The following is a 117,893-nucleotide window of genomic DNA, read 5'->3' on the forward strand; positions in this document are numbered from 1 at the left end:
CATCACAACAATGAAACGTAAACAAACAATGCTAAAATGTGGTATAAGCCCATTTTTTTTACATACATAGGAGACATATAAGTAAGTTATCATTAAAATTCATCCAAATCTATCTAAATAAGTTTTGTGAATAGTTTGAGCATGTCACTTATTCTGTTTGCTCCGTTCTTTTACGTCAATCTAAAAGTGCGTTAATTTATGGGAACGGCAAATAATGGCCTCCACCTAGAGCGCTTCTATCCAAAAAAATTGCCTTATTTGTCCTATTAGAATGGAAATAATTCATGGGGGCTTGAATATATCTAGATTTTACCACGGGTTGTCCCTTTATGCCGATATTTTACCCCTCGCTATCGCTCAGGGTAAAATATTTGTCATAAAGGGCCAACCCGTGGTAAAATCACGATATATTCAAGCCCCCATGAATTATTTCTTAAATAGATAGTTTCTTTGTATGTTTGCATTTGCTTTTGTTTGCACTTAAGGTGACTGAGGCGTCTTAATTAAAACTGACAGATTTTTTTGATAATTGGTCAAAATGAAGCTTTCATCATGCTTTTTTCAAAACTGTGTTAAAAAGTATGGGTCACCGGACTTTCTTTCACGCTACAGGTTGCGCAAAATTGTCAAATTTTGTATAGATTATTCATGGAAAATAAAATTGTGTGTGATAAAACAAAAATGTACTATAAATACTTTAAGAATAAAATGTGAAAATATTGCTCTTATAACATGCTTTCAGAAAATCAAAGGAAAAAATGGGTTCACCGAACTTGTTTTCTTGCTACATATCGAAATAGGTAAATCCGTAACACTTTCTATTGTTAAAATGACTTTATCGAAGTTATCTCCCCTTTTTTGGCAAAGTTTGAAAAAATATAATCAAACACAAACAAGATGTTTTTGCAAAATTACGACTGCAGCTATGTTAAATTACACAATTTTCTATATTCATTTCTAAAGCCTTTTACATCATTTACATACAACTCTCAAAATTTGCACATTTCACCAAATATATGGACCAAAGATATCTGCTTATTCAAAATCCAAGATGTAGGAAGAAACCCGAGCTACCTTAAGGAAGTTCACTGCTCAGTTTCAAAATAAATAGCTTTCCATATCACTAGAATATATTGGGATTAATTGAGGAATCAAAAAAGCAAAAAAAAAATAGGGGTCAATGTGCTTGTTTTTGAGATATTAACCATCAGAATTTTGGCGGGAAAATGTTCCCTCTTATTTTTCGTAGCTTTATCATTGACCAGTTAAAATTCTCAAAAACTATTAAAAAATGAATAAGATTTTGTACGACTTTTACAAATGGCTTATAATTATACATGTAAAAGATTTATAAAAAGAAAATTGGGGGTCCATGCGCAAATTTTTTAAGGTATTCAAATGGATAAAACCAGAGGATTTCAAAAATCTAACAAAAATTCCAAATCATGACAAGCAAACATTCTTAAGTGATTCTGTCGTTCCGTTTTTTCCTCGTTTAGTTGATGTGTTTTCTTTGGTTTTCGTTTGTAGCCTGGATTCGTTCTTATCTCATTCGATTTATTGCGTTTGAACGGCGGTTTTTGATGCGTTTTGTTTTTTGATTTTGTCATGTGATTATGGACTTTCCAAATTGATTTTCCTCTGAGTTCAGTATTTTGTGATTTTACTTTATACTACTGTTGTCTTTATTTGAGCATACGCGTTATATCTATGGTTATTGGTTAAAGATCAATATTTTGTAAAAAAAAATCCATTAACGATACCAGGTTAATGATGTTTTATATCTTTGATATTTTGTTTTCGCAAGACGCATTTTTACAAAAGGCTCATCAAAGATGCTCGTAGTTCTGAGGTTTATTGAGGATAAAAAAATGTCAATCATATGTAATACCTTCATCCTTCCAAGTGCTCCAGGAAACCTCTTTCTAAATTATTAACATCTATTTTATCTGCAATCAAAGACGGGCTTTAAAGTTATTGTGAAACTGCCTATTCTAGAGGTGGCGCGAATCACATATGGATACTTCAGAATTCCAAAGATCTAGTTAGATTGACAACATATTTGTTACGTTCATAGGACATGTTTTTCATCAGATCATCAGACTATCGGCATTCCAATAGTAACGAATTGTGCCCTCTTTTTGTCGACTTGTATCTTTATTATTATGAGGCTGACTTCATACAGGAGCTTCTTAGGAAGAAAGATAAGAAGTTAGCAGTATCCTTTAACTCTACTTTTCGCTATATAGATAATGTTCTTTCACTAAATAATTCAAAATTTGGTGACTATGTCGAACGCATCTATCACATTGAACTAGAGATAAAGGATACAACAGATACAGTGAAGTCGGCCTCATATCTTGACTTCCATCTAGAAATAAACAATGAGGGTAGGTTCTAAACATAACTTTACGACAAAAGAGATGATTTCAGCTTTCCAATTGTGAAATTTTCATTTCTAAGAAGCAACATTCCAGCAGCACATACATACGTTGTATATATCTCCCAATTGATACGATATTCCGGTGCTTGCATTTCCTACTATGATTTCTTGATATAGGGTTGTTGCTCACAAAGAAGCTATTAAATCAAGAGTTCCAAATGGTGAAGTTGAAATCATCTCTTCGTAATTTTACGGACGCCATCACGAGTTGGTTGACCGTTATTGAATAACCGTTTCAGAAATGATATCAGATAGGTTCCTTACGTCGTAACTACAATCATTTTTCTTTCATAAATGTGACCTACCGAATTAGACCTTTTACCGGATTTGCAACACGACGGGTGACACATGTCGAGCATGATCTGCTTACCAATCCGGAGCACCTGAGATCACCCCTAGTTTTTGGTGGGGTTCATGTTGTTTATCTTTAGTTTTCTATGTTGTGACATGTGTGCAATTGTTTGTCTGTTTGTCCTTTTCAATTTTAGCCATGTCGTTGTCATTTTATTTTCGATTTATGAGTTTGACTGTCCCTCTGGTATCTTCGACCCTCTTTCATGACCTATATGTTGCTGTCAGATAAGCAAAATTGCAAAAACTAAACTTGGTATGTTTGCCAATAAGACAACCCATTCACCAGAATGACGACCATAGCAACTGTTGAAAGAATGCATAGATGATGCAAATTCACTTGGAATCCCACTAAATTTTGTGTAAATACTTTCAAATGAAGAAAATCTTCACTGTAATAGATCGACTTTATGTTCCATTTGAATTTCAACCAAAGATGACGAAACGGTCTTTCGTAACAAAAATTCTGATCAAATGGCAAAATCAAAAGCTCAAACACATTAAACGAACGGATAACAACTGTCATATTATATTCTTTACTTGTAATTGTGAAACAACATCCTATAATAAGGGGAGAATAAGCTGTAGATACTAGTGGAGATTTATTTCCCCGAGGGTATCACAAGCCCAGTAGTCAGCACTTTTTGTGCTGACATGAATTATCATTGATATGGTTATATTTGTAAATTAACTATTTATTTTTTTAAATACTAAGGATTTTCTTCCTCAGGCATGGATTACCTTAGCTGTATTTGGCAAAACTTTTAGGAATTTTGATTTTCAATGCTCTTCAACTTCGTACTGTATTTGGCCATTTTAACTTGGATTCGAGCGTCCCTGATGAGTCTTTTTTAGACGAGACGCGCGTCTGGCGTATTTACAAAATTTAGTCCTTGTATCTATGATGAGTTTATTAAATGTTCAAATGATCAGTAAGAGTGTTCTCTCCAACAGTATCAAACATTTCACTTTTCTGTTCCTTACAATAGTATTCTGCATTTTACCATAAAAGACTGCTATATAATTGATGCTATTTCAATCAATAATCCAAAATGTTCACAGTTATCAAAGGTACCAGGATCATAACCACTCGGACTTGAAAGTAGAGGTACTGCAGATTCACATTAGTCTTCTTCATATTTTTATTGAAATTAAGAATAACATAGGGGTTAGAAATAAAATTTTCGACAAAAGAAGATAATTCAACTTTCCCATTGTGAAATATCCTTTTCTATTTCTGAGCAGAAATCTTCTAAAGCAGTGCCTGTATTTTGATGAAATATCTCTCGTATACAATATTGAAGAGCTTTCGTTTACTATCATGATTTAGTTGATCGGGGGTTATATCTTACAAGGAGGCTTTTGCTTCAAGCCTTCCGAGTGGTAGAGTTGAAATCAGTCCTTCAAAAATTGAACGTACGCTGTCATAATTGGGTTTACCGTTATGGAATATCTCTGAGGGGATGAAGACTTGAAGTAGCTCCTTCCAATGTTAAACGTACGCTGTCATGATTGGATTAGCCGTTATAGAATATGTGTGTCAGAATGTAAAGTTGAAGTCATTTCTTTGAAAGTTGAAAGTACGTTGTCATGATTGGGTTTACCGTTACGAAATATCTGTGTCCGAATATGTTGTAACCACTACGTGTCGTCGATTGTAACATTACCAAATTTAACTTAATACCAGATTGTAATTGAATCAGCAACATTTGGTTTTAAAAAAGGACGTGTTGTTTCTGCTTTTGTTATCAGTGTTGTATTTCGTTCTATTTTAACTTCATATGTATTTGTAGTCTTCCTTTTTTTTTAATCTTGTGTATCTTTTGTCCCTGAAAATCTTAAATTTTCATTTGAAACCTTAACATTTAGTCATGTTTTAGAGTTAGATATTTCACATTTTCATTTAAACGAATTCCATTTATGAAGAGAAATATAGTTAATTAAAAGTTTAAATTTAATTCATAAAGTAATGAATTGGAATAATTGAATAAGCTGTACGCACTGGTACAATGAACAATTTATTGATAGAAAAGGTAAATCAACATAAAGAAAAGGGTGACCGTAGCAATGGTTTAATACCAGTTCAACTTTGTATTTTCCTGCATGAATTGCTTTCTATTAATGTGTTAACTAGGTTTTGCTACTATTTCTAATTTAACTCCTGGTCAAACTTATATTCGAAAATTTTATGATGTTTTTTTGATTTGTAGAAAACAAGTATGTTTTTTTTTCATTACTTTATTAATTTTTTTTTAATCATTCATAGTTTTTTGGCCACTTTTTTTTCAAAATTACCCTTGTTCACATCTATATACTCCTTATAATCACAAACTCGTTAACAATCTATCGGTACCATATTAAATTGTTTATTACTTTTTTGTTAATCATTCATCTCCGTGTTTGTAATTGCTTAGCGCTTTCTATGCTAATAATTTTTCGTTATCCTTTCTCTATCTCCTGAAATCACTCACAGATTTTAGTCATGCCGTGCTGCTCAGTCAGTCGGTTTACTATGTTTGTGTTTTATGTTGAGTCGATTGCCTTTTGTCGTCTTCCGTTTTGTCACGGGTTGTCATTGTCGTTTGTGATTTTATTTTTTGCTGTTCGGTGTGAGCAAAGGCTCCGCATTGAAGACCGTACATTGACCTGTAATGGTTTACTTTTATAAATTGTGACTTGGTTGGAAAGTTGTCTCATTGGCACTCATACCACATCTTCCTATATCTATGTATACGAATTAGTGTCGTGAAGGTCAATAGATCAATTCCGATGCATTTATTAAGATTTTGAAAACATAAAGGATTTTTTCTTGAAAAAAGAACTTACATTCACTTTTTTAATATTAAAACTTAGCCATTCAAGTATTTTTAAAAAAACATGTCTTTGTTTTACATTTGAAGTTTCAAATGAATAAAATCATTCTTCTTAACCTTTGTAAATTGTATATTACTGATTTGATATTCATTTGTCTTACCTGTGTAATTGTTAAAAAATCGTCTACTCTTGTAGGTAATTAATCGTAGACTCTGTAATTTTTTTTATTACTATTGTTGTTAACTGTTTATTGTTACCTTTGTAAGCTGTTTATTACAACAATTGAAGGTCATTTATTGTAATCTTTGTAAGTTGTTTATAACTTCCATTATCGGTCACTTATCGTTACCTTTGTAAGTTGTTTATTACTACAATTGAAGGTCTTTAAGTCATCACCCTTGTAAGTTGTTAACAACTACTATTGAAGGTCATTTATCGTAAGTTGTTTATAACTACCCTTGAAGGTCATTTATCGTTACCTTTGTAAGTTGTTTAAAACTACCTTTGTAGGTCATTTATCTTTACCTTTGTAAGTTGTTTATAACTATCATTGAAGGCCATTTATCGTTACCTTTGTAAGTTTTTTTTTAATTCTTGTTTATCATTTAACGTAAGATGTGTAAGTTGTAAATACTATCCGTTTGAATCATTTATGGTTATATTCTAATATTTGATATTTGTTTACACATAAGATATGCTGGTTTGTAAAACATTCTCGTTAGCTTAAACAATATAAGTCCATTCATAAACAGACATGGTGTTTAATCAAAAATTTGTCATACGGAGTAAGATCGGGTAATCATTGCTAGCTATGCATCTTCTTGACCATCATATAATCATAATCATAATCATAATTTATCCTTAAATGAATTTCAAAAGCCATTGACGTAACAGAATGGCAAATAAACATTTTGAGTAAGTAAGTTGTTATAACCTTTTAGTTATAAAATTTACCGTTGAAAGTTCTTTATAAGTTCTTAATCAGTAAGTTTTCTTGGTATACAGAAAACAATATTTGCTATTTCATGCTATCTTTCTTTTACTTTAATGTCAGCGTGTACAGAGTGAAAAACTTAATGTATTTCAATATTAGACCGTTGGTTTTCCCGTTTGAATGGTTTTACACTAGTAATTTTGGGGCCCTTTATAGCTTGTTGTTCGGTGTGAGCCAAGGCTCCGTGTTGAAGGCCGTACTTTAACCTATAATGGTTTAATTTTTTAATTGTTATTTGGATGGAGAGTTGTCTCATTGGCACTCACACCACATCTTCCTATATCTATATAATGAATGAATGAAAATTTAAAAATAAAAGATAACACAAATGTTTGGGTTGACATGAACGAATCATAATAATGAGACATCAAAGTAAAACGTTACAAAACAAAAAACATCCACAGTTTAAGAAACTCTTTTAAACTAGTCGAAGCTGAACCTAGCGATAAAATAATTATGAAAGGTACCAGGATTCTAATTTAGTACGCCAGACGCGCGTTTTTTCTACATAAGACTGATCAATGACGCTCATATCAAAATATGTATAAAGCCAAACAATTACAAAGTTGAAGAGCATTGAGGATTCATAATTCCAAAACGTTGTGCCAAATACGGCTATGGTCATCTATGCCTGGGATAAGAAGGTTTTAGTTTTTTGAAATATTAAAAGTTTTGTAAAAATGAAATTTATAAAAATGACCACATTATTGATATTCATGTCAACACCGAAGTGATGACTACTGGGCTGGTGATACCCTCGGGGACGAAACGTCCACCAGCAGTGGCATCGACCCAGTGGTGTAAATAGTTATCAAAGGTACAAGCTATAAAACAGGTTGAATCCACCATTTTCTACATAAGAAAACTGCCTATATCAAGTCAAGGAATATGAATATTGTTTTGCATTCGTTTAATGTGATTGAGCTTTTGTTTTAGCCATTTGATTTGGGATTTTCTGTTTTAAATTTTCCTCGGAGTTGTGTATTTTTGTGATTTTAACTTTAACGTCATTAACCTTGAAGAGGACCTATCCTTTCAGATTAGAATAAGAAATAGGTGTGTAAAAAATACAATTTGTTTATCAATATTGAATAATAAAATAGACATTAATTGCATTTGCTTAATCCAATCTATTTTAACTAGATCATTGTGATTATCGCTGAAGCAACATTTTGGTTTACTTTTACAAATTGCGATTGGTTAAAGAATTGTCTCATTGGAACTCATACTACATCTTCTTATATCTATATATTCTGAAGAACATTTTGATTGTGGAGACATCACTATTAGATATAAGGATATAGGAAAGAGACTGCGTACAAATAGTTAATTAACCAATATACTGGTGTTCAGATATAACCTCTTATAACGTTAGTAGTTGAAGATCTAATTCGTCTTTTCTTGTTGGAGTAACAATGAAATACACAATAGATTTATCAAAAAGTGTATGGTAACAGTGGGATTTTCATTGAACTGGTAATACCTTATTTCTTTACCAAATACAGGCATTGTTTGCTAAGACAACAGCGTATCTGTTTCTTATTCTTCCCCTTGCCACCATCAAGAGTTCGATTGTTACAGTTCGATTAATTAATGCATTTAAAAGGAATCTATATTTACCTTCAACGAAAGCGACATTTTCCATTTGGAATTATTTTCACGCTTATAGTTTGCAGTTTTTCTTTAAACAAAAGTATATAATATATATTTCATTTCATCAATAAAATAGACCATAAACGAACATACAAGTGTCTTGTAAAAACACTTTGTGTGAAATTATACTTGGAGTTGATTGATAACAATTGGACAGTAGTATAATATTTGTATCAACACTCGAAAAAATAATTAATCAAGTAATAAAATATCTAGCTGTCATACAATTCTTGATCGTGTTTTATTGAACATTTTAGCCCTCCGGCTTCGTCTTAGTGCTTAACGTCCATAGAACATGATCGAGTATTATCTAACCTATACAGGAAATATTGTATTCAGATTGTTTAACAATATGTCATACAGCTAAAGAGGCATTAGCTTTACGAGATACCGGTATAATAAAACCTAAAATTATATTTGTTTTTGTTTAGTTACCAATGAAACAATGAAAAGTTACAAATTCGACCTCATTGCATCTGTATGCATGTGACCTTCAATTTAGTCGAGATTGGTTACGCATGTGCTGAGCTATTAAATGGAAAAAGAATGTCAACGTTGAAGGTGAAAGCATGGTGAATGATTTTGGTAACTTTTTCAAACCACAAAACAATCATTGTTATACAGGTAGTAAAGATGAAGACCGTACTTATGAGCCTCAAATATGAAATAAAACAAAACTAGAAAGTCAATTGCACGTGGTCGCTATCTGAGTATATCTATGTTCCTATCAGGTTATTTGACCGTCGACGGCTTTAAAGGTCAAATCGATGATTAATTAGATGACATCTTGACAAACATTCAAACGAAATGTTGATATATATCATCGAGTCCATGCATTATAAATTATTTATTTGAACTTTTTGCAATTTGAATATACGTTGTAGTATGTGATAAATCAATTATGAGAATTTGAGTCAAATCGGTGTACATTATTTTGACAGCTAATACAAAGTTTCATACTATTAAACAATTAATGAATCTTTGTTCTGCATTTTTACATTACGTAATCAAAAAATTGGCAAGCAAAAATAATTTTGAAGGGAACTACTCAAACATATAATCTTTACTAGAAAATGTTTCGTTTATAGTTCAAATACGGAACGTCTTAGTTTTTCACCTTTCTTTCGTAATGTTAAATGCACTAACCATTATATTTAAAATACACAGGTCATATCAAAGGTATAACTACAAAATTTTAAAGGTAAAAAAATAGTATAAAAAAACCATAACAAAACTAAATGCTCGAGGACAGAAGATGGCGGACCATTGTTTGGACGTATACGGTCAATGTCGTTAAATGTTGAATATATAATTACAAGTAAAAATCTAACTCTTTTTCTGATGCTCATGAATGGAAATCTACTGAAATTACATTTTTGGATTCATTCCAAGAGTTTAAATACTAGAAAACTTTCGAATACTAGTAGGCTCGGAGGGGGTATAGATGCTAATTTTCTCTACGAAATTGTTACAATTCAAAATGAGATATTCGTTGTTTAATCCAAAACAGCAAGGAAATATTTCACAGACGTAATTAAAAAAAAAGATATCAAGAAACGAAAACTGTCTACTAATCTTAAAATAAAAACTATTGGGGCATTTTACCAGGGGATCCCTGGCCTACACACAAGGTCTAGAAGCACACTCAAAACAAAAATGTATTCCATAAAGAAAAACAAAACAGACATATTCAAGAGATGTTCAGTAAAAATGAACTTTGACGTATGGACTCCAAAATCTCTAGACTTCTCCTTTCCTTTATCTTTAATATGTATAAGTTTCAGTCCATTCAAGCAAATGATACTCGAGTTATTATCCGTAAAATAATCTGTCAGAGACACACAGACAGACGGATGGAAGGGTTGAACAAGCAATAAGAAGATCTTCAAACGGTCGTGATTGGTACTATATGGTTCTTCCGTTTTCAGTTTGCAACTGGCATATGATAACAAATTTTTGTTAAATAATTTGTTTAATCTATTCATATTCTTTTTTTTAAACATGAGCCTATCTTAAGATTGACATATTGTTTAAACACTTATAAATTGTCGAAAATCGTATGCTGAACTCCCGGGGCCTTATGTTTCCTTGTGAGGTCTGTGTTATTATATCATTCACCTTTACCCAACATCTCCCATATTCATAATGTTATACCAAAAACTAGTGGTTAAATTATAATAAAATTATGAATTGCCAACGAATAGAATGATAATATCCTCTATGAAGTGTTCTCGTTCTTTCTAATATGCTTTGTTTCATTTGAAGAGGTAATCAGTATGCAGACCATCGGTTAAACAATGGGATATAAATGCACGATATCAAATAGACACACTTTACAGAGAACACAATAGCCTTGGCCCAAAGTCATCTTTCAATTGTTTTCAAAATAACTTTAAGGCATTTAAAATTAAAGTAATCGTTGTGAATAATAAAAAAACCAAAAAAAACCATGCAGTTGCAAAATTATTGAAGTCAATTAAACTTGTATATATCTATACACCACAGATTCCATTAAAGCACTTGACAAGAGAACGCGAAGGCACCACATGAACTATGACAGTTACATTAAACAGAAACCGTTCTTATAAATTTCAACTAGGTTATTGTTGTTTTAAGTCATATTCACTTGTTTCAAAGAAAAACACGCAACTTGAAAGATAAATCGTTGAAATTAAATCATGGCAGCCAGATTACGCAATATACATAAAAAATAACGAAATGATGTTGTAACAATGATTTGTAAATAATTTATCATACTGTACAAATTTGACCATGTTCTGATACTCATATATATATATGTACAAGTGACTCGTATATGCTTTCGCAGAATTTATATTACGATACGGGTCTGCGCGTACTGTTGTTGAAGAAAAAAAGCATGAAAACGTAAAGGTCATTTTTAGGGAATGTCAGCTAACACCACTTACTTCCGAAATGTAGACTTCTGGACTAAGAATGCGTTAAAACATAACATGTATACATTTACCTTGAATTTATAGTGACTAAGATGGATTGGCCTTAATATAGGTTATAAACAATTCGATACACGAATTAGGTTTGCACTTGTTATATTCAAATGATGTGTTAGAAAATGCATCTGTGTAAAGTTTTATAGTAAAATCATGAACTCGTATGCATCATTCTCCTTAAATATTTCTCTCTATATAATATACTTGTATATAGAACAGTTGAATGTTCCCCATATTTCGCTAAACAAGTACCATGAACCCTAACTTTAAATTTAATATTTAATAAGATTATTTCTAATTTTCTTCTTACTCAAAAAACAAAAATAAAACTATTTCTATTTTATCGGTCAAACATAAAACACTTGAAGGAAAATACATTTACAATAGTATGATCCGTTTAGGAGTATAATCAAAATATAATTAAAAAAAACATGTCGTCTGAACGCTTGCATATTTACGAAGCCTAGGATCTTCTCGATTTATCCATATAATTAATTTGCCTAATTGTTTTTTTAAGCGTTTATCTATGCTGCATACAAAATTTTCCAGATCGTTTTGGCATATGCATATAATATACTAGTATACGAGATATTTAAATGTTCTTTGAAGATGATAGTACGCCTATGGTTTCTACAATTAAAACATAAATAACTTATTTTACATAAACCCATATAACCTACTGTTTTCTTCGTTAGTTATGTTTACTGGAACCTATTTCGATATAACGATATAAGTATATCGAGATAGCGATATAGATATATTGAGATAACGATTAAATTTTTTGGAGGTCCCCTATGAGCTTCCATAGATTTAAATATTGCGTTTTACAAGAAGAATTTTTATGTACTTCTCATCTATTTTGTCCTTGCAAAAATGTGTCAAACAGCATAATTTGTGTTTGCAGAGAAGAGATTATGTCTGTTGTTTTCAAAATAACTGTTAAATTGTTCGCGTTTACGCATCATTGGGCCTAGCGTTATAATTTAAACATGTAAACGTATACGCAATGACTTTTTAACATAATAAACAATCTCGTTGTTTGTTAAATTTAAACTCCAATTGCAAGCGTCAGTAAGATAGCAGTAAACCGCGGGACATCAGCATAAACCAGACGAGTTAATCAAAGTTTGAATGATCAATAATGCGCATGTTTTCCTTAGTTACACGAGTCAATAAAAAAAATATTTGAGCAGTTACCTTAAAGCTTGAAGAACAATGGGAAAGGTCAAAATAATGCCAGATTTATTTACAACATGAAAATTAGAAGGAAAAAAAACCCGTATTAAAACAATGCATGCTGAGAAGATATTTTTTTCGGAAAAAACAAAACCATTTTCTAACTTTTAGTACTGTACATAATAAAATTTGCTGAAACCTCCATGGTTTTATAATATATTAAATTCAGTCATTTCGAAGTTTTCCTGTTTCTCGAAAGGAACGTGTCAATCGTTACATTCATTGGCACTTAATAAAATTGAGAATGGAAATGGGGAATGTGTCAAAGAGACAACAACCCGACCAAAATAAAAAAACAACAGCAGAAGGTCACCAACAGGTCTTCAATGTAGCGAGAAAGTCTTCAAATTACTGAAAGCAACTCATCAATTTAAAAAATAATGGAAATAAGTAATTGATTTGCTTCCCCAACAGTAGAAGAAAAGTTTGTTGAATTATTTGTTTCATGCTTGTTTTAGATTCTCCAGTATAGAATGCCTTTCCGAACGGAAAGCTTACCCGACAGACTACGCTATGGTAACATACAACATTGAGTAGGCAGTGGTGGCATTTCAACATTACCAATTTTCGATGATCAACTATTTGACGTCAGTATTCACGAATACTAGGAGTTGCCTAGTTGAATACAACAAGTATGCCTATAGTTGAATACAACAAATATGCCTAGTTGAATACAACAAGTGTGCCTAGTTGAATACAACAAGTATGCTCAGTTGAATACAACTCAGTGTGTTCAAGTGTATACTCGACATGTTAGTTTTATTATCAACACGCTTGGCATGAACTCAAATAATCACGTGACAGGAAAGCACACTGACAGATAATTGGCATTCCGAAAACGAGAAGAACATATCACTAGCAGTAACACTTTAAAGATAACAGATAGAGGTAAATATTTGTTTTGTAACATTTATATCAATTGAACTAATTTCTCTTTTTTAGTTAATATTTAACAAGATATTTAAACAACTTTTTTCTAAGAGCTGAATTCACCACGCTTCAATAATATCCACACATTAAATTTATAACATAGTGGTTAATGTATAATGTAAATAGGTGGGCTTGGCAGGTGTAATAAAACCTCGTGTAAACGTTAAGAAAAATCTTGGCCGTCCGCCAATTTTATATGTGAACTTTAGTCGTCTGCTATTTTCACTTGGGCGGTAATTATCTCGGGACGTTTATGTTTCTATTGACGACCTTTGTTGATTAAAGATAGCGGTATGGTATTGAAATGCCACAGTAAATATTGTTACCATGGCTACGTTATCCGGTAATTGTGATTGAAGAATGATATTGATTATTTGTCTCGTGGGAAATGAAGAGATAAAAAGTGGCGTGTTGAGAGGCGCTTGATATTAGATTGGGTAATATTAGATAACAGCGTACATAGATGTTTTTTTGATATTCGGCGTTAGATGATCTTGAATTGTATGCTCAATAAATAACTGTGACGTCACAATATTTGTTTAACTCACAGAGTGACGTGAAAAATGCGTAATTAACAACGGATCAAGTAGTCGATATCTGAAGATGGGCTACAATGGTGTGTAATTTGAACAAAAAATAATTTGCTGTTGCATGCGTTCTTTAATAACGTTATCTGGTTAAGCCGAGACATTTCCTCGAGTTGAAAAAAAACCAACAATAGATAATCCTTTAATCTCGACTTTCCTAGGATTATGACGTCAATGTGGTCTCTACTCGATTGTAAAAAAATCGTCAAGTAGGCCTAGCTGGATATTCAATAAGATTCCCCCAAAAAATAAAGCGAAATATAAGAAAAATATCTAGATACTGAGGAAACTCATAAACATCGATTTGTATGCCCCCGCCTCATTCAAATGGTATGAAACTTTTACACAATGCTTTTTGGTGGCGTCACTTTAACCGCTTTAGAGTTATGCCCCTTTACAATTGGACAAATTGATATGTTGTTTTCGTTTCCGTTCCCTTACATATGAAACTTATGCACATTGGTTTGTACCACACAATACAGATCACGTTTGAATCGTGGGGTGTCACTTTTATTGTTCCAGAGTTTTGTTCCTTTTAATACAAACGAAAAAACATGCCAAATATTTTGTTTCCATTCTCTAACTTCCTTTTACCTCAACTTAATGCTATAAAAACTAATATAAAATGCTGATTACAACAAAATACAGATTGATAATGAGGTTTGGTGGTGTTGCTTTAACCGTTCTAGATTTGAGCCTCTTTCATTGTCTTTATAAATGGTAGAATTGCTGAATACTAGTAATTAGTTTACGTTCTCTTACTGAAGTTACCCCTACCAAATGTTATGCATTATTATAGACAATTGTTATTACCACAAAACTCAGATAATTTAAAAAATTGGATAGCTTCACTTTTACCGTTTTCAGTTAATCGGAACCATCATCTGTGTCCCATGGACATATTCCCAATTTATTGCAATTGTTTAATATCATATATTTTTAGTTTTCGGTAGTATTCCAGGGTTTCGATTGCATATTATACGGTCTGCACGAACTAATTTTGCCCGAAGAGAAAAATAAAAAAAAAAACATTGTCTGAAGTTTCATGAAATTTGTGCAATAAACTGTAATAATTTTTTATGACTGTTTGTCCCCTGCGCAATGCGTTGCAGGGGTATAGAAACACCGGGTATCCGTCCAGTCTTTTTGGCGCTCTCGCCTGTTCAATTCTTGCCATATTATTATAAAAATTTCATCATAAATTAAAATCAGCAATATCTTGGACAAGTTCGAAAGTCAGTGCCGATCAATTGATTTAAAAAAAAATCCCCCTAGAAACATTAAATAAATATATGAAAAATAGCAACCGTTATGTGTTCAATTATTGTCCGAATTTTATGAAACTTTTATAAGCAATGTTTTGACGAGTTCGAATATCAATTATTTTCAAAAGAGTTATGGCCATTGGAATATTAATCACATGGGAAAAATGCCAAGTATGAGCATTTTAATGTGTACAATTCTTGCTTGACTTTTATGAAATTTATATTATATATAGGTTTATATCATCAATGTCTTTGGTGAGTTCAAAAATCAGTGCTGATAAAATATTCTTAAAGTTTAATGCCCTATGGAAATATTGATTTATATGATAAAGAAAATTGCTTTTTAAATGCTCTAATGTGGACATTTTTTGTCGGATTTTTATGAAACCGTAAGTTGAAGTTGAAGTTATATCATCGGCAAAAGACACTTTCGAAAATTAGTGCTGATATAGTGTTTAAGTTATGGAAATTTTATTTTAAAAAGATCATATTGCATTTGCTCTGAAGCCTTCCTTTCTCTAAGATATTAATAATGGAAAAGAATGTTATGCCCCCGCCGTAGTGGAGAGGGCATGAAGTTTTACCCTTGTCTGTCCGTCTGTCCGTCAGCACGTATGTTTGTCACAAAGTTGGTTTCCATTTTCTAACTCCAAATATTAACTTTAATATGCACAATTTCCCCGATAATACAAATTTAATAACAGAATTTATTGTAAACACCCTAATCGAAACATTTTGTGACTGATTGTAGAGATAATACTAGATTGTGTATGTGTATGTTTTATGTATCAAATCAGATTCTTTGGTTAAATCACAGAAAATTATTTATTATCAGTTTAAATCATCACATTTGAATCTTGCTTTGATAAATAATCCTATACACGAAATTTTAACTGAGACGAAGGATTATAGGTCCCCTACTCTTAAAAGAGTTTTTTTTTAATTAATGAAAAAAATGATATTTGAATTATAAATCTTCAAAATATCGATTACAGTAAAATAACGACACATTGAAGCCTCGGTCACACCTTACCAGATAGCTCGAACGGACGCCTAACGGATAACTTTTTTTTAATCCGTTCATGTCCGTTAGACGTCCGTTCTTATCCGTTAGTCGTCCGTCCATATCCGTTGAGCGTCCGTTAAGCGTCCGTTTTATCCGTTGACGTCCGTTTTGTCCGGTGGAAAATTTTGAACATGTTCAAAACTTTGAACGGACGTCTAACGGATAAAATGTCCGTTGAACGTCCGTTAGGCGTCCGTTTTGTACGTTACTCGTCCGTTTTGTATCCGTTACGTGTCCGTTATGCATCCGTTGGAGATCCGGTAGACTATTTCACCAACGGACGTCTACCGGACGCCTAACGGACACCTAACGGATAGAACGGATGTGAAACGGACATAAACGGAAGGATAACGGATAAAACGGATGCCTACCGGATGTAAAACGGATTAATGCCTATTAAAATTTCGCGTCAGAAATGCCAATAATTGGTATGTCAGATTTTCTTGAGTGTCATGAATATTTATTATTCGTGATGGATCTTGGAGTAAGAGCACGTCATCGCTACCAAGCAGCTCTTATTCAGGCCAGACTCAACTTAAATGTAGCAAATATAAACCTTATCTACCTCATGGTGGCATTTTGAAGAACAAACTAAAATCAGTCACACGGAAACTTTTTAATCATTTTAAGGTCATGTGTATGTGGTTTATTGCCTTTTATTTTCAGATAATTTATTGCCTTTAATTTTCAGATAGTTTATTGCTTTTAATTTTCAGATGGTGTATATTGCCTTTAATTTTTAGATGGTTTATTGCCTTTAATTTTCAGATTATTTTGTTCATCCGTTTTATCCGGCGTTACGCTTCCGTTAGGTGTCCGTTTTATCCGGTACTCGTCCGTTGGATGTACGTTCGACGTCCGTTTTGTCCGGTACGTATCCGTTTCACGTTCGTCCAGTGTCCGTTGTGTGTTCGTTAGGCATTCGTTACATGTCCGTTAGTACACCAACGGACTCCCAACGGATACAAATTTTGTCAACGGATAACTTTTTTTTTCATCCGTTAGGCGTCCGTTCGAGCTATCCGGTAAGGTGTGACCGAGGCTTGAAACATGCATATGACTGTCTTTTCTGTCTGTCTTTTTTTTTTAATTAATAGTATTAATGACAAACACCCAAAAATTGTTTCCTCGGACGTTCATGTCATCGAAAGTTGAACTTAGAGCTGAAGTATATGCCGTCGCCTAGTATGAGCTCAATTATTATCTATGGACAACCGAGATGATTCAATTACGTTACTTCAGTATCAAGTGTCGTATACAGAACCGGTTTTTATTCACACGGAGCGTTCAATTAGTTTTAACATTCCTAACATTTGTACAAGATTATTTAGTAAAAAGCAAATATTACAATTTGTACTTTTATCTAAATAATATCGTTTAAATTTTAATCGAACTTCGAATTTATAAGAGTTAATATGGTTTCAATAACTTAAAGTATCGATTACTCTGTACTATCATATAGTTTAATGGATAACACGTCGTCCAATCTCTTCTTTATAACACTTTATTAAACAGACTCAAACTGATTACATTCCGTCTTTTTGTACGAAATTTGTACCATTTATTCAAAATCATCTTTGTATACATATCCAATGTGACGAAAAAAATGATTAAAATGTGACAGACACGTCCGACAGTCCGTCAGTCAACTTTGGTATCCGATTACTTCGACCAGATTGTTATTTTAAACATAAAATATCCAGAGCCCCTGTGCAGCTCGGTGAGATGACCTTAGTCGCTACTAAAATTTTAAACGTGTATAAAAAGAAAGATCAAATCTGTTAACTAATTGATTGCCATCAGTTTGTTAAAGATTTAGTCGAGACAATATTTAAAGTTTTCGTTGATCATTCAATCATTTCATACCTGACTATGCGGTATGGGTTTTGCTCATTGCTGAAGATCCTTTGGTGAACAATAGCTATTTATTTCTGTGTAATTTGGTCTCTTGTGGAGATTTCTCTCATTGGCAATCATACCACATGCATCTTCTTTTTATATTTTCATTTGTCTTTTATATTCTTCTATATGCTTTTCGCTGTCCTATCATGATATGGTTTTGTCATTGTGGTCTTCGTCAGACTGTCTGTAGACTTTATTTTACAATGCAGTTGATATAGATTATATTTTGATTTTAACTTGATTATATTTGATATATGAGTATAAAGTTGGGATAGCATAACCAGTGCCGCGATTGTAGCTTAACACTTCAAATTATCAGTCCAAAACTGACCAAACTGACTTTAAAGTTTTTCTTTTTCTTTTTTCTATTTCTTTTTCTTTTTCTTTTTCAAAATAGAAACGGCTTTCAAATAAATGCTCAAATTTTATATAGTAGTATATAACATCCAGTTTTCTGCATTTTTGCTCTCCCGTCTCCAAAATCCAATTGTTATCAGGCCATTTTAGTTTTTATCCTTTAGATATTAAAATGTTTGGCTTGTTATGCAAATAGTGAGATAGCGTTTCGTGATTATTTACAAGGAATAACTGCCCTTGAACTTATCTAAAATATTTTATGGCTTATTGTTTTATGTCTTTGTCGTGGCGGAGGGGTATTAAGTTTAGCCCTTGTCCTTTTCTGTCCGTCTATCCGTCCGTTCGTCTGTATGTCCAAAACTTGGTTTTCGTTTTCTAACTTTCATGACTTTAGTTTGCCTCAAGCAACTGTTATGAAAATCATACTAGAACAAACCCGCGAAATCGCGGGCATATACAGCTTGTGAACTGTTGTAGGATGATTTTTTGTAAAAGATATATTATGTACCGAGAATTACATAAAAGCTATCTCCCTTTTTCCAAAGTCCGATATATTTCCTTTCTGTTAAATTCAATTATATTCGTGTTTCTGGTCTACGACCACAATCTTCTCCTTTGCAAAAATGCTTCTTTTGGTAAAAGTCAAATCAAATTAAAAATTTACACCGTTTCAAACATGAATTAAATGTAACTTTTTATATATATACCCTTATTAGTCTAGAAAATGCTTCTATGACAATCCATCAGTACTTTTTTTTTGAGAGCCTTATTAACATGGCAATGGTAGGATTTGAATCATGTATAAATGACTAATACCGACTAAGGCTAATTTGAGGGGTTGTCGATCGGAGGGGTCCTGATCCCGAAATCCCACGAAATCCCGAGATTCAGAATTTAAAGAAATTAATATCCCGAAATCAAAAAATATATTCCCGGATCTCGTAAGGATCAATCCCCAAATCCCGAGCTTAAAAACACCCGATCCCGACGCCTCGAAAAAGGTCATGCCACCCTCTAATCTCTACCTTACTTTCATTTTTGCCAAATCACTATTTTCTCTTTTAACAATATTTTTTTATGCCCCAATTATGGGCATTATGTTTTCTAGTTTGTGCATCCGTGCGTTCGTTTTCGTTTGTTTGGTCGTCCGTCCGTCCGTCTCTCCCACTTCAGGTAAAAGTTCTTGGTCGAGGTAGGTTTAGATGAAGTTGAGCATGTTTTATTTATTTTAATATATATGCAAGTGGTATGACCCCTTAAATAGTAAACATTTCAAAGAAAACATTAAACAGAATCAGGGACTTTCTATACTAACATAGAAATTCCCTGACAGAATACAGAGAGTCTCTATATATTAAAGTAGTATAATCGTAGTTTACATGTAGATAAACGCGAAAAATATTTGTCCTCTCTAAGGAAGTATAAGAGTTGTGATTTTGCGATCTAAACACCATGATATGGAGAACGCTAACACAGTTAGAACGCTCTACGATTCGTTGCACTTGTGTCACATGTTTTACTTTTTTTTAAATATAAATGCAACTGGTATGACCCCTTAAATAGAGAACATTTAAAAAAAACAGTAGAAAGAATACAGAGAGTCTCTATATATTAAAGTAGTATAATCGTAGTTTACATGTAGGTAAACGCGAAAAATAATTGTCCTCTCTAAAGAGGTATAATATATAGTTGTGGTTCTATATTCCCGGATCCCGTAAGGATCAATCCCCGAATCCCGAGCTTAAAAACACCCGATCCCGACGCCCCGAAAAAGGTCCTGCCACCCTCTAATCTCTACCTTACTTTCATTTTTGCCAAATCACTATTTTCCCTTTTAACAATAAATGTGTATGCCCCAATTATGGGCAATCTGAATAATCATATAAAGAATAGATGACAAATGCGACTATGCATGTTACCTATAGGACACAGAGGCGATTTATTGTGGAAGGAAGAGAAGCGACACACAAAATGAGGTCTTCTCGTTTAATTAATAGTATAGATACTTCTGGAAAAATAAACGGAAGAGGAAATTGTCTATGAATAAAAGCCGGGGTGATGACGGACACATATCCGGACTTCTTTTTTTCCGTTTTTTTCCCAAAATAACCGAAACTGAATAATCATAAGAATGGATGACAAATGCGACTATGCATGGTACCTATAGGACATACAGTCACAATGATCAATTTATTGTGGAAGGAGGAGAAGCGACACCAAAAATGAGGTCTTCTCGTTTAATAGTATAGATACCACAATACTTATTTCCACAAAACACATTCAAAATTATACTTCTTATGTGTCTACGTATATTTATTTATCCTTGGGTTTGAGTGTATCTAAATAGATAACTCTGAAAAGCGCGCTGGACGCACGAAATACATAATAAAATTAGATTCATATTATGAGCAGCGGATTCACGGGAATCCTGGATGCCCTGCCCCTACCTTTTTTTCCGGATTGTTACATTGTGATTCTTCAAGTATATATTTATGATTTTGTTCTCTCCCTATAAAAGCAAAACCATTCGACCCCACTCCTACAAATTTAAAAAATGATATGCTGGATCCGGCTCTGCAAGAGAAATTAATACAATTACATTGTTTCGACACCGGTTTCTGTTGAATCAATGATTATGTCGACACCCTTCAGCCGAGATGGAGTTGAATTAATAATTCACTGGCATGTAACCGTTTCGACTATTTAAGTTTAGAAAAAAACGCAGGGATGGATTCAGAATTCCTAAAAACCTTATTTATGTATATATATATCGCCGAGCGGAGCGAGGCTTATAAAAGGTTAGACGATTTTTTGCTAAAACTGGCATAGTTTTCAATCAAAGGGGGCACAACTGAAGCCGATAACTGCTGATCTATTTTATAAATGATAAAGATACTTGATAAAATTTAAAATCCGTTAAAAAATACGGCTAATTGATTTATATGGCAAGCCGTTTTACTATTTATTCTAACTTCAAGATATCTCATATAATATATAAGATATATCATATAATATATAAGATATATCATATAATATATAAGATGTATCATATAATATTATTAATTCGTATATTTTAACAAATTTGATTCGTTTAGGGATAGTCACATGTTAAACTATATTTTCGAAGGTAGAGAGAAAACGGCGGATAGCAAAAAGCATATTGACCTGCAAAAAGCATATCGCACGGTTATTTTTAGAATATCTAAAAACCGATATACTTTGTGACGTCATGTAATGAATTTCAAGATATTGTTTAACGTTTTATAACAGATGATATCTGTCATCGATTATTTGACAAAAAATCTTTAAATACATAAGATGTAAAAAAAAAAAAAAGGAAATGAAATAACAACTAATATGTTGTTACTGTCAAGGAGACAATGTAATATTTATAAAATTCCAATAATCCTAAATGACGATTTTGATACAAATATGGTCGGAAATTAATAATATAACAAATATAGCCTTTGTATGAGGTCAATACAGGATATATCGACCCAAAGAAGTATATCGACCTCGGACTTCGTCCTCAGTCAATATACTTCTTTCAGGTCAATATATCCTTGTATCGACCTTATACAAAGGCTGTAGTTGTATAATATAAAAGATATCTCATATAATATATTAGATATCTTATATAATCCAGTTTTTATAAGATATCTTGTATACTTTATTAGATATCTTATATACTTTATTAGATATCTTATAAACTTTACAAGATATCTTATGAAGTATATAAGATATCTTATAAAGAAAATTATTACATATCTTATAAAGAAAATGATTACATATCTTATAAATTATATAAGATATCTTATAAAGTTTATTTGATATCTTATAAACTTTATTAGATATTTTATAAACTTTATAAGATATCTTATATACTTTACAAGATATTTCATATAATTTTTAAGATATCTCATATAATTTTCTTTATAAGATATCTTATATGTTTTATAAGATATCTTATATAAAAATTATTTATAATATCTCCTAAAGTTCATAAGATATGTTATAAAAACTTATAAAAACTGGATTATATAAGATATCTTATATATTATATGATATATATTATGAATTATATGAGATATCTTATTAACTATATAAGATATCTTATAAACTATATAAGATATCTTATACAGTATATTAAATATGTGTAAAGTTTATAAGATATCTTTATAAGATATCTCATATAATTTACTTTATAAGATATCTTATATACTTTATAAGATATCTTATATACTTTATAAGATATCTTATATACTTTATAAGATATCTTATATACTTTATAAGATATCTTATATACTTTATAAGATATCTTATAAAGAAAATTATATGAGATATCTTATAAACAGTATAAGATATCTTATAAACTTTATAAGATATCTTATAAACTATATGAGATATTTTATTTATTTTTTATTTAAGTTTATTAGATATCTTGAAGCCATAAGAAATAGTAACGGCTTGCCATAGATTTACACTGACAAAGGTTTACGGAATGAATTTTAAAATATTCCGTCTATATAGGTCATCTTAATTAAATTTAAGTTACATTCCATTTGAACTTCAGAGAGTTATTATGATGTTACGAATAACAGGAGTTTCTTTTATTCGCAAACAAATATGGATTTATAGATCTATTAATAATTTCTAAGTGCTGTGTACAAGTAATCATTAACACATCCTGTATAACAATGTCGGATATCCGTTTACTGTTTTTGATATAATTTGGCATTTCCGTTTTAAAGGATATATAAATTTTAGTCATGCATTATATTTATATATCCAGATATATATCAACCTTTTATTTCGTTTTCATTTTGTTTTAACTTGTTTGTTTGTTTTATCCTCGGACTATCCAGGAAATCCTTTATGTATAGATCCGGATTACAAAGGCTTAACATTAATCCGGATAACATGACGCATGTGTCTCCATGGTAATGTCGTTATAGTAATTGACAGTATTGAATAATAGTTTCAGCCTACAGATAAAATGACATGATAACATTATCTGTGAGTGCCTACGGGATCGTTCCTGTGGTAACATGCACAGCTGTTTATAGAAATATCGTCTGCTGCAGCTGTTACTTGTCGTCTGCTATATGTTAAAAATGCTGATGATATAATTGAAATACGATTGTCAGTCTAAGTCTGTTTTTTATGTGTCGTCGTCAAAATATAACATTTCATGAACAAGGTCGCAGGTGTGTCTAGTGATTAATTGTACACATGTACGAATGTTTACCTGTGTTCTATTTAAGTAGATGATATAATCAGTCAATCCAAGTCCCGAGAATTCGCCACAGGTAAACTGGTTGTATATGTTATTGCCTGTGCCTCCAGCTTATATTGATTACACTTTAGAAATACCAATCAATTGTTTAATTTCGTACTTCTTGTTTGAATGAATAGCGTTGTGGGCCTCGTGCCAAATCGTATTATACACAGACTATAATAAACCTTTTGTTTGCAGGAATAAACTAAGCCATGCAGAAAAAGGTGGTATTTAAATATGAATGTCGCTGTTGATAGGGGCTCCTATAATTCATATTCACAATACATTTCCGTCGAACATTCAAATGATTAAATTAATTATTGTTCGATTACACAAAAATACAAATGAGACATAACTCAATTTATCATGAAAACTTGCTAGTAAAATTTGCACACTTTTCGACGAATAAAACTTGTCGAGATAACATTAATTAAGTAGACTTGGCTGTCTGCCAGAAATTGAGATTGTTCAGCTGTCATGATTAGCATGTCAAAGGACAGGATATCAGCCTGAAGCTAAGGTTATTAAATGGTTTCCAATGGCAACTCACGGTGATTGGACATGAGTTATTAATTTCGGCAGTTATTACACTAGTAGCCCGATTTCAGTCTGAAACGGTCATTTTGGTCTGATCACATCTTGATTGACTGGATTTACCGCTAGAGAAATTCGTCACGATATTTAAGTTCGTTAAGTCGCCGTTCAGATCGATAGCCTCATCAGGTAAATCAGTTCGTTCAGGCGTGTCAAGACGGAAAAGACTGAATCGTCTAGCGGGTTGTTTGGACCCGTTAAGACCATGTCAGACCAAAACAGACCATGGATACAAAGTAACGTCAAGATGTTGTCAGACCGTGTCCAGTCGTGTTCAGATTTTAATCATTTGGACACAAAACGAGTGAAACTTTCCCATTGTTTATCAGGGGTTGCTCCCCTTTTAAAAATAAAATAAAAATTAGAAAGAAGACGGTTTATGATAACTGAAAGTCTACCACGTCCCTTTAATCATGTTAATTAAATAAAAAAAAATATTCAATTTGAATTCTTACTTCATCCTATTTAACATGTTTTGTATATTTTAAAAAGTAGCTCAAAGTCATACTGCTGAACAAACCGCCGCGAATTGACTAAAAAAAATTCAACAGATTGCCGAAATAACATTTATTCATTGAATGTAAGCACCTGAACCTTTATATTAAAGGTTAACAAGTGATTACAATACAGATCATTTTACACCCTTATTAAATAATTACGGATGTCGGCCGTGAACACTTGAAAACGCGTAATCTTAATAATTATGTTTAATTAAATTTAAGATGTAACATTTTTTAATATTGTAAATGAATGCATTCTCATTTAACTTTTAATGTTGGCTCTATAAATTGCATTTGAGTAAATTTGAGGCAGGAAAAATATATATATATATATAACTAGAATCTATGTCTTTTCTCGTTTTCCGTTTACTGTCATGCCATTGTCCGTTCATTTTTGCCAGACTCATGCGTTTGACTTTCCATCTTTATTTTTAATTAGTCTATAATTCGAGAGCCTTTTATAAAAAAAAATATTACATAGATCTACTAGAAGACTTCGTTAAAAGATAAAGTTTGAATATTATAGCAGAAAAAGGCCAGTGTACCTGAAGTACATTCAAAGACCAGGTTATATATATTACATAAATACAGCATAGTAAAGCTGGTTTAATTTGAATTACTATATCCGTTAGGGACATTTTCCGTCGATAATTAATCAAATCTGACAAGCTTGATTAAAAACGGAAAATACGCCCGTAAACGATTTAACGTTACTGTACCCAACTTGTCGGATGTCGGCATCTTCAAATGGCAAATTTATTTTACACAAAATCGTTGACATGGTAGATGGACACTACAGCACAATATAAGCTGATCAGCTGGTAATTACAATTGGTGAGTAGATATGAATAATATTTTAAAACATGCCTATCAGACATGAGAATAATCATCGATCCGGCCAAGAGTTTGAAGGAAAAATGTTTACATTTGTTACATTTGTGCATACAGGTATGAATCGACGTTCTAATACACAACATTTTTACACAGTAACTTGTTCAAAGGCAAAGTAAGAATTTGGGCTTGTAAAAAAATTGTTCCTGTGATTGGACCCCCCCCTTTTTTTGGAAGATCAATGCATGATTTGAAAAAGGTACATATAAACTTAGTCCAAATAATTATGACGTCTTGAAAGGCTATTATAATTTTTTTCTTTGACGCCTTACATCGACGTCATAACGCCAAACTCATATATTCAGTTGGACTTTGGGATAGGGAATTTACTGCTTTATAAAAACGTTTAGCTGATTTCTCCTCAAGATGCTTCATTTAAGGTGTATAAAATATATTTTTGAACCAAACTCGGTACATTTTGACCAACCTGAATTTCCGGATAATGTAAAACAATGGTTCCGGAAATTCGGGTTTTACCGAGTTTGGTGTAAAAATTATTTTATAATCTCCTAAAAAGAAATCCGACAAACGTTTTAAAAAATGCAGTCGACATGTTCCCGCCTCGAATGGAATTGTTACTTATATTATTATTTCTGTAGGGATTAATTGGAAATATTTTCGTAAAACAAACACATAAAAGGTAAGAATTTTTATATATGCATTTTGTTTTAGCCTTCTTTGAAAATTTGATGGCTAAATTGGGTATCAAAGTTGAGAGCAAAATATGCTCTCAAAGTCCAACCGAAAATGGCGGCTTCAGCATTATGACGTCGAAGTAAGGCGTCAAAGAAAAAAAATATAATAGCCTTTCAAGACGTCATAATTATTTGGACTAATATAAACTATGGTTTAAATCCCCCCTTTTAAAAAAGCTGGATACACACCTGTTTATTGCCTAAACCATTGTGTGTATTCACAATGGTTTGGTTGTGGTGGGTGGCCTATTACCAGACATAACCCCCTGATGGAGTAACCCTACATATTCATATGTATTGTATGTTTAATAATGTATTGATAACTGTCACGTCCTAAAATTTGCATGAAATATTTGCCACTGGATTTTTTATAACTCATAACCAACCAATCTTCACATGTATGTTACACTGATGATGTACCTATTTATATAGCCACTGATGGGTGATGTACAATAGTTATAATTTATCACATATTTGTTATGAATACCTTCAAGGCTTGGGTTTGCATATGCAATAACCTCAAAATTGCCATGGGCAAAAAAAAGAGTATATTGATATTGTGCCCTGATTCCAAATGATATGACAGCATTGCGTCCTTAACGACAATTTTTTACACTTTTGTGATAAGAAATTTAAGATAATTTTCCAGGCATGTTTCATTAAATTGCAGGCGCGGATCCAGAGGGGAGTTCCAGGGATTGGAACCCCTTTCTCTTTTTGAGGATCAATGCATTTGAATGGGGACATGTAATTGGAACCCCCCTTTGTCCTGGTTTTCAAAATGGCTGGACCCTCCTCTGAATTGTTATCAATGATTTGTTTTGCTCTAAATTTTGTAGAACTTAAATATATGCATATATTATAACATGTTATAATCTATACATACCATTGCTTTGTCATGTGTGTAGTAATATTCTACAAATTCTATTTTGAAATAAAAAAGTATTATTAAAAGAATTTGTTGAATTATTATTACTACAAATATGACAAATCAAATACATGTAGTTACTGTAAATTCAGAAATTATTGCTTGCATTTATTATTGCGAATTTGTCATTTTAGACTTAAATGCGATTTTAATTTTTACGATTTTGTGAAAAATCCTGTTTAATTCATAGAAAATATCACTAAATGCGCGTTTAAAACTCAGTCGCATTTTTCGCAATAATAAAAACCTCACATTAATTTCTGAATTGACAGTAGTATATAAAATAGTATAAATGCTATTGACTTATTTAATTTTATACATGTTATATAATACATCTTATAAATTAATGTATATATTTTTGTAGATAAGATATCACATTGGTTTGAGCATGATTCCCAGCAAGATTATGAAGGGGCATATATATCATATATACATAGGAAATATATAGTGTCACCAAATTACTCTCATACGGTACCTCATTTGTACCTGTAGCTGTAAATTGTGAAACGGTGGATTCATTCATAATTTTGAGTTACTTATTGCAATTGGAAATACCGTTGATAAAGCTAACAGCGTTATGCCATGATGTTGATGGGATGTTCTGATTGGACAAAAAGGAAATTGTGAATTGAACAAAAAGCAAACTTACAATTCATAGGAAAAAAGTAGGAAATTGGAATAATGAAAATTCATAGTTTCAGTGATTACCTTACAATCATCATGATCATTGTCAATACTACAAGTGCATCATCATGATCATATATATCTGAATTCACCTTGGATAATTATTCATTTAAAATAAGAATTTGGATATAATAAGAATTTCTATGCTGGCGTTGCTACTGTTGGCTTCATGTACCACCAGGGAGTGTTAAACCTTTTTGACCTTTCATGAGGGTCTGGCACGGTCTGTCACTATTGGTTAGTGTCATATATGCATGATGATGGAAGTTTCACCAACCTAGACAAGCTTTACAGCCCTGGCACAGTTGTTGGTTGGACCTAAGAGTCAAATGACAGCTTGCTGTATACATTTGTAGTTCAAATACTGTAGTCTACATGTATTTTGACAATCTTCTAAATTACTGTCCATTCTGAAACTGGCATTTTATACTTGTACCTGTAGTAGTCGAACATATTAAACAATACATGTAGTAGTCGAACATATTAAACAATACATGTACTTCAAAGTATCATTTTATTTTGTCTCGCCTTACATGAAAGTCATGAAAGTTGGTTGTATATATGCAAGAAATATGTATTACAGTCTTTGGGTGATGATGTAAGCTATTTTTAATAGAGCTTTACATTTATAAAAGCTAAAAGAGCTGGATGTGTGGTTCAGTGACTGAGTGTAAAATATACTGTTACATTTTATTACATGAAATTGGATACATTTTATTGTAAATGAGTACCTTGCAAGGTCTTCTTGTCTATCAGGTTAGGTTGACCTGACCTTAATTTTATTTCATGGATAATTTAAGTGATTTAGGTTATTTCAGTTTAATACAATGTTAAAATGGTTAGGTTTGTATCTCAGATACTTCGTAATGAAATTAAATACTGGAAATGGGAAATGTGCCAACAAGACAACAACCCGACTAGGAGCAGACAACAGCAGAAGGTCATCAATGTTTGAATTGTTTCTAAGAAGCTGTAAGCTACATTGTACATGTTGGAAACAAACATAATTTTTATTTTTGCCTAAGGAGATATGGTATCAGGGGTGAATCCAGCCATTTAAAAAAGGGGGGTTCCAACTATATGTCCCCATTCCATGATCGTCCAAAAAAAGGGAGATTCCAACCCCTGAACCATCCCCCTGGATCCACCACTGGGTATGAATTTTGATGAGACGACTTTCATATCTTAAACTATAAACCATAAACCATGTAGACCAAGTGATTTTCTTTTCAGTCACTATATCATAAGTCACTGTACACCCTTCAGCAATGACCAAAAACTTAAACTTCATAATAAACACCCTATAAATGGCTTTGCTTGGAAAGAGCTAGGCATCTAACAGAGTTAATGTGCAAAATTCAGACGAGAAACCCAACAGTGATGACAACTTGATTTATACTAGTATACATGAGCTACAAACAAACAAATATTTGATAAACAGCAATCAACAAAAACACTACAGACAAAAAATTAAGGGGAGACTATTTAAATATAAAAAAGAAGATGTGGTATGATTGCCAATGAGACAACTCTCCAAAAAAGACCAAAACGACACAAACATTAACAATTATAGGTCACTGTACAGCTTTCAACAATGAGCAAAGCCCATACCGCCTAGTCAGCTTTAAAAGGCCCCGATAAGACATAGTAAAACGATTCAAACGAGAAAACTGACGGCCTTATTTATGAAAATAAATGAATAAAAACAAATATGTAACACATAAACAAACGACAACCACTGAATAACAGGCTCCTAAATTGGGTTTATTTACTTTAATGTAAAGTTAAAAAAATTAACTAATGTCTTATACAAGTATTACCCCTGACGTTACGTGAAAATTGTTTTCAAAAATCTAATTTGTCCATAATTCTTTTATGTAGTAAACTTATTTAAATAAATTCAGACCTTCCCTTGTCTGATCACCAGCATGGCTAAAGGTATTACTCCCAGGTGTATTGGCAGGTGACACCTCCAGGTATTCAAGCGATTTCCTGTCGGACTTGCAAGTTCGTGCATCATTTCACTTCTGTCAGTGTACACGACCGAAAACTTCAATCTTTCCATTTTAAACACTCAGGTGCATAGGTAATCATTTGATAATATACATCTCTGTCCTGCGTGTCCGATAGTGATACACTAGTCATTACTGTTTATAAATAACATTTCTGGTGTAAAGAATATTATTCATAAAAATTTAAATAATTCCAAAAAAGAGATTTGATAAAATAAAAATTTGCTTACACATTTTTTCCAATGGTAAATTTGGGGAAATGTAACTACTCGTTGTCAAAAGTGTAGCACAGTTTGAAACATACAAGAAAAATTGATTTAACAAAAATATACGCACTTAACGACCATTCTTTTATACGCCTTGATAGAAAGTTACGGAACTAGTTGCAATTTAAAGTTATATACATTTTTACATTGAACATAAGAAAGAATAAAATTGAGAATGGAAATGGGGAATGTATCGAAGAGACATCAACCCGACCATAGAAAAAACAACAGCGGAAGGTCACCAACAGGTCTTCAATGTAACGAGAAATTCCCGCTCCTGGAGGTGTCCTTTAGCTGGCCCCTAAAAAATATATACAAGTTCAGTGATAATGAACACCATACAATTTCCAAATTGCACACAAGAAACTAAAATTTAATAATACAAGACTAACAAAGACCAGAGGCTTCTGACTTGGGACAGGCGCAAAATAATGCGGCGGGGTTAAACATGTTTATGAGATCTCAACCCTCTCCTATACCTCTAGCCAATGTAGAAAAGTAAACGCACAACAATACGTATCTTTAAAATTCAATTCAAGAAAAGTCCGAGTCTGATGTCAAAAGATGTAACCAAAGAAAATAACCAAAATGACAATTATACATAAATAAACATGCATTTTGCCCCCTCCCTTTTTGGGAAAAAAATTGGTTGCTTATATAGGGAATCACTGAACCGTAACTGGAGCGGGCCCCCTCTTAGGTCAGTCAGTGGGCCCCCACTTACGAAAATTCCTGGATCCGCCACTCAGTATGTTATCATGGGATGTCGATGGACTATTGTATACAAAAAGAAGAAGAAGAGAACCAATTTGAATTAAAAACAGGTTGATAATTAACCTGCTCTAGTTCGTCGAAGTAATGGACAAAGTACAATCACAGATTTCTATTTAAATAAAATTGTTCTCGAACAAAGGAAGGAATTCGTCATCACAATTGTTGGGTATAATGTATTATAATGTGAACATCGTTCTGAAGTACTGTATGCCAAATTTTCTGTTCCGACATGCATGTTACCAAGAGTTGTGAATATTTTCTTGGAAAAGTATTCAGTAACAAAGTTTCAAATTAATATCGGGATTTATTGTCTTTCTTGGTATATTCAGTAACAGCAAAAAGAATAACTTGACTGCTTGTCCGCTAAATTGGGGTGTTCTTGCCAGATAAAAGACTTATAGTTTTATAATTCGAAAAACTTCTTAGCTCGAATTAAAGAGTTTATAAACTTTTTCAAATGTTGAATACGCAACCAAATCTCCAAGTATTTATGTTTCTGGTAAAGGCGTTTGATTGGGTATTAGTTTGAGGTAGGCGTGTTTTCGGAAATATTCCTCCAATCAACTGACCTATTTGACATACATGTGTGCGCTGATGCGTGTACACTGGCTATTGTAACGGCACGTGTGACTGTCTCACATCGAAATCTGTCGAGCGTGACTAATGTTAATGGTAGAAATTTTTGTCATGTGGTCAAAAGGCTAAAACTTAAATGTGCATTTTAAAAGATTATTTTCGGAAGTGGTCCCTATATACTATTCTAAAGTGTTAGAGAAAAAAAATATATGGGTGCGATTATTTGAATTACCTGATAAAGGCATCTCGATCACTTTTGACAAAATATAATTGCACGAATTTTTAATCGATCGCTGACCTTTAATTCTAGAAGTGACTTGTGACTGTTATAAACATGCAGAGACAATTCTATGCATTATGGTTTAAGTTTACAATGAACACACTATAGTTATACATTTTCCTTTTTAAATATCAAATATATCAAATATGATCAAATAGACAATCACCTTTCGGACAGACTTGCTTTTTTCTTTCTATTCGTAAAAAATATCATTCGTTCATTTAGAGACATGAATTACAAGTTATATATGTCTCTGGTTTATAATATTTGAACACTTCAAAGATGCTTTAAAATACTATGAGCCTGTATTGGGGTCCCAACCGAGCACAACAAAAAGGGGCGAGTTCCAACTATATGTCCCCATTCAAATGCGTTGATCTTTTTAAAAGTTTATGATTCGACGGTTTCCTCCAACAATATGGTTTGATAAATTTCTTTCGAAATTCATTATACTTTTCACATACTAAAATAAAATGATATTCATCTTCAATTACTTGTTTATCACCGTGACATATTACAAAATCTCGGATATGTCTCAATATTATAAAATCGACAAGTTTCTATATTCAAACAGTGAGCAGATATATAATTCTTCATATATTTAGAAATATAAATATTCCTTTTGGAATAGTTTAAATTTTGATCTTCTCCTTTCCAAATGCTTTTGAAAATTTGTCTTGTTGCCTCGATAGTTCACACTGTTAAATCATACAACTACGATAAATATTGGATTTTCTGTCGTCTTTAACCTTAAATTGCGATTTAAACAAAACAGATGGAATAATTGTGGGTCTTTGTGCTTATTATTATATTCATAAATATTTGAAATATCGTATATAGAATAGTTTAATTTTCTATTATGTCCCTTCCAAATTGATTTGAAAATCTGCTATTATTTTTCAAGATGGCGACAAGATTGACAGCGTGGGGCGACATAGTAAAAATATTATTTGTACGATTTTTACTATGAAAATTAGATAACTGTTGGATGGTCGCGTTTTCATTCATTGTCTTACCTTAAAGCAGCATGTAATCGAAAATTGGTTCCTTTTTATCAAGCTGAAACATGCTGTTGTTATTTTTATAAAATTTTGAAAAATGGCGACAAATAATTTTCAAACGTAGAGGATGTTCGACACTTATTTTGTTAATGCACATAATTCAATTTATTTTCTCTGTGTATATTGCAATTAAATATGACACGTTATTGTAACTATAAGAATAGCCATAGCAAGATTAAGGAGATATTAAGTCATAACATCAACGTGATCAAAGAAAACAAACATGGCACCTAATCACGATGTAAGTTTTGACAATTCTCATGTAGATGAATGTTTTGACAATACCTATGCCGGTTAGTGTTGTCCGATTATCAATGAAATTCTTTGCAATATTATTTTATATTCATAAAAGAAGACATCGAATGGATATAAACCGAGGTGAACTAAATATATTTTTCAATTTTCTTTAAATAATTCATCAGGTAACCAGTATAAAAATCCTGATTGAACCAGTCACATGCAGAGTTATCGAACGTGATTATGACTGTAATAGTTGCATATGACATATTACAAAATCTCGGATATGTCTCAATATTATAAAATCGACAAGTTTCTATATTCAAACAGTGAGCAGATATATGCGGTATCAGAGACATATATACACATGTCTCTGGCGGTATTTACAAATGAATGGTTTTATAAATATAATTTACAGCATGATCTAAATAAAATTGTTGGGGTCAAATACATCTATGCAACATACATTTAGGCGAGTCTTCAAAAAATAGTACATTTCACTATTAAAGCTACCGTTTAATCTATCTTTGAATTCAAATTAAAACAAATTCACATTTTTTACACCCTGATGTAACCGTATTTTTAAAACGTTGTCATCCGTATCAATAAATTGTTTAATAAAATTAATATTTGAAGTGCATGAGTATTATTAACGTCTAGGATAAGTGTGAGATTTCTCTGTTGATGGGAATAAACAAAATTTAGCTGAATTTGTATTATTTAAATTAATGAAAAGGCAAGCTAGTGTGTGTTTGAAATGATATTTTTGAAATGGATTTATAGCATGAAAAATGTGTGTAACCGATTTAACGTTGACTTGGACTGCGAATTTGAAAAAAATATATTTGTGAAATCACATTCTACAAGATGACATATTTTGTAAGTACGTTATACTCTATAACCTTTTATTCTAATTATAGTATCTTTGAAATGCATTTTATAGCTGACTATGCGGTATGGGCTTTGCTCATTGTTGACGGCCGTACGGTGACATATAGTTGTTAATGTCTGTGTAATTTTGGTTTCTTGTGGACAATTGTCTCATTCGCAATCATACCACATCTTCTCTTTTATATTTATATAGCTATTACTTGTAACTGCCATGTGTACATGTTCCAGACTCGTGCCGCTGAAAGAGGTCTCCTTTCAAGTTTGAAAATAGGTGGAGAGGTCGGGAAAACTATCAGAAATATACTAGTATATGATAAGAAAAATCAGTGAAGTTCCCACTACTCTTTTGGTAAATTGTCTTGCTATTCCCGAGTGTGTTTTAATCAAAGAATTTTCTCTCTATTGACACAATGGTATATAAACTCATCATATATTTTCGCGCGGAAGACGTGCGTTTCGTCTAAAAAAAAAAGACTCATTAGTCACGGCGCCCGAATCAAAAATTCAAAGAAGGCCAAATAAAGTACGAAGTTGAAGAGCATTAAGGACCAACATACCTAAAAGTTTCCCAATAGATTAGTTCAGGGAAAGCTTGTTCGCGACCTAGAACTCTGAGTGGGTCAAGCAATAACTAAATACGGTGTAGATATAAGTAATAACACGGGCCATGCTTGTAAGAACTGTACGTGTGATAGTGGTTAGCTCGTATAATAAGTCAACGTTCGGTATAGTCAGGGACAATTTTACACCAGGTACGGTGAAATATAGCTCGTATAATAAGTCAACGTTCGGTATAGTCGGGGACAATTTTACACCAGGTACGGTGAAATCGAAGACATCCAAAACCTCATCTTCGTTAGCTATGGGTCACGATCAACGCCCACTCTCCAGAGTGGATCGTAACATTTGACTAGCGAAGATGCCAAAACCTTTGATTTAAAAAACATGGAACTATTTTGTTGCCAAACAGCCAATTATTGTACAACTAAATAATATTTTTGACTCATTGGCACGCATACCACATATGCAATGCACATCTTCTTATATCTATCTTTACGATTACGTCGCTTTTATATACCATAGTCCATATTTAGCAAACGACAGTGTGAATATATTGTGTATGAGTGACAAATGATTCGATGCCATAATTATCAGCCTTTGGTAGTTGTTAGTGTATAATACAGGCTTTAATCTTTGCTAGTCATGTTTACTGTCGAATAATGATACTATTCTTTCATTTTCACTGTGGAGCGAATCATTAGTATTGTATATGCGGTGCATTTTCACTGTATATTTTTTTTTATCTATTACAGCTAATTTCTTTAAGCATGTAGAGCAAGACTTTAGTTGATTTGCTTGCTTTTTTTAATGGATAATTATTATGATAACACCCAATTTAATTCAAATATTAAAAATACAGGTTGAACTATGCCTATTCATATTGTTTAAAAATGTCAATCTTATTTACAAAGATTGTATTAACAATTTTACAAACAAAGCAAGCAAGCCAACCAAAGTTTTGCTTTACGTGCATTAGGAAATTAGCTGTAAAGCCTTAATTTAGCCGACTTGCTCAAACAATAGATAAAGTAAGAAAAAGATTTGATAATTTTTAACTTACGGAGGAAAGTTTGGTTTTAAAACACTCTAATAAATTAAATAGAAATAACATTTATTTCAAATGTATTCCATTTAGTTTCTTATAAAGCGTATAGGGATCTTTATCCTTATTTTTTTTATCCATTTCCATGACACTTCACCACTAATTACGTACATCTTGATATATATTGCACCTTTGTTTTCCCGTTTAAAAGGTTTTACACTGGAGCCCTTTATAACTTGCTGTTCGGTGTGAGCCAAGACTCCATGTTGAAGACCGTATTTTGACGTATAATGGTCTACTTTTATAAATTGTGACTCGGATGGAGAGTTGTCTTATTGTCACATACGACATCTATATATGGCTCAAAAACGAAACGAGACGGGATAAAAAGGGACTAAAAAATCCACGCTACTTTTTTAATATATTTATAATGGGCTTAATATGAGTCAAAATAGAGTAAAATAGTGGGTCGCATTTGGGTATAAGCGTCACGCCGGATTGCCGATTTTTTGCAAGCGTGACAGGTGAAAGTCAAATGATTGTGTAGTGAAAAAACGGGAAATGAAGTCTAGCGGGACACGGATAATTAAAAAAAATTAGAACTGCATAGTATAAGAGGGATACGGGAATCTGCCAAAACAATAAGCAGAATACGGGAATTTGCCAAAACAGTAAGCGGGATCCGGGATCAGAACCCCCCACTGAGTCTCCAGAATAAGATATTTTTGTATATTCATCCTATTGTTACAATCATGCCTTCAATAACAAATGTATCCGATGCATGCATTTTTTTTTTTATATTTTTGGTCCCTTTTTCAATTTTGTGGGGTCCAAATTTATAGACAATAGTCCTTTAATATAGATATTTGGAATTCGTTGACATTCTGAATCTAACCGTGTATCTAGTTTTATGATTTTTTGCGTAGTTGCTGAAATAGCCCACATAGAGTTCTAAAGTGTCTAAAATCCACAAAAATGAATTGTAGCATGCATTTCGTGTACAATAACCCAAATGTTTATTTGTACTCGTAATAAAAAGGAGAAAAGATTGGGCTGCCTCTCTTCAATTTTGTCCAGTTAAATCAAAGGAGTAGGTCCAGTAAGACCCTTTTTTGGCCCCAAAATATAGCAGTTTTACAAAATTGTTAAAATGTATACTTTTAGTTATTCATTGGATAGTAGAGTGCTTCTGCTACATAATATGGGCTGTTTTTTTGACAATACGATGTACATATATCGGGTACTAGCACCATTAAGTCATGCTAAATTAGTGAAATCTTCAAAATTCTAGCATTTTGGTTAAATTTCACACGGTTTCCGTGTAAAACGAAAGTGGCCGCATTCGTGTTCATCCAAAATATTGAAATGTAAGTTGTATTTCATGATAATACATAACATATATAAAGGTTGAGGATGAACACGGATGCGGCCACTTTCATTTTTGACAAAAACCATATTAAAAGTGATATTTTTCGGCATATTTGGTAGATTTTTCATATTTTAGCTCGAATCGGAGCGTTTTTAATGACTAAATTAATTAAAATCTTCCACATAAATTAATTGAATCAAATGAAATAGACACTTAAGTGTTTAAAAAGTGGTCAACATCCTTCGTCAGATGAACCTTAAATTTGAGGCCAAAATCGGTCCTTACCGGACCTACTCCTTTAACTTCTTCGACAATGCACATTGTGATATATTGTATATGTCATTCCAACACTTACACTTGTTCTTTTATTTGTGTATCTATTTAATTACCATTTTAATTCAAAGCTTAGACTTGCATCCTTCATTCTCTACAAAATTATATAGATAAAGATTGGTTAAAAACTGTAATAAAGCAAAGACTGTTAGACCAGTTTCTTCAGAATTGAAATTCATGAAGTCAAAATTCGCCAAAAGCTATTAACTACAAAACTTGTAAGAAACACTGGGAATTTGAGGAATATTTTTGAACTTTAAAGACGCCGTTGTTCTTTGTCGATTTCGAACGACCAATAACAAATTGCCTATTGAAACAAGAAGATGGCAAAATGTACTGAGAGAAAACCGTGTTTGTCATCTATGTAAAAATTGACAAATTGGTGGCGAATATCAAAGGGCACATATCTATCTTTCGTCTGACAGCACGTATACACCGCAGTTATCGTAAATTATATAAACATATACAAAAAAAAAAAACATTATTTTTTTTAAGACAAAACAGAAAAAAGAACTGATAAGTGCGGGTAATCCATGCGCCTTGCTTCCTTTATGTTTCGATATTTTAGAAATTAATTATTCTTTTATCTATTACAACACGTGAAAAATACACCGGTGAGTTCCATATATGTCTTTAACTTACAGCTGGTCCTGAAAATGCATGAAATATTTGCCACTGGACTTAAAACAACCAACAATCAATCACACTACAACTTATAGTATATATAGTAGTGAAATACAAAATGTATATTATAATGATACAATTAGCAAAATAAATAGAATACAAATACACGCTACTTTATTTAACTGACACAATTTAAAGGAATACTCTCTAAACTATATAAGTAGAGAAGCGTAAAGTTTCTTTTGAATACTTAACAAACGGCTTCCGAACAGTTCAATTTTGCTCAATTCAAAAACTTGAAAACATAAGCATGTACATTAAAAACAAACGACCAGACATCACTAATAAGTGTATACACAAATTCATTATTTCTCTATTAACGTTTAGCCCTACGGCACCATTCTATTAAGAATTATGATGGGAGTAATTGTAATATATAATAGGCATGTACTTTCTTACGTTACGGATCATTGATTTTGTTACCTGTTGATCCGGTTGATTACTAGCACGTGCCATCGAACTCGACCATTTTAACTAAACTGACAGATTTTGTTTGAATTAACGCCATATGTATATATATACTAAGTACAATATACCTATCATATGGATTAGAAAATAAATATTATAAGGATACATCGTTTGAATGAAAATTTCTATACGGTGATACTTTAACACCGTCCCGACAGAGACTGAATGAATGCATTATGATGATCAGGTTTCGGGATCCGAGAAGTCGTTTTTCGAATTTCCGGATGTCGGGAATATTTTTTTCCAACTTAAATAGAGTAAATCGCACTAAAAAAATAAACATGCAAACAAAATGCAACAGCTTCAACGGTTAACTAGGACATATATCAACATAAAACGAATTAAAGCAAATGTCATACATAAAACAAAAATATGCATGTGTTAATTTGCCTCCGCTGCAGTTCTGTGGATCCTTAACTTTTTTAAGGTTACGTTTAGGATTTTCCGTTACTAAACTTCAAATACGAAAAACATTTTCACCGGTGTTCACAACATTTTAAGGTTTATGGCATACATTCTGGTGTGTATACAATTAACATACGTCCTTGCATTTAATTACCAATATATATTTATATAAACTAACATTTATTAAAAAAATAAACAACATATATAGACGAATAATTTATTAGTTCCTCGACAAAACAAGAAAAGAAATAAAGAATCAACAGAAGATTTTTTTTTTTTTTAATTAATCAAAATATACTTCAAACAAATCCTAATATTAAAAAAACATATATACATATTAATCTAAAATGCATTATCGAGTAGAAGGGGCGCAACTCGTGTTATCAAACCGGTATACTGAACGGATCTAAACAGGGTCTGAACCTTTTGAACGTAATTTTGTATACATGGTCTGTTTTGGTCTGACACGGTCTTAACGGGTCTAAACAACCCGCTAGACGATTCAGTCTTTTCCGTCTTGACATGTCTTAACGAACTGATTTAAATGATGAGGCTATCGATCTGAACGGCGACTTAACGAACTTAAATATCGTGACGAATTTCTCTAGCGGTAAATCCAGTCAATCAAGATGTGATCAGACCAAAATGACCGTTTCAGACTCAAATCGGGCTACTAGTGTTAGTCACAATGTGAGATGATTGGGAATGTGTTCACAGGACTCACATGATACGAAAAATGGATCAATACTTGAAATATTTGTACAGTGGGATAAATAGTGTACAACTCGTTAATTTATATACAGAGGTAAATATTCAGGGGAAGTGTAACATGTTTTATTGGTGTTTCTGCGTCGATAAATTTATGACCGGATAATGTAAACAATGGATATTTTTTTATCAACACATGTATGTATGTGTAGATGTATTGCGCATGAACACGTTGAGTATTGATGAACTGATAGGAGATAGTGAAATTACGTCAACTTTATTTTTATTCGACGTCACGTGGATGCACATGAATGGATCGTTCGAGCGTATTATTATAAGCTAAACTGACGCTTTTAGTGTTATAAACAATTGAAGTACGCAATATCTTGATTTTTAAAAAGCAGTTTTTAAAAGGAGATTGAATATGACAGATCAAAATGATTGATACGACGTTACAATTTATTGTGATATCACACCAACATATGACGTCAAATGAGCGACGTCATTTATATGTATGACTAATATCGGACTGGTGAAAATATGAAAGATGTGATGAATTTTTTTTATGCTTAATCTTCATCAGCTATTTTTCTGAATCTTTTATTTGTGCGTTAATACTATCGCAGTATTATGGTATATATAGAGTAGGCCTATTTAGCTTTTTTAATCCAGATTTTATTTATGGCAGAACCGGCTAATGTATTATTGATATTAATTGGACATTTAAGCATTGAGATAAACTCTAACTTTTTATAGATTTATTAAAACTTAACAAGTTCATTGTTTATTTACGTTTATATGCGTTACGATATTTTGTACTATTTTCTTTTTCAGAATTGAAAATGAAGAAACCTCAATGAAAGAAACTTTGACGACTCCTAAAGAATTCACATATTATGTAAGACATTTCTTTTAACATATAGAAATAAGAAGATGTGGTATGATTGCCATTGAAGCAATGCCAACTATCCACCAGAAAACAAATTTACGTACATACTAAAAAGACGTTTGCGTCCTAGACAACCACATCACTCGTAAAAATGAAACCGTTAATATAAAAGATGTTATATAATTTAAGAAACAAGTATAGCGAAATAACTGACAAGTAAAGCAAGTTCACCTGTCTATTATATATTATATAATAATCATATCGCTGCCGGAGGTACAAATGAGTCCACATCGTCTGTACCAGAGGGATAGTCACACGTGTGTCCATATTGCCTGTGACAGAGTGTTTTTTTTTTAATAAAACATTATTTAAATTTTTATTGTATTGTATCGCCTTAAGGACACATGTGTCCAACTTTAAAAATTCATAACTGTATTGTTACATTTTTTTTTATAAATTTCTCCGATGTAACGTCATCCGGGTGTGTGTCATTTATAGAATGACGTCATATTTTGGCATTGTGATGTCACAGACGCCGAGCTATCGTTTTTCCTGGCAAACGAAAGGTAAACCAATCGGTGAAAGGGTACACACTGTTGTACTAAACAATGGACGTCTTGTAATTATTTGTTATATGATGCATTGATTAGGAGAGTTAGACCTCATAAGAATGGATAAATGAATTTGTTTATAATGTATATGTAGATCATGTAGATAACAAACAAACAGGAATTTCAAACATCACAAACAGTACATATATGTTGAACAAACAAATAAATATCTTCAAAACACAACAATACAACACAAAAAAAAAAAAAAAAAAAAAACAAGCCGCAAAAAACAAACAAAATATAAAAAAACATCAAATATATTTTTTGTAGTTAGTGAAGTAAAATAAGACCCATGTAGTCAAATGACCGTAACATTTTATTTACCATGATTCGTATACAATTGTTTTAGTTTTATATTGCATCATTTTCGTTCACACAGCTAATTATCACATAGCTATATAATGTTCAGTAATTGAGATGATGATCTAAAAGGACATATTAGCTATACCTGTTGTCGTTCGTCATAAAATTGAAAACTGGTGTTTACCTGAAATGAATCGGAAAAAAATTACCATCGTCACCTTTCGAAGACCAGCTAGTTTCAAAGTTTTTATCGTTCCCTCTATAAAATTTCGTTTTTGTTAGATAACGTTTTAGTTAGAAAATTTCCTTAAAGAACAAATCTATTTTGTCAGCTAATTAATGTTAATCTATGCTATGAATTTTTATAAGTACGATTGTGGAGGATATATTATCCGTTTTGGGTATTCATGAAATATTCTCCACTGAACGTAATTCAAAGTTGATCTCCATAGTTCTCAGACTAACTGCAAGTTAGGACTTTGATAGTTGAAAGTTATATTGTACAGTTGCCGTATGATTGCTAATGATCTATGATTAGATATCAAAGATACCTGGATTATAATTTAAAACGCCAGACACGCGTTTCGTCTACAAAAGACTCATCAGTGACGCTCATATCAAAAATTAAATAAGCTGTGTATAGTTCAAACTGCACGCTAGGACTTTGATAGTTGAAAGTCATATTGATAAACAGATGCCGTATGTTTGCCTTCCAACAGGAAAAATATCGCTTACCATGCTTTATCTAAGAAAGATTAATATGGCACCACAAGACTAAAGGGGTTGCAAACGACTTATTAATTTTTGTAACTTTTTCAGTTCATTGACACAGACACAAAAGGATATTATTGTTAAAAAGCCTTTTATTAAAAAAGGATTTAAATTTCAAACTTAATGACCTTTTTAGATTATACTTGAAGAAAATTACACTGGTTAATCATTAGCTTAATAGAGAGTTAATCTTTAGACAGTCTCTAGCTGTTATTGGACGATAACATTGGAGTTTGATGAAGTGTGATTTATAAAGATAAGATTATGTACATGATATACCTTCATTTGATTAAGTAAGATAAAATAAAGAGTCCAGATAAGATGCATCTATAGTATCACACAGTACATAACCGATTATTGTACAGTTTACTAAAATACAAATGAAGGTAGTGATCGTCAACCGTGCTCATAAAGATAAACATAATTACACAGTTATTTAACAGTAACCTCTATCTAAGATCATATTTCACGATTGATTGATGTACACACCAAACGATCAATTAAGATTAAAAGACTATTTGTAATTTTGATTTACGGACTTTTTTATAAGCCTTCGGGATAATATATAACAAAAGAAACACGATGTTTATCTTCTGAAAGTTGTAAGGTTATGAAGTTGATTATGATGATTGATTGAAGATGTACGTCCAGTGACAAATACCTCACGAATTTAAGGAAAAGAACACGCCATTGAGAAACACACATGAAACTTGTTATATACTAACATCATACGTTGAGTCCTATTTGTGATTGTTTACAGTAACTGCGAGCACTACTGTGCCTCAGTTAGACTTTTTGATGTGTTCTTGTGTTGTGGTATCTCACTGTCCCAGATTAGGGGAGCCGAATTGAGCGCTCACACACATTCTGCATGTCTTAAATCAGGGGCCTGTTATCTATGTTTTCTCGTTTGAATTGTTTTTTGAATACGCAAGTTGTTGCAATATATGGTCATTGCCTAAAACTTGTCTTCAACTATCCTTTGCACCTGATCAAAATTCCGTTTGACAATTTTAAATTCTACCACAAATCTGTAATCCAAAACTGGAAATACCTGGAATACTGATATACCACTAAGCAATTGGCAGTCGAAATAAAATATTTCAATCCGTTATTGAAGATTTTTTTTATGCGCATTCAATATTCTATTCGAGTCTAAACATTGTAATTGATATTCATTGCCTACGAAGCCTATTCATATCATCAAAGAAACAATATACAAGGATAAAATATTATTCCACTAAAATAACGAGAATCGGCTGAAGAAAAAACATTCCCATGAATCTCTCAGTCTGCATTACGTAATACTGTGGCAAATAACTGAAATCTAAGAATATACAATTACGCCAATCTGCATCATCAACAATATCATTATCATATCTTTATCTGTTTAAAATATTCTGGGACAAATATATTTTTTTCCAATTCTATCATTAAATGATTTATAAATTCGTTATCTTTTTAACCACATTTTGAGACCGGGAAAATCCTATGTTATAGATTTTAGATATAAATACTAGTAGATTTAACGAATAAAAGAGAGGCGATTGATACCTTAGGGATAGTTAAATTCATAAAACGAAAACTAACAAAAGCCAACACAGGAAACTGAAAAGACTTAAGCAACACGAACCCCACCAAAAAGCCGGGGTTCTACAGAAAATGTTATTTGCAATTTGTGTAGAATGCCCCCGCCGCGGAAGGAATTAAGTTTTACCCTTGTCCGTCTGTACAGTCGTATGTACGTCCCAAAGTTGGTTTTCGTTCTCCTTTTTTTAGTTTGCCTCAATCAAATGTTAAACAATGCTTATTACCACATAACACAGATCAATATTTAATTGTGATGGTGTAACTTTAACCGTTCTGTTGAATTTTTCTTTTTCGTTCTGTAACTTAAGTTAGCCTCAACCAAATGTTATGAAACTATAAAAAAAATCTTATTATCACACAATACAGATCTAGTTTGAATTTTAAAGGAGTCAACTTTACTATTCTAGAGTTATGTCTTTTACCAATGTAAAAAAAAAATGCAGAATTTTTCATTTCTGTTTACTTAGTTTGCTCTACCAAATGATATGATACTTATATACATTGTACAATACTTTTTACCACAAACCTCATATCAATTACACATTTGGGTATTTTTTATGATTTTATATGATGTGCAAGCATGATTTATTTATTTATATGAAAAAAGCATACCAGTCGAAATTTCCCTCTTCTGACGTAAAACATTACAGAAACCTTTAATACCAAATAAATTTCATCAATGATCTATATTGGTGACCCCAATTGCCACAAACAAATGGAAGAAAAAGGAAATTGGGAATGTAGCAAACATACAAAGTCGATCTGATGTGTTTGTTGCAACTGACAAATTGCAAACTCGTACAAAAAAATCGTATCTTCAAACATGACTTGTGACCGCTGGCCTATAATGAAAATTAAAAGAAATGAAATTTAAAAGGGGTTGCGCATTCAGTGTAAAATTAACATGCAATAAACTGTTTAATAAAAAAACTAAACGTGCAACGAACGTAAGACTGTATTCAAGCTATTGACCGGTTTTGCACGTAGCACAGTTTTCGTACCGCTTACTATGTAAAAGTAAGATATCTTGACCAAAAAGTATATATTATAAATGGTATAACATTGTTAACATTTAATAAAACGACACAATAAACATAAAAGGTAGATAAAACTCATAACATAACTTGTTTACAGAAATAAGCCTGTACATAAAATTATATTGCTTTCATGTCATATTCTATAATTATATTGCTTTCATGTCATATTCTATAATTATATTTTTATTTCAGTAAAATGACGATGCAGGTCAAGGAAGAAAGAGTTGACACGGAGTATCACAGGAGTGGACAATATGTCGCCGGACTTCAAAATCACCAGTATGCTCAGCCACAACAGCCTGCTGCTCCTCCGATCTTCCCAGCACCGGGTACTTACCCCGTACAAAACACTTCTACTTACGCTGTTCAAAACACTTCAACGTATCCCGTGCAAAACTCTTCCATGTTGATGCCAAATAACGTGCAGACTTCTAAACCAGAAGAAACTGTTTCCGAAAATCAAATCGATTTCTCAAGTGTCAAGGGCATTTTTGGTTGGACATCAATAGATGGTGTCGATGTTCCGTATATATTCCGGAAAGACAAAATGTTTGTTTCAGTACGGATAGTGGAACAAAAACTATTAAATAAATATCCGAACTCGTATCCTGATGATTTAGGGAAACATCAACCTCTGACTAGTTTTTTTATTACCCCACACGAGTGCAAACTACTTAACGAGATCAACCAAGTACACTGTGGTGGAGAGTTCGGCACAAAACTGTTTTCTATCAAAGACCTTATAGTATTATTGTCGGATTTTGTAGAATTTTATAATTTAGTGAAAAAGACATTCCCGGAGAATGGCAAGACAATAGAGGAAGAGGACAATAAAGCGTCAACAGGATCGGAATGTGGATGGCTACAAGTAAACAATACGGTCTCACCTTACGTTAAAAGAAATGCTGATAAATTCGTTCCATTGTCTGTTATGAAGTATGCAGCTGCATTGAATATTCCAGGGAACGGCGTTTTACCGGAAACCGACGAATGTGACTTGCTGAATAAAGCTTGTAAAATAGCTGGATTCAATTTCTCATTTTCTAAGACTACTCGAATTATTTCCTTGTGTGAAATTATGAAAAGTTGTAAAATTAAAATAATGGAGCTTCCGATGGAAAATCCGTTACAACACGCACAATATATAGAGTTGCCTAGCAACAATAACAATGAAACGAATCAGAAACCCATCGAACCAACACCTAAACCAGAACAACAAACCACTTCCAAATCACCAGTTCATGACATGGTTCCAGGTCAGTACCCTCCTAATCAAATGCATCCTGCTTTTATGGACCCTAGAATGATGTTTTCGTACAACAGGCATCCATACAATATGTACGCAATGCACTATGGACCTCCAAATGTGACTGTAAATCCACACCAACAACCGCATCATATGTATCCAGGCATGGGACCACCACCTCCATACGTCAACGGACAGATGCCTAACCAGCCTGTCCACGGAAGCAGAAACCCTACGCCTGAACGTCGAGCAAGTCAATCACCAGTAAGAACACACAGTAATGGTAGCGGCAGGTCTACACCACAACCAAAATCACCTAACAGATTGACATCACCAAATCATTATCAACAAATGAGATCCCAGCTATCACCAGGATCTTATCATGGACCTACTTCACAACCGCAAGGAATACCAATGCCAGCAAACAAACCACCTAATAACAGTATGCCACCAGGCCAAATACCATCGGGCCAAATACCACCAGGTCAAATGCCACCCGGTCACAATATGATGTTTCCAAACCCTATGGCAAATTTCATGCAAAACCGCGGACAGTTTATGGCGCAAAACATGAGACCAAACGTTAGACCTCCAATGCCAAATAGCAATCACATGATGCCGCAACGTCACCCATCATCAAAACCACAAACAAATCCGAATGTGCGTCCACCCAATCAGTCAAACATGAGAGCACCACAATCATCAACAGGTGGTAGACATCATATGCCACCTCCTCCGTCAATGTCAGGACCACACCAAGGACCACACCAAGGACCAATGAACGCTTTACAATCAATGGTCTCTCACCAAAACGGAAACGTTAGACAAGGCGTACCACAACACATATCACAGACAAATCAGAGACACATTCCTAACGGTTTCAATCCAAATGCTATGAACCAGCCTCCTCAAAGGCAAGCTAACTTGAATGACAATCAACAGAATGTTCTAAGACAGCATTTACACAATACAGAACGACCACGAAATGACACGAGTGATTCTGTTGTCAATGGGAATGGTAATACCCCTCGTCATATTACTTCAGGTCCGAACAATCAGGAAAACAAGGGACCAGAGAAAAGTATAAACCAATTACTTGTAGAGAGTATTAAAGGTGTTTGGTTAGGCGGTAAAAGTATCTCGTGTATGCATCTGGACAGTCCAGGGAGATGCGGTAAATTTTGTTTAGTAGAAGCTGTTTGTAAACTGTATTTCAGTGGATGTAGTGTAAATGAATTTCTATACGCATTAGAAAACGTGTTAAAAGTTCCTCTAATGACATGTACCGATGACGAGGAAAAAGCTTTTATTCATTATTATAGTTTACCCGTAACGGTGCTCAAATGTAACAAAATGATTGATTTTGAAGACTTGGAAAAATTCTTTCCGCAGTTGTCATATGTGTTTAAAGAGAAAACGGGCAACGGTGGTGCTCATAAAACAATGTCTCAAGCTGATAGTGACAGCGCTTCCGAGAATCCTGTTCAACTCGACCCAGCAATGCCAGTGACAATGAGTGAAATGCAACAATCAAATAAACGACCAAGTAGTACACCAATTTCAGGACCACCAGCAAAGTCGAGCAAACGTTTGGAGGACACAGTTCAAAGGTTAATGCACCAACAAGAAATGACAACAGGTAGGTTGACATGATATTTTTGACAAGTAACGGTTAATACCCAGTGACGACTATAATTTCTTATAATATTGTTTTACCAAATATCAAAGTAACACGATTCAATTACTCATAATTTAACAAAAATCAGACTAGTCCTATTGGATCATATACATTTAAGGCAATTGCGTAGGTATTCTGTTCCGCAGAAAAACAATATGTATTCCTTTACTCATAATTTGAATTTTATTGTCAAGCCAAAATTAGTAATATTCTTTTCAAATTTATTTAATTGATTTTTAGAGATATTTGATTATGACGCATCTTCACTCGTCAAATTAGATCTTGTCTGAGATTCATGGACCGAATTTAGTGAATAACGTTGCACAGTTTAATGCTGCATGATATGCTCCGTAACCCGATCAATAACAAGAGTATACACATTGTCAATAAGAAAGCAAAACAAAAATACAAAACTACAAGGAAAATTCAAAAACGTGATGTTACGGTTATCCAATGACAAAATCAAACGCCGCTCAAACACACCAAACGAATGAATAACAACTGTCATCTTTAAATTTTGTACTCGGTTTACTTTTATTTATTTTTTAGCGTACTGCTAATCTCCGCATTTTATATGTATCGCATGAGCATGATGCTATTTTTTTTATATCAATAATTACAAACGGGTCGAAAAACTCAGATCGGACAACATAATTACAACACTCAGATTCCCGAAAAAAGAGAATTATTTTTGAGAATTAAAATCCTGTGCGATAACCTTTGTTACTTTGAGTTTAAAAGAACAACACAAACTAAGTCATAAAAATACTTTTTTTTAATTTTAGAAATCTTGACATCAACAATGTGTGTATTGATGTATGAGGTTTAGTTGTCTATAAATAAATGATTTTTTTTTATCTTGCAGGTGGAACAGAGAATCCGTCAGGAAGAGGAGCTATTATAATTTTAGATGATTGACCAGACTGAGTATTGACTAACCTTCGTTCTACTTTGTAGTATTCATAGTGCTATTTTCATTTTATTTTTGTACATATTTTCATCATATTGAACCAAAGAATCAGTTAAGATACTTAATACATTCATTGCTGTACATGTCTTATAACAAAGAAATTTCTTGAAAATATAAATTAAAACTTGACATTTTTGACAAAAGGGATGCATTCAAATTTTTTTTACGAATTTGATATTTACTCTTTTTCTAATTTACAATGTATGCCAAAAACAGGAAGATTATTATATTTTTTTTCGAAATGCAATAATTTAAACGAATATTTAAAATATTGTTGTTTTTTTTTTGTTTTTTTTTTTTAGGTTTATTGTGATTTCATTTGATTTGGTAACTGTCAAATATTGCATGATTTTGACATTTGCGTTCATTTTTGTAGATTTTTCTTGTCAAGAAAAATTCAAAATGTTCTATTTTTTTTTTTATAAAATGAGATTTTCTTATTTTAAACGATTTTTTTTTAATTCCGTGGCATCGTCAGTATTAATTAGTTTTGAGCATTCATATCAGCTTTACATTATCGTTTATATATAACACGTGACCTTATATCTATGACAAATAGTTCATATCAGTTCTTATCACCACACAGAATCTCCCATGTCGGAATCACATCTGTAAATATGTCTTACAATATTTATTACAACTCTGGAGGTTGTCAGGGCATTAGAAGTACTTAATTTAGTCAGTTATGTGTTCTTATGATTGGTTGACACAGAATTGTATTACGTTTAATTATATATAAACTTGTTTAAAAAAGTGTGATCAAATAATTTGTGGACAGCTGGAATATGCGCAATAAAAATTATTTTTGTTTTGTAATAGGTGTCAACTTTGTCCTATTGTTTTTTTTTTGTTTTTTTTTATCTTCATGACTTTATATTGCATTAATTTTATTCTTTTATATAGAAATACAAAAACTGTTCTTCCTAAAATGCCTCTTGATTTAGAATACCTTATAATGTAGTGAGTTGAGGTTAAATTACCATTTAAACAAAGTATGGTAGGACTTTTTGTTCAGAATTTTTTATTTGTTTATATGTGCAGTTGATATTATCTAGATAGGGTAAAATTGAAGTTTATTGAACAAAAGATTTCTGCAATATTACAAAAACTTTTTAAATTTTGAAGGAAATGGTCCTGTTTAAAAAGCACAAAATTAATATTCTAATAAATGCAAAAAAAAGGTACATCTTGGTCTTCTGTTTGACGGAGCTGTACATTTATTTATAAGAACTGGTCGAAGTGTACATTAGAAATAAGATTTTAGTGCTAATAACTTGACACATTTGTTCTGTACTCTGAGGGTTAAAGGTTATAAAGTCATGACCTTGAGGTGCTCTTTGATGTTAACACGTACATGCATTTGATTTACAATATGTTTAGCGAATGAAATTTTACTTTTTTTTGTACTTGAGAAAGAAACCAGTTGATTTTTAGAGGTGAAAAGTGACGATCCTTGATTTCAGACTCCAGGCTCAGTTGACGGTCTCGTCGTTGATTGATTATTTTCGTTTCCTTTCTTGATATAAAATATCTCTTGTACTGTCGATCTGTGTCCTGCATTTTTTTCTTTTATGTAAGACCCAAGATTTTTCCAACACCCTTTCCTTAATCCCAATAAAAATCAAATGGTTGCTTCCCAAGTATGTGCTTTACACATGTTTTCATTAAGTTTCACTGCTGACAAATTAAGTGAAAATCTGATTGAAATGTCAAACAGTAAGTTGTTATATATTTTTTATTACCATGTTTATAAAAAATAAAAATGAAAAGTTATTTTCCTTTGTTTATTTTTTTCCTTGAATTATGTAACGATATCTCAATGTCGTACAAGATGTCAAATGTGAACTCGCCTCGACAATTGCTTATAAATATTTGCCTGCAAAGCAAACTTCCTCTTCCGGTTTAACATGTTTAATGGAAAGAGAAACATATACAGACGAAAGACATAGAGAAGGCATTTAAACTGTTTAAATACTAAACCCAACGAACTACATCAAAATACTGGCGTTTTACGTTTCCGCATTTTGGCACTACGTTTCCGCATTAAAACTCATGCGTAAAGTTCCGCTTTATTATAGCACTCTTTCCGCATTTTGTTTAGATTGATTTTGTTGAAGTTTATTTACGTTTCCGCATTTCAATTTTTGATTTTTACCCCCTGCTCACCAATAGAGAGATGGCAGCAGTAATTCGAGCAGGATTAGCCTTACTATGATTAAAATGGAACTATCAACTTAAAATGATAATAACCAGACATGGTCATATATCAATTAAAAGTCAATGTTCAGCACTAAAAGTTCATATATACAGATAAAACAGTAAACGTCAGTAAACTATTATACAGTACATGTAGCACAATAGTGTCAAAGCGGAAAAATTGTAGGCAACTGACTTTATGAAGTCTAACCTCGTAATCTCTTCTCTACCATACTTCACAAACTGTTCGTATATTCGCTGTCATTTTTAAGAACTTGTGTTATTGCTGATCAAGACAGAATTTTGATGTAAGTTGTTGATTGGATATTCTGCAAAAGTCTATAAATTTTATTACTTGGGTGGCATGCATAGAACTGGGAGTTAAAATGAGTGAAACGATTTCTGCGCATTTGTACTTCTTTTGGCTTCTTTGTACGGAGAAGATATCCATATTTGCGTTTGAAACTTAGAATCAACGGCAGCGTAGTTTTCTAGGATGTAGTCAACAAATAAAGTCTAATATATTATTTTTACCATTTTTATGCGACCGCAAAAATTGAAATTTTTTTCGTCGTATATTGCTATCACGTTGGCGTCGTCGTCTGCGTCGTCGTCCGAATACTTTTAGTTTTCGCACTCTAAATTTAGTTAAAGTGAATAGAAATCTATGAAATTTTAACACAAGGTTTATGACCATAAAAGGAAGGTTGGTGTTTTGGAGTTTTGGTCCCAACAGTTTAGGAATAAGGGGCCCAAAGGGTAAAAAATTAAACTTTGTTTGATTTCATCAAAAATTGAATAATAGGGGTTCTTTGATATGCCGAATCTAACTGTGTATGTAGATTCATAATTTTTGGTCCCGTTTTCAAATTGGTCTACATTAAGGTCCAAAGGGTCCAAAATTAAACTTAGGGGTTATTTGATATGCTGAATCTAAAAATGTACTTAGGTTTTTGATTATTGGCCCAGTTTTCAAGTTGGTCCAAATCAGGGTTCAAATTAAACTTTGTTTGATTTCATCAAAAATTGAAAAAATGGGGTTCTTTGATATGCCAAATCTAACTGTGTATGTAGATTCTTAATTTTTGGTCCTGTTTTCAAATTGGTCTTCATTAAAGTCCAAAGGGTCCAAAATTAAACTTAGATTTTTTATTATGGGCCCAGTTTTCAAGTTGGTCCAAATCAGGATCCAAAATTATTATATTAAGTATTGTGCAATAGCAAGACATTTTCAATTGCTCAGTACTCAGCAATAACAAGAAATCTTCAACGCACAGTATTGTGCAATAGCAAGAAAATCTTCAATTGCACAGTATTGTGCAATAGCAATAGCAAGAAAATCTTCAATTGCACAGTATTGTGCAATAGCAAGTATTTTCCATTGCACAGTATTGCGCAATAGCAGGAAATATCTAATTGCACAAAATTGTGCAATAGCAAGAAATTTCAGTTGGAGTTATCTTTCTTTGTCCAGAATAGTAGTTGAATCAACTTAATTCATTGTTTTATACAATATACAATATATATTCACTTTTACTACCAACTGAAAGATTAAAACAATCTTTACCATTCAGTGATACCAAGCACTTTTTTTTACATTTCAATATTTTATGATGTATTTAAATGAGTAATTATTGTTGCAAACTCCATTGGAAATTTGAATTGAGATCGGTTTTAGAATAAAGGAAAGGGGGATGTGAAAAAAAATTGAGGGAGAGGGTTCAATTTTTCTCATTTGAAATTTCATAAATAAAAAGAAAATTTCTTCAAACATTTTTTTGAGAGGATTAATAATCAACAGCATAGTGAATTGCTCAAAGCCAAAACAAAAATTTTCAGTTCATTAGACCACATTCATTCTGCGTCAGAAACCTGTGCTGTGTCAACTGTTTAATTACAATCCAAATTTAGAGCTGAATCCAGCTTGAATGTTGTGTCCATACTTGCCCCAACCGTTCAGAATTAAACCTCTGCGGTCGTATAAAGCTGCGCCCTGCGGAGCATCTGGTTTATAGTTGAAATACAGTTAAAAATGCGGAAAGGTAGTATCTTTTTATATCTGAAAAGTAATGCACGAAAATGCGTGAAATGGAAACGTGGAACTGGACTTTTGCAGAAAATGTGGAAACGTAATACGCGAAGTACAACTCCATTATGACATCAGCACTCCACAACGATCAGTGGAATACAACAACCGCCGGGAATATCAAACACACGGGTGGACTGGTTAGTTGTCTCGTTGACGTTCATACCACTTTTTATTTTGTAAAAGTGTCAAATCTGTAACATGCGATAATACAATAAATATACTCATGCATGACGAATCAAGTATTTTCAATGAACTGCATATTGAAATTAGTATTTTTTAGCATTAATTCATCTATGATGAGTTAATTTACACTCCTGTATATGTACTTCGACAATGAAAAAAAACTTACAATTTCGTGATATTTGGGTTATTTATGTACTATCTAGGTATATGAACTGATGATATTTACATGGCAATAAAACTCGTCTCCAATGTTTTCTTTACGCATACTACAGATTTGAATTTGTCTGAGATTATTTACCCATCTTTCTGTTTCAATAGAAATGCAGAGATTGCAAATTCTAAATTTTATTATCCAAATTACGTATAAATTTATTGATTTCAATAAATAATTGTCTTTCTCCAATAAGCAATAGAGTTGTTCACAGGAAGAACTGCCTATAAAACAACACAATTTTTGAATTGATTAATCTTGAAGTACAATGTAGATATAGGAAGATGTGACGGAATATGAAAAAGTCGAATACCGAAAGAGTTTAATTTCACTTCATAATATACGGCTAAAAAAGTGTACAGTTCTAGAAAAATGATTTTACTTGAATTTAAGGTTGGTTGTCAAAAAGTCGTATGGTGCAGTTTTTATTTTGGGCCCTCCATTATGTGTTACCCTGTCCGTCTGTGCGTACGTATGTCCCAAAATTGGTTTCCGTTCTTAAACTTTAGTTGCCTAAACCAAAAGTTATATAGAACTTATACACAATATATAAAAAAAGAAGATGTGGTATGATTGCCAATGAGACAACTATCCACAAAAGACCAAAATAACACAAGACATATTAACAACTACAGGTCACCGTACGGCCTTCAACAATACCGCATAGTCAGCTATTAAAGGCCCCGATAAGACAATGTAAAACAATTCAAACGATGAAACTAACGGCCTTATTTAAATAAAAAAAAAATGAATGAACAATGCTTATTACCGCGAAAAAAAAAATCAAGCTAGAGTATTTGGTGGCGCCTTATTTATCATTCAAGAGTTATGAAAACCCCATTACAAATGGAAAAGTTGCTAAATTTTTCGTTTCCGTTCTCTAACTTTATTTTGCCTCAACCAAATATTACGAAAATTATACCCAATGCTAATTACCATAAAACACAGATCAAGTTTGAATAGTGGTGGGGTTACTTTTACCGTTCTAGAGTTATGCCCCCTTACAAATGAAAAAAATACTGAATTTTTAGTTTCCGTTCTCAAACTTTAGTTTGCCTCAACCAAATGTTATGAAACTTTAACACAAAACACAGATAAAGTACAAATTTGGGTAGCGTCACTTTTACAGTTCTTAAAATATGTCCATTTATAACCTTATACTCAAGCGGGGCATCATCTGTGACCCCATTTATTTTTTTATATTAGCAATTGGCTAGCTTTGACTGAACATGCAAACCATAAGACTTACTTGGTGGTATGTAGTTTTGCGTTTATTATATGAAAGGCTGTTATTTTAACGGCACACGTAATGCTACTCTATTTCGACTCTTTAAAATTCAAGAGTCCGTCCTAAATTGAAATAAAAAAAATCATGGCCTTCCAAATACCGTTTCGATCCTTAACATCACTGAAGAGACATTAATTGCCGAAATCCGGATATGGTGTTAAATGTTTGCACCTCATGTTTGCGGTATACCATCCTCTCCGCAAGTTTATTGTTTTCTGTTTTGTATTAAATTAATAATTAAGATCAATGTTAATTCTTGTGATCAATTTATTTGGCAATCTTCAATGTGAAAAATAAAAACAAAAATAAAACAACAAACAAACATACGAAAACGAAAATAATTTCAACAGCAAATGACTTACCTTGAATTACAGTTCCTGACTTTGGACACGTAATGTGTGTGGCGGTGTTCAATATTACTGCAGGTGCCATACCCTCTCTCTAATATGGTTCAGTGGTATAATAGCACACTATAACAAATCAGTCGAAAAGAGACTCATCATATCGTTACAGAGCCCTAGAAAAACTAACAAAAAGAGGAGAAAGACAAAAAATCGATCTGAGAGCACTCGCAGTTTATTAAAAACTAATTCAAAGCCATAAAGAAGCAAAACAAAATCATTTTTTTTTTAGATAAAACACCAATCAGTACATGATCCAATGGAACGTTTAAACATGACCTTGTGCAATGCCAAGATAGCGCCAACGACAGGATGTAGAACCGTGAGTGTTACTTACTAGTACTAAATACTAATATTTATACTTATGTTTTAATAAATTGATAACACAATTAATGTTAGTACCGACAAAAAATGTTTAAAGATCTTTTTACAGCGTTAAACCAGGGTTTTCGATATCACAAACTAGTCAAAACATTTACTAAATTTTATCATCGGTATAAGGACATCATTCGTAGATATAGCTCAACATGCAGACTTCTTATACGTTTGGCGTTAATATTGATTCACTTATAAGGTCTTTGCATCGGAACTAAACACATTTATTCAAAAACCAGTTGTTGGCATGACACGGGTTATCTTCTTCTCATATATGATATGATGGTATGATACTAAACCCCTAACGGGAAGGATTGTGCCTGATATTCATATGATGGAATCATAATCTTTCAGTCAGTTTAATTGAAGTCTGGAGCTGGCATGTCAGTTAACTGCTAGTAGTCTGTTGTTATTTATGTATTATTGTCATTTTGTTTATTTTCTTTGGTTATATCTTCTGACAACAGACTCGGACTTCTCTTAAACTGAATTTTAATGTACATATTGTTATGCGTTTACTTTTCTACATTGACTAGAGGTTTAGGGGGAGGGTTGAGATCTCACAAACATGTTTAACCCCGCCGCATTTTTGCGCCTGTCCCAAGTCAGGAGCCTCTGGCCTTTGTTAGTCTTGTATCATTTTAATTTTAGTTTCTTGTGTACAATTTGGAAATTAGTATGGCGTTCATTAGCACTGAACTAGTATGTATTTGTTTAGTGGCTAGCTGAAGGACGCCTCCGGGTGCGGGAATTTCTCGCTACATTGAAGACCTGTTGGTGACCTTCTGCTGTTGTTTTTTTCTATGGTCGGGTTGTTGTCTCTTAGACACATTCCCCATTTCCATTCTCAATTTTATTGGTGTGAATGCTTATTATATTCAAAATCAGAACTTTAATATGTTATATTGAAAAATGTGTGACAATATAGCAGCAAACCTTCAGGTTAAATCATATTTCACAGAATAATTTAAATTGTCTGCACCCATGAGTACTATGTTATGATTTGTTAACCTTATAATATTCTCCTATCTACCATCACATGCATGAAAAGTTTGCAAATTGCCACTGGACGCAAAGCAACTGACAATCTATCAATCTAACCTGCCACATAGTTCTAATGTCAGTTTAACAGCGGAATAAACTTTCAAGCAGTAACAATTGATAAAGCTTTACAGAGCCCGATTTCATAATATAGTCGTTTGTTGACTTTATTGTGATCTTTCAAAGTACATAGAAAAAGAAAGTTGTTATCTCCCTTTGGCCGAATAAAAAGTGTGTATAGATCAACGAAGTCAATATTTGCCATTATATTTTTTATTGTTCAAATAAACGAATCGTAAGTATGTTATTCGCAGAACCAGAATCAATTCTAGAAATCCAAGTTTTTAATTAGAACAAAATAAGAAAACCAGTTTCGATTATTCGAATTTATTTAGGATATACAATATTATAATTAAAGATGTTAGTAAGTACATGGAAGTATTTATATTGACAATATAATACTTCCATGGTTAGTGATCAGATAAACATTATGAATAACCAGAAAAAAATAATGAAAGTTATTGTTTTCTGAATTTGGTAAAATAAGCCATTCAAATGGCATACTTAACCGCACAACTTTAGTAGCAGACTCCGAGAAAAATATAATTAAGATCAATTAAGGGTCGAGATTTCAAGAAATCACCATAAATGGAATTATTAGTTACTCTTTTTAAAGTAACATGCAGAACATGTGTTTGGAAAACCTTTATCAGATGAGCTCGAGGAGACAATTTTGGAAAGCCGAACTTAAACCATCAAAAATAATAAAAACAAAAGAGTTTAAAATATTTTAACAAACAAGAACAAAATTAAATAACGGTAATAACTTGTACGGGGCATCACACCATTTTTTGTTTGTTCTAAATACCCCACTTAGTACGTACATTAATTGTACATGTATACATCACAAAACCAACTGATAAAACATCACAAAACCAACTGATAAAGAGGAAGCGATACAGTCATATGTGTTTCATAATTGCACTTATGAATGTGAATGTCCTTATGGTATCTTTCTCGATTCTCTTGTATTAAAATATGGTTTTCAAGTAAATGAGAGACACAGCTTTGTGATTCATTAAGACACTTAACAGTAGTATACCCATGTACCGCTGTTTAAAAGTCATAAATCAACAGAGTGAGAATTATCTGAGTTACAAACTAACATCGAGAGAACTGCACTTCTTACAATTTACTTTTTCTTTGTTTTAACTAGATTTCTTACTGATATCAAAGAACCTTTTATAACCATCTGTAATAAAGCATAGCAAATAATTATGTAAATTCTGGGGTGTAAAGAATTCTTTGAATAATTTAGATATAATACGTATACGTCGGTTGTCTGTTTTGACTTTTCAACTCTCTAAAATACACTTCCACACAACTAGTATCTTATCTAACAAATTAAGGTTTTTGTATTCAATGAAATACTCCTTTGAAAAAAATGATTGCACCTGATTGCAACTCGTAAAGCTTTATTCCGTGATGAAAAAGGTATAAATACTAGATAAATGTACTCGAAGTGTCGTGATATTATCTAGGATGTAAATGGTCACTTTGCCAACATCTATGTACGTTTCGGCAACACATCTTGTGGATAATACCATGGGAACCAATTATCCCCTTCATGTTAGAACTGTTCCTGTATTTTTATGAAACACTGTTTATTTAAGAACAGTTCCGTCTAGATTTCATTTGATCGATACAATCAAGAAAACATATCATTGCAATGACAATATTTTAGTAAGATTTATATAAAAAAAGTCTGTAGTTATACTGCAGAGATTTATTGTAAACTACTTTAAATGAATCTCATGTAAGCTGCACTAACTGACCTTTCTTAGATTTATATATTTTGCTGTCACATGGGAAACAACAATTTATGTTCGTTCCATAATGCTATTTTTTTCCTTTTTGGACGATAATGTTGCTTTGAACTCACCTTACAGTGTTTATGTCTCAGAACGTGTTCGCTATGCCCCTATCTGCAGCAACGTTTTGGACTTCAATCAATCCAATCTATCATGCCTTACTGGTAAATCATTAAATCAGGGATTTTGTTACCACAAATTACTTGAAACCTGTGCTAAATTCTTTTATAGATACACACATTTTTGATTATCTATTTACGTGCCACTGATAATCCAGGGAAATATTATTATCCTACTTTTATTTAACATTGATGATGTTGTCAGAACTTGTAGGTTTAAAGTGGCTTTAGTAACTAAATATTTTTGTTCAAACACTAATGAAAGTGATATAATAAATCGCTTTAAGCAGTCATTATGGTTCAATTTTGTCAATATATTAAGCTAAGCAACGTTTATGATAAACTGTCCACTTGCAGATGAATTATTCAACCTGTTTAAATCAGTACTCATGTGAACTTTAATTGAACACATTAGCTAAAGATGTGTTACGCATAAAATAGACGTGCTCATGTCTAAATGGATTAAATGTCAACATTGGAAGGGAAACACTGATAAAAGATTTGAGTAACTGATTCGATCTACAAAATATCATTAGCAAAGACCTAGAGAAGTTCAATTGCATGATTTCGCAATCCATCTATAGCTATGTTTATGTTTATATCGGGTTATATGAATGTCGGCAGTCTTCGGAGGTCGCATCGATGGTAAATTAGATGACATCTAGACTCAAATGGACACAAAATGCCGATGCATACTTTGGAGTTCATGCATTGTAAATTGTTTGTTTTAGACATTTAATAATTTGGATACTACATGTAGTATACGTTTTAGTTTGTTATAAGTCAAATCATTGAATTTGAATAAAATTAGTAAACAAGAATTTGACAGCTTCATATTTTCTTTTAAACCTCGTGTATTGTTACGCGCAGTTATTTGCATAACATTTTAAACACTTTTTAAGTATCTATAGTATAGTCAACAACAGGTTAAAACTACAGTATTTCATTCGTAAAAACAAACAGAAAAGCTTGTATTCGAATAAATCATTACTTTTAATCGGTAATGTTTATCAATGTCCATGTCGCGAAAAGCTGTAAGAGCAAGTAGATCAGAAAATGATGTGTAAATCAATTTGTTGTTTTGGGGAAGTATCAAAAGTAAAGGCAGTGGAATAAATATTAAATTTCCTCAGCCTAGGGAAATACCCTAGGGAAATTTGATTTTTCGTGGCTTTACAAATCGTCATATCTCCCTCAGGTAGTTTAAAATGTTTAATAGACATCAATTAACACTTCAACAACGGTTCATAACCTAATGAATTATTAAAAAACAAAAAAACAAATGAGCAAAAACTAATAATGAAATTCATATATAATTCAAAATTTAGTGAACGTGTTGATCGTATCTATCCCATCGAACTCGAGAAAAAGGACACACCAGATACAGTAAAGTCGACCTCATATCTTGACTTACATCTAGAAATTGACAATGAGGGTTGGTTGAAAACAAAACTTTACGACAAAAGCGATGATTTCAGCTTTTCAATTATGAACTTTCCATTTCTAAGTAGCAACATTTCAGCAGCACCTGTATACGGTGTATATATTGCATTTCCTATCATGATTTTCTTGAAAGAGGATTGCTGCTCACAAGGAAGCTGTTAAATCAAGAGTTCCAAATGGTGAAGTTGAAATCATCCTTTCGGAACTTTTACGGATGCCATCACGAGTTGGTTGACCGTTATGAAATAACCGTTCCACAAATGATATCGAATATGTTCCTTACATCGTAACTACACTCCCCTTCCCTTTAATGAATGTAACCTACCGAATAAGACTATTTACCGGATTTGTCATCACATAAGCAACACGACGGGTGCCACATGTGGAGCAGGATTTTCTTACCCTTCGAGAGCACCTGCGATCACCCCTAGTTTTTGGTGGGGTTCGTGTTGTTTATTCTATAGTTTTCTATGTTGTGTCATGTGAACTATTGTTTGACTTTTTTTCCTTTTCATTTTTAGCCATGGCGTTGTCAGTTTATTTTAGATTTATAAGTTTGACTATCCCTCTGGTATCTTTCGTCCCTCTTTTATTGCTGAGAAATGCCTGGAAATTGACAATTGGAAAGTAGAATCACCAATTCTATACTTTCTTATTTTAAGGCGTCTATCTGTGTCAATATTTTTGAAAAAAATTAGGTATAAAGCAGATATTTTACTTTCATAAGTATCATTGATCTCAAGTGTATTAGGATATATAAAATTTTAAATTCATTAAGATGTGGGTTATTGAATGAAAATGACCTAACATCGTCAATATATGAAATGGAAATAAAAGACCTGTGCAACATGTTTTCTGTTTGTCTTTGTATGAGGTTTGCTTCATATGTATAACCAAAAAGTCTGCCATTAGTTGTGCGACATTGGTACTTTTTGAAATGAAATAAATCTACAAAACCCAACACATATGTTGTTGAAAAAGACAGGTTAGCATTTTGATGATATCACCTTATGTTTATATTTGTTTTAATTAGACATCATTGTGGTTTTTTTCAAAAAGTAACACTTTCAATTAAGACACCAAATAAGGCTTTTCAGTCTACTTTTCCTTTTAAAAACATCTTTGTAGAAACAATCTGTTTTAGAGACGATGTAGTCAATCTTTCAATAAAGCATCAGACATCCTTCTGTGAAGAGTTGACGAATCAAAGGTTATAATTCTGATTGATCATTTTGCAGTAGATCTTTTGAAATGTAAAACAAACCAATCATATTACCACCGCTGGTAGAATATGTCTCAAAACAATATTTATGAAAGTCATCATCACAATGGTCGTAAGGATTTTAGAACGATATTTAGTCGAAGTTCTTGACGACCTGGCTACTAGTTTATATCACCTTAAAAAACAATTTTAGCGAAGTTTAAGTATCCCATATAATGATGGAATATTTTCATTGTCATTGTTTGATATAAATATCAAAGAAGAGAAAGACACACTTTTCATGAATGATGTAGGGTAAATGTATGTGGGGTTCCCAGTTTTGCTGTTAAACATTCTAAATCATTGTTTTTCCACATAACATATTTTTATTGAAACAACCTACCGGTATACTTGTCGTGAATAGAAGATATACCATTCAAAACCTCGTGTTTTTTTTTAAAGGATCAGGAACCCATAAGCTCATTGTTTATTGTAGATTTGGAATGCGCTTCTGAATAAACCACAAAAACAGCATTGATTCATTCACATATAATGTTCGGTTTTGGTTCACTTGGCTTGTCTTTTACCTATTTTCTGTCAAACTTCTCAACTGTATATATAGTAACTTGAACTTATTATTCCAGTTGATTAGTTGAAATCATTTTTCGGACATTTGACTTCTAACAACTCCTTTAACTATAGGGGAGAGAAACCAACATAATACTCACAGTTATAAGTCGGAAACAAACTGACACTGCTGTTGCAAAAAAAAGCAGACCGACAGTTGTACACTGTTGACGGTGCAGAGGTCTCAAGTTATTGAACGACCAGCGGGACTATTTATGTATGAGGACGATGATCAAGAACAAGAGCATAGAGGACCAAAATTCCAAAAAGTTTTGCCGAATACAGAAACGTTACTGTTATCTGAAAATCGAGGACGATAAAAATTGGTGTTTAAACAAACGGAACATATCTTTAGGGATTTCGAACACCAAGACGCCGCAAGGTCGTGATGGCGTCCATAAAAATCTTCAAAGGATGACCTTAACCTTGCTTCAAATGGATACTTATAGCATCAACCACTATCAAGGAAATCCTGATAGAAAACGCAAACAATGAAATATAGTATCTAATGTTGCTACATAAAAATGGAAACTTCGCAGTTTGGAAACCAAACAATCGCATTAATCACAGTTATATCTTTGTCTACAAATTTAGTCCCTAGTGTTATGTGCAAAGTGTATTAGTCCTCAGTGCACTTCGACTTCGTACTTTCGTTGGCCTTTTTATTTTTTTTGGATTCGAGCGTCACTGATGAGTCTTATGAGACGAAACGCGCGTCTGGCGTAGATACACATTTGATCCTGGTATCTATGATGAGTTTATTTACATCCACTGGGTCGATGTCACTGCTGGTGGAGTTTAAATTCCCCGACGGTATCACCAGCCCAGTAGTCAGCGCTTCCATACTGACATGAATTATCATTGATATGTTTATATTTATGAATTAATTGTTTTCAAAACTTTTGAATTTTTGAAATGCTAAGGCCGATGCCTGTAATTCAGTGGTTGTCGTTTGTTAATGTGTTTATGTGTTACATATTTGTTTTTCGTTAATTTTTTTCATATAAATAAGGCCGTTAGGTTTCTCGTTTGATATGTTTTACATAGTCATTTCGAGGCCTTCTATAGCTGACTATGAGGTATGGACTTTGCTCATTGATGAAGGCAGTACGGTGACCTACAGTTGGTAATTTCTATGTCATTTTGGTCTCTCGTGGGGAGTTGTCTTATTACCAATCATACCACATCTTCTCTCAAGACCATCATGTATTAATTGTGAGGTTGATATGGAATATTTAACAACAAGGTCTTGGTACCTTCTGATGAACTTTTTTTAGAAAAGGACGAGACGTTCTTTGACATTTCCTGGTTCATCAACTTTCTACTCAGACACTGATGACGATTTACAAAGTCTGAATAGGAGGTGCAAGCTCTTGAACAGGTTAGGAACAACCCACCAAATGGGGAACTGTTCCCCAAATGAGTAACAATCCCTCATTTGAGTAATAATTTGGTAGTGCTAAAAACAAAATGATCTTAAATGACTCTTTTTTCTTAAAATGGCACATATTCATGAAAAATGCAGCAACGTTTCCAAAAGTTGATTATCCTTTTCTTGATATACTCAGAATATACAAGCCTATGAAAAATCAGAAAATTTAACTATTTTTAAGGCTTCTAATTTTTTTAAGACCCACAATAAAAATATAGTTCTTCGTGAGAGGGTCCGTTTTCTATAAATTTGTGACATTTTACCTTAAAGACCCATTTTTCAAAAATTTAGTTTTTTATCACTATGCAATGACTACTCAAATGAGGGATTGTTACTCATTTGGGGAATAGTTCTCCACTAAGCGCGTTTATCCCCAACCCGTTGAATATCGAATAAGTTTGGAAATGTATATACCATATGCAGGTAAATTTAGTATATTGCTATTAAGGTGGGGGAAATTTTTAATTTCACAATTAAAATCTTCTCGTTTGTCATAGATTCTGGGACTGAGATGACTGTTTATGTCAAATTCGAGATATAAGTTTAAAAATGGGGCGGAAGATACCGTGTCTGTTGTTTCTTTAATGTCTAGTTCTTGAGGATATATTAATAGAACCCAATCAGAAAAGTTTGAATGGAGAGTGAAATTAAATAACTTGCTTCTCTGATCATATTGTTTTGGACAAGTGTCTGAAGGAACTCCGATTAATAAGGTCGGCAAGGAGAGGCGCACAGTTCGTTCCTATACGAATGCCGACAATTTAAAAAAAAAGTCTACCTCCAAATTCAACAAATATGTTGTCGATAAGAAACTCCAGCATACTGATCACTTTTTGTTCTCTGTTTAGCATGTTTACCCTTTTTTGTTGACTATTAATAAAATATGCCTTAAGATATCCCAAAGTCATAACTTTAAAGCGTATGCTACCATTTTTATGTTGAAAGAGATCGAAGATTACCTTAGCTGTATTTGGCTCTCAATGTTCTTCAATTCCGTACTTTATTTGGCCGTTTAAAATTTGTGGGATTTCAGCATCACTGATGAGACTTTTGTAGAAGAAACACGCGTCTGGCGTAAATACAAAATTTGATTCTGGTATCTATGATGAGTTTATTTACAACCACTGGGTCGATGCCACTGCTGGTGGAGTTATAATTCTTCGACGAAATCACCAACCCAGTAGTCAGCACTTCTGTGCTATCATGAGTTATCATTGATATGGTTATATTGATTTAAATGATTACAAAACTTTTGAATTTTTGAAATACTAAGGCTTGTCTACCCAAGGAATAGATTACCTTAGCTGTATTTGGCAAAACATTTAGAAATTTTGGTCCTCAATGCTCTTCAACTTTGTACTTTATTCGGCCTTTAAAGCTTTTTTAGATTCGAGCGTCACCGATGAGTCTTTTGTAGACAAAACGCGCGTCTGGCGTGAATACAAAATTTGTTTCTGGTATCTATGATGAGTTTATTTACATACATACAACTTTTCAATTTATTTCCTCTTGGTTTTTTTTGCATAAAATTAAGAGTAGTCTTAAAATCGCACTAAAAACTTAAAAAATTCTTATGTAATATTATCTCAGCGGATATATACTGACCGACTTTAGAAACAAACACTAGATTATTCTTTGTAATTCCCCTTTTCGAATATTAATTTTTTTGTAAATAAATTGATGAACAGAAAGTTCTTTCTTTACTTCAATGTTTAAAAAATCAAGGTCGAAAGTTGAATTGATTACGTCCTTTTCAACGTTTAAATATTGTGCTATACAATAAAACCCTGGTTTCCCCTTACCAATGAACGTGTAACCGTCAGAAGCAATGACTGCCTGTAACAAAAGCCAAAATGATTATCAGAAAGGTCAGCCAATTCTGTTCGGCACGTTTTGGATTCGGTTTTTCACTTTCTGATGTTACCGTTGTAATACTCATAAAAATGGGTTTTGGTAATTATGCGGTTGAAACTTTAAGGATTAAAATGTTTTTTCAATTCTTTGGGAGTTCAGTTAATGGGAAACATTTATGGCATAAAGCTGTGCAAAATGGCATTCAGCTATTTGATTAGCATTTGACGTTGCGGTCGTCTGTCTGTCTCGAAAATGTCGTTGCGTAATCAAATTCTATTGACGTTGCATTTTCACTTCATATTTAGATAGTAATTGATAATCTTCAACAAATCACTTCTATTTCATAACCTGTATGGGTATTCACGTGTAATACAATAGCAGGTGTTTAGTCTTCTGGGATAGGATTTCGTCTGTCTAAAAATGAATCATATACCAACAGTACATTCCACTAATGTGATGTATCAAAATGCGGAATATCGCTAAATGATACCACATTACCATGTGCAAATGAAGAAATTTAATGTGACTTTACTATTAAAAATGACAAAGCCTCCAGGACTTCTTCATATGCATATTGGGCTAATATTTAGACAGTAAAATATAAAACATTTTATAAACGCATTATTATAAATGTTTAAATATTAACAAAGGTAAAAATCTTATCTTTTAAGAATGTCGAATTTCGTTAAGAACATCCCATTTAGACCATTCTAATTTTTTTGCGTGAATATTTTTCTTTATAAAAACTTTGTTTTCTTAGTTATGGGATGAAATAGCAAATATTTGTTTTTTCATATTCCAAACACTATGCACTTTTGGTTACAAGATTGGACTAACTGTTCATAATACAAGCCTATTTGAAATCATCTTTATATTTCAGATATTTTTTGAGAATTCTATGCTTCCAGGTGGGGGATAATCTCGCAGTATTAATCCACTCATCTATGACGAGTTTTATTTATTTGCAGAGATGTACTCCGTTTCTAATGTTTTTTTACAACAATTTGTCGTTGATGGACGATCAGTCCATGATAGTTTCATTTGTACAGTAAACAGTGCTTGTGTGTTAATGTTCGTTTTAAAGAAATTAAGCTAATTGTATTAAATGTTTTTAAATTGACCTTAAATTTATGTTAATTCTGATGCTTCACAATGTTAGGTATTAGTATATTTGACAAACAGATTTAGCTCCATAGCCATGCTAATGAAACACCCAAAAAAGTACACTAGCTCATATATAACATATACAGATAGTTTTTGTGTAGGTAAAGAACAGTCTGAGTGTTGAAATCATGAACATTATTATTTTGTTCCAAGTTGATATTATTATACTATTACAACACCAGATCCAGTTACATTGACTGTAATTTTTTTAAATCGTAAATAGGTCCACATCTTCAACTTGCATACTGCTAATAGAGTTCAACAATCTAACAATGAACAGCGAAATATCCAAAAGTCTATAAGTAACATGCAGCTTATAGAGTTCAACAACCGATAAACAACGCAATTTATAATGTCTAGCTTATAAAGTTCAACAAACTATAAACCACAACATTTCAAAACAAGGTTGATATATATTACATAATTGTCTACATTATTTTTTTTCATTAATGTTCGTTTTATAGAAATTAAGCTAATTGTATTAAATGTTTTTAAATTGACCTTAAATTTATGTTAATTCTGATGCTTCACAATGTTAGGTATTAGTATATTTGACAAACAGATTTAGCTCCATAGCCATGCTTATGAAACACCCAAAAAAGAACACTAGCTCATATATAACATATACAGATAGTTTTTGTGTAAGTAAAGAACAGTCTGAGTGTTGAAATCATGAACATTATTATTTTGTTCCAAGTTGATATTATTACACTATTACAACACCAGATCCAGTTACATTGACTGTAATTTTTTTTAATCGTAAATAGGTCCACATCTTCAACTTGCATACTGCTAATAGAGTTTAACAATCTAACAATGAACAGCGAAATATCCAAAAGTCTATAAGTAAAATGCAGCTTATAGAGTTCAACAACCGATAAACAACGCAATTTATAATGTCTAGCTTATAAAGTTCAACAAACTATAAACCACAACATTTCAAAACAAGGTTGATATATATTACATAATTGTCTACATTATTTATCGTTCTAAATATTCCCTCAAAAAATATGTACATGATTTATAATTATATTCATGACACTTCCTTTTTATTGTAAAATAACCATCTTTTTATTTTTTCATTAAAACGTACACGCTTCTCGTATAATTGCAATCAAACAGAGGACAAAATTTAAATTAATACATTCTCATTATCCAATGTCAAATTGTAAGAAACCAAATATTTTATTGATGACGACCATTAAATAAACATTTCCGACGGGAGGGGTTCGTGTTGCCCAGTCTTTAGTTTTCTATGTTGCGTTTTGTATACTATTGTTTGTATGTTTGTACTTTTTTCTCGTTTTTAGCCATGGCGCCATGGCATTGTCAGTTTATTTTAGAACAAAGCGATTGAATGTCCCTCTGGCATCTTTCACCTATCTTGTATTGTTTGTTTTAGAACAATAATCATTATAATGATTTCTATTTATGCACTTTGGCTTTTACTTACATGTATTTATAGTCAAATAAATAAAATCTGAAGAAAAAAATGTGTAAGGGTCTCTTAGTTTGCAAAAAATCATTGATTCCCGCCAATAAATAAAACTTGTTGATTTTTTTAAAATTTGTAATGGCGCTTATGATATTCTTCTAGGATTCAAGTTCAGACTACCTGCGTCTGATTACAATGTTGATGAACCAGGGTTATGTCATAGAAAGAAAATCATCTAAGGATACCAAGACAATGTAGATAAAAATTCCGTATCAATTTCACAAATAACACTTGCTCGTCTCAAAATTCTGTTAAATTCATTAGATATATGGTGTGCAGTAGTTGTATGACCATTAATTCCAAAAAGTTTAATATTGTGCATTTTAGAGCACCTTCTGTAAATAAGTCACTTGTTGAATTAAAATGTGGGAATGACATAATTGAATATTTTACTATTTATACATATTTAGGTTTAGTTTTTGGTAAAATTTTAGATTATAATGTAACTGCAAGTAGAGCACTTGGCCTTTTTATAGCCAAGTGCAAAATCTTAGGTGGTGTTACTCATAATGTTTTTTCAAAATTATATGAGAGTTTGGTGCTTCCTATTGTTGAATATGCTGCTGGTATTTGTGGGTTGCAAAAACTTTTCTTTTTTAAATGTCATTCATAATATAGCTTGCAGATTTTTTCCTGGAGTGGGTAAATATACTCCAAATGCTGCAGTTGCAGAGGTGGATATCTATCTTTCAAAAACAATGAAAATGCTTAATTCGACAATGGTGCCATTTGAACAATATGAGTTCTAATCGTTTAAACAGAAAAAAATTCATATGGGCAGACATAAGAGTAATAAAAAAATGGATTTTTTATGTAAGGAAAACATTTTCTTAGTATAAAGCAGAACATTTGGGTATCATTACAGAGTGTGTCAATACTTTTACGTCTAAAATGTTTGTAGATATTTCGAACAGTGGCAAGGGAATTTATAATCAGAGAAAGCTTTATCTGGTAAAGGCGGTAACAAACTTCGTACATATCATCTACCTAAGAACAGTTTTGAAACGGAAACTTATTGTAAAATTCCAATGCCAATTTTCGCAAAGGAGTTTTTTTTGTCAAATTTCGATGTGGTGTAGCACCACTAAGAATAGAAACGGGAAGGTTTGAAAAAGATCGAGTCTGTGATAATTGTATGAATATTTTAGAAGATGAAGCCCATGTTATTTTATCGTGTTCTTTATATGACGATTTTAGAAAAAAAAATTTGAAGAAGCTACACATTTTAATAGTGATTATATGTCTTTTAATGATAAACAGAAATTAGTGTTTTTATTTACAGATAATAATATGATTCGTATCTGTGCCAAAGCCTGTAGTCTTATTTCAAATAGACGTAGAAATGTTTTATACTGTAAATAATGTAAATGTCAATATGTCTTATAATAGATGAATTCTTTATAATTTTTTTAATGTTATAGTCTCTTGGGATTTTGTACAGAATGGCTCTCTTTCTATATTTATATATAATATTTTTTACATTTAATTTAATATTGTATTATATATTATTGAAAGATGAGATTTAAATAAAATATTGAATTGAATCGAAAATCTCAAAGTATAGATTCTAGGTAATGAAGATGTTTATATATATAAATTGTTTCTTTTTTTCTTTTTTGACATAAGTTTTTATTATTATAGTGACGTTGATTGCTTAACCCCTATTTTTGACGTTTAACATATTATGCCTGTTTGTTTTGTTCACTAATTATGGTTATATAATGAACCTATATGTAACTTTTATACAAACTAGAGGTTTAGCTGGCTATAATGTTAACACCAGTTTTAATCCACCATTTTTTTCGTTGCGAAATTCCTGTACCAAGTCATGACAATAACAGTTGTTTTCCATTCATTTGCTGTGTTTCAGCGTTTGATTTTGCAATTTGAATTAGGGAATTTCCGATTTAAATATTCAATAGAAATCGGTAATTTTTGTTACTTTTAAATTCTTTTTTGGTAAAAATTCTTTAAAAGATTTATATATGCAGGCAATAATATATTGTTGTACAAATTAGGATTATTTATTTTGTATACTAGTATATGAATTTATCAAACTACATATATTCATATATTAAAAAATCCCTAAAATCTGAACTCCCAGGAAAATTCATAACGGAAAGTCCCCAATCAAATGGCAAAATCAAAAGCTCAAATACATCAAACGAATGGATAACATCTGCCATATTCCTGACTTGGAACAAGTATTTTTGAAGGGGACAGCAAGTGCAAACATGTTGTCACAGGTTTGGCTTGCCTTAACACCAGGTTAAAATGTCCTGAACCAAGTTTCTAGGTAAGTTGGAGATTGTTTTTGTAACTGTTCAATTTGCCTTTTGTTCCGTTGTGTTCCCTTGTCTAGTTCATTTGTTTTCCTCAGTTTTGGTTTGTGATTTCTTATGTTGTACTGTTATACCTCTGTCCCAGGATAGGGGAGGGTTGGGATCCCGCTAAAATATTTTATCTCGCAACATTCTCTATGTATGTGCCTATCCCAAGTCACGTACTGGCAGTTCAGTGGTTGTGGTTTGTTTATGTGTTACATGTTTGGTTTTCGTTCATTTTTGTACATAAATTAGGCCGCTAGTTTTCTTGTTTGAATTGTTTTACACTCATTCGATGTACGGTGACCTACAGTTGTTAATGTCTGTGTCATTTTGATCTGTTGTTGAGAGTTGTCTTATTGATAATCATACTACATCTTCTTGTTTACTGGTATAAATTTCCACTGAAATCGATTAACGAGAATTGAATATCAATACATACTATTGCCTTTATCTATAGCTGTATAAACAACAATGTTTTGGAAGTTTTGGTTTTACACTTCATACTTGGTTTGACCTTATATTTAGATTCGAGCGCTACTGGTCTTGTGTGGAGGAAACGATCGAAATTACAACACTAGGATCTTTTTCGATATTTTAGTTGCTGATGTAATGACACCGTTATGACTACTATTTTGATATATTTAGGGGGAAAAAAATATTACAAAGCTATTTGTATTGTGTGCACAGTTATTTGTTTTTTTTGTCGTAGTTGTCAATGCATTACACGTTTATTTTCGACTTAAGAGTTTAAATATCTGTTTGTTATCTTTTGTATATCGTTTTCAAATGCTTAAATAGCTAGATTGACAATGCCTTATTCTGGAATACATTTCAATATGTCAATGTTTGAAATTTTCAGTTACGTTTCATTAACATTAATCATGCATGGCATAATTATATATCTTCACCAAATCAAAACACTCTGATGAATGGGAAACATTGCCTTCAAATATGAAAGATTCCAAATCGCTTCAACAGGTAATTGTTCTGATTTTTGTTTTCTTTGATGAAGCATTTTTGAAGAATATATTCATTTGACATGTATATGAGGCGCATTTATTTACCATATGATTAACAACACCAGGATTCGATAACATGAGTTGTATCTAGCCACAAAAAAATCGGAATTTTGAATCTTTAATGCTCATCAACTTCCTTTTTCAATTGTCCGTTTTTAATTTTTTCATTCAAGCGTAGATGAAAGGCGCGTCTGGAGCACAAACTTTTACCGCAGGTATATACATGTTGAATATTGATATATATTTTACTTATTTTGAATATCCATGGAAAGATAAACCTTGAATAATAAGTTTCAATAAAAAATATTTATTTGTTTATCTTTTGTATTATTGTTTACAACAGTCGAAGATCATCACTTTGTTAGAAAAATATATTCTTTATGAAATCTTACAAAAAATGAATGTTACATTGAAAACAAGCAACAACAAAAAAGCAACAAACAACAACGTTTTCTTATTAAAACTTAGAAACAAAAATAAATTGTGTCATCTTGACAAGAGCTCCCGCAAATGCCCAATTTTATACAAAACATATTGGATGATAAACTGATTGATAATTGCATAGAAGGTTATTACATTATTGCATAGTGAGTTAGGTTGGATAATAATACAGTAAGCTTTCATTTTAGATAAGAAAACAAAGCATGCGTTCATAAAAAAATAAAATAAAAATGACTTTATAAAATTTCGATTTCGTTGACTTGGCTTGTAAATGTCAAATTATCACAGGCGAGGCAAAGTGAATATCAATTTACCATAAAGTAACAATAGTTATTACTCAATTTATTTCACTTGACTGATCGGAGTTTAACCGGTTCGCTCATAATAAACCAGCCCATCTATAGATCGGCGTTTTAGAATAAACTCATCAATGAAGTGTCCAGTCATTCTTTTGTCATTCTTAAGTTTTAATTTACATAAGGACAGTCTATTTGAAGATGTTATTATTGAATTCTAATCAGTGTCACCAAAGACATATACAAAAGAACCGAGTGCAGGATATGGGACGAATAACTGGATACTTTATTAATGAGTTTATCCTAAAACACCTATCTACAGATGGACTGGTTTTATATTATGAGCGAACCTGTAAAAATTCGCCCAGTCAAGTGAAATAAATCGAGCAATAGTTTGATAAAATGCATGCCAGAAGATAATTGGGAGGAGACACTATCCTGTTGGATCTCCCGTATCGCTCCGTTTTAAGTGTTCGCTATTCTCGCATTTTTTGAAAGGTTGTTTGGTTATCAAAACATGCAGTTGAAACATTGGTAAACTACTGTTTTTGCTTATCAACATTTGATATGGCTATTTAAGCAAAATTTGAAAATCACAGTGTTATGTGCTGTGTACACAAGTATTATAGCTTGATTTTTGCAACACGATTTAATTCTAACTGGATAGAAATCTTAAAACTCTGGAAGAAATTATAACAATCAGCATGACCGCACAAGATCTTAATTTGTTAATACATATGTATGGTTAGAAAAACGCAAAATTAATATTTAAAGTAAAAATAAACATGACAAAGGTAGTTAAGTCTAATCATGACAAAAAGTACAAACATACATATTATGTCATGATGAGCTATTTAATAAGACATAAGTCACGAAAACAGGTAAGGTAGTAATTTGTTATCACATCAATGGTTCTTATTACAGCAGCAGTCCACAAAGAAAAAAACCCACATTTCTATGCTGTATATACATAAAGAAATTTTACTTCTATTGAGGGTGGCAACTATACGTTTTTTTTATTTATCGAAACATACATGTTTGTAAAATACAGATTTGGATCTGCAAATGCAGTAAGATGTCATGTATCAAGAATATATATATACAGGAGTACGAAACATTACTTTTCAAAATTATTTTGAATATGTTAAACAAGCAAGGAACACAATAAATGTTGATATCTCTTTGAGGTAGAATTGAAAAATAACCATTAAATATGAAACCAGACGATATTTGACATGGCTGCCCGAAAAAAAATAGAAGTGTAAGTATTTAAGATGGTGTTTTTTTAATATTGATTTCCTGTAACGACAATCTGACCTGTATAGAAACCCGACAAAAATAGAAGTGTAATTATTTAAGATGTTTTTTGGAAATATTGATTTACTGAAAGGACAATCTGACCTGTATGGAAATGTTCTTACTTCAACAACAAAAATGTACTCATTCTTGTACTTGACCTCACTTTAGTTATTTGGAGTAGACGAGACTCAGAAAACAGTTGTTTTTAAAACACGGTTTTCAAAACAAAATAGCATTGTTTTTAGTCTGTGTGTCAATGAACTTGTTTACACGTAGAATTACAAATCATTTATATGCTAGCTAGTATGTCATAAATAAATGCTTTTCTCATTGTCGAAAAGTTCTATTCTTAATGTTCCGTTGATTGAAATTATATGCTAGACTATACACCCTTTTAATTTACTATAAAAGCCTTTCTATTTCAGTATGTTCATTATTTATTTGTTTGTTTAATGCAATTACCAACAAAAGATTGTTAAAACATGCACAACAAAAGCAAAAAATATCATAGCTAACATTTACAATATTTTAATATAAAAAAACAATAAATTGACAGACAGGCAAGTATTGCTTAATTCAACATTTGTTACAATTATTCATTCATAAAAAAACATGCAAATAAAAAATATCAAACAAAAAGAACATACACACATTAAAAATAATAATGCCCAAGACTCAACTTAAATACATGATTCAACGGAAATACAAAAAAAAAGGGAAAATTGAAACAATGTCCAAGCTCCATTACTCATGATTATCCAACATTGAAAAAGACATTTGCACTTTCAAGCGATGATGTGTACAATTGTAACACAATGTTAACACAATTCTAACACATAACTGTTATTTCAATTTTTATAATATCTGTGTTTGCAAAAGCCAAATAACAGATGTATAAACTGGATAGATTATAATTATTTTGAAATGCGCCATTGTTTTATCTGTTATTTTCCATTGTGTATAGTTTATTCATCTTGAATAGCTGCGAGATGTAAATTTCCGTATAAAAAGTCTTTGTTCAAATGAGGATGCGTTATACTCTAATTGCTAGACAAATGTATTGTTTTACATTTCTTATTGAATTGTCGGACGGAAGACAACCTGGTTTGTTCTATTTGATTCTTTCATCTAATCCTAGCATATATTGAAGTTAGTTAAAGTTAATTTAATTTCCTATAAACATGATAAAGTACTGCAAGATTGGCATCCATGATTTTGGACTTTCCCGTCACTTCAACTTTCCGGAATGGCAGGTAACTATGGTCCGTTATCATCGAGAATTATGACATTGTCTTCCCTGCTAGGTAAACTCTCTACAAAATGAAACAAAATACATGCTACTAGTATATTTGTAAACAAATGAATGAATTGAATATAATTCTACAAGACAGTATTGAACATACAAAAAAGAAAACAGATATTCTCTATCAAATCCTAATATCCTTCATGTAAATCTACATGTGGATCAAAAATTAAATCACAAAAATGCCGAACTCCCAAGAAAATTCAAAACGGAAAGTTCCTAATCAAATGGCAAAATCAAAGGATAAATCACATCAAACGAATAGACAACAAATGTCATATTCCTAACTTGGTACAGATATTTTCAAGCTCATGTAATCTTTGCTACTAATATACAGTTAAAAATAATAAACTGACCCTTTCAATCATCTTTTCCTGTCTTTCTTACACATTAAGCTTACTGTTTGTGTCATAATTATATATGAATACGTATGTTATCAGTATCTTCCATAGATTTGATTTGATGTCGTTAAAATGGCTAATTATTTTTTTTTACGACGTATCCATGGCCACAAACTGCATTTACTTGCTATAGAATTTTACAAAAACGTGCAAAGATGTTATTTATTTCCCTTAGATTCAGAAAAAAGTAAAAATTCATCATCAGTATATAATATATATTAAATTGCAAAATAACTTTGAATTCATATTTGATCAAAATTCATCCGGGGAAACAACAGTCCTGACTTTTTATCGCTACATTTAGCTTTCTATTTAGTGAGTGTTTTTTCTTTCTTTATCTTTTCGTCTATTGTTTTCCTTTTGTTATGGCATTATCAGGTTTTAAAAAGCAAAGGAAAGAAGGTTCTGTCTAAATATTTAATTTTTGTTTAAAAAAAAATAATCCCTTTAATTACGAGTAAAAAAAGTTCTTGATTTACACTTTAAAATACACGATTAACTAAAAATACACCAATCGCCAATATTTTCATAATACCGACACTTCGGAATAATTCTGTATTTTTGTGATATCACTTTTTACCTGAGGATTATTTAAAAAAAATTACCAGGTATTTCCGTTGTTTTTATAGGGTTTCCCTTAAAACATTTACATGAAAACATTTCACTTGAGTTATACTTCCTAATACATTATTATTTCCTGGTTTATGTTATATCTGGTATGCAATTAACGAGATGTTTACATGCCATTAGCAAAAATTGCTTCCAGTTTACAAGGTTTAAATTGCTTGTGCCATCTGGTACGCTTTAGCCCTGCAATGAGGGAAATAGTGACTTGCAATTTTAAATGTTTGGTAGCAGATAATAGAAAAAATAAACGAAGAATGTGTCCGAGGATACGAATGCTCCGTCTAAGCTTTTCGATTTTCAGGTTTAAAAAGGGAATGTCTCAACGGTAAATGACTCACAACTCAAATCCGACCCTGTCTAAGTGTTGTGATTCATTGAGTTTGAGTTATGAGAAAAAAATATAAGAGTGCGGAAACAACACAATTTGCAATTTCCAAGTTATTAAGGGGCATAACTCTTAAAAATACGTTTACTGTCTTTACATAAGTAACCTGTCTGTAATTGAATAAGGGTGTGTTTAAACTTACCTTTAATTACGGGAACGTTCTGATTCAAAGCTGGACGAGTATTAAACCTTCTACCTCTTCGTAGATATTGTGGCATGTAAGATACATCTGGCAAAGGAAGAAGACATCTTGTATTTTGATGAGGGTTGTAATGTGGAGAATATCCGTTTAAAACTTCAGTAAGCTGGGGAAACAGCTTTTCGAACGCTGTCAGTTCTATCATCTTGTTACATTTTAGAACTTTAACCGGTAATTGATAATATTCTATAAAAGCTTGCTCTTCTAATTCGGTGCAGGTAACAGTTAATAGCACGTTTTCAATTGTGAACAGAAATTCGCTTACTTGTGTGTTGCCATAGTAAAGTTTGCACACTGCTTCAACTAAACAAAACTTTCCAGATCTCCCTGGTTTGCTTAAATGAAGACATGAAATATTTTTACCACCAAACCAAACGCCTTTGATGCATGAAATGAACTCTCTGACTGCTTGCTTTTGCTTCATTTGGTAACTGGTTTCTAATTGTATGTTATTATCTGGTGTTTTTAAATTAGACTGCGTCATATTTCCTGACCTAATCATTGATGGTTCAGTTTTTCTGCATCCTATTGATTCTGTATAGTTTGCATTTGTTTGGCACATGTTCTTCGTCAAGTCGTAAGGTTGGTCGGGCAACCTACATGTTTGTTCACAAATATTGTAATTACTTGCAGAACTATTACCAAATTTAGAAGATGATTGTCGAGAATCTGAAGTCAATATCATGTTGCCACCGCTTGGAGACATACCCATTTCTTTCGGGGCAGTACAATGTACTTGCATTACGTTATGTTTATCAAAATCTAAAGCTCTCGATTTTGTAGTTTTCTGTTGAGTAGAATTCACTTGATTAGATTCTGGGATACTTTGAGCCGTTGGAGTAATATTTTGAATGTTTATTCCGTAGTTAACATTTATGTTCTGGCCTGGTGTAAATGCATTAAAAATTGTTTTCTGCATAATCGGCTGTCCAGTATGTGCCCTTGGTGGTGTAATTTGAGTGTTTTGTTCAAAAGTATACAAAGAGTTATGATGTAATTGAGTATTGTTGATCATATTTGGATTTCTTGTAACATTGAATGGATTCGGAACACGGTTTTGTGGCACAATAGTAACATTAGGTGATCCAAATCTAACATTAGATGGGAATCTGTTGTATCTAAATGTCATTGGTGGATGCATATATTCCTGTTGGTATTCCATGTGCTCCGCATAAGGTGCAGATTTTTCTGGAGAAAATTCTGGGAAAGAATTGGGTAAGTCCGTTTGATGTGTATTGATTTTTAAACCTTCTGTAATAGGTTCTTCCGAGGACAAGTATTGGGCATGATGTAAAGGATCTTTCTCTGGAAGATCGTACACCTGTACATCACAAAAGTCTTGGATTTCGGTTATTGAAACGATTCTTGTTGATACTTTAAACGTAAATTTAAAACCTTCTGCAGAACATCGTCTATTAAGCTCATCACATTCGTCTTCATTAGGTGGCACACCTTCTGACGGCACATTAATAGAAGCGGCATGTTTGAGCACCGCTATTGGTAAAAACTTTATTTCCGACCTGCATACATATGGGATAATTGTGTTGTTAATTTGCAGCCATCCGGATTCAATTGATTTGCGCTTTCTTTTGTTGCTTTCACATGGCAAATCACAACAATCTGGGTATGCCTTTTGAACCACTGAATAAAAATCCATGAACTCTGACAGGTGTACTACTACATCTTCTTGATTAAACAAAGGAATTTCTGATTTTCCTTTATTTTGCATTTGGTATAATTGGTTAAAAACCCTACATTCATTTGGTTTGATGAAGGAACTTGTTAAAGGTTCCCTGTTGGCCAATTCTTTCGGGAAAAAGTTTGGGTACTTTTTTAATATTTTTTGTTCAAGTAAACGGACACAAACATATCTTTTGTTATCTGCTCGAAAGATATAAGGAATATATACTTTATCTATTAAAGTCCATCCAAACAAACCCTCCATTGGTTCGGATTCTTGTTCATTCACTGTTTTTGGATCATTAAAACCTTCATTTGTAATATCATTGAAATTACCTGGATGGTGTTGCATAGGATTTGATGGTGGTGTGTTCATATATCCCATATTTCGGTCGTCAGAATTTGGAAATCGATCTTTTTCTGCAGTGGATATCTGATTATCAAATGATTGTTTGGAATAATGATGATACACATACGGTTTGATTCTACTGAGTTTTGGTTGTGCTAAGTTTCCCTTTTTTACAGAACCTTGTTGCAGTCTATGCTGCATTTGTGCGATTCGTTTAGGCAAGGCATGTGACATTTCTCTGTGTTTTGGTAACGTGTGTAATGTGTTTTGAGACATTGTCAAATCGTTGTGTTTGGTTTCAATTTGTCTTTGACAGTGAATGTTTGATACTTCAGGCTTTCCCATAAAATTTTCAACAGTACAATTTGTATTGTACAAGCTCCTGTTGTTTTGATAAGATCCATATTGGCATGACTTAAATTCTGGTTCCGTTGGCTCCTCTTTAACCTGCATTTCTGTAATAAATGGGGAAAAAAGGTTAACTGTTTGATTATTGTTTGCTAAATATCAACTGTCAAATATCTTTAACGTACACTATCTCTCAGGCATCGATATATTACCAATATTCAACCAGACAATGCTCGTATCTAAATAACACGTACCGATAAACGGTCTACTGCATTAGTAATATTTTTGCTGGTAGAAAATCAGTAATTAATTTGACTAAAAATGTTATTTGATTTTGATTTTCAGCCCCGATGTTGGGCTATTCCGTGGCGGCCATTTTTATATTGGTGGAGGAAGCGCCCAGAGAAAATTACTGACCTACGATATGAAAACTGAAAAACCTAGTTAATTAGGACTGGAGTCGAGTGCACTCGCACGAGCGGGGTTCTAACTCACAACCTTAATGTTAACTGGCTAGTGGTTACAGTAGTGACCACTTAGACCACTCGGCCACCGAGCCCCCCCCCCCCCCAAATTTCTTACGTTTAAGATTGATCGTAGGTATACTGCTTTGTGTAGGATTTGCGATTACCGTGTATGGAATAGTGTTAAAATATCGACGAGAATAAACAAGCAAGTAGAGATCGCAAATAAGAAAATTTAAAGATATAACATACAACCCAACTTAAAAATCCATTACCACTGTACCAGTATACATTTTTTAGGGGCCAGCTGAAGGACACCAACGGGTGCGGGAATTCTCGATACATTGACGACCCATTGGTGGCCTTCGGCTGTTGTCTGCTCAATGGTCGAGTTGGTGTCGCTTTGACACATCCCCTATTTCCTTTCTCAATTTTATTAAAACAAAAAATATAAAATATAAAATAAAAATTACGAATAAAACTGGTGACTGAGCAAAGCAACCCCTTTGATAACACCCCCTCCCTAAACTCGAGTCTAGTGAAAATGTTTGAATATGGCGATTTTAAAGATAAATAACATTGCAGCCTACTTCCTTCCATTGACGTTTTACAAGTGTCCTATCCGTAAAATTCTTTTCTACAAAAACGCCCTTAAAGAAAAATATTCTATATATATATATATATATGCTACATGATATTCAGCACATTCAAATAAATAAACACATGGTTTTTCAACATGTTTTTAAAAAATAAGATTTATTATTTAAAAAATGGATAATCATATGACAAAGTTTTGAATGTTACAAAACACTTTAAAGTAACTTGTGAATGTTCAGGAATATCTAAATCATGAACTGCATAATTTCCTTTTTCCTGTATCTATAAGAGTTTTATGTAAGTGTATATTATAGAAAATCCTGAACTTTAACTTAATTGGTGTTCAGTTTGAAATGTGCCCTTTAATGTCGAGAGCATTTTCCTGATCTGGTTTCTATTTCCGTCTTTAAGTTTAGCGTATTTGTCTTCGACCTGATATCCTACGCTTTTCATTTTCATACAATAATGTCTCATTTATTCATTAAAACGGTTGTGTTTATTTATTTGATTTTTATCTGAAGAAAAAAAACCCACAATAGGATACAAAAAACAACATAGAAAACGAAAGATTGAACAAAGAGAACCCTTACAAAAACTCGAAGTATGAGATGCTATGAAAAGGTTGATAATCCCCCTAGGCCAACAGTCAACAACCTGAGGTAACGAGCTAGTTGTAGGAATTAAATTAACGGTACCAATTTGACTGTAAAAGATACGTAATTAATGTATCTACAGAGATGATTGAGACTTATCTATTTAAAATTACAAAACATTATTCAAATGTAATAAAGAGGTTATCATTACAGAGGTCTAAAAAAATAATCCAAACCAAACGGAGCTACACGAGAGAAAGATATATTCCTTATTTTAAATGATTTCAAAACAAATTTCGTCGGTAATGCTAGAGTTTAACATATGTACTTGAAAGTTTGAAATACAATAAACCATTGAGGTATGTGTTAAAAAAAAGAAAAAAAACAAAAGCCGAAACATGTATAAAGAATCATAGCCATGCGTTAAGGAGATACCTTCATTAGTTTTAAAGTAAGCTCAAAATTCAAATGCAATGTAACAATAAATCGCCCTGAATGCGCATGAAAAAATTGTCACTGGACGTTTAGTAATGATTAATCAAACAATGCTATAATTGACAAATCAAAATCAAAAATTGTCCACTCAATGATATTCGTTTCGCCCCATCGTAAATATGAATCTTTATAGAAAATATATTGTATTCAAGCAATATACCAAACGGTAAGTTTAATGTGGCCTTCAGTACTTACGAAAATGAGAAAGATGAACGAACACCGGCAGTCACTTAATAAAGGCAATATGCCACACTGACTGTCAATGCAACGATGTTGTTAGCTTTTTGACATTCACGCGACACTACGTAGTGTTCTTAATGATTTTAAAACGAAGATTTTTGTAGATACACATCATTTCCCCTATATATAATTTCATTTGTATCCATTCTATATCTATATCCCTTACATATCCCCATATATTTCCCCGTATATATCCCTAATTGTATTCATTCTATATCATCTTTCACTGTTAGATTTTCCCAAATGAATTATTAAAAGTATTAAAATCTTACCTGACGATGAAAGCTTGTATAAAGCACGTGTCCCACTTTAATAATGAGTTCAAGTTTCTAGTTATAAATAGTTTATACTTGATTCAAACTGTTACATTGTTATCGTTTGACCCACAACTTATTTAATAAGATGATGCATGAGTGTAACTAATTTCAATGCTCCTTAAAAAGTCCACTTAAAGTACCGCCATTCACTTGAATGCTTATATTTACTAACATTCATTCATTCATTAATTTGAAATATATATGATCGATTTATCATAAAATATAAGTGTTTAAACGTTGTCTCGTACTAACCATGAAATGATATGTGTACAAGTAGTAAAAATATGAGAAATAAATAACATATCCGTTTAGGTAAAATATGACTTCCTCTATACAGTCAAATTATATGGGTTATGTCGCAGATTTATTATTTTTACATTATCGGAAAAAATTTACAAATAGTTTTATGTAAGTCGTTATGGAAGGGAATATCCGCCATAATTATGCATTTCTTAATTCGTTAACATGTACTTTCCTAATTTGTAACATGTACTTTCCTAATTTGTGACATGTACTTTCTTAATTTGTAACATGTACTTTCTTAATTTGTAACATGTACTTTCTTAATTTGTAACATATGTACTTTCTTAATTTGTAACATGTACTTTCCTAATTTGTGACATGTACTTTCTTAATTTGTAACATGTACTTTCTTAATTTGTAACATGTACTTTCTTAATTTGTAACATGTACTTTCTTAATTTGTGACATGTACTTTCTACATCCGTTATATGAATTTCTACATTTCTTGATTTGCGTGATGTAAATTCTTAATGTGAAAATGCAGGGTTCTCAAACTCAAAGTTCAAAATCAACAAGTTACAAATCATTAATTTCTACAAGAATGAAATAGGGCTACAATATTCCGCACTACATCGCTGTGGATCTATGTCAAATCGTACCTTAGCCAACTCGTACTTTTGTCAACTCGCACCCATTATTTTATAATTTATACGCAATTAAAAAAAATCATGTTCAATTGTATTATATGCAATTTTATTTATTGGTATGCTGATGCAATTTGTTTTTCAAATTAGAGATCATTTTAAAATAAAATAAAATAATTTTTTAACTTTACTTTCCGCTATATAAATAATGTTCACTTGTCTCCCTAAATAATTCAAAATTTGGGGGCTATGTTGAACGCATCTATCCCATCGAACCAGAGATAGAGGATACACCAGATACAGTTAAGTAAGCCTCCTTTCTTGACTTACATCTAGAAATTGACAATGAGGACCGATTGAAAACCAAACTTTAAGACATGATTGAGCTTCCCAATTGAGAAAATTCAATTTCTATGAAGCAACATTCCAGCAGCACTGGCATACGGATTATATATCTCCGAATCCATACAATTTTCCCGGGCTTGTATATCCTATCATGATTTCCTTGATAGAGGTTTGCTTCTCACAAGGAAGCTATTAAACAAAGACTTCCAAATAGTGAAGTTGAAATCATTCCTCGTAAATTTTACGGACACCATCACGAATTGGTTGACCGTTACGGAATAAGCGTTTCTCAAGTTATATGGGATATGTTCCTGATTACGTTGTTACAATTCCCTTTTCACCACTAATGTAACCTACCGAATTAGACTAATTACCGCGTTTTTTTTTACACGAGCAACACGACGGGTGCCACATGTGAAGCAGGATCTGCTTATCCTCCCGGAGCACCTAAGATTTTTTTTTTGGTGGGGTTCGTGCTGCTTAGTCTCTAGTTTTCAATGTTGTGTCTTGTGTACTAATACTTGTCTGTTTGTCTTTTCAATTTTTAGCCATGGCGTTGTCAGTTTATTTTCGATCTATGAGTTTAGCTGTCCCTCTGATATCTTTCGTCCCTCTTTTATTCGGAAGTCTTTAGAAGTAAGTGATTTTTCCATAACGTCTGCTGGTATGTTTATAATGAAGGCATTTCGAATTTTTTCGAAGCGATAAAGGCATAGACATAATCATCTGGAAGGTTTAAATTATATAACCCAGTAAATGTCATTTCGACGAAATTACAAACTCATCATGTCCAAGTAAAATGTCAATGACAGTCGGAGATAGCAGTCTTTTCTTCAGCCCACAAATGAATAAGAAAGAAGAATTAAAGCTATCGTTGTTCAATTTATATTCACTGTTAACAGTTCGACTGCCTGCCGATGATTTCTTTTAAGATAAAGACCTCTTGCACCATTCCATTATCTACCAGAAGTCGGTGAAGCATTTGCGTTCGTTTGACGAGGAGACGATCCCTTTGAAGTCGTTTCAAGATTTCTTGACGAAGAGCTTGTACGAAACTTACAAAAAATACCGGATTCAAAGGTAAATTTAAATCGGATAGTCTCTTCAAAATTGCGAAAATCAAAACCGCAAACACATAAAACTAATGGAAAACATTAGTTTTATGTATTTGAACTGTCATACAGGTATATCTTTATGAAAAAAATGGGGTATTGAACATGGTTTTCGAACAAGGTGCTCTCTAAGGACCTCCCAAATACATAATTTGAATTCGATATTACGAATTGAAATGTTTATTAATTATTCCAAAATTCGGTTTCAAATGATGAATTCGTTATCACGAATAATGCATAAGTTATAACAATTTTTGTAATGCGCAATAACTACTTATCACGAATTACAAGAACATGGGATAACGAATTTAATTCAAAATTACGAATAAATAAAACTGTTATAACTTTATTACAGAAATTGGTCGTCATAATTTAATCTGTTATAATGAGTTTTTCAATTTCTGACAAAGATTTAGGTTAAAAAAACCTTTGTGATTTCGAAATAAAATATATATTTTTCCAGAGTTCTTAAGGTGGCTCGGGCCTAATCGAAGTTTCTATCAGAAGTGCCGTATTTTTTGTTAGTTTATTCTTTACAGAAAGTGAATCACATTGGTCGAAAAAAAGGGGGTCACGGACCATTTAAGCTCAAAATTTTACTTTTTAAAAACAGGTTTGTAAAAGGGAACACTCTTCAATGAAATGATAGGGAAAAGAGAGGTGTTGACATATTTTTAATATCGGAATATAAAAAAAAACGTTCTATGACACTTGGTCCAAAACTGTAATATAAAAAGCTGAACTATAGCTTCAAAGAATTAGCAAATAAAAAACATATGTCACCGATAAGGAAAAAAAATTATTTTGCCTTAAAACCCAAATTTTGGCGGGAAAATTAGAAAAATGGATGAAATGTCATTTTGACGATTTGAAAAATATGGATAATAACGAAAATATTCTATAAGACACATAACTACAATGATTTATTTATGGAATTAATTTTCCTCGGATTTCTGTGACATGCACATGTAATATATACGTTCAGTACAAATAATATACGATGTCAAAATAGTTAGACCGCGTGAAAAATAGTCTCAATGATTATGAAAAATATGTTGACGTCAAGAACCATTACAAATGGAAAATTTGAATGACTAATTATGCATTGTACCATCACATTCTACATGAAAATGTTAGTAACACGTGCTATTTAAAAGTTTCAAATAAAGAATAGAAACTTAGATAATAAACAGTTTATGGATTTCAAACATGTAGACATCTGTCTCTGTAATCGATAATCAACCAGTGAAAATATTCAACTTTCTCATAATACAGTGAAAGCATCATTTACACTTCGGTTATTATATATATCATGTGTATGAACATGTGCGTCCCGTTATAAACCCGAATTAAACCAATAGGTAAATCACATTCACAAAAATAACATTATAGTATTTTGACTTTAAATGTAAAACGTTAAAACGATAAGCAATCAATCCATACAATAATTACTTAATCGAAGAGTGATCAATATTGAATTTTAAAGTTAAGCAATTTTGATTCTGTAGAAGAAACATCTTTTTTATATATGATATAATGCACATACATTTAGGGGAAAAAAATATGTTATGAATACAACAAGGTAAGGATTTTTTAATGGATATCATGGATGCAAAAATGTAGCCCATGGAAAAAATGTCGAAAAATAGTTATAGTGTATCGAAAATATCGTCAACTGTTTAGCATAAGCACTGAAGTTCAAGTTAAGAATACATATAACGGGGACCACATAACACATTATATTTACGATTCATTAAGGCCAAAAAAAATGAAAATTGTAGCACAATGCAATTCTAACAAAATTGGTATTTTTACAACCAAAAATATAGTTGGTTCAAAACCTCACTCAATAGTGACTAAATTTAACAAGATTGCAATAAGTTCTAAAAATAGATATCAATCATACGGAAGTTATGTCTCTTGAAATATTTTTTTTTTTTAAATATAATAAATTTAATATATACTTTTTTATTTTAAAATTGCATGACTACAATTTTTTTAAATCCTCGTGGTGAAATGATAAAGTTATGTATTTTTACTGTAAACATGACAATTAATTTACAAATAAGGAGAACCTAATATATATATTAACAGCATACCTTGTGTGATCAATAAATTTCGCAAATATAATTTTTTTAGATGATCAATCTGTTTTCAAACTGTTTCCTGACAATTTTATCACAATTCTTAGAAATAACCGTCTCAAAAGAAATTAAATATAATTTCATTGGTTGAAATTATACTTCCTAGTACGGATATTACACAATGATTATAAACTTTACCCTCATGAGAAGATCAAATACACAACGCTAATCATATGATAAAGAGAATTCGCTACCGAGCGGTTACATAGCTTTTATTTTAACGACTTTCTTCATTTGGACCTGTTATTGGTCAGAGAAAAAAGTGTTGAAACAGAAAGTTATTATTTTATGTATGTCTGTTTGTTTGTCTTACCTTGATAAGGTTATTTTTTCTTGATTATTTGATTTTCCTATCTAATTATTTTTGTTACTGTGTGTGTGAAAAGGTTTAACTATGAGAAAATAAAGGGTTGCAGGTAGGTGAAACTAAAATTAGTGAAGAGATAAATGAAAAATGAACAAATTTATGCCCTACTTATATAATTCAAAGCCCGATATGGGCTCCAGAAGCAACGAAGCAGCGCATCTAGTTTGGACGGGCAAATATCCGCTTTTTGGTATGAGGCGAGCTCTGACGTCACACGGCCCAAGCTTGTCTAGCAAAACAGCCGTTGGACGTCAGAGTAATCGCGGACTTACTTACATCATACCATAATTTCTTGTACTTTTTAAAAAGTTGTTGAAATAAGTTAAATAAGATTTCTGACGTGTTCATTTATTAATCTTTGCAAAAATTCTACGATTCTCATTTCACCTTGATCTGTTAGATTTTTTGGGAATTTTATATCTTCAGAAATAAACACGGAAATATAAGTAAAAAGTAGAAATCTATAGTTATTTACAAAAAACAACAGAACACTTAATTTTACGGAAATATTTAGTAAGGTTAAATAGAAAGCTGTTACATAAGCCTTATCAAATATGAAAAGGGATTATTAGGAAAAAGAAAAGAACGAAAATCCAATTTTCTGACATTGTGTCACGCATGTCATAATAAAACTGAAATACAGATTTTTCTTCTTTTGTTTGTTTTATTATGACAGTACTCTATTTATAAATTTATAAATTTATAATTTATAAAGGAGTTGGTCCGGTAAGGATCGATTTTGGCCTCAAATTTCAGTTTCATCTGACGAAAGATTTTGACTCCTTTTTAAACACTCAAGTGTCTATTTCATTTGATTCAATTAGTTTATGTGAAGATTTTGACTAATTTAGTCATTAAAAACGCTCCGATTCAAGCACAAATATGAAAAATCTGCCAAAAATGCCAAAACATGTCACTTTTCAGATGGTTTTTGTCAAAAATGAAAGTGGCCGCATCCGTGTTCATCCTCAACCTTTATATATGTTATGTATTATCATCAAATACAACTTTCCTTTCAATATTTTGGTTGAACACGAATGCAGCCACTTTCGTTTTACACGGAACCGTTTAAAATTTAACAAAAATGCTAGAATTGTGAAGATGTCAGTTATTTAGTATGACTTAATGGTGCTTGTACCCGATATCTGTTCATTGTATTGTCAAAAGCCCGTATTTATGTAGCGGAAGCATTCTACTATCTAATAAATAACTAAAAGTTAACATTTGAGCAATTTTGTAAAACTGCTATATGTTGGGGCCAAAAAGGGGTCTTACTCCTTTATAAATTCATAAGTTCACTGTCTACCCAAAAAATAGAATTTTTGAAATACTAAGGATTTTCTACCTCAGAAATAGATTACCTTAATTTGACCTTTTGAATTTTTTTTTATTCGAGCGTCAAAGATGAGTAATTTGTAGACGAAACGCACTGTGATAGCAGATCGTAGCATTACAGATACATATGATTATTGGTCATACTAGATTTCTCAATTTCCGACTGTCTTATACTTTCTGGAGGGCGTCCTGCTTCTTGGCGCGTGATGCAAGCAACGGCAAGTCAGAAAGGTGATAGTAAACTCAGTTAAATTTTGAATTCGGCCGTCCAAAGTATTTGAACTGATTGTACCAAATCAGTTGATCATGAAACTGGTACTGTCCTAAACATCAATTATTCATTCAAATGGAAAATGTCGAACATATCTGGTTTCAATCGAATCAAGAGTTCTATTTTCTCTCTTAAATGATAAACGTCAAAACTTTACAATGCTATTTCAGTATATTGATAGGTTCTTTATAAAATAAGCAGAAATATATTCAACAACCGGAAATAATCAAAGTGACGTCTCCCAAATTCGTACTTGATCAAAGTTTTGTGGTTATAAGTATTATGTTTAAGTTTCATAACATCTGGTTGGGGCAAACCGGAACCAAAAAATCAGCATTTTTTTACGTTTTTAAAGGGGCATAGCTCTATAACGGTAAGAGTGACACCACCAAATTTCAAATTTTATATGTGTTTTGTTGTGATGAGCATTATGTATAAGTGTCATAACATTTTGTTGAGGCAAACTAAAGTTAGAGAACGGAAACTTTGGGATGTACAGCCGGCCAATTATAAAACGTAATGCCGCCTCAGATACGACGGGGGCATAAACATATCTTAGATATAAAAAAGAAGATGTGGCATGATTGCCAATGGGACAACTCACCAAGAGAGACCAATATAACACAGAAGTTTACCTTTGTAAAAATCTGTACATCAAAATATCTTATGTAGTTTGATTATGCTCTTAACTCTTTTAATTTGTTTATGCAACATGTATATGAATTTCATTTTTTTGCATGATGCGTATACCCAGAGACTGTTCACATATCATTAAGATGTACCTTGTGAAAAGTACTTTTATTCCATTGATTCAAGGGTTAAGAAAAGATGCTCAGAAAAATTAAAAGAACATTTCATTGTTTTCAAATAAAATTTATCTAGTATGCGTCATACATAGTATTCTAGTTTGCAAGTAAAGATGAAGCCGATATCTCACATTTTCACAAAGGTAAAATTCAGTAGGTTGATGTAACTTAATGGGAATTCATTATTGAAAGTCTTTATGATATATCTTACAATTTTAAATTTAACACTTCTATATGTAGCCATAAATTAAACGCTACCTGCACTACACATTGATGTTGAAAGAAATTTCGTTACAAAAATAGAGATTTTATTGCATTATTACTTGAGTGTGTAAAGGTAATATCGTTAGTTAGCTCGCTTGCTAGCTGCACCGTGAAGTCATCATAAGGTTAGGTATACTACACTCCTTTAAGAGCGGACTAGTCCGACCTATTACCAATCTATATGTCTGTAGGACAAGACTTCTCTGAAAGAATGGAAGTTTTTGTACACAATTCTATAGAAAGACATCATTTGACAGTTCTTGTCCATTTGTTTTTGATGCCTTTTGTTTTTTTATATTGCCATGTGATTATGGACTTTCCAAATTGATTTTCCTCTGAGTTCAGTATTTTTGTGATTTTATTTTTTACAGGGCTATAGAATAAAGTGATACTACTAGTGATTGCTGAGAAAATCTTTATTTATTACCAGTTTATTTATTTTCATAAATGAATACCCAAAAGTCAAATTCGTCAAAATTACAGTCGTAAAAAAGGCAACAGTAGTTTACCGCTGTTCACATCGTTCTGTCAAATCGTTCAAATATATCTTAACTAAAACATTTTCCGTGCATACAGGATACTTATTCGTTAAAGTATCAAAATTATACATGATCTGATTTTCAATTTGTTTTATAAGGTTTTCGTTTTAAAGTATTGAACAAAAGACACATAATTGATTAATTTGTCTTGTCATGACAGTTTTTATTCAGGTTTCAATTTAATATCTCTGAAATAAAATTATAAACAGGAATAATTAGATTAGAATCAGTATATCGATATATAGATATAGGAAGATGTGGTAAGTGTGCCAATGAGACAACTCTTCATCCAAGTCACAATTTATAAAAAAAAAAACACATTATAGGTCAGGTTCGGTCTTCAAAACAGAGCCTTGATTTGCATTGAACAGCAAGATATAAAGGGACCCAAAAATACTAATGTAAAACAGTTCAAGCGAGAAAACCAATGGTCTAATCTATATAAGAAACGAAAACCAGAAACACATATGAACCATATAAACAAATGACAACCACTGAACATCAGATTCCTGACTTAGGACAGTTGAAAACAATTGCAGCAGGATTAAACGTTTTAATGGTACTAAATCATCTCCCTTATATATATATATATATTCATATGTATCAGTTAATTTCAATTTCAATATCAAAGATCTAAATAACATCTATAAGGGAAACAGTAGTATACCGGTGTTCAAAAGCCAAAAATCGATTTAGAGAAACAAAATGAGTTTTACAAACCAAAACTGATGGAAACACATCAATTATAAGACGACAACAAAATAAAAACAGAAACACTTTAATTGTACCAAGAACAATAGACTTTAAAATATCTCCATATACAGCCTGGTCAGTAAATAACTTTAAAAATAAGGCATTTCTTCTACGATGTCATAATGTAAAACACTTTTTGCATAGCGTTGTCAATAATATGCTCTTAGAATAAAACATTATGCGCAGAACGTACAGCCTATTCGAATCGTATTTGATAGTTGCTATGTACTTCTTCGTTGTATTATGCTATTTGATAGCAGAGCATAGCACTACAGATACATATGATAATTGGTCATACTAGATTTCTCAATTTCCTACAGTCTGGTCATTTCTGGAGGGCGCCCTGCTTCTTGGCGCGTGATTCCAGCAACAACAAGTCAGAAAGGGGATAGTTAACTCAGTTAAATTCTGAATTGGGGCGTCCAAAGTATTGGAATTGATTGTATCAGATCAGATTATCCTAAAAAGGATACTGTCCTAAACATCAATTATTCATTCAAATGTAAAACTTCAAACATATATGGTTTCAATCGAATCAAGAGTTATATTTTCTTTCTTAAAAGATCTACTTCAAAACTTCACAATGCAATTTCAGTATATTGATAGGTTCTTTATAGAAAAATCAGAAAAATATTCAACAATCGGAAATAGTACCAGTGTCAAAGTGACGCTTCCCGAATTTGTACTTGATCGAAGTTTTGTGGTAATTAGTATTATGTTTAAGTTTCACAACATTTGGTTGAGGCAAGCTTTAGAACCGAAACGAAAATTCAGCAACTTTTTCATTTATTAAGGGGCATTACACTTGAACGGTTCAAGTGACATCAACAAAATTTAAACTTGATCTGTGTTTTGTGGTTATAAGCATTGTGTATACGTTTTATAATATTTTGTTGAGACAAACTCAAGTAAGAGGACAAAAACCAAATAATCAGCATTGTTTTCGGTTTTAAAGGGGCATAGCTCTGAACAGTTAAAGGAACACCACCAAAATTCAAATTTGATCTGTGTTTTGTGATAGTAAGCATAGTGTAAAGGTTTCATAACATTTGGTTAAGGCAAACTAAAGTTACAGAACGGACACTTTGGGATGTACAGACGGACAATGGTAAAACGTAATGCGCCCCTCAGATACGGCGTGGGCATATGCAATATCTTGAAATTTACCTCTGTAAAAATCTAAACATCAAATTTCTTATGTAATTTTATTATGCTCTTAACATTTTTAATTTGTTTGTGCAACATATACTAATATATATATGAATTTCCCTTTTTTGCATCATGCTTATACACAGAGTCTGTTCACATTACATTAGATATACCTTGTGAACACTACTTTTATTCTATTGATTTGAGGGTTAAGACGCTCAGAAAGTTTAAAGAACTTTTCATCTGTTGAGCGTCATACATAATACTAAAAGGTGAAGCCGATATCTTACATTTTCACAAAAGTAAAAATCATAAGTTGATGTAACTTCATGGAAATTCATAATTGAAAGTCTTTATGATATATCTAACAAATATTTATTTATCATTTCTTTATGTAGCAATACTTTAAACGCATATGTTGAAGGTAATTTTGTTACAAAAATAAAATATTTTTTGCATAATTACTTACACCGAGTGTGTAAAGGTAATATCGTTCCTAGCTGCACCGTGAAGTCATCATAAGGTTAGGTGTACTTCACTCTTTAAGAGCGGACTAGTCCGACAGATAACCAATCTATATGTCTGTAGGACAAGACTACTCTGAAAGAATGGAAGTTTTTGTACACAATTCTATAGAAAGACATCATTTACAGGGCTATAGAATAAAGTGATACTACTAGTGATTGCTGACAAAAATCTTTCTTTATTACCGGTTTATCTATTTTCATGAACGAATACCCAAAAGTCAAATCCGTCAAAATACCAGTTGTAAATAAAGGCAACCGCTGTTTAAATCATTCTGTCAAATCGTTAAAATATGTGTTAACTAAAACCTTTTCCGTGCACACAGTAACTTATTCGCTAAAGCATCAAAATTATACATGCTAGTGGTCTGATTTTTGATTTTTTTTTTATAAGCTTTCGTTTTAAAGTATTGAAATAAAAACTCATAAATGGTTAATTTGTCTTGTCATGGCAGTGTTTCTTCAGGTTTCACTATGCTTTCTCTGACATAAAATTATAAACAGGATTAATTAGATTAGTATCAGTATATCGATATATAGATATAGGAAGAATTGGTATGTGTGCCAATGAGACAACTATCAATCCAAGTCACAATTTATAAAAAAAAAAAAAACAATGTAGGTCTTCAACACGGATCCTAGACTCGCACCGAACAGCAAGATATAAAGGGCCCCAATACTAATGTAAATCCATTCAAACCTTCTCCCTTTTCCATATATATTTATAGGTATCAGTTCATTTCAATTTCAGTGTCAAATCTAAATAACATCTATAAGAGAAACAGTAGTACACCGCTGGTTTAAAGTCATAAATCGATTGAGAGAAAATAAATGCGTTTTACAAACCAAAACTGAGAGAAACACATCAAGTATTAGAGGACAACAACGAAAGAACAGAAACATTGATATTTAACAAAAAACAAACGCTAGTGAAATATAAATGGAACCGAATAGTCGGATTAAAGTTAGACTAGGATAAAGTAGGTCGACTGGATCAATAACTATGAGTGGAAAAAAAACAATGTTCATTTAAAACGAGAAACACTTAAGAACCACACCAACATACGACAACTACTGAACAACACTCTCCTGATTTAGAACAGGTGCATAAAATATATCCATTATCATTACTTTTACTCTATAGGTCTTTTTTTAGCAATGGGATGGTTTCTATGGTTTGTCAATTCAGTAACAATATATTATAGACTAAATAGCATTCAAATATATCACTCAATAGTTCATCTTTAATGTCGACAAAGGAGAGAGAGTCCGATTGGACTTCTTTCTTAAAGCTATGGTATTTAATTTGACGTCTTTTAGAGGAATACAAATTAAGACATCGACTTTAGACTGTTGTGTCAGGTGGAACACCGACTTGAGGAAAAGTCTTCGATGATCGCCCATACTTCTATCATATGTATAACCAACAACAATTGAAATCTATCCGTCCGATCTATAACCTCGATAGTTATCAAACAAACTTACTCGATCACTAAAATCGATAACAATTGGTATCGGTCAACCAAATAGTCATGTATTTGAATTGGCACGATATCTATGGGATACAAGCTATCTAAACGTACAGCCAAGACAATAGTTATTTAGATTGTGTACTCGATACTTATGATCAAATATGTCGATAACGATTGAACATTATATTAATCTTTCAGTCCAATCACTTTAAATTCAAATGAAGAATTGTCTTTTCAATCGAGCAGCTTTTTTGTTTATCAACTTCTGATCTTCGCCTTATGTTAGATCTGTCCTATGTGTATAAACCTACAAAATCACACATTATTTCTACACAGTGTTCTATGTTTTCTATACTTTATTATGTACTTCTTCATTAATTGACAAACTATAGCTTTGCTTCAAATCGTATTAAGGTTTTGTTGAGAAATATTATTTTGACAGTTGCTGACATATGTCAACATTAACGAAAATTGTAGTCTTTTGACATATTTATGCTTTTACAATTTATAAGTCCAATGATCAAGACGTTTGCGAAATGTTCAATCAAAGATATGTTTAACACAGCTTGGCATTTTAATCGTCTGTCATTATAATCATCATTTCCATTTTGGTAACAAAACACAACAAAAAAAGCTATGAGCCTATACAAAATTTCTTGAGTGGTCCTTAAACAGTACATTTACTATATGTCAATTTTGTATATTTCGCCCCACTTTCTCAGTTATCATGTTTTGATTTGCAGTATAAGCAAAGGAAAAATAATCAACTGGTCAAGATTTGTAATTACATCTTGACCTCTATTAATGCTATGACTTCTTCTTTTCTTTGACTTGAACAAAAAGAACCTAGCTTTTGGATTGCGCCAGTAAAATTTTCCTATGTTGCTGTTAAATATTTATAAGGTGATGGTAATCTCGTGTCAATCAACCGATGATGTCTCAATTAACAAGGTGTAGTAATATCTCAATTATCAACGTTTAGTAATATCATATGTAGGGTAAGCCAATCTACATTCACTTGTACTATGTTGTTAATTTATTGAATGAGATATCGACATTTTTCTTCATCAATACTTATCAAACAGATGTAATGTTATCCTTTGTTTACTAAGTTGCAAACAAATCATGTTCATTTACATTTAATGATTTATTGTTGTAAATAAAATTGTAAACTACTTATATAAAAAGGTAAGATGATGTTTTCTTTCAAGCATTAAACTTTTACTCACTTGATCCCAATGTATTTCTTTTAACTTTTTCTTCTACAAATTAGTGTAATTTATCTTCAATTTTGTCACACGTGTCAATAGTTTCCACTGCGTCATTTGTCATATCGTTGATTGTCACAGATTTTTTTTCATTTCGAGAACGTTTTGTTAATTATATAGATTAATACAGCTGCAAGTGAGTTTATAAATATCTGTTTATATCCTGTTTAGTTAATTATGTACAATCTAAAGCGAATACGTCCTATGTCGATTTTTCTTAACTAATATCAGAGACATGTATATAAAACATATATGCGTCTCTGTAAATATACATAACGTAAAAAGTCCTTCAAAATACACAATTTCAGTAATATGAGTCTCTTCGTATATTGTCTTTTTGTGAAAAGAATTCCTTCAACCATTGAATTAGATCAGTGTTGAATAGAGCTAAAATTGGCATGTTTTTTAAATATAGTGTTATACCCTAAATATTTCACTGTCAGTCAAGGTTAAATAGTGTAAGATGTATAAGAGATAACTTGATAAAAATGTTATTTACTACCTGTATTCTACCTGTAACCGTTTTGTACTTTACATGATGTGTAGGAACTAGGGTAGGGAAAACCAGAAAATTGTTCAAACCATGACGAAAAGTAGGAGATAAAAATATTAACAATAAGCAATCTGACGGTTTACGGAAAATAATATTTAGCCAGAAATAAGGAGTACAGGAAATATCATCAGTGACAAATATTTTATCATTTCCGCAAAATTAGTTTCTTCAAAAGTAAACTTTACCTAAATTTAAAAACTTTAAAAAGGTTAATCCCAAGTTAGTTTGCAAACACATTTTACCACCCCTGTTTTATTGAAGATTACTATATCTTTAACCTTCAATCCTATTGAATACCGATATTCATTGTTTAAGCAGTTACATCTAACCCTTAGCAAAATATCTCGCAATAACTATTGATCGTTATTTCACTTGACTGTGACTAATAAAATTATAAATAACCTTTAGGTATTTATTTAATTTTATTTTTAAGGAACGGATGCAATATGTTTTCTGTCTATAAAGAAATAACCTAAAATATGTTGTGCACACGAAACATTTCCGAAATAACCAACGTAGCGATTTATCTTAAATTGTGCATCACTTTTTTTGTGTTATTTCGAATAGACAGAAAAAAATATTACAGTCATTCCTTATAATTTAATACTTAGTTCCATTTTCAGCCGGAATAAACCATGAAAACACATTTATGACTTCATGGTCACATGACATAATTATGTCTATGAGCTGATAAACAAAACACTGTCAACCAATCAGAAGATGCATAACAATCCAAAATTAAATTATTTTATTATAATACTTATTATTTAGAATTAAAGATAATAAGGTTCTGTCATGCCTGCTCTTTTGTTGCTCTTTTTTCCCCTTTGGCTCTCAGTTTTACGTCAAAATTCATTGACGATCTAGAATTCAGTTATAATGCATATTTTTATTCTTGATTATATTGATAGATAAAGAAATTACTGGGAACCTATGAATCTATCTTCCTCAGACAAAGTTGCGTTTACTTTAAAGCCATTTGTTCAAATAGTGCTCATGTTTCTATGTATATATACACTGACATTCAAATGTTTGGGTTTGGGCATTCCTGAAAAAATATATATTCAGAACAACACCTCGGATGCACGAATTTTATAGAGTTAATTTCATTGACATTATATGATTTATAAATGTCCATCGGTGCATTTAATTCTAAAATTTGATCAAATGTAACAGTTTGAAATGAAAAATAGAACCTTACAACATAATTAAGAGGAATGGTCCATCTGTAAAGAAATGTAAATGTCCTCCTTAGAACATAAAATGGCCGGTCTCCTATATTTGTGTGAACCAACATGACATATGCGTGTACAACTCATATAAGTGACACATGTAAATTTTACCAGCACATATAGAAACATATGGTTAATAACATGTCAACATATGTTTGATACAGCTTGGTACTTAAAAATTTGTAAACTCTATACATGGAGAAGTGGAGGTTGATTTTTTAGCAAGAGTACTGTGATTTCACTATAATTCGTTGGATACCAATTTTTGTGGGTACTTGTGGCTACAGGTGAACCACGAATTTAGATATTCAACGAACCTCAAATTTTCGGTTGAAAATTACAGTTGTTCGCAGACTTTTGCCAAAACACGAAATCAAAAATCCACAAAAATGCAGGTTTTGTTCAATCCACGAATATTGATACCAACGAAAATAAATGAATCCACAGAAATCCTTTTTATTATGTACAGGTGAAATAGGTAATAAGACTAATAAGTAATAAGACAATGAAACTTCTTACTTTTTACAATTTTATAGGCAGGAGTAGTTAACGGATGTTCAAATCTTGAGAATTCATTTATAATTAACAAATCATTGAGAGAAAAAAGAAAAGATTGAGGGAATGATACGAATTCCGAACGTCTCATGCTACAAAGGAATCACTATAGCTAGCCATGCGCGTTCCAGATCAATGAAAATGTCATATAAGTAATAGGGCACAATCGATAATTTAGAGATGAGACGAATATACCAGTGTCTAAAACCGCGACGACATGTCCATAGTGAGTTAATACACCTACACATAGAATCGGTCAACCAATCGGAGTGGTTGCCGTAAAACATGTGTGTTGTTGATTTACGTTTTCTTCTTCATAACGCTACTGACACTGGTTTTTTTCAGGAGCATAATGTAATCGTATAAAAAAACATGTACTAACGTAACTTATTGGGCTATGTACACGTCATACGATGACCAGAGAGAATGTCAAAGATAAGACATGTGATTTATCCTAGTTTTAAAGGCAATTATTGAATATATGAAGGCAAAGTTTCCTCAGACATTTTTTTCGTAGTATCCTATATTTCGAGTTCAATGAGAAATATTAGATGCAAGCATCATTAAAAGTTGGTTGTTTAGTGACAGGATATTCAAATTATATCTAAAAATTTAATTTAAAAAAAATTACAAGATGCTTTTTCGCTTGTCCGAATTCTTCTTTATCAGGGAACAGAAGCAAGTCAGTCAGTCACCTCACTTCACATATCCTCTTTATGCCGGTCGAATTCTAGGCCCGAATGGATTTTCCTAATCAGCTTTGTTTTCTCTGGCTTGTGATGAGTGAGTTATGCTAGAAAACTACAACTTTCAGGATCGAGTTTTGCTCTCCGGATTTTCCTTCATATAAAAACTTCAATGCCATGGCTCAAGAGTTCATTCTTTACCGGCTTTTCTTTCGTGTCTATTCCCATTACATTTAATTTTCCTTTATATATACGGAACTGTAATGGTTAATACTAAAATAGGGCAAATGCACATCTGTGGACACATTACCATGACTATGAACTAACAATCTAAAAGATATTGTATCGTTTTAAAAGTCGTAAACATATCATTTTTAGCTTTTTCTATCATATGACACTTATTAAACTAGCAGTTGAAAAGAGGGACGAAAGATACCAAAGGGACAGTCAAACTCATAAATCTAAAACAAACTGACAACGCCATGGCTAAAAATGAAAAAGACAAACAGAAAAACAATAGTACACATGACACAACATAGAAAACTAAAGAATAAACAACACGAACCCCACCAAAAACTAGGGGTGATCTCAGGTGCTCCGGAAGGGTAAGCAGATCCTGCTCCACATGCGGCACCCGTCGTGTTGCTTATGTGATTACAAATCCGGTAAATAGTCTAATTCGGTAGATCAAATTCGTGAAAGGGAAGGGGATTGTAGTTACGACGTAAGGAACATACATGGTTATTCCATAACGGTCAACCAACTCGTGATGGCGTCCGTAAAATTTACGAAGGGATGATTTCAACTTCACCATTTGGAACTCTCGATTTAATAGCTTCCTTGTGAGCAGTAACCCTCTATCAAGAAAATCATGATAGGAAATGCAAGCACGGGAATATCGTAGCAATTGAGAGATATATACCCCGTATGCAGGTGCTGCTGGAATGTTGCTACTTAGAAATGGAAAGTTCACAATTGGAAAGCTGAAATCATCTCTTTTGTCGTAAAGTTTTGTCTTCAACCGACCCTCATTGTCAATTTCTAGATGTAAGTCAAGATATGAAGCTGACTTAACTGTATCTGTAGTATCCTTTATCTCCAATTCGATGGGATAGATGCGTTCCACATAGTCACCAAATTTTGAATTGTTTAGTGAAAGAACGTCATCTATATAGCGGAAAGTAGAGTTAAAGGATATTGCTAATTTCTTATCTTTCTTCCTAAGAAGTTCCTGCATGAAGTCAGCCTCATAATAATAAAGAAACAAGTCAGCAAGTAGAGGGGCACAGTTTGTTCCCATTGGGATGCCGACAGTCTGTTGAAAAACACGTTCTCCGAACGTAACAAATATGTTGTCAATCAAGAAATCAAGTATCTTGATAATATCGGTTTCAGAGAATATTTTGTTTGAATCAGAGTGATTCTTTACAAAGTAGGATTTATCCCTCCCTAAGACAAGATACTTGTATCTACGTTGGCCATTCTTTTTTATGAAGCAAAGTAATACCAACTCTTTTATTTTTAATTTGTCTTTAAGTTTGGAATGTGGAATACTTGTGTAAAGAGTAGAGAAGTCAAATGTTTTAATACTGTTACAAGATGAAAGAGAGTTAGATTGTATGTACTCTAAAAGATCTTTGGAATTTTTAAGTATCCACATCTGATTCACGCCACCTCTAGCATAGGCAGTTTCACAATAACTTTGAAGCCCGTCTTTGATTGCTGATAAAATGGATGTTAATAATTTAGAAAGAGGTTTTGTGGAGCACTTGGAAGACCCAGCAATATACCGCTGTTTGTAAGGACACTTATGTAGTTTAGGTATCCAATACAGTGATGGAAGATCCAGTTCTTTATCTTTGGTTGAAATACCAAAGGAACAAAGAACAGACCTATGATTATCCAGGATTTCCTCTTTGGTAAGTGTCGTGAGGGTATATGTTGAGTTTCCAAGTGAATTGTCTATACCTAATTCGTTTATCAAGCAATTAATGTAATGACTTTTACAGACAAAAACGATGTTATTTGGGGCTTTTTCTGCGGGGACAACAACATATTTATCATGGAGGTCGGATAGATGTTTAGCAACATTTGGGTCTTTAAAGATTGACGTTGCATGGGCATTGAAAATACATCTTATCGTGTACAAAGTCATAAACATATCAATTTTAGCTTTTTCTATCATATGATACTTATTAGAACTAGCAATCGAAAATACATTTTATCGTTTAAAAAGGGATAAACATATCATTTTAATCTTTTTCTGTCATATGTCACTTATTAAACTACTTAATTTTTTCCATTTCAGGGTTAGAAACTTGTCTTTGTTATTTATTATATTAATGTTTTATTTATTTTTCGTAAAATCAATTTGATGTGTCTTGAAAATTATACATCCCGTCAATATGTTATTGCTCTATGGTAACATGTTATATTCTTGTCTTTCGTTTTTGCAAATGAGCTTTGTCTATATTACATTTTCTTTTTTTCTTTGCTGACATGTGTGTTTGTTTTATTTTGATTGAGAATATACACAATTTTGACTGCTTTACCCCTATTTTTGACAACAAATATTATCAAGTTTGGTGGATCCCTTCTTAACATGTGAAGTATATACTAAAAATGAATATTTGACATGTTCTGGGTTTGCGCATGCGTGAAAATGTCACAAAATCCACACACAAACATTTGAACTATTTATTTTTCCGCTTTTGAATTTTTAATAATGTTATGAATTTGTTTGATGACATTTTGCGAGTTTATAATACAAATTCGTTTAACAATTTCGCGCATGCGCAAACTATTTATAAATAAAAAAAAGATTTACACGCCCTTTTTTTCTAAGAGCACAATGGTGTAAATCGAAGTTCATCTAACAGATGATGTTTGAGAAATTCTTTTACATATCTTGGTCGTCATTCATTCCTCTAAGAATTTAGGGTCCTCTGTTCGAGTATAAAGTGTTACTGCTTTGATGCCACTACTTGAAAACACGCCCTCTCAGTTGCAATGATCAAGCATTCGATGGATAAGGTGAATTTCTAAATAGCGAGCAAATATCAATTATAGATGCAGATAAACCCTTTGGCTTAGAAATTTTGTTTGAATGGCCAGATTTGTACAGAGAACATCATAGTTATCAAGGGTACCAGGATTATAATTAAGAACGCCAGACGCGTCTTTCGTTTACATAAGACTCATAAGTGACGCTCATATCAAAATATTTATAAAGCCAAACAAGTAAAAAGTTGAAGAGCATTGAGGATCCGAAATTCCAAAATGTTGTGCCAAATAAGTTTATCATCATGTTCGGTTGATTGTACATTTAATTGGCTTGTTTTAAAACTCTGAGTGATATATTGCGTGATAGTGGATGGACATGTGCCCTCACTGAAGCCGATATTGCAACACCTAGAATGGCAAATGCTTTTCATGTATGGCTTCCCTTCGCGAACATCACCCACCACACGTGGCAATGAAAGTTTCAAATGGTTATTTTTTCTGTACGTAAGACCAGCAAATTGATTTCTTATATTACAATTTATCAGGCACAAACACAGAATAATGAGTCGTGAACGGCGATGTTGGTACCATACGCTTAATCGAAGATCCCTTCGAGACGATGGCTGGTAGCTGGACCAGTGGTCAGTAAACTGGTAGATGAATTTGAAAGATTTAGTGGCTTGAGTCATACTACAACAGATGAACGACGTCGTGAAAACTCGACGAGAACACAAACGGATTTCTTCGAAAAACTTCAAAGGCTTTCTATAGTGATAATCACAGGGTTGACACTTCTGAATTCAATCATTGTCAAATTGTTCCCTATTGTAGTATTTTAATCAGTAAGACTGTCTTAGATGACAATACAAATACTAAAAATCTGGACTTAAAATAAGGCGTATAGGTACAGATTTCAATTTGTTAGCGGGCATGACGTGAAAAAACGAATCAAAGAATTCAACTTTATTTATAACTAGTAAAGGACAATGCTATTGATTGAAAAATACTCTATTCCAAGACCTTTTGTGTTCCAAATAATTGATATTCCCAATAATTGATAAGTTCCGGGTCGACGGGTTCAAACAGAAAGATTTTGAAAGGAGAGAAGACCATTCATATTATAATCGGTATGAATTTATCTGATGACAATCTCAATACTAATTAGTTATCAAAGGTACCAGGATTATAATTTAGTACGCCAGACGCGCGTTTTGTCTACACTTAGACTCATCAGTGACGCTCATATCAAATTATTTATAAAGCCAAACAAGTACAAAGTTGAAGAGCATTGAGGATCCAAAATTCCCAAAAGTTGTGCCAAATACGGCTAAGGTAAGTTATGCCTAAAATAAGGCTTATGCATAGTTATATACTTTAATTCAGTCACGGATCTGCTATATCACGGGTTAGTTCTAGTAATACAGAAATTAACATTTATATGTTCTTCACGTATCAAAGCCCATACCGCATAGTAAGCAACAAAAGACTCCCCCCAAAAAAAATCACAAATATAAAACCTCTCAAACAAGAAAACTAACGCCATAATTAATATACAAAAAAATGAACGAAAAATGAATGTATAACACAGCAACAAACAACAACCACTGAATTATAGGCTCCTGACATATCTAATTTTTTTTAACATATTGCTGTCAACATAATGAAATTTTATGCTACTGCCAAACAAGAAGAAGGTTAACACTAGCTATAAATTACGTTTGATCTGTTTTCTAAGAAAATGCTTGTACCAAGTCAGGAATATGACATTTGTTATCCATTCGTTTGATGTGTCTGAACTTTAGATTTTGCCATTTGCTTAGAGACTTCCTGTTTAGTACTATCTTAGGAGTTAGACATTTTTATTGGTTTACGTTTACCGGTGTTTAACGGAACTAGATGATGTTGCAAGACAACCCGAAAGTTTCCAATGACTGTCAATTTTACCTTATCTTCCTATTGAATGTATTCTTATTATGCGTCTTAAAGTATTGAACGAGAATTATTTGTTTTCACATGTTGCTGTTTCCGGTTTAAAAAAAAAACCTCGGCAGTTTGTGTCTTATATGAATGTTGTTTTATTTAAGGAATCATTTGTAGATCGCAGATCTTTTATAGTCTCTATTAAAGTAAATGTTTGCTCCGCTTCAGAGTTTCTGTTGTTTTTCAGTTAAAAAAGTGTTTTAAAAGAGAATGAAGACATCAATGGAAAATGCATGAATGGAAGAAGGCAACAGACTTGGTCCATGTATGCAGGAGCTAAACTTATGTATATAGACATTTAGAATTATTCCATTATTCAAGTATGGACTAAGATCACGTTAGTTGCCTTTGTCCATGCATGCATAGAGTAAGCTTAGTTCTTACGTTTTCATGTTTACATAGCATGATAAAGTTAAGTTGTACTCTCAAGATTTTGCAATTTACTACTGAAGGTAGGATATAATGCATAATATGTCTTTAAAGCATACTAAATAGGTTAAGGATGTCTGCTGCTCTAATTTAAAATAACCAGGATTTCATGTGGTTGCTTAAAATGAAAACAACTTTGATATTTAAACAAAATAAAGTAATAAAATCATTAGTCTCGTGTGTAGTTTTCAAAATACGAGACATTTAGAAAATGGCGGGAAAAGGGTTTTCTTCAGACTTTACTATTTTTTAACATTGGAATTGTTTTTTACCCTTTAAACCAAGAAAAAATAACAAGGATTTCATGCCGCCGGATCACTAAATCTGAAATGATCTATTGAACAGATTTATGAAGACAAAAGTGGGGTGTCGTGTAAAAAAAAATTTAATACATTTGGATGGATAAAACCTGAGAAAATCGAAAATATGACAAGAATTCAAAAACATGACCAGCAGACATCCTTAAATATGAAATCAACTAAAAAGAGATAGAATGATAGCAAAATCAAATTAAAAGATAATGTAACTAACATAATGAAAGTGGACGAGAGATACCAGAGGGACATTCAAACTCATAAATCGAAAATAAAACAACAAGGCCTGGCTAAAAATGAAAGAGAAGGCAACCAGACACACAATAGAACACATGACACAACATAGAAAACTAAAGAATAAGCAACACGAACCCCACCAACAACTAGGGGTGATCTCATGGGCTTCGGAAGGATAAACAGATCCTGATTTACATTTGGCACCAGTCGTGTTGCTTATGTTTTAAAAAATCCGGTAAATAGTCTTATTCTGTAGGTCACATTCATTATAAAGGGAAGGGGATTGTTGTTGGTCATCCTTTTTTTATGAAACAAAGCAATACCAATTCTTTCAATTTGTCTTTTAGTTTGGAATGTGGAATACGTGTGTAAAGTGTAGAAAAGTCAAAAGTTTTTATACTTTTGGAAGATGAAAGAGAGTTAGATTGTATGTACTCGAAAATTTCTTTTGAAAATTTAAGTATCCGATTATAAAATTAAGCGGAGAGAAGTAATGCAGGATTTCTAAACTTGATGTTGGTTTCCAGTTTTATTTAATACCTTGTTTATAAGAAATACATTAAGGAGAAAATGTATTCAGTTGATAACGTAGACGGCATTTCACAAACAAAAAGGTTCTGGACCTACTCAAAAGTGAAAATTGATAAAATAAACTTATCATAGATACCAAGATTGAAATCAGACGCGCGTTTCGTCTACAAAAGACTCCGTGACGATCGAATAAAAAAAGGTTAAAAAAGACCAAATTAAATACGAAGTTGGAGAGCATTGAGGACAAAAAATTCCTAAAGTAAAAGTTTGGCCAAATACAGCAAAAGCTATATGTTCCCAAGGTAGAAAAGCATTAGTGTTTCAAAATTCAAAGTTTTGCAAACAGCTTATTAATAATTATGTCCATGTCAGTGACAAATCATGTCAACACAGAAGTGTTGAAATCTGAGCTGTTGATACCATTTAGGAATTAAAACTCCTCTAGCAGTGGCATCGACCTAGTGGTTGAAATTTAGCATTTTGTCTACAAAAGTGTTATCAGTAACGCTCAGATAAAAAGTTTTAAAAAGGCTAAATAAAATACAAAATTGGAGTGCATTAGGGACCAATATTTCCTAAAGGTTTTGCCGAATACAGCTAAGGTAAACTATCCCGGAGGAAGGAAAGCATTGGATTTCAAATATTCAAAGTTTAGTAAACACTTGATTTATAATTATGTGATGATAAAAGGTTTTACAAAAGCTTAATTGAATACGAAGTTGGAGAGCATTGAGCACCTAAATTCCTCATATGTTTTGCCAAATACAGCTACTGTAATCTATTCTTGAGGTATAAAAGCCTTAGCTTTTCAAAATTCAAAGTTTGTTAATTTATTATTATGACCATAATCAATGACAATGCATGTACACACAGAAGTGCTGGTCAATGGGCTAGTGATACCCTCGAGGAATTTAAATTCCACCAGCAGTGGCATCGACCCAGTAGTTGTAAATAAACTCATCATAGACACTAGAACCAGGATTGAAATTTAGTATTTGCGCCTGATGCACGTTTCGTCTACAAAAGACTCATTAGTGACATTCGAATACAAAAAGGTTAATTAAAGGGCAGATTAATCATGAATTTTGAGAGAATTGAGGACCAAAAACTCCGAAAGGTTTTGTCAATTCAGCTATTTAAGGTAATCTATTCCTTAGGTAGAAGAGCACGAGTACTTCAAAAATTCAAAGTTTTGTAAACATTAAGTTCTGACTACTCGGCTGGTGACACCCTCAGGGAATTCAAACGTCACCAGCAGTGGCAGCGAACCAGTATTCGTAAAAAAAACCTCATCATAAATACAACTTTACAATGGAAATATGAAAGCTATCCGATGACTTGAGAACCGTTACATTTACAGCCGCATAAAAATTGGTCAGAAATGCATACCAGCGAAAATGCATCTTATGTAGAATATAGTAACAAGTATCATACTGAACAAGTCAAACAAGATGACAAACCCTCTCCAACATGTGAAACAAAACACCTTGAATGTATTGACGATATCTCCAAGAACCAAGTTAAAGAAGAAGTGGTCAAAGGCGTAAAATCTGACAAAAAGGGAACACTATTTGGTTTATTGCAAGGGTTATTTTACTGACCAAATGTACTTTTTTATTCCATCAATTACCTTCCACAAGGCATTCGCCCAGCAGTGGGGCTGTTTGGCAAAACTTGAAAAATTGGGTGAACATAAGATCTGTTTAGATTATCATATTCCACTATGAAGCGGACTTTTAAGCTTCAGCACCATACTACAAAGCAAATTTGAAACGGAAAAGTCCCTCATTAAATGGCAGTGTATAACGCACAAACACAGCTAATAGATCAAAAAAAGTCAACGTGCATAGCTATAAAGCTAAAGGTTTAGTAAATGTAGACAAAATATATGTTTGTGCCGACAAAAAACATAACCAAGCTCATCTGCATTGAAATCTAAACCATCGCTACAGTAATGGGCATAGGGATCGATGTGGAAAGGATCTAAGGAATCCCATTGCCTTAAAAAATCTCTTGTTTTCGTACATTTGAGTATAGATGCACGAGTGATTAAACAGAAATATTTACTAGTAAATCAAGAGTATGACAATTATTGCTGTTACAGCATAATTGACCATTACTTAGATTAAATTCCCTCAGGATAATAAGAACATTCTTCATTATTTAAAGCCAAATTATCATCAAGGTAAAGGTAATTTTTATCTAATCATTTTGTTAAATGGAATTTAGACAGATTGTTATTCAGTTCGACAATACACTTATACATCATAACTATACTGGAAGAAATCTGGAATGGGGAGCCAATTATTTCCCAAAATACTTCAATGCTATTGCATCAACATTGAGAGACAGATTTTTATTCCCAATGTTGGACTGAAAATTTCACTTTTACTCTCTTATACTAGGAACTCCCTTCATGGTGTGTTGGTGAACTCTTTGAGGGTCATGTCCGGCACTTATGAGAGCAAACCAACAAATTACTTATAAAGGTGTAAACGGTAGACATCAGATACTAATCACTTGATTCTTATTTCAATAAATGTTGAAGATATTCGCATATCACATTTGAAAAATAATCTATATATTAATAGAAGGGATTTTATAACAGTACGTGGATTAGATAACCTTTTCTTCACGACTTGTTTCTTTATTATTATGAGGCTGATCTCATACAGGAATTTCTTAGAAAGAAAGATAAGAAGTTAGCAAGATCCTTTAACTTTGCGTACCGCCATAAAGATGATGTTCTCTCACTAAATAATACAAAATATGGTGACTATGTTGAACGAATCTATCCCATCGAACTAGAGATAAAGGATACTACAAATACAACTAAGTCTGCCTCATATCTTGACTTTCATCTAAAAATTGACAATAATGGTCGGTTGAAAACAAAACTTTACGACAAAAGAGATGATTTTAGCTTCCTAATTGTGAAAGGAGTAAGTCCGGTAAGGGCCGATTTTGGCCTCAAATTTCAGGTTCATCTAACTTAAGTTTTTGGACACATTTTAAACACTAAAGTGTCTATTTCAATTGATTCGATTAGTTTATGTGCAAGATTTTAACTAATTAAGTCATTAACAACGCTCTTATTCAAGCTTAAATATGAAAAATCTATCAAATATGTAAAAAAACATCCCTTTTTAGATGGTTTCTGTCAAAAATGAAAGTGGCCGCATCCGTGTTTATCCTCAACCTTTACATATGTTTTGTATTATCATCAAATTCAACTTACATTTCAATATTATGAATGGACACGAATTCGGCCACTTTTATTTTAGACGAAAACCGTCTAAAAATTAACCAAAATGATAAATTTTTGAAGATTTCAGTAATTTTGCAAGACTTAATAATGCTAGAACGCAAAATTTGTGCATTTTATTGTCAAAACCGCTCATATTTATGTAGCAGAAGCATTTTACTTTCCAAAATATAGCTTGATGATTACATTTTCACGATTTTCTAAAATTGCTATATTTTGGGGCCAAAAAGGGGTCTTAATGAACCTACTCCTTTCCATATCTATGTAGCAACATTCCAGCAGCGCCTGCATACGGAGTATATATCTCCAAATTGATACGATATTTCCGGGCTTGTATTCCCTATCATGATTTCCTTAGAAGATGATTGCTACGCACAAGGAAACTATTAAACCAAGAGTTCCAAAATGTGAAGTTGAAATCATCCCTTTGTAAATTTTACGAGTTGGTTAACCGTTATGGAATAACCGTTTCGCTGATGACATCGGATTTGTTCCTGATGTCGTAACTACAATACCCTTCCCTTTTCACGATTTGACCTACCAAATTAGACTATTAACCGGAATTGTAATAAGAGAAGCTAGACGACGGATGCCACATGTGGAGTAGGATCTGATTACCCTTCCGGAGCGCCTGAGATCACCCCCAGTTTTTGGTAAGGTTCGTTTTGCTTAGTCTTTAGTTTTTATGTTGTATCTTCTTTTATGAGTTTGACTCTCCCCCTGGTATCTTTCGTCCTTCTTTTATAACTTGTAAAAAAAATCTGTACAACTTATAATTTGTACACATTTGTATAACATTACATCTTGTACACACAATGTCGTGCATTGGTTCAAGAATTGAATAAATATTAGTTTGCACCAGTAACTCGTTACATATGACTTTAACACTTATGGTATTGAACAGTTGAATCAGAATTAACTATTGACATTTTGTTATTGTTATAGTCTCGTTGAAAATTTTTCAATACTTACACTAATCTGGTTTACTCATAAAAGACACAAAGACGACTAATAAATATAACAGCCATGAACCACAATTCTTTAATAAGTCATTTTATTTTAAATATCCATCAAGTAGTTTACCATCTGTTACAGTTACTTTTAGAAAAACATTAGAGTCGTAATAACATCTTGTACTACATAAACCAGCTTTACGATTTATGCAAATATCAAATAGTATTTAATAACATTATGTTTTTCTGATTGAATAAATATCATTGTTCGTCCTCTGACGTCAATCTGTTACTATATAGTACTTCAGTAAACTTGTCATGTAAAGTCTAGATCAATACACTAAATCATCTATAATAGCTCGCATTTTACGATGAATTGACCTAGTTCTAAATACTTACATAATTTGTATGTGAAGCAGGATCTGTGTACCCTTCCGGAGCACCTGAGACCACCCCAGTTTTTGGTGGGGTTCGTGTTTCTTATTCTTTAGTTTTCTTTGTTGTACCTTTTGTACTATTATTTGTATGTTAGTATTCTTCTATTTTAGCCATGGTGTTGTCAGTTTATTTTCAATCTGTGAGTTTGAATGTTCCTATGTTATCTTTCGCCCCTCTTTTATGAATGGTACTAGTAATCCAGCCATAATATTTGATTTTGTGCGATTGTCTTATCATTACGAATCTTTTACGATGAGCACAATTTTGGCCAATCGTGCCTCTGATGTACCAAGACGTGGTATCGTTGATGACTTATTCAACATATTTTTATCGTTGCTATAGAATGTGTGTCACTTGTGGGACAGAAATAACTGACTTTTGACGTTTTTAACCCCATCCCGTTCTTAATGGGAACCATTTCTTTTGTTTTCTGTGTAGCTTTTTGGAAGTTCTTTGTGTAATTTTCATTTTTCTACTGGCCTTGCTGTCTTTGCTTCTTCTAATAGTTATAAAAGGTACCAGGATTATAATTTTATACACCAGACGCGCGTTTTGTCTACATAAAACTCATCAGTGGCGCTCAGATCAAAATAGTTATGAAGCCAATTTGCAAACAAATACAAAGTTGAAGAGCATTGAGAACCCAAAATTCCAAAAAATGTGTCAAATACGGCTGGGTGTGTTTCTATAATTTGACTCTTTATTTATTCAACCTTTTTCCCACCTACTCACTACCCCCTATATCAACATGATATTTTTGAAATGAATACAGTATAAATATTTCGCAAATCAGTCAGGATTCTACTTCATCAAAATTATCTCCCCATGACGCCAGTTCATTTTCACAATCGTAGAAACGGAAGCCATTGTAGGGATGACGCGCTACCAGTTTTCCTCTTGGAAACCGGTAAATTTATCCACATTGCACCATTACGATCCTTATATTTCTGTTGTATTATTAAAGACAAATGTATCAACTAGCTAATGAGCACAAGTTAATAATCTTGTCTGCATTGATTCTACTTAAAACTATTGTCTGATCGGTTGTCAGGTGGAATTTTTGAAAATTCATAAACATTTAAACAAATTCTAATTAAATATTTCGTGGAAGGGCAGATTAGATTTTTTTAGTGTATGATGACTATAAACTCTAGTTATCACACACAAAAAAATATAATTTTTCGAAGTATGCATTTTCATCATCCAACTTGAAAGACTGTCGTCAAGTACTTTCAGTATAAAAATAGCTATTCTAACACACCTTCTCTGTTTTTGTGACTCATTAGATAGGTATTTCACTTGACACATATATTTCATCTTTTAGTACTGTGATTTTTGTGTGTTATAAAGTCAACCAGTAGCTTTAATATATAAAAACGATAGAATCTGAAGCGAGACGATGTATGAAATATTCTTACTTTGTGCGATATCTAGACAAAATACTCAACTCAAACACGCCCTAACATAAAAAGGTGCACTCGATTGTCTCTTTTCGATACAATTGTCACCAATTTTTGGGAGTTTTTTATTCAGTCACATAATTGAAGGGCAGACACGAAAATTACTGAACGAATAGATTGATATGTTTTCCGTCCGTGGTAATTTTTTTTTTTAAATCGGAGGTTATGCATTTTCTTCATCCAACTTGAAAGATACCCATGTCGTCGACTTGATGTCGTCGACTTGATATCTAATTCTTCTGCTTAATTAAGGTTTATGTACCCTTCTGTAGCCATTTTTGTACGAACTTTTCAAACTTCAATTGTATCAAAACTACAGATATAATGAATAATAGAGATAGACCATTTTGTACATATTCAAAGGGGAAACTTGATGCAAAGCATTATTTTGTACTGTTTCATTGCATTTAATAGAAAAGAGGACTTTGTGGCAAATAAATCAAGATTTTTATAGAAAATCCACAGCCTTTATCCTTGTACTCTCATATTTGGCAATTTGATGACTGATAGATATAGGATTATTGCATGCAGTGCTAGCATTGATTTCCTTAAAACAAGTTTATAAATGTAGTTATTGGTGAAAACAAATATAAATATGGTCAAAATCAAGTGCACCTTTTAGGGTGCACGCGACTTTAATGAATCAGCACGAGGTGTTTTGGAATTTATAGGTTGCTTAGAACTTTTTGTGAAAAATAAACGCTAGCACATCATAGAAAATTAAGTAAGTAATTCATGTTTCAAATTTTAAAACAAAAATCTCGGTATTAAAGGCTGTGGATTTTCTACAAAAATCTTGATTTATTCGGTGCAAAGTCCTCTTTTTCTATCAAATGCAATAAAACAGTAAAATATAATGCTTTGCATTAAGTTTCCCCTTGGAATATGTACTAAATGGCCTATCTCTTTTATTCATTATATCTGTAGTGTTGATACAATTGAGGTTTGAAAAATTCGTACAAAAATGGCTACAGAAGGGTACATAAACCTTAACTATGTACTAGATAAATTGAAAACTTATGCAAATGGTGTTTATAAAATAAAACACCTCGTAATTGAGAAGAAAATTGCAATTTTGCTTGTTTCTATTAACTTTTAAAATTTTTGTCACTATAATAAACAATACAGTAAACATTTATCGCCTTCTCTAACAAAGAGCTTCGATTCTTTTGTTCTATTTCAACCTGGTTTCCGACTAACATGTCATGTCACCGCTGAGTAACAGAATTGGTTCATATTTGACACAGTCATGTCGTCCTTTCAGGATAGCTTATTTTTCCTCCTGTTGTTTGCAAAAGTAAATTACACATATATATCGAACGCCGAGGAAAATTCAAAACGGAAAGACCATAATTAAATGCCATACTAAAAAGGTCAAACACATCAAACGAAAGGATAACAACTGTTATATTCGTCACTTGTTACCGATATTTTCCTCTGTAGAGATGAATGAATACTGTTTTTATAGCTCGCTAGCTATACCGCTCACTTGTTTGACAGTCGAATAAATTCCATTACATTGACATCGATGTGTGAACGAAAAAACCCAGATATAATAGGTAAAAATTTCAAAGATTAGGGTACAGCAGTCATCATTGTATTATAACCCTAATCACTATAGAAAACAAACAAATGCGTAACTTAGAAAAACACAAAAGGCATATAGACAAAGCACTTTAGTACAATTAAGAGACATCAATACAAGATTTTACCATAGCACAAGAACACATCAACTGGATGTTTAATTACAGAGTCACGTCATATATAACACAAAAAGGCATATAGGAAAAGCACGTTAGCAAAAATGAAAAACAAGAATACAAAAATTTACCATAGCACAATGAAGGGACTTATTAGTACATAGTCACATCAAATGGATATCACAACTAAACAGGCCAAACAGTAAGAGTAATATTCATAAAGACAAACAAAGGAATCATTTAAAACGTTATTTAAATGCATGATAAGCAACGTCAGTTCCTAGAATCAAGAACCTTGTGTATTATTTGTGAAGATGATAAGAAATATTTATCGACAAGGTATTGGTGCCTTACAATGAACCTTTTTTTTTTTTTTTTTAGAAAAAAGGACTTGGCGTTCTTTGACAACATCCTGGTTCATCAACTTTTTGCAACTGTTTGCTCATTCTTAAAAGTCAATATTGCGTATAATTATTTCAATACATTTTCTCTTTTAATTTTATATAAATTAAGGATTATGGTTGGCATTTTTTTTCTCTGTCACATTAATCTTAGGTCATTAATTTATACCACATTTCATTAAATTGTTAAAATATTTTAGAAATGATTATTTCAGTTATATGAAAAATAGATATTTCATATCGAAGCCAGCCCCAAATAAAATATATATGACTTCCCAAAGGTGGTTCCTCTTTATAGTTTGTTAATCCTCACCATGTTTTCACCCAACTTGAAATACCTTGCAAATAAAAGTTCTGTATTTTTTTTCAAATTCTCTATGTGTTTTAACACTATCTAAAACATATTAAAGACAAGATAATTTATACAAAGATTGTTGATACATTTTGTAGGAATAATCTTTCAGTTCGGCAATGTGGTAAAAGTCAAAAGTAATATCCGACATCCTATCTCGTGTCTTTCAACAATTCGCCTTTTCAGAAACTAAAGGACTATGGGTAATATTATTGATCGTACACCAAAATGAAATTCAGGTTACGTCATAGGTTGAGTTTCCATTGTTGATCACGTTATAAACCAATAACAACATTTGGTGTACGCTTTTGGAAATATTACCCAGAATGGATTAGATTCTAAAATGGCGAAATCATCAATTGGTGTTGATCCCGAAAAATCAAAACAGACAAATTAAACATCTAACGATCGTCCACATGAAGTCCTATATAAAACTACGAAATTGGAGAATTACTGTAACTTATTGTAGAGATGCTTACTACTATATAATTACATTAGATGTATGTTTCATTACAATACGTTATTCTTATTGGCTAACTGCACATCACGTGCTATTTCTGAAACAATTGCATTAGATAATAAAATTTATCATTCATGATGACACGAGGTCCCACAATAAAGTGCACAGGTGAATTAAATTTAAAAAAAATCGTGTTTTCATGATCTTAGCTAAAAAAAAATGTAATTATAAGTATTGATTGCTTCTTTTTGTATCTTTGTAGGGTTTTAAAAGCGTTGACCGTGTGCACATTTAAAAAAATATACTTCGGTCAACGCTTTTACACCCCAATAAATTTACAAAGAGCAGCATTCAATTCTTAAATATTAAAACTTAAGAAAAGTGTAATAAACGGATTAAGAAATTTCTTTATATTTCCTGTTACAAAACTGACTTTTCGAAAAACTAAACTATTTTCCTATCCCAGGAAAAGATATCCTTAGACGTATTTGACACAACTTTTTGGAATTCTGTGTCCTCACTGATGAGTCTTATGTAGACGGAACGCGTGTCTGGCCTATTAAATGATAATCCTGGTACCTTTGATAACTATTTCCACCACGGGGTCGATGCCACTGCTAGTGTACGTTTCGTCCCCGAGGGTATCACAAGCCCAGTAGCCAGCACTTCGGTGATGAATATCAATTATATGGTAATTTTTTTATGAATTTTCTGTTACAAAACTTTGAATTTTTCGAAAAACTAAGGATTTACTTATCCCAGGAATAGATATCCCTAGACGTATTTGGCACAACTGTTTGGAATGTCGGGTCCTAAGTGCTCTTCACCTTTGTACTTGTTTGGCTTTATAACTATTTTGATCTGAACGTTAGTCTTATGTGAACGAAACGCGCGTCTGACGTATTAAATTATAATCCTGGTACCTTTGATAACTATTTACCCAAATATCCTGATTTAATGTAACGAAAACGTACACATTTTAGCTGTATGGTATGTCAACAACAATCAAGGAAATTGATCAGGTATCAGCATCATGAGGAAATAAGAATAGAAACGTTTGAAAACAATGCGTTAATCTTTGCCATAGGCAGTTGAAACCAAAGAGGACCTTAACAAACTGCAAAATCCATCTAACATCAACTTTGGTTGAGGTATTTTGAAAACTTCGTTGCTTTTAATGATTTCTAATTTTATTTAAGAGAGGCGAAAGATATCAAAAAAATAAAATCACAAAAGTACTGAACGCCGAGGAAATTCAAAACGGAAAGTCCCTAATCAAATGGCAAAATCTAAAGCTCAAACACATCAAACAAATGGATAACAACTGTCATATTCCTGACTTGGTACAGGATTGTTCTTATGTAAAAAAAAATGATGAATTGACAATCAAACTCATTAGGTACAAGCAATCTGCGAATGTCATTACAAAAGAAAAAAGAAAAACAACAAAAAGAAAAGGGAAAGTAAACAAACAAGTATACAGAACTCCAAGGAAAAACACAAACGGAAAGTCCCTTATCCAATGGTAAAATCAAAAGCTCAAACGCATCAAACTCGACCGGCATATTCCGTTTACAAAACACAACAATGAAAACGTGTGTATCCCACCAAAACCTTTAGAGACCTTTTCCTGCTCATCAACTATTGTTGTATTGATAAATACCTCACAAAATTTTAAGGCTGCACATTTATTGGCTAATATGATAATAATCAGAACAGATAATGAAACGAATATCCCAGGCATAGATTATCTCAGCCGTATTTTGAACAACTTTTTTCTGAATTTTTGGGTCCTCAATGCTCTTCAACTTTATACTTGGTTTGCTTTCTAACAATTTTGATCTGAGCGTCACTGGTGATTCTAATGAAGACGAAACGCGCGTCATGCGTATCAAATAATAGGTCTGGTACCTTTGATAAGTATATAAGGTTTTTTTCGTGAATTGATTCAAAAGAACACTCTGAAATAAGCACTAATGTGTATCGTATGTCTTTTGTCATATTATTTAAAGTATATTTCGTCGCTGTTATGCAAAAACCTCGTATCTCAATTTTTTGCGGAAATCTTTTTATCGATTATTTAGGATTAAATATGTATGATCCACTGTATGCGAAAATATCTGATCTTCTAACCAATCATTAACTTGAGTTCTGACATGTGACGAAAAAGTGAAGTCGGATTGGTGAGACATTTTCTTGTGCGAAAATATCGTATCTCAAAAGAAAAACACATGGCACGGCAGCTGACATTATAACAGGTACAATTTTAGGTTCTCAAAGCTAATATAGCTTTGAAATAATGAAAAGCTTTGAAAAAACAACATAGGTGCAGAAATATTTGCTCGTCTTGGTAATTGATTGGTTAGAAGATCAGTTATTGTCGCATACAGTGGAACATACATATTTAATTCTAAAAAATTGATTAAAAGATTTCAATTTTTACTGCCTGGTGTAAAATTATCAAAACCTTAGATACGAGGTTTTTGCATAACAGCGACGATTTATATGTATTTTTGCAAAATAGACTAGAAAAAATAAATAATAATCTGGAAACAACCCATAGAATACGATGATGATAACCGTGAACCTTTAACAAAAGAAAAATTGTGAAAAAAATACAACTTTCTATGATGACCGATACGTTAGACACTATCTTATCAAGCGCGGAATCGGTCATTTTGAAAAGGGGGTTTAACCCCCGGAATACCATGAAACGATTACATAGATCAAAGAAGAAAAGGTTTCAACCCCCGGAATATACCCTGGATCTGCAAATGCTTTATTTAATTTATTACAACAATGTCAAAAGAACATATTTAATCAAAGACGAGTCACTATGTGACTATAGACATAAATGAGACACGCTGCCTTTCATATTAAAGATTATCAACAAAAAATTCAATTATTTTTACAGGGATATTTTTAGCGTAAAACGATAATTTAGATATGTCCTATTTTCGGTGCAAAATATAGTTAGCATGCATTTTGTGTCCGGGGATACATGGACACGTATGTATGTAACTATATAAACAGATAAACAATCAATGTCTATTATAGTGGTTACAGAACCCCAGTGTTATATAAAACGTGTGATTTAGACGAACACAGCTCGACACAAGGTTACTACAGAAGCCCAAGTGTTATATAAAACTTGTGATTTAGGCGGACACAGCTGGACACACGGTTACTTCTATATAAAACATAAAAAAAACTACTGACTACAGGCGGACACAATGCAATTTCTATATAAAACTTATAAAATCTGCTGGCTACAGGTGGACACAGCTGGACACAGTGCTATTTCAATATAAAACTTCTAGAAATGAGGGTATACAGTCGGACACAAGTGAACACAACGTATTTCTCTATAAAACTTTATGAAATAAGAGGAATACAAGCGGACACAGCTGGACACAGTACTATTTCTATATAAAACTTATAAAATATGCTGGCTACAGGTGGACACAGTGCTATTTCAATATAAAACTTCTAGAAATGAGCGGACACAAGTGGACACAACGCAATTTCTATTTAAAACTTATAAAATCTGCTGGCTACAGGTGGACACAGCTGGACACAGTACTTTTTCAATATAAAACTTCTAGAAATGAGGGGACACAGGCGGACACAATGCAATTTCTATATAAAACTTTTAAAATATGCTGGCTACAGGTGCATGGACACAGCTGGACACAGTACTATTCCTATATAAAATCCTTGATATGGGGGGTTACAGGCGGACACAAGTGGACACAACGTTATTGCTATATAAAACTTATAAAATCTGCTGGCTACAGGTGGACACAACTGGACACAGTGCTATTTCAATATAAAACTTCTAGAAATGAGGGGACACAGGCGGACACAAGTGGACACAACGCAATTTCTATATAAAACTTCAAGAAATGAGGGGATACAGGCGGACACAAGTGGACACAACGCAATGTCTATATAAAACTTATAAAATTTGCTGGCTACAGGTGGACACAGCTGGACACAGTACTTTTTCAATATAAAACTTCTAGAAATGAGGGGATACAGGCGGACACAAGTGGACACAACGCAATTTCTATATAAAACTTTTAAAATAAGTTGGCTACAGGTGGACACAGCTGGACACAGTACTATTCCTATATAAATCCTTGATATGGGGGGTTACAGGCGGACACAACGTTATTGCTATATAAAACTTATAAAATCTGCTGGCTACAGGTGGACACAACTGGACACAGTGCTATTTCAATATAAAACTTCTAGAAATGAGGGGACACAGGCGGACACAAGTGGACAGAACGCAATTTCTATATAAAACTTCTAGAAATGAGGGGACACAGGCGGACACAAGTGGACACAACACAATTTCTATATAAAACTTATAAAATATGCTGGCTACAGGTGGACACAGCTGGACACAGTACTATTCCTATATAAAACTTCTTGATATGGGGGGTTACAGGCGGACACAAGTGGACACAACGTTATTTCTATATAAAACTTATAAAATCTGCTGGCTACAGGTGGACACAACTGGACACAGTGATATTTCAATATAAAACTTCTAGAAATGATGGGACACAGGCGGACACAAGTGGACACAACGCAATTTCTATATAAAACTTCTAGAAATGAGGGGACACAGGCGGACACAAGTGGACACAACGCAATTTCTATATAAAACTTCTAGAAATGAGGGGACACAGGCGGACACAAGTGGACACAATGCAATTTCTATATAAAACTTATAAAATTTGCTGGCTACAGGTGGACACAGCTGGACACAGTACTTTTTCAATATAAAACTTCTAGAAATGAGGGGATACAGGCGGACACAAGTGGACA

General features: G+C 32.4%; 2 protein-coding genes across 7 annotated transcripts; one reads left to right on the forward strand and one right to left on the reverse strand.

Annotated features, from left to right (window-relative positions):
• Positions 1-13,172: 13,172 nt before the first annotated feature.
• Positions 13,173-50,672, forward strand: LOC134714815 (uncharacterized). 3 transcript variants are annotated; one of them, XM_063576398.1, is made up of 4 exons: positions 13,173-13,348; positions 40,639-40,702; positions 45,198-47,890; positions 48,795-50,672. In XM_063576398.1, exons 3-4 carry the CDS (start codon positions 45,202-45,204, stop codon positions 48,845-48,847), a joined length of 2,742 nt encoding a protein of 913 aa, XP_063432468.1. In that variant the 5' UTR covers positions 13,173-13,348; positions 40,639-40,702; positions 45,198-45,201; the 3' UTR covers positions 48,848-50,672. The 3 variants fall into 3 exon arrangements, with proteins under 3 accessions (XP_063432468.1, XP_063432467.1, XP_063432469.1); XM_063576397.1 differs by lacking the exon at positions 13,173-13,348 and adding an exon at positions 39,776-39,901; XM_063576399.1 differs by lacking the exon at positions 13,173-13,348 and adding an exon at positions 39,884-40,002.
• Positions 50,673-73,700: 23,028 nt separating this feature from the next.
• Positions 73,701-94,826, reverse strand: LOC134714816 (uncharacterized). Of its 4 annotated transcripts, none has more exons than XM_063576402.1 (3): positions 94,467-94,826; positions 76,130-78,670; positions 73,701-74,584 (listed from the first exon to the last, which is right to left on the reverse strand). In XM_063576402.1, exons 2-3 carry the CDS (start codon positions 78,666-78,668, stop codon positions 74,529-74,531), a joined length of 2,595 nt encoding a protein of 864 aa, XP_063432472.1. In that variant the 5' UTR covers positions 78,669-78,670; positions 94,467-94,826; the 3' UTR covers positions 73,701-74,528. The 4 variants fall into 4 exon arrangements, with proteins under 4 accessions (XP_063432472.1, XP_063432471.1, XP_063432470.1 ...); XM_063576401.1 differs by lacking the exon at positions 94,467-94,826 and adding an exon at positions 85,713-85,850; XM_063576400.1 differs by lacking the exon at positions 94,467-94,826 and adding an exon at positions 81,225-81,539.
• Between the last annotated feature and the right edge of the window lie 23,067 nt (positions 94,827-117,893).

Source organism: Mytilus trossulus, chromosome 4, assembly GCF_036588685.1.
Source record: "Mytilus trossulus isolate FHL-02 chromosome 4, PNRI_Mtr1.1.1.hap1, whole genome shotgun sequence".
NCBI classification, from domain to species: domain Eukaryota; kingdom Metazoa; phylum Mollusca; class Bivalvia; order Mytilida; family Mytilidae; genus Mytilus; species Mytilus trossulus.

Bases quoted from the DNA above. Each gene is read 5' to 3' on its own strand.
- LOC134714816 (XM_063576402.1), bottom strand. From the start codon at position 78,668: ATGCAGGTTAAAGAGGAGCCAACGGAACCAGAATTTAAGTCATGCCAA. The intron at 74,585-76,129 runs GTAAGTTTAAAC...TTCATTTTGTAG, and splicing joins GAACGTTCCCGTAATTAAAG to AGAGTTTACCTAGCAGGGAA.
- LOC134714815 (XM_063576398.1), top strand. From the start codon at position 45,202: ATGACGATGCAGGTCAAGGAAGAAAGAGTTGACACGGAGTATCACAGG. The intron at 47,891-48,794 runs GTAGGTTGACAT...TTTATCTTGCAG, and splicing joins CCAACAAGAAATGACAACAG to GTGGAACAGAGAATCCGTCA.